This window comes from Neltuma alba, unplaced genomic scaffold (genome assembly GCF_004799145.2).
Source record: "Neltuma alba isolate B1F8T4 unplaced genomic scaffold, ASM479914v2 tig00012604_pilon, whole genome shotgun sequence".
Classification (NCBI taxonomy): domain Eukaryota; kingdom Viridiplantae; phylum Streptophyta; class Magnoliopsida; order Fabales; family Fabaceae; genus Neltuma; species Neltuma alba.
Window position 1 is genome coordinate 21,233 of NW_021637051.1, and position 136,456 is coordinate 157,688.

The 136,456-nt window shown below is 36.8% G+C and overlaps 20 protein-coding genes, 1 long non-coding RNA gene and 1 pseudogene across 34 annotated transcripts; 12 read left to right on the top strand and 10 right to left on the bottom strand.

Annotated features, from left to right (window-relative positions):
• Nucleotides 1-7,690: 7,690 nt before the first annotated feature.
• LOC114729115 (acetyl-CoA carboxylase 1) lies at nt 7,691-20,885 on the top strand. 3 transcript variants are annotated; one of them, XM_028916072.1, is made up of 32 exons: nt 7,691-8,107; nt 8,801-9,260; nt 9,625-9,831; nt 9,911-10,072; nt 10,303-10,395; nt 10,491-10,586; nt 10,670-10,843; nt 11,110-11,203; nt 11,299-11,486; nt 11,576-11,626; nt 11,708-11,747; nt 12,198-12,322; nt 12,414-12,530; nt 12,616-12,690; nt 12,784-12,840; nt 12,976-13,080; nt 13,435-13,521; nt 13,601-13,792; nt 13,866-14,054; nt 14,234-14,344; nt 14,435-14,521; nt 14,630-14,806; nt 15,258-15,335; nt 15,444-15,566; nt 15,759-16,028; nt 16,109-16,449; nt 16,665-16,902; nt 17,013-17,368; nt 17,447-17,660; nt 17,962-18,138; nt 18,261-20,411; nt 20,519-20,885. In XM_028916072.1, exons 2-32 carry the CDS (start codon nt 8,913-8,915, stop codon nt 20,573-20,575), a joined length of 6,780 nt encoding a protein of 2,259 aa, XP_028771905.1. In that variant the 5' UTR covers nt 7,691-8,107; nt 8,801-8,912; the 3' UTR covers nt 20,576-20,885. The 3 variants fall into 3 exon arrangements, with proteins under 3 accessions (XP_028771905.1, XP_028771906.1, XP_028771904.1); XM_028916073.1 differs by having other exon boundaries at nt 8,903-9,260; nt 12,784-12,843; nt 12,979-13,080; XM_028916071.1 differs by having other exon boundaries at nt 8,903-9,260.
• A 1,016-nt stretch (nt 20,886-21,901) lies between these two features.
• Nucleotides 21,902-27,452, bottom strand: LOC114729117 (tRNA modification GTPase MnmE). Its single transcript, XM_028916074.1, has 10 exons — nt 27,252-27,452; nt 26,859-27,148; nt 26,635-26,773; nt 25,727-25,848; nt 25,382-25,585; nt 25,192-25,251; nt 24,690-24,828; nt 23,782-23,900; nt 23,205-23,429; nt 21,902-22,527 (listed from the first exon to the last, which is right to left on the bottom strand). Exons 1-10 carry the CDS (start codon nt 27,436-27,438, stop codon nt 22,333-22,335), a joined length of 1,680 nt encoding a protein of 559 aa, XP_028771907.1. The 5' UTR covers nt 27,439-27,452; the 3' UTR covers nt 21,902-22,332.
• A 1,445-nt stretch (nt 27,453-28,897) lies between these two features.
• On the bottom strand, nt 28,898-30,044 carry LOC114729123 (uncharacterized). The gene is made up of 2 exons (XR_003738711.1): nt 29,965-30,044; nt 28,898-29,836 (listed from the first exon to the last, which is right to left on the bottom strand). It is a non-coding gene; the product is annotated as an uncharacterized LOC114729123 (long non-coding RNA).
• A 142-nt stretch (nt 30,045-30,186) lies between these two features.
• On the bottom strand, nt 30,187-35,790 carry LOC114729118 (sulfate transporter 1.2). Its single transcript, XM_028916075.1, has 13 exons — nt 35,544-35,790; nt 35,372-35,450; nt 33,767-33,902; nt 33,070-33,413; nt 32,915-32,963; nt 32,604-32,811; nt 32,263-32,437; nt 32,053-32,118; nt 31,844-31,957; nt 31,590-31,706; nt 31,379-31,505; nt 30,888-31,174; nt 30,187-30,797 (listed from the first exon to the last, which is right to left on the bottom strand). Exons 4-13 carry the CDS (start codon nt 33,394-33,396, stop codon nt 30,603-30,605), a joined length of 1,665 nt encoding a protein of 554 aa, XP_028771908.1. The 5' UTR covers nt 33,397-33,413; nt 33,767-33,902; nt 35,372-35,450; nt 35,544-35,790; the 3' UTR covers nt 30,187-30,602.
• Nucleotides 35,791-38,524: 2,734 nt separating this feature from the next.
• LOC114729122 (zinc finger CCCH domain-containing protein 15 homolog) lies at nt 38,525-40,060 on the top strand. The gene is made up of 2 exons (XM_028916082.1): nt 38,525-38,718; nt 39,576-40,060. The coding sequence occupies exons 1-2, from the start codon at nt 38,620-38,622 to the stop codon at nt 39,708-39,710; spliced, it is 234 nt and encodes a 77-aa protein (XP_028771915.1). The 5' UTR covers nt 38,525-38,619; the 3' UTR covers nt 39,711-40,060.
• Nucleotides 40,061-40,994: 934 nt separating this feature from the next.
• Nucleotides 40,995-41,671, bottom strand: LOC114729121 (heavy metal-associated isoprenylated plant protein 24-like). The gene is made up of 2 exons (XM_028916081.1): nt 41,418-41,671; nt 40,995-41,331 (listed from the first exon to the last, which is right to left on the bottom strand). The coding sequence occupies exons 1-2, from the start codon at nt 41,569-41,571 to the stop codon at nt 41,036-41,038; spliced, it is 450 nt and encodes a 149-aa protein (XP_028771914.1). The 5' UTR covers nt 41,572-41,671; the 3' UTR covers nt 40,995-41,035.
• A 2,392-nt stretch (nt 41,672-44,063) lies between these two features.
• LOC114729119 (aspartic proteinase-like protein 1) lies at nt 44,064-49,005 on the bottom strand. The gene is made up of 9 exons (XM_028916076.1): nt 48,306-49,005; nt 47,341-47,479; nt 46,383-46,624; nt 46,026-46,253; nt 45,780-45,918; nt 45,526-45,696; nt 44,968-45,028; nt 44,660-44,731; nt 44,064-44,445 (listed from the first exon to the last, which is right to left on the bottom strand). Exons 1-9 carry the CDS (start codon nt 48,602-48,604, stop codon nt 44,210-44,212), a joined length of 1,587 nt encoding a protein of 528 aa, XP_028771909.1. The 5' UTR covers nt 48,605-49,005; the 3' UTR covers nt 44,064-44,209.
• Nucleotides 49,006-53,631: 4,626 nt separating this feature from the next.
• LOC114729120 (tRNA (carboxymethyluridine(34)-5-O)-methyltransferase) lies at nt 53,632-56,667 on the top strand. Of its 2 annotated transcripts, none has more exons than XM_028916079.1 (3): nt 53,632-53,746; nt 54,422-55,531; nt 56,149-56,667. In XM_028916079.1, exons 2-3 carry the CDS (start codon nt 54,450-54,452, stop codon nt 56,234-56,236), a joined length of 1,170 nt encoding a protein of 389 aa, XP_028771912.1. In that variant the 5' UTR covers nt 53,632-53,746; nt 54,422-54,449; the 3' UTR covers nt 56,237-56,667. The 2 variants fall into 2 exon arrangements, with proteins under 2 accessions (XP_028771912.1, XP_028771913.1); XM_028916080.1 differs by lacking the exon at nt 53,632-53,746 and adding an exon at nt 54,098-54,131.
• Nucleotides 56,668-58,391: 1,724 nt separating this feature from the next.
• Nucleotides 58,392-63,374, bottom strand: LOC114729125 (uncharacterized). Of its 2 annotated transcripts, none has more exons than XM_028916084.1 (7): nt 63,178-63,374; nt 60,718-62,107; nt 60,536-60,591; nt 60,204-60,437; nt 59,807-60,098; nt 59,143-59,339; nt 58,392-58,660 (listed from the first exon to the last, which is right to left on the bottom strand). In XM_028916084.1, exons 2-7 carry the CDS (start codon nt 62,023-62,025, stop codon nt 58,507-58,509), a joined length of 2,241 nt encoding a protein of 746 aa, XP_028771917.1. In that variant the 5' UTR covers nt 62,026-62,107; nt 63,178-63,374; the 3' UTR covers nt 58,392-58,506. The 2 variants fall into 2 exon arrangements, with proteins under 2 accessions (XP_028771917.1, XP_028771919.1); XM_028916086.1 differs by having other exon boundaries at nt 63,109-63,186.
• A 2,465-nt stretch (nt 63,375-65,839) lies between these two features.
• Nucleotides 65,840-72,609, top strand: LOC114729112 (uncharacterized). 3 transcript variants are annotated; one of them, XR_003738710.1, is made up of 14 exons: nt 65,840-66,087; nt 66,224-66,323; nt 66,652-66,739; nt 67,186-67,285; nt 67,376-67,449; nt 67,585-67,656; nt 67,925-68,002; nt 68,273-68,397; nt 68,634-68,706; nt 69,110-69,171; nt 69,252-69,632; nt 70,709-70,811; nt 70,897-71,176; nt 71,364-71,429. XR_003738710.1 is itself a non-coding variant. In XM_028916066.1 (14 exons), the coding sequence occupies exons 2-13, from the start codon at nt 66,244-66,246 to the stop codon at nt 71,553-71,555; spliced, it is 1,428 nt and encodes a 475-aa protein (XP_028771899.1). In that variant the 5' UTR covers nt 65,841-66,087; nt 66,224-66,243; the 3' UTR covers nt 71,556-71,586; nt 72,175-72,609. The 3 variants fall into 3 exon arrangements, 2 of the variants coding, with proteins under 2 accessions (XP_028771899.1, XP_028771900.1); XM_028916066.1 differs by lacking the exon at nt 70,897-71,176 and adding an exon at nt 72,175-72,609 and having other exon boundaries at nt 65,841-66,087; nt 71,364-71,586; XM_028916067.1 differs by lacking the exon at nt 70,897-71,176 and adding an exon at nt 72,175-72,609 and having other exon boundaries at nt 65,841-66,087; nt 71,364-71,571.
• Nucleotides 72,610-73,558: 949 nt separating this feature from the next.
• LOC114729124 (ABSCISIC ACID-INSENSITIVE 5-like protein 2) lies at nt 73,559-75,520 on the bottom strand. Its single transcript, XM_028916083.1, has 3 exons — nt 74,730-75,520; nt 74,541-74,612; nt 73,559-73,661 (listed from the first exon to the last, which is right to left on the bottom strand). The coding sequence occupies exons 1-3, from the start codon at nt 75,495-75,497 to the stop codon at nt 73,590-73,592; spliced, it is 912 nt and encodes a 303-aa protein (XP_028771916.1). The 5' UTR covers nt 75,498-75,520; the 3' UTR covers nt 73,559-73,589.
• A 4,574-nt stretch (nt 75,521-80,094) lies between these two features.
• LOC114729104 (transcription factor TGA3) lies at nt 80,095-84,511 on the top strand. The gene is made up of 11 exons (XM_028916058.1): nt 80,095-80,163; nt 80,264-80,355; nt 80,499-80,591; nt 81,496-81,658; nt 81,747-81,818; nt 82,087-82,146; nt 82,236-82,313; nt 82,416-82,479; nt 83,115-83,386; nt 83,745-83,966; nt 84,070-84,511. Exons 4-11 carry the CDS (start codon nt 81,500-81,502, stop codon nt 84,229-84,231), a joined length of 1,089 nt encoding a protein of 362 aa, XP_028771891.1. The 5' UTR covers nt 80,095-80,163; nt 80,264-80,355; nt 80,499-80,591; nt 81,496-81,499; the 3' UTR covers nt 84,232-84,511.
• Nucleotides 84,512-84,956: 445 nt separating this feature from the next.
• On the top strand, nt 84,957-87,998 carry LOC114729107 (protein tumorous imaginal discs, mitochondrial). 2 transcript variants are annotated; one of them, XM_028916062.1, is made up of 5 exons: nt 84,959-85,517; nt 85,977-86,051; nt 86,526-86,665; nt 87,138-87,275; nt 87,602-87,998. In XM_028916062.1, exons 1-5 carry the CDS (start codon nt 85,265-85,267, stop codon nt 87,809-87,811), a joined length of 816 nt encoding a protein of 271 aa, XP_028771895.1. In that variant the 5' UTR covers nt 84,959-85,264; the 3' UTR covers nt 87,812-87,998. The 2 variants fall into 2 exon arrangements, with proteins under 2 accessions (XP_028771896.1, XP_028771895.1); XM_028916063.1 differs by lacking the exon at nt 85,977-86,051 and having other exon boundaries at nt 84,957-85,517.
• A 5,962-nt stretch (nt 87,999-93,960) lies between these two features.
• Nucleotides 93,961-95,466, top strand: LOC114729106 (uncharacterized; annotated as a pseudogene).
• Nucleotides 95,467-96,710: 1,244 nt separating this feature from the next.
• Nucleotides 96,711-105,665, bottom strand: LOC114729103 (serine hydroxymethyltransferase 7). Of its 2 annotated transcripts, XM_028916057.1 has the most exons (6): nt 105,661-105,665; nt 101,226-101,231; nt 99,433-100,266; nt 98,404-98,806; nt 97,773-97,865; nt 96,711-97,314 (listed from the first exon to the last, which is right to left on the bottom strand). In XM_028916057.1, exons 3-6 carry the CDS (start codon nt 100,210-100,212, stop codon nt 97,091-97,093), a joined length of 1,500 nt encoding a protein of 499 aa, XP_028771890.1. In that variant the 5' UTR covers nt 100,213-100,266; nt 101,226-101,231; nt 105,661-105,665; the 3' UTR covers nt 96,711-97,090. The 2 variants fall into 2 exon arrangements, with proteins under 2 accessions (XP_028771890.1, XP_028771888.1); XM_028916055.1 differs by lacking the exons at nt 101,226-101,231; nt 105,661-105,665 and having other exon boundaries at nt 99,433-100,857.
• LOC114729105 (protein GrpE) lies at nt 103,275-106,796 on the bottom strand. 4 transcript variants are annotated; one of them, XM_028916060.1, is made up of 5 exons: nt 106,333-106,412; nt 106,003-106,122; nt 105,861-105,896; nt 105,130-105,645; nt 103,275-103,774 (listed from the first exon to the last, which is right to left on the bottom strand). In XM_028916060.1, exons 3-5 carry the CDS (start codon nt 105,888-105,890, stop codon nt 103,502-103,504), a joined length of 819 nt encoding a protein of 272 aa, XP_028771893.1. In that variant the 5' UTR covers nt 105,891-105,896; nt 106,003-106,122; nt 106,333-106,412; the 3' UTR covers nt 103,275-103,501. The 4 variants fall into 4 exon arrangements, 3 of the variants coding, with proteins under 3 accessions (XP_028771893.1, XP_028771892.1, XP_028771894.1); XR_003738709.1 differs by lacking the exons at nt 105,861-105,896; nt 106,003-106,122 and adding an exon at nt 104,764-105,008 and having other exon boundaries at nt 106,333-106,796; XM_028916059.1 differs by lacking the exons at nt 105,861-105,896; nt 106,003-106,122 and having other exon boundaries at nt 106,333-106,796.
• Nucleotides 106,797-107,791: 995 nt separating this feature from the next.
• Nucleotides 107,792-111,571, bottom strand: LOC114729097 (auxin response factor 17). The gene is made up of 2 exons (XM_028916049.1): nt 110,282-111,571; nt 107,792-108,757 (listed from the first exon to the last, which is right to left on the bottom strand). The coding sequence occupies exons 1-2, from the start codon at nt 111,365-111,367 to the stop codon at nt 108,059-108,061; spliced, it is 1,785 nt and encodes a 594-aa protein (XP_028771882.1). The 5' UTR covers nt 111,368-111,571; the 3' UTR covers nt 107,792-108,058.
• An 8,918-nt stretch (nt 111,572-120,489) lies between these two features.
• Nucleotides 120,490-123,560, top strand: LOC114729102 (beta-1,3-galactosyltransferase 7-like). 2 transcript variants are annotated; one of them, XM_028916053.1, is made up of 11 exons: nt 120,490-120,698; nt 120,852-120,948; nt 121,043-121,101; nt 121,194-121,417; nt 121,507-121,570; nt 122,128-122,200; nt 122,288-122,408; nt 122,493-122,580; nt 122,661-122,786; nt 123,112-123,221; nt 123,315-123,560. In XM_028916053.1, the coding sequence occupies exons 1-11, from the start codon at nt 120,562-120,564 to the stop codon at nt 123,461-123,463; spliced, it is 1,248 nt and encodes a 415-aa protein (XP_028771886.1). In that variant the 5' UTR covers nt 120,490-120,561; the 3' UTR covers nt 123,464-123,560. The 2 variants fall into 2 exon arrangements, with proteins under 2 accessions (XP_028771886.1, XP_028771887.1); XM_028916054.1 differs by having other exon boundaries at nt 120,491-120,698; nt 121,203-121,417.
• Nucleotides 123,561-128,097: 4,537 nt separating this feature from the next.
• Nucleotides 128,098-128,579, top strand: LOC114729098 (L10-interacting MYB domain-containing protein-like). The gene is made up of 2 exons (XM_028916050.1): nt 128,098-128,470; nt 128,553-128,579. The coding sequence occupies exons 1-2, from the start codon at nt 128,153-128,155 to the stop codon at nt 128,577-128,579; spliced, it is 345 nt and encodes a 114-aa protein (XP_028771883.1). The 5' UTR covers nt 128,098-128,152.
• Nucleotides 128,580-128,631: 52 nt separating this feature from the next.
• On the top strand, nt 128,632-129,237 carry LOC114729099 (uncharacterized). The gene has a single exon (XM_028916051.1). It carries the CDS (start codon nt 128,632-128,634, stop codon nt 129,235-129,237), a length of 606 nt encoding a protein of 201 aa, XP_028771884.1.
• A 270-nt stretch (nt 129,238-129,507) lies between these two features.
• On the top strand, nt 129,508-130,835 carry LOC114729101 (uncharacterized). The gene is made up of 2 exons (XM_028916052.1): nt 129,508-130,285; nt 130,378-130,835. The coding sequence occupies exons 1-2, from the start codon at nt 129,508-129,510 to the stop codon at nt 130,833-130,835; spliced, it is 1,236 nt and encodes a 411-aa protein (XP_028771885.1).
• A 4,324-nt stretch (nt 130,836-135,159) lies between these two features.
• On the top strand, nt 135,160-136,227 carry LOC114729114 (uncharacterized). 2 transcript variants are annotated; one of them, XM_028916070.1, is made up of 2 exons: nt 135,160-135,600; nt 135,655-136,227. In XM_028916070.1, exons 1-2 carry the CDS (start codon nt 135,336-135,338, stop codon nt 136,011-136,013), a joined length of 624 nt encoding a protein of 207 aa, XP_028771903.1. In that variant the 5' UTR covers nt 135,160-135,335; the 3' UTR covers nt 136,014-136,227. The 2 variants fall into 2 exon arrangements, with proteins under 2 accessions (XP_028771903.1, XP_028771902.1); XM_028916069.1 differs by having other exon boundaries at nt 135,160-136,227.
• The last annotated feature ends 229 nt before the right edge of the window (nt 136,228-136,456 follow it).

Sequence of the window (136,456 nt, forward strand, 5' to 3'; positions counted from 1 at the left end):
GTGTTGTTTTTTCTAAAATATCACTGCTAATCAAGTATGTTAGCTAGAACTATCATTATTAGAAGGACTATCTTGGAAAAAAAAGTACAAATATTAGAATCAAAGTGGATTGCGGTCTTATATTTAGGACTAAAATAAAAATCAAACGAGGTCTTATATTAAGAACCGGAGATAGTATATACTTTGCTTCTAGATATTTTAATTAAAATATAATAACTTGATTTTATTATACATCTCAATATATACTATCTCGTTTGGTATTATTTTATAAAGTTCCGTGTCAATTCTTATTCGAAATTTAATAATAAATAGTTTTAATCAATATATATAATACAAATTTCATATTAAGTCAGATTATTTTTTGGGTTATGCATGGGTTCGCATCCAACTATAGTCATTAAAATATATTATTGTAAACTTGTATACGATACGTGCAATAAGTCATATTATTAATGAATTAGCAGTGCAGCGTTTTTCCTCCATGAAGATTGCATGGAAAGATCGACTGGCTCCCAATTTTTGTGAGCCAAACGTCCAAATCAAATAATTGGTAAGTAATAATATTATTATTATGACAAATTGCACAGGTAGTCACGTCTCGTGACCCAGGCCATCAAAATCTAATTAACTAACCCCCGTACTCGACGCTTGACTATGACCCCCCTTTTTACAGACTTACATCATACATTATTGTCATTGACTGGCCCATGTCGTACGCATATTTATTTAATATAAACTTGCCGTCACACTAAGAAAAGCAGTCCCAGAAAATAACTCATATTGAGGAATTTTATTTTAAGAATATACTTAAATATTTGATCACAGCCCAAACAGACGACGACCACGCCCAAGGATGATGATGTTCTTTCTTCTGAGTTTAAATTTTGCTGGTCTGAACTCTGAAGAAAAGATGACAGCCACCCACCGTACCGGAACTTCCTACGAAACCGGTAGGGGGTTTTGTTATGTTTGGTTCGGCGTGCAGACCAATGGACGCCAATAGCGCCATACGCAATATGACGAGTTTTGAATCATATCTGATAATAGTTGCATATTTAATCAAACATCCATTCTAATATATGGAAATGGAAGAAGATGAAACGAAAGAAGCTTGCATTTTTTTTTTCCTTGGGTGAAATAAAGGGATACAACCTCAAAAAGGAAAAAACCAATTAAAAGCGAGCTACTCTACGCGGACTCTTCTCGGGGTTCCGATGCCAAGTATGTCTCGTTGTAGACGTTCCTGCAACTCCGGTGGAGGTATGTCCCGTATCCTTCTTCGTTGATTCTGCCTGAGGCCATGATGAGCGATCCTATCAGCACAGTGGTTCGCCTCTCTGTATACAGCCTTTAGTGTTACCTGCCATTCCCTTCTCCTCATCTCGTTTATCTCTTCTGCTAGGCTACTGTAATCTTCACTTTGTGGGTACTGCTGTATTTCTTCTACCACTAGCCATGCATCACTTATTCACTTTCCGCTTCTACGTGTTGGAGTCCTAACTCCCAACAGAGATGTAGTCCTTCTAAAATCCCCCAGACCTCCGCTGTCGCTGTCTCGCATCTTCCTAGGTTTATAGAGAAGCCTTTCAACCATTCTCCTTAGTCTCCTCGAATAACAAGAAGCTTGCATTTTAAAAGACTAGTAGTATGTAATTCTCCTTTGAACGAGTGGATCACTGTCTGTCCAAAACAATTTGCCTTAATTGGGTGAGTTTGACCGCACATCTTTATTACTTCCTCCCATGTCGGGTAAATACGCCCCCCTCAGTGCGTTTTGACCCGGTAATTTCTTGTCATCAGGCATCGCATGATTTTTTTTTTTTTGTTAAAGCACAGGTATCCTCCTATTGGGGGTAATCCTATTTGGGACATTATCGAGTACTAAATGTAGGTATCTCTCCTGATGGGGATTCAAACCTTCGTTTGTCACATTGTAAGGGACTAGCCTCTTCTGCTAGAGCCAATCCCCATTGGTCATGCGTCGCATGATATTTCTACTAGTTCTAGCAGTTCATGTTGGAGCCTGTGGCTCGAGCTAAGGCCCAGTGAGCCCAAGCCCAGCTCCGATTCCTTCTATTATATTCCAGAGCTCATTGCATTCCTGTTAATGATAACTCATGTTGCTGCTTTTTCACGTTTTTAATATTCACGACAAGGAACTTCATTTTAATCCGTTGTCAATTAACTTTCATCAGTCCTGATATTCTGATTAAAAAATTTTTTTTTTTGGGGCATAGGAAGGATAGGATTTTTTTGTTGCTACGTACATATATTTTCTTATTAGGAGCAATGCTATTTGAAATTCTATTAGGTACTAAATATAGGTGTCTCTCTCAATGATGATTCAAATATTGATTTATCACGATGTAAAGAATTAGTTTCTTCTATTAAATTTAAAGTCTTAAACCCCTTTGGGATCCGAATACCCATCTTTATGGCATGACCTGAGCCCCGAAAGTGAAATAAATGATTGGGCTTGTTATATTTGAACGGTGAACGCCAAAATGGGTCGTGGGCTCAATGTCATTTCCATTTAGCTTGCCCCCCATCTGGGCGTTAACTGAGCCCTTGATCTCATTTGCCTTTCTTCTGGCGTTCTTGTCATCTGTTTAATTCTGCCTTTCCTTTCCCCTTTTTTTGGGCCTGGATTTAATTCTGCCTCTTCATTTCTCATCGTCGGGGTTTTGGGACGAGCTCACTGCTACGTTGGGTAGAAATTATTTTTGTTCTTAAGTATTGCTTCCGGTTCTTAATACTCTTCCAGTTTTTAATATAAAATCTAATTATTAAGTTGATTTTGATCTTTATCTCATTTATCAACCTTTATAATACTCTCTCAACCATAATCAAATAGAAGAGAAAGATGGGGTATTAATAAAGATAATTATGGTATTTTAGGAAAAACATATTATATTTCTTACAATTAACTAACTTACCTAACTTCCTTAATCTAATCAAATTAGTTAAATGGGTCTTATATTAAGGATCGGATGAGTATAAGAGTTTATTTGACTTTTATTTTGATTTTAAATATAAGACCCCAAATCACTTTGTCTCTCATATTTATCTATTTTTTTTAAAATCATCTTTGTAATAATGGTAGTCCTAGCCAATACACTTGATTAACAAGGATATTTTAAAAAAGATAATATTTATTCATTACAAATAGCCAACTTAACTAATTTTCTTAATCTATTCAAATTAGTCAATTAACTCTTATTTTAAAGTTTTAAATCGCCCTAATTTCTCTGCTTTTTATCATTCGAACGATGCCTGCATGTTTAAAAAATTCGTTGGATTTGGTTAATTAAAGTCACGTTTTGACAAAAATAATATGAAAATAAATCTTTCTCAATGCTTATAAAATCAGTTTTTCAGCAAGTTAATAATACATCAAAATCCTCTTCAAAGTCGTACTTTTGAATGAGTTCATAGTTTGCCTCGGTGTTTTCGAAAAAATTCTATCCAGTCAAGAGGGGAAAAAATCTTTTTTCATTTCACGACCGAGTTAATTCTTCATCATCCGGTCGTTATTGAATTCCTCTTGTTGCAAGCATAATATCCCGCGACGTGGCTTAGCCAAATGGGATAGCTATATGTCTTGTCTAGCTTCAAACTATACCAGCAAGCTTGTCGCTTCAACCAGTAATGAGCAGTATCACTGAATGTGTGCATCTGACACGTGTTTAAATTATACTACTTTCAGTTTTAAACATAAAAGTATATTAAAAAAATTAAGTTAGATATTTATAATAAATAGGTGTTGTGTTTCCTTAAAATATTATTGCTAGTCAAATGTGTATATGAAGATAAAATAGATTAAAATTTTATATTAAAATCAAAATAAAAATCAAATAAATAAAATCTGATATTAAGAATAAGAGATAGTATTATCAACCCTCTAACAAGAACCGCCTGATGTGTACTGTCACGTTTTCCAAATCCATGCATGCAATTTAATGCTCCGATAAGGTTTCAACTGCCAACCTCTTTTTTTTTTTTTTTTTGGTTTAAAACAGCAATGAGGCCTTAGCCTCGTGATTATATTTTGTGTTGATGTAATACTCCTTTTAGTTTAAAATATAAATTAAGTTTTATTGAAAGGGTTTGGTATTTTTATAAAGTAACATTTTTTTTTGTCTGAATATTTAATAAGTTTTTTAATTTTATTTCCATATATGTTTTTTTCTTTGATTTATTTATTAAATTTTGTATTTATTCTCTTCATTAATAAGGTTATATTTTAAAAAATATATATATACCTTACATATTTATTGTTTAAAAATAATTTTAGTTAGTTTCTTGATAATCATAAATAAATAAATTTTAGCTTAAATTTTGAATCGAAGGGAATACTTGGTTTTTAAAATTTGTTTTCACTTTAATTTTAGTTCTTCAAGTTTTTAATAATGGATTTTCATCTGTAAAATGGTTTAAATTTTTATTAAATTATAAAGAACAATATTTTAAATTAAAAAAAACTTAAGGGATAAAAATTTATGATTTGAAAATTGATGGATCAAAACCAAAATAAAAAAAAATTAAATAACCAAAAATTATATTAATTCTTATATTTTTTTAAACTTGTGTTTCAGCAATACTCACATGAATTATCTTTACTATTTAAATTGAAACGCAAGATATAGTTATGTCATCTTGCCTTCAGCATATGCAAACCACAGATGACTCGTGGGCAACTCATTTAATTGATTATTAATTGTCTTAAACTACCGCTCTTCCCCGGGCCCGGCGGAACGCGGGATATGAAAAGATTCTCTACTAATTATTCAAACTAATTACAAATGTACACAAAGTAATACATAAAGAACTCAGATTTTTATCGACAAACAAAAGGGGAAAAACAACTCGGGCATCATTGTTTGGATTCGTAAGCAGTCAATTCCGTTCCAGTATATCTGTGCATGAGTTAGTCCATATTCTCTGTACATGATGTCAAGCAATCCCACGAGAAAACAGTAACATTGACATGATTTGGTACGAAATATTAAAAATAAAGAATAAAGATTAGATTTTTTTATAATATTCTCCAGTCCCATATACACGAGTTTGGCTAATCCCATGTAACAAACAATCTCTTAAACTAAACACTGTTTTAATAGATTTTCTCAATCCGGATCCCTATCTCTAATTTTCAATACTTCTTACCAAACAAGACCTAAAAGTTTCCTCATGCATTTAAGGGTTTATTTAAATAATTTATAAAAAACTTTTAAAATTATGATTTGCAAAATACAAAATACCTTTATGGTCTTAAATATAAAATCCATTTTATAATGTGAATTATATTACAAAATGAATGTTAGGGTTAAGATCAGAATAGTAGGTATATAATAAGGGTTTTATCTCACCATACATGTGAACGTGTTTCCAGGTACCTGCAAATCCAAGCTTAAAAAAAAATTCCCAACTTGATTTCGCAACATCAAATGTAGCCCTGTTAAACCAACCATAATCTCGGGAGTTAAGAGGCGTGAGAACTGCATATTTTTCGTTACAGACCATAGATTTTGCTGCCCATGGGCCAAACATCAACCATGGAAGGACGCCGTTAGTTATTATGCTTGGATTGCTATGATTATGAAGGGCGTACGTGCGTACGAGGGCTAATTAAACCTTAGAGGATGTTCTCTCCAAGTTGACGTTGGAAATGTCAGAATCAATTTCTTTGGAAAAATGCAAAGTTTTATGAGTGGTTTCTGGCAACTCCTTTTGTTTTTAGGTTTTTTTTTTTTTAAAAAAAATCCAGAGCAAATGTCCGCTAAAAACAAGTATGGATACATATGCTATTTATGGATGTTTGCTAAAAGAAAGCCAAGATTCCGACCTACAACTCCATTTCTACATATAATTCACTTGTATTTTAGTATTATTATTATTATTATACTAATAATATATTAAATTGATAAATTTTTTCACATTTGTCCCTGTTAAAAAAAAGCGTGGGAAAAAAATATGTGATATGTTTTATCTCATTTTTTATTATATTTGATAGGGGTAAAATTGAATAAAAAACCATTAATTACCTTACAATAACTATATTTAAAAACAATTTTTTTTCTTTACAAATTATGCGGTACGTTTTATCTCATTTTTTTTTTTATATTTAACAGGGATTGAATAGAAACATAATTAATTACCTCGCAGTAACTTATATTTAAAAGCAAATTTTTTAATTTACAAGAGATCTACATAAGAAGGAGAGTACACCTGTGCGAGTGAGTTGGTTCTTCAATCATGCTTGTCAAAATTTTATCGTAAAAAACATATTTGCATATATTTTTTTTTGGTGATAATATTTGCATCTTTTGATTAGTTTATATTGTGCGTTGAATTTTGAAATGGGCAGAACAAGCCCATTTATTTTCCTTGTAGCACATTTTAGGGGTGTTTGGCTAACCACAAAAGTATTTTTTAGAAACACTTTTTTATAAATCGAGACAAATTCTTTTATATATTTATTTCGTATAATGTAAAACCACTTCTAAAATTATGATTTCGTTCTTACTCAAATACTTTTTTTAAACTTGAAAACAATCATCTTTCATTGCGGCACCGCATCACTAACCAGTTCGCCTTTGGAAACTTGTTTGGTCTGGCCTCCTTCTTCTCCTTTTTTTTTTTTTTCGTCTCTGCAGAGACCCGTTTGTGACTACAGACTCATAAGTCATAACATGCGGTTCTTTAGCAAGTTGAGACGGTAAGTTTCCAAGACAGCGAAAGCAAACGTTTTTCATGTACTCCAGACAAAGAAGCTTCCGCCTAGAATCTTATTTTCTGTAATAGAGAAACCACATTGGACATAGCTGTACTTTTTTTAATTTTTAATTTAATACCTGTTTGTTTTTTTCTTCTCATAATTAAGTTATTTAATTTTATTTTTTTTAGTAATACGAGCTCTCATATATACATTTTTTACATTTTTGGTCTCTATGCAAAGATTAACGATGTTAATAGAATAAAAGTAGAGATTTATTTAAGGAAAAAAAACACATAAGCACCAAAGTAAAAATTAAAAAAATATGGACATCTCCAAAATGGTTTTTCCACCTGAATCTATTGATCATCTATTATATTAAAAAAAAAATATTAATAGTGTATGCAACTTGTTATAACATTCGTTAGGGGGGAAAAAAAAGAAGACCACAACTCGTTTGGTGGGGCTTTTATGGTCCAACATTGATTCCCTTTAAATTATTTTGGAGGCGTAATATTGTTTGCGATGGCTAACTCCTAACCACGAGCCACCCTTGCACACCCAAATGGTAACACCAGTATATTAATTGAAATGCCGCCTTTGATCCATCATTAAAAGCAGATAACAAGAACCCACAATTAAATTCCACAAACGCAAGTATATTATAAAAAAAATGAGAAAAGGTTGGGGATGATAGTAGTAGTGATTAATGGGAGGTAGCTTCCACATTTGACCCATCTACATCTTCTGCCAACAAAGAGAAGGGTTGGTGGACTACACCACCCAACCAAAGTCAACAGACGCCCATCATCGTTCATTCAATACGTAACGTGCGGCTCCTCCCCCAATTTTTTTTCACCCCAACAATTTTCTCTTTTTGCCATTTTCTTTGAATCTGCACCTGCATTATTAAATACTTGAAAGCACTGAAAAAGTGGGGAATTATTACTGGGCTACCTCCATCGGAATTTAGTCAAGAGAGAAAGCGAGAAGGGAAAATGATTAAAGTCTGGTTTTGCGTTGAATGGCGAGAGTTAAGAGGGGCAGGGTAGCTGGGAACTACTTCTACTTGTTCTTGAGGGGCATTGGGAGGGAAATACAGTGTGGCAGAGGCGGATTCCACGTGCACCTGTCATAAAAGCCGTTATAACTTAAGCGACCCACCCATCCTCAACCTAAACCAAACCTACCTCCCTGCAACTTCTTTAACTATTCTTCCCACTCTCTGGGTTGTGCATGATCACCATACATGCACTGACCCAATCCGATAACATTCTATGGTGCTATTTTAATTTACTTTTGCCTTTCTAAGCTCCAGATATTACACAAATATCAACCAAATTGATTGATTTTGTCTTTTGAGTTTCCAGCCTCTGTTGCCTCTACCCCAAGGTCCGTGATCCATCCCTTCTTTACCGTCCTTCTATGAAACTCTCTATTGGGTGCTTGTGTTTCGATCTTTAGGCTTGATTTCTATTTTTATATGCTTCTGGAGTGTAATTTTATAGTTTTAGTCTTCAAGACGGAAGAATCTTGGCCCCATATTGTCTGAAATTGTGTTCGGAACCTCCGAAGCTTTTCTTTTTGTGAGATGGATTTGCCTTTTCTAGATAGAGACAGTATAGAGTGCGGATGATTTTTCTGGATTGAAAAGCTGGAAGTTATCATTCGAATTGCTGGCCCCCCCCCCCTTCCTTTTTGGGGAATCGACGTTTCCACAATACCGTATATGAGAGAGACTGAACTACAAGACCATGTTTGGGTGTATAAGTAAAAGCTACATTTACTGGATAAATGGACTTATTATATGTTCTTAGATATAACTTAGGCTCACCTATTGAGAGAGCGGTTTGCATATACGAGTTCATCTCGGGACGGATGGTCTTTTTTATTTAGTGCCCCTTTTCATTTTTATCCGTTTCAATGTTGGTGGCAGAAATTGGTCCCAAAAAAAAAAAATCTTGGTTGTAATGGTTGCGCACAACTTCAATGTTTACAGTCTATCTGTAGTTTTATATAATGTAAACGCTAGACTACGAAGGGTCCGGTCAAGAAGTAGAACAACGCTCTCTAGATGGTTCGCAGGACTGTTAGTGGACAAATGATATAACTGCAGAATAGAAAAATCCAAATTCTGATTGAATTTTGATGTGCCGAGCTATTTTTAATCTATTTTGTACTTTGCAGAAGAAGAAAAATGGCTGGCACCGGGCACGGGAATAGATTCATAAATGGTATACTACCAAATAGGCATTCTGCTACAATCTCTGTAGTAGACGAGTTCTGCCACGCCCTTGGGGGAAAGAAGCCGATTCATAGCATACTAATTGCAAACAATGGAATGGCAGCAGTCAAGTTTATACGTAGTGTTAGGACCTGGGCCTATGAGACATTTGGCACAGAGAAGGCTATCTTATTGGTTGCCATGGCTACTCCCGAGGACATGAGAATCAATGCAGAGCACATCAGAATGGCCGATCAATTTGTTGAAGTTCCTGGTGGGACCAATAACAATAACTATGCCAATGTGCAACTTATTGTTGAGGTTTGTGCAGTATTTTATTATTCACTTTCAAAGCTTCTCTTTATTGTAATTTGCCAAGAACATTTAGTTGTGATAAGTAGTAAACTGCAAAGCACGAAAAAAAAAAAATGATACTTGGAGTTTATTTATATTGTTTCTACATTCAGATAGTTATCTTTCATTGAATTTGAAGTTTCTATCACGTGGATAACTGGGTATTGCTGCTTATCACAATACATTTGATAAAAATTTGCTCCTGCTTTTCAATAATATGACCCTGTTAGCTATCAACCTTTCTTATTACCTGTAGTTTACTGCAGCTTGTTGTGGTTAATAACAAATTCCTGTGACCTGGTACAACATCTAAGTTGTTTGTTCTTCACAGGTGGCTGAGATAACTCATGTTGATGCAGTGTGGCCTGGTTGGGGTCATGCCTCAGAGAATCCTGAACTTCCAGATGCGTTAAATGCAAAAGGAATTGTCTTTCTTGGACCCCCTTCTATATCCATGGCAGCATTAGGAGATAAAATTGGTTCGTCATTGATTGCTCAAGCAGCTGATGTGCCGACCCTTCCGTGGAGTGGTTCTCATGTAAATTTCAGTCTTGTGTAACAGAACCTTCCTTTTTTAACTGACATTTTAACTTAGGATTTGAAATATCTTCTTACAGGTGAGAATTCCCCCTGAGAATTGCTTAATTACTATTCCTGATGATATTTACCGACAAGCATGTGTCTATACAACAGAGGAAGCGATTGCTAGTTGTCAAGTTGTAGGTTATCCTGCAATGATTAAGGCCTCTTGGGGTGGTGGTGGTAAAGGCATAAGAAAGGTTTGTTTGTTGTGCAAACAATACTGTTGCATCTGAACTACTTTATAATATTCATATTTGTGCAGTTGAATTCGCCAACTAATTTTCTCTTCCATTTCATGAGTATGTAATTTACTTTAAAACGGAGAAGTAGATAAATATTTATAGTGCTGGACTAACTTGTGTCAATCTTTTGTACTTGTTATTTATTCAATAAAGTCTTGAAGTTAAGAAGCATTTGAATATTGCAGGTTCATAATGATGATGAGGTCAGGGCATTGTTCAAGCAAGTTCAGGGGGAAGTTCCAGGTTCTCCTATATTCATAATGAAGGTAGCGTCCCAGGTATGATCCCCAACTGAACTTTGATCTTAACAACCATAATGCTTGGACTCTGATCATATTCTGATGATATATATATATTTTTTGTTTCCAATCAGAGCCGACATTTGGAAGTCCAGTTACTTTGTGATCAGTATGGAAATGTTGCTGCTTTGCATAGTCGTGATTGCAGTATTCAAAGGAGGCACCAAAAAGTATGATAATATGTCTCGTTGCTGCTCCAGATTCTCCTTGTAAAATAATCTCCTGAAAGGTCTAACCAGTTATTTGTAAACAGATTATTGAAGAGGGACCAATTACAGTAGCTCCTCTGGATACAGTGAAAAAACTGGAACAAGCAGCTAGAAGATTGGCTAAAAGCGTCAATTACATTGGTGCGGCTACAGTTGAGTATCTGTACAGCATGGAGACTGGCGAGTATTACTTTTTGGAGCTGAACCCCCGATTACAGGTAATATAATCATAATTTTGGTCTGTAGCCCAATTTTTAGTTTCTTATGATTTGAGCATTTTTCTTAAATTTGGTTTTCCCATTGTTATTCATTACTGTGTTAGCTCATATCTACTTGAGAGATGGCTATATAAGCATAGTTCATTCTCTTTTTAAAACCATTCGTAGCTTTAATGTTTTACTAACTGCAAAAGTATTTTGTTTTTATTTTTTCCTGCTTAATATTTTCGTCAGTTTGACTGATTCTTTACTTGATTTCTTGATAGGTTGAACATCCTGTTACTGAGTGGATAGCAGAGATAAATCTGCCAGCAGCGCAAGTTGCTGTTGGGATGGGCATCCCACTCTGGCAAATTCCTGGTATAATGACATAAATTTTTTTAGTTTGTTGTTTTATTGTTGTTTTCCCATTGACTTGATGTAGCGCCTTACCTTATATTTCTCTTGTTAAAAAGAGATAAGGCGTTTCTACGGGGTGGAAAATGGTGGGGGTTATGATGCCTGGAGGAAAACATCAGCTTCAGCCACTCCTTTTGATTTTGACAAAGCTGAATCGACAAGGCCAAAAGGTCATTGTGTGGCTGTACGGGTGACAAGTGAGGACCCCGACGATGGTTTTAAGCCCACAAGTGGGAAAGTGCTGGTTAGTTTCTAAGTCCAGCAGAAATTCCATGTAACTTTGTGTATGCTTCCTTTCTCATTTCTTGTACTGGTCTGCAATATTTTGTGCAGGAGCTGAGCTTTAAAAGTAAGCCAAATGTGTGGGCGTACTTCTCTGTCAAGGTAGATGATCCTGTTTCTTAATATATGGTCGTAGCTTCTATGTGTAAGGGCTAAAAGTTGTTGGGTTATGTGTATATGCAGTCCGGAGGAGGAATTCATGAATTCTCAGATTCTCAGTTTGGTAAGTATCAACTTCTGTGTACAGAACTCTTTCAGCAGTTTGAAGGCACAGAAAGGATATGAAATAACTATTCTTGATTTTAATTGCTCAAGACATCATTGCGAGCTTTAAGCAAACGCAGACTTTAGGCTGTAATGAAAATTTTTGTGTATTATGATTTATTTTGAGGAGAAACTTACCATGTCAATACTGGCGTGCATGGCCTTAGTTGTAGAGCAACAGTGAGGAAGTTAAGCTGAATTCTCTTCATTAAAAGCACATTCATAATTTTGCCTCTTGGCCTCTACTTTTAAAGCTACTGCACTTTTATTTATACTAATATTTTACAAAATTCTCTTTCTTTAACTGTGAAACTTGTGCTGCTTCGTGTTGGTGTATGCATTGATGCATGCAACTCCCTTTTTGTAACTAATTTCCACAAGCTTCTAATCCCTTTTTCTTGTAACTCAGGGCATGTTTTTGCATTTGGAGAATCTAGGGCTTTAGCGATTGCCAATATGGTTCTTGGGTTGAAAGAGGTTCAAATTCGGGGAGAAATTCGTACCAATGTTGATTATACTATAGATCTTTTAAATGTAATATTCTTACTTGCTGACTACTTATTTCATATGAAGTTTTTGATAATGCAGAAATAATATTCATTATCATGACAATATTTGGCCTCAGGCTTCAGACTACAGAGATAACAAAATCCACACGGGTTGGTTGGACAGTAGAATTGCGATGAGGGTTAGAGCAGAAAGACCACCTTGGTATCTTTCTGTTGTTGGAGGGGCACTCTATGTAAGCTGACCCCCCTCTTTTTGTCCTTTTGTGTTCTTATCTGTGACGTTGTGAACTATATGACCAGTGCTTACAATTAATGCAGAAAGCCTCTGCTAGCAGTGCAGCTTTGGTTTCAGACTATGTTGGCTATCTTGAAAAGGGACAAATCCCTCCAAAGGTATAGCACCTGATTGGGAGAAAAATCTTTTAAGTACTGTATTTAACTCCCTTATTTCCAAATGGTGCTGATTTTTGTTAATAACAATTCCAGCACATATCTCTTGTCCACTCTCAAGTGTCTTTGAACATTGAAGGAAGCAAATATACGGTAAGCATTGTTATTGGAATCAGTTTTATGGAACCCCATTTGACTAGTTTCCTAATTTGTTGGAGTGTCATGCTAGCATAGCCACTGCACATGCTGATGAGTTGTGCAATCAAAATCTCATAAAATGATTTACAGATTGACATGGTGAGAGGAGGACCAGGAAGTTATAGATTGAGAATGAATGAATCAGAAGTAGAAGCAGAGATACATACTTTACGGGATGGAGGTTTGCTAATGCAGGCAAGTGTTGTTTCTCTAAACTTTTGTATGCATGTGCTTGTGCCTTTGTCCTTTTAGTGTAACCCCATCACTGTACTATTAACGTTGCCACTTATATTATTTAATCCTTTGCAAAACTTTTTGCATTTCGTAAAATGTAATCTTTTTCTAGTATTACTATTATTATGTGTGCATGAGTTTCACAATAAAACTCCTAATAAGTGTGTAGTTTCACAATAATCTTTCATGAAGCTTCCAAAATACTACTTGGACATATAAAAAACTTGGATCTCTCCTTCATGGCGACAGAATAAAATTGGTCCTTGATTTTTAATCTGATCTTCAATTTCTTGATCATGGCTTCACTTATTGCAGTTGGATGGAAACAGTCATGTGATATATGCAGAGGAAGAGGCAGCTGGAACTCGTCTTCTAATAGATGGAAGAACTTGCTTGCTTCAGGTTAAATGAGTTCACTTTTATCCTATGGTCTGCGGTTTTTTTGGACTGAGGTTGACTTGAAAACCTTCTTTACTTGCAGAATGATCATGATCCATCAAAATTAATTGCAGAGACACCGTGTAAGCTTCTGAGATATTTGGTTACGGATGATAGTCATATTGATGCAGACTCACCATATGCAGAGGTTGAAGTCATGAAGATGTGTATGCCTCTCCTCTCACCTGCTTCTGGAGTTATCCATTTTAAAATGACTGAAGGTCAAGCAATGCAGGTATTTTCTAGTCCCACAACAAAAATGCGTGTTCTAACTACTATGAAGTTTAAGAAAGGATTTTCTTTTTAAGGCCGGTGAACTTTTAGCAAGGCTTGATTTAGACGATCCTTCAGCTGTAAGAAAAGCAGAACCTTTTCATGGAAGCTTCCCCATTTTGGGTCCTCCTACTGCAATTTCTGGTAAAGTTCATCAGAAATGTGCTGCCAGTTTAAATGCTGCACGCATGATTCTGGCTGGCTATGAGCATAATATTGAGGAAGTGAGTGTCTTCTTTACCTTCACCTTAATGTCTTAATAATGAATTTTGACTTTTTGACACTAATGCATTTTTTAGCTTCATATAAGGGATCTGTCTTGGCCTTCTAACCTCTCACATGTAATATTAATCTCAATCTTTGGTATGCTTGCCTAATTAATAAATTTGACGTTTGTATACAGGTTATGCAAAGTTTACTGTATTGCCTTGATAGTCCTGAATTGCCTTTCCTTCAATGGCAAGAGTGCCTGGCTGTTTTGGCAACTCGTCTTCCCAAAGATCTCAAAAATGAGGTAAGGGCACCCCTTCTGGCTTTGCCATCTGGCTTAACATCTGAAGAGTGATTTAACCTGGCCTTGACTGTGTTATTTCTCACTTCTCAGTTGGAATCAAAATACAAAGAGTTTGAGAGGATTTCAAACTCCCAAAATGCTGACTTCCCCGCCAAGTTATTGAAGGGAATCCTTGATGTGAGCGCCTCTTTTTTCTTTTTTAATAAATATATTATTATTTTTAGTATATATTCTGATTGTCCTTCTACAATGCAAGCAAACTCATGGGTTTGTTTTAAGCTGCAGGCTCATCTTGCCTCCTGTTCTGACAAAGAAAAAGGAGCCCAAGAAAGGCTTGTTGAACCTTTGATGAGTCTGGTGAAGTCTTATGAGGGGGGACGAGAGAGTCATGCCCGTATTATTGTTCAATCCCTTTTTGAGGAGTATCTGTCTGTTGAAGAACTATTTAGTGATAACATACAGGTTAGTTTGATTATTCTAACTGTTGATACTGACTGGGGCAATTTATTCAATCATGAACTTGATTAATGCACAACAAGGATAGCAAAAGATTAATATTATGGGTTGCTAGTGGACGTTCATACTACTCAATGTGAATAGGTAGCCTGTACTCCCTTAGGCTGGGTCAATGGGCTAATGTGTGATGAGTGGTTGTTTCCGCCTTATTACTTCTCCCACTTTTTGATAAAAGGCAATTGATCTTTTTTAATCTTCTTTATCTAACTGAAGATGTTCGTAAATGCTGTGAGTAATTAATCAGTACCTTTCACTTTTCAGCAATTTTCATTGATCTTTTTATGTTGATAGCAATGGGTTATCATAAATCTAAATCTAATTCAAGAACTTGTTAGATGATGTTTCTTTTATTATTTAGTTTTCAGAATACTCAAGACTCTTTTCCCTTTATATCCAGGCTGATGTAATTGAACGCCTTCGTCTTCAGTACAAGAAAGATCTACTGAAGATCGTGGATATAGTGCTCTCTCACCAGGTATAACATGTAGAAGACGCAAAGCTTGAGTGTTTAGCTTCTTTCATGTGGTTTGGTCTTGAAATCATTATTCTGCAATTATAATTAACCGCATTTCTTTGCTTTCAGGGTGTCAAAAGTAAAAATAAGCTCATACTGCGACTCATGGAACAACTGGTTTACCCCAACCCTGCTGCCTACAGAGATCAATTGATCCGTTTCTCTGCACTCAACCATAGAAATTATTCTGAGGTTGGTTTTTCCTTTGATGGATAGTTTTGCGTCTGTTTTATTTTTAGCAGCATAATATCTTTACTTTATTGTAAATATAAATCTAAGTGTGTTTCCTTTCCACGTTGCTGACTACACTGTTATCCTATTTTTGGCAACAAATTTCTCATGAGCATTTTGATGAGTCTTGACACTCGCATTATCTTGATGCAGTTGGCTCTTAAGGCAAGTCAACTGCTGGAACAAACTAAATTGAGTGAACTTCGTTCTAGCATTGCTAGAAGTCTTTCTGAACTAGAGATGTTCACCGAGGATGGTGAAAATATTGATACTCCCAGGAGAAAGAGTGCCATTAACGATCGAATGGAGGACCTTGTAAGTGCCCCTTTGGCAGTTGAAGATGCCCTTGTAGGTTTATTTGATCACAGTGATCATACTCTTCAAAGGCGGGTTGTGGAAACTTATATTCGCAGGCTATATCAGGTATATCTTTTACTGTTATTAACGGATACATTTTCTTCTGATGATTAACTACTTGTCTAATGTTTAACGTCTTCTATCAGCCATATCTTGTCAAAGAGAGTGTTAGGATGCAGTGGCACAGATTTGGTCTCATTGCTTCATGGGAGTTCTTGGAAGAGTATGTCGAAAGGAAGAGTGGAACTGAAGACCAAATATCTGATAAAGCATCGTTGGAGAAACATAGTAAGAGAAAATGGGGAGTGATGGCAATAATTAAGTCTCTTCAAGTTTTGCCGGCAATAATCGATGCTGCATTAAGGGAAACAACTAAAAACTTTCATGGGGCACTTCCGAATAGTTCTGCTGAACTGGTTGACTATGGTAATATGATGCATATTGCATTGGCAGGCATCAACAATCAGATGAGTTTACTACAAGACAGGTATTATCATCTAATTAACATTCAATCTAGATGGTTGACGTATCAATAGTAATGTAGCTAGCAACTTGTTCTAGAATGATATTCCAGTCATAATTGAAATATACTAAATGGTTATTTCCTTCTTGAATCACTAGTGGACTAATTTTCCTTTCATTGATCTAGTGATCGGAACCTTCAATCTCTTGCTAATACCTTTTATTTTTTGTTATTTGTAGTGGTGATGAGGATCAGGCTCAAGAAAGGATCAATAAATTGGCCAAAATACTCAAGGAAAAGGACGTAGGCTCCACCATACATGCTGCAGGTGTAGGAGTAATTAATTGCATCATACAGCGGGATGAAGGGCGGGCCCCTATGAGGCACTCCTTTTACTGGTCAGCAGAAAAGTTCTACTACGAGGAGGAGCCCTTGCTGCGTCAGCTAGAACCTCCCCTATCCATTTATCTTGAATTGGTCAGTTATTTTGTGAATTTAATTGCCTGTAATGTTTTAATAGAATTGAGAGAAACAAAACTGTCTTGTGCGCTTGGTCTTAGACTCTATTGAATTCTATCTGGATACAGGACAAACTTAAAGGCTATGATAATATACGGTATACTCCATCCCGAGATCGTCAGTGGCACTTGTACACAGTTCTAGATCATAAGCCTCAACCGGTTCAAAGAATGTTTCTCCGAACACTTGTAAGGCAACCAGTTACAAATGATGGATTCTCTTCATATCAAGGGCTAGATGCAGAAAAATCTCGTGCCCAATTGACTATGCCTTTTACTTCAAGGAGCATTTTGAGGTCCTTGATGGCTGCAATGGAGGAGCTGGAGCTTAATTCACACAATGCCACTGTCAGACCTGAACATGCTCATATGTACCTCTATATCATACGCGAGCAACAAATTAGTGATCTTTTGCCTCGCACAAAGTAATCATTGGAAACTTGTAGATACATTTTTTCTTCTAACCTTTGATCAGTGTCTGAAATTTGGGATTTTATTGCCAGGAGAATTGAGATAAATGTTGACCAAGAAGAAACAGCAGTTGAGGCTATCTTGGAAGAACTGTCACGTGAAATCCATTCTTTTGTTGGTGTAAGAATGCATAGACTAGGTGTTGCTGAGTGGGAAGTCAAACTCTGGATGGCATCTTCTGGATCAGCAAATGGTGCTTGGAGGATTATTGTAACTAATGTGACTGGCCATACATGCACAGTACATGTAAGTTTTCACTCATTGGGGGGAAAAAAAATGACAAACGGCAACTTTTTGACTGACAGCTAGTTAAAGGCTGCTTTCTAAAAGAAGACTAGTTATTATCCTCCACATCATATCAACAATCTGCAGTACGGTATAAACCCAATAGAGACACACACACGAATACTGGTCATTGAATAATCAATAAGGAGCATTTTATGTATATTCGGCAGAATTCTACCAATAAGCATTTAATGCGACTGTCATAAATAATCATTGGTATCTTCATAAATCATGATTTGATTGTGGATTAATATATTTGCAGATATACCGAGAACTGGAGGATACGAGCACACACAAAGTGATATACGGTTCAGTCACTGTAAATGGACCTCTGCATGGTGTACCAGTGAATGAAAACTATCAACCTTTGGGTTCTATTGACCGAAAACGTCTTGTAGCAAGGAAGAACAACACCACATACTGTTATGATTTTCCTCTGGCAAGTCGACTTGTGACTCCAAATTTAACTTTCTTCTGCATTTGTGTGTGATTTCTCCTTGTTAATGACCATTTCTTGGAGACAAGCCAAACAATTTTCCTGAGGAGACGTGTTACTTGCAGGCATTTGAAACAGCTTTGGAGCAATCATGGACAAACCAATGCCCAGGATTTCAAAAGGCTGAAGATAAAGTTCTAAAAGTAACAGAGCTAAAGTTTGCTGACAAGGAGGGCAATTGGGGTACTCCTCTTGTTCAGGTGGAGCGTTCTGCTGGGCTCAACGATGTGGGCATGGTAGCCTGGTTAATGGAAATGCGTACTCCGGAGTTCCCAAATGGAAGGACAATCTTAGTTGTAGCAAATGACGTGACCTTTAAGGCTGGTTCTTTTGGCCCAAGAGAGGATGCGTTCTTTCATGCAGTTACTGATCTTGCGTGTAGGAGAAAATTGCCACTGATTTACCTAGCAGCAAATTCCGGCGCCCGTTTAGGTGTAGCTGAGGAAGTCAAAGCTTGTTTCAAAGTTGGTTGGTCTGATGAATATAACCCTGAGCATGGTTTGCAGTATGTATATTTAACACCAGAAGATTATGCTAGGATTGGATCATCAGTGATAGCACACGAGTTAAAACTGGAAAGCGGAGAAACCAGGTGGATAATTGATAGTATTGTTGGGAAAGAGGATGGTCTAGGGGTTGAAAACCTAAGTGGCAGTGGAGCTATTGCTAGTGCCTATTCAAGGGCATATAAGGAAACTTTCACCTTGACATACGTGACTGGGAGAACAGTGGGAATAGGAGCTTATCTTGCTAGGCTGGGAATGAGGTGCATACAGAGGCTTGATCAGCCTATTATTCTCACTGGTTTTTCTGCATTGAACAAACTCCTTGGTCGGGAGGTATACAGTTCTCACATGCAACTTGGTGGGCCCAAGATCATGGCAACAAATGGAGTAGTTCATCTTACTGTTTCAGATGATCTTGAAGGTGTTTCTGCTATTTTGAGGTGGCTGAGCTACATTCCTTCTCATGTAGGCGGCACACTGCCCATTGTGCAACCCAATGATCCTCCAGAGAGACCAGTGGAGTATTTCCCAGAGAACTCGTGTGATCCTCGTGCTGCCATCTGTGGTTCTGTGGATAGTAATGGAAAATGGATGGGCGGAATTTTTGACAAGGAAAGCTTTGTGGAGACACTAGATGGATGGGCCAGGACAGTTGTTACAGGAAGGGCAAAGCTTGGAGGAATCCCTGTGGGAATTGTTGCTGTTGAGACGCAGACAGTGATGCAAGTTATACCAGCTGATCCAGGTCAGCTTGATTCTCATGAAAGGGTGGTTCCTCAGGCTGGGCAGGTTTGGTTTCCTGATTCTGCAACTAAGACAGCCCAATCAATACTAGATTTCAACAGAGAAGAGCTCCCACTTTTCATCCTTGCAAATTGGAGAGGCTTTTCAGGTGGGCAGAGGGACCTTTTTGAAGGAATTCTTCAAGCTGGATCAACCATTGTGGAGAACCTAAGAACATACAAGCAGCCCGTATTTGTATATATCCCAATGATGGGTGAACTCCGTGGTGGGGCATGGGTTGTTGTAGACAGCCGAATTAATTCAGACCACATCGAAATGTATGCTGATCGCACAGCTAAAGGGAATGTCCTTGAGCCTGAAGGGATGATAGAGATCAAATTTAGGACAAAGGAATTATTGGAATGCATGGGTAGACTTGACCAGCAGCTGATAAACCTGAAAGCAAAATTACAGGAAGCCAAGAGTAATAGGGCTATTGGGACCGTTGATTCCCTCCAGCAGCAGATTAAATCCCGGGAGAAACAGCTTTTGCCTGTGTATACGCAGATAGCCACAAAATTTGCTGAATTACATGATACCTCATTAAGAATGGCTGCAAAGGGTGTAATAAGAGAAGTTCTGGACTGGCATAACTCCCGCTTTTTCCTGTACCGAAGACTGCGCAGGAGAATTGGTGAGCACTCGCTGATCAACAGTGTCAGAGACGCTGCTGGTGGCTCTATGTCTTATATATCTGCAATGGAGTCGATCAAAAATTGGTACTTGAGTTCTGATATGGCCAAAGGGAGAGATGATGCCTGGTTGGATGATGAGGCTTTCTTCAGATGGAAGGATGAACGGCAGAATTACGAGGATAAATTAAAGGAATTGCGTGCCCAAAAGGTGCTGCTTCAACTGACAAATATTGGCGATTCAGTTTTGGATTTGGAAGCTTTACCTCACGGTCTTGCTGCTCTTTTAAGCAAGGTAAACACTATCTCTACTTGTCATGTCTCTTTCTTTTGCCCCCTAATTTATTTGGTACCTTGCTTTGACTATTGCATCCTAAAAGTGAATGTCTAAATCTCATGCAGCTGGAAACATCAAACCGGGCGAAATTGATTGATGAGCTCCGGAAGGTACTAAGCTAGATGGCTTGCGCTTCAACAGTGTACGCAATACAATAAATGCTCTTGTTATTTGTTCATTAATTTTCCTGCCTCTGTAATGGTTAAATTAAGTCGTGAATCTCACCTTTATTGGGCCAAGGTGATCTTAGTGGAACCATGCGATTCAGAGTGTAACTCATGTTAATGGTAGATAAAGTATAATTTCTGCATTGACAGGATCACAACCAGCATGGGCAGGTTCCGTTTCTCTAGATGCTGACTGTATGATTTTTTTTTTCCTGTATCTGAATAAATGTTATAATTCGTAACATGATTGTTTATGCATCCAAAATTTTGGGCATCCACTGCGGATTATTTGCCCAGCGATTTTTCCTGGTAGGTTTTTCCCGTTTGGCAATCCAAATTTTGGGCGGGTGACCCAAAGTCTAATTTATACATCCATCTCTATAGAATGTCCAAATGTAATAATGGACTACTGCTATACTACGTAATTTTTGAATCCATGCCGCCTAGTCATAAATGTAACAAATGAACTTTATATTTTCATATTTAATTTATAATTATAATGAAGCAAAATATTTTCTTAAAGAGGTGTTTTAAAAGTAAAACTAGCCGTTGAATTGAAAAATGTTAGTATCATAAAATGTCAACATGACATGTAGGAGCCTGAGTTTAGGTGGAAATTGAAATAGCCGAACCGGTCACTTGAAGAGGAGAGGGAAAGGAGGAGCTTGGCTATGGGTGGAATACTGGGAAGGCCTTTAAAGGTTAGCATAGTGAAATTGAGCCCTAAGTTCAACCCCCTCCGCCCACTGAAAACCATTTCGGATTGCTACTCAAATCCAACTCTCGACTTCATGGTCCAAATAAATCCAACTCTCGACTCGAGAGCTAGTTCTAAATAGCTCAATGCGCCATGCATTCGAAGTGAGCCACCAAGCTTTCTGAAGGACTTTGACCGACATCCCGCTGGATTCTAGTTCTATTTGTGCTTTAACAAACATCGCGCTAAAGGTTATGAATTAAAACCTAGCTTGCTCCTCACATCGGGAAGAAAATATTTTTTACAAGTCACATCATATGAATGTACCTTAATTTATTATCGTGGAATTGTTATTCTTTTAAATATGTATATTAAATAGAAGTAAATTAATGTTTAAATCTTTTTTAAATTTGTTAAAAAGAAAAAAAGAACGACGAAGGAAAAAGTAGAGGCAAATGAAGGATTTGCTGGTTTGAATCTTTTTCCAGAGCATCCGTGTTGGTCCACGGACACGCAAATTGTAAGCAGAAGGACTTGCTGAGTTGAAATGAACTATAAAAGTTAGTTATAATGTTAAAGGATTCAAATCATCTTTCCCCGGAATTGTATCTCGGGTTAGGTTAAGTATTTTTTCAAGGGGTAATTTGAACACGCCCTCCCCAGTATAGGACGAAACACATTTCATATACGACAAACTCAAGAGAGGTGTCCCTGCCAACAAAACTTGCAACCTCCCTTCTTCTATGGAGATGCATGTGCCATCAGGGCATTAGGCCACCGGCAGTTAAATTAAATTCTTTGGCGTAGTGACCAAGATGAAGCTTGCATATGATCCAAAAGAAGAGTCCGAAAAAATCTGACGGGCATAATCGATTTCTAAGACCTCTATTTACCAATACAGAACTTGCCAAATATGTTAGATAAAACCTTTTCGGATATATCTTCTCCGCTGATCTGCCCAAGCGCCAACGCTGCATCCCTCAAATCAATTTTCCAAAAATCCTGGGGTAGACTTCTATTTACCAATACAGAACTTCCCAAATATGTTAGATAAAACCTCTTCGGATATATCTTCTCCACTGATCTGCCCAAGCGCCAACGCTGCATCCCTTAAATCAATTGTCCAAAAATCCAGAGGTAGTTTCTCCTCTATCGACGCTTTTAGTCTTTCAAAAGCTTCCTTCGTACGAACAAGTTGTTCGCATTGTCTCTGAAAATACATAACTACATTATCACAATCAAAAGACAATTTTTTTTTCTTTCTGTTTTTACCCCGTCGTTTCATTAGCACAAGTCAGTAAAGACTAGAACAAGGTAAAATTACTTCGGCTCAACGGTTGGATGACCCTACTAGTGACGACAGGGTAAATTGGATTCCTTTCTCTCCAGCTTGAAAGCATACTAGGTTCCCAAGACCCAGAATCAAAGCATAACAATGAACAACATAACACCCTCAATACTACTGGTTGAAACATAATGTTGCTACATGGATCCTCTTGTCCCAAATGTAGGAACTAGTAAAGGAATTTGCTTTAATTTTAAATATAAGATCTTAATCTATTTTATCTCTTATATTATGCCCCCTTCCCCAAAAAAAAAAAAAAAGCGCTATCTCCATTGGTTGCACAGAACAATGTGCGTAGGTAATAATGTTAGTTTGCTCTATAAATTATTAAAAGGGGTATTATAGGGAAACTTTTAATTAACTAATTTTCTTATATTAATTATCTAACTCTTATATTTAGAACAAGAAAGTGTGAGTGTGTGTATATATGAATGATCCTAGTAGCCTAAATCTCAAGTTTTTCGGTTCCCTTTCAGAAGTATGACAGTTGTGAAGCAATAACATGATGAGAGACGAAGAGACAAGGCTAAGTGATAGATTACCTGGTTAACCGTCCATTTACGTCCCCCAGTGGGAATGCCGTTCAGACCCATTATCTCCAGCACAACCCTCTCTAACTCCTGTAATCCTTCGCCAGTCACAGCACAAGTAAACACATGTTTACTGAAAAAATTGGAAAATACTTCGGCCCATCCAGTCTCAGCACCAGAAGCACAATCTATCTTGTTCACAACAAGAATTGCAGGGGTGGAAGATCCCATTGATCTCTGTTGTTAGAAGAAGATTTGACAACAGTGGAAATTAATGCCTTCTCTTTTCCAAAAGCATGGTAGAGCATAAAAATACAAGAATTATTCTTAGGTACCAATTATCAAGCTGAGTATCGAGGCTAAATTATTATATATTTTAAGCGGACTGGTGTTTATGTCACAATCACCTGATATTACATGTATAAGGAGATATTTTATTGATGGTATTCTCATTCAACGCTGCCTCTACACCCTTTATTAAACTTACATTAGCACTTTAGATCTATCATCGATGTGCATCGAATAAATCTAGATCATACTAAAATTAATGGGAGAAAGAAAACTGAAGCATGTTACCATGATGTGATACCTTAGTAGATTGAATCCTTTCTAGAAGTTTGGTGTCTTCCAAAGTCCACCCTTCAACAGCACTGACAGTCATGATAATCAAATCAGCTCCCATAGCAACTGCTTCAGATCTCTCTACGCCTATTAAGAGAACAAAAATATAGATCTCAATACATACTGGCCATTGAACTTTGACAATGAGACAAAAGAATCGAGCAAACCAGTAACATGCATATAAAGAGACAAGTCAAATAGGGCAGATTCTCAATGTCCAACTAATATTAACTAATTAACTGATGGATACCATAGAGAGCATGAGATGCCTCAGCCTCACCTTGAATACTATAGAATGCTCTTAGAGGTAGTTAAATGGATTGATTTTCTCACCTTCATAACTAGCTTTTGGAGAGAATCTCCCATCCCACTTGAGTACCCATCAACTAGTATTAATGCATAACGGCTCCAAAAAGGGTTAAAATGGAGAGTTCTGAAGAGTAGAGGGTTTCGACCAGCCAGAAAGTCAGATGCAGTATCCCCAAATGACAAGCAGAATGCAATTGCCAGGACATCAACATTCCAGAGGGCCAATCGATGGAGACCAAATGTAGTGGGATGTCTAAGTCCCGCATTGAGGAGCATGGGATGCTCTTTGGGGTGGTTAAGTAGGTTGGTATGCCCACATCAATAGCTAGCTTTTGGGGAGGGTTCTCATCTCATTCGAGTACCCATCATTAACTAATTAATCATAATAAATATCCTAGATAATCCATGCAAGCTATACCAATTTAGCTTAAAAATGTGATTGCAAAAGACACAAAATAAGTTTTAAAAACCAGATCACAATGAATCATTTGAATTCAACTATAGATGCTATACAATTACATTTGAAACATTTTCCTTTAACTAAAAGGAGGAAAGAGAGCAACTGACCAATCCTTTCTACAATGTCATCAGTATCCCTGATTCCTGCAGTATCAAGCAAGGTTATAGGAATACCATTGATGGTGACACTTGCTTCAATCACATCCCGGGTGGTTCCAGCAACTTCAGTAACTATAGCCCTCTCACTCTGTATACTACAACAACATCACGCTAAAATCACTCTCCCTTGTTAGTAATGTGAGTTCAAGCACGGCAGGCTACTAATCACCACATAATCATGAAATCATATTCTATTTTCTCTGTTTTCTCATTCTTTAGTTTTCATTTTTAGTAGAGAGCGGGGGTCATTCACCGACAAACAGAGCTGAATAAAGTGTGAAGATCACAAAGCATTAATTGGAAACATATTGACAGAAAATTATAAATGCAAGAGAATATGAGCACAATAATATAAATCTCTTTATACCAACATTGACATCATAGCATTAATTCATCTAATAACAGCAGGTTAAATTTATTTTCATGGAAAGGATAAAACTTTGTAACATACTTTGCTCCATGCATTAAGAAGGCTTGACTTGCCAACATTTGGACGACCAACAATTGCTATCTGCAAGAATTTTATAATATCAGTGATTATATCATACATTGTATTATGTGGAATAATATGGGAGAACAAAAACCCCTTTAGTACAAACAAGAAGCAAACATTAGTTACAAAGCTGTCTTCCAGATCATGCCTGTAATCCAGATTGAAGAAGCTTGTCATAATTGGCTGTCTCCAGTGCATCCCGTACATCTTGTGACATGGTACATATTTTGTCCATTAATAAATTTAAATCTAGAGGTGGCATCTCATCATCAAAATCTAAACGAGCTTCAATCTCAGTAAGCAGTTCAATGCACTGTATTCTCAGAGACCTGACGAGAGAAGAGAAACCACCCTGTCCAAGAGATTATGGATTTAGTTCTGCTTATCAGCTATAAGATGACATTATTCAAACATCAGATGCCCCCAGGTTCAAGAAAAACATAACTTCCGCAGTTAAATTTCAAAACAAAGTTGAGTTATGAAATAGACATGCCTGGATTCCTGCCAGTGCTGCATCAGCAGTAGCAACAGATTTGGCCGTTATCAGTCTTCCAACATTTTCAGCTTGGGATAAATCTAACCGACCATTTAGGAAAGCACGCAGAGTAAATTCACCTGAAAGAAGAAAAGACCAGTGAATATTCCGGATCATTCAATCCATGAACGTATTGTGCAAGTATCTTTGTGACCATTATGGTGGTCCTCATGTTTGCAAGGAAATTGATTGCCAGACAAATCATTTACCTTTAATTAATCCACAAAATAAGCTTCATCAAACAAGAATAACATCATCATCCGTGCTCCGCAACCTTATGCAAAATGTTATATGTTCAGATATGCGAATAACTCGGTCTCATTTTATTTTCCCTTTCCCTCCAAGGATAAATGATAAAAACCTAGAAGCCAACAACAGATTGATGACAAACCCCTATGGCTTCTACTACACTTCAGCATTAAGTCACTTCCATTACACAAAAGCTCCGGATCACAATAATAAGATCACTGACCATATATAACAGTCTACCTGGCATGTGATCTAATGCGGAATTTTGTTATGAATAGATGCATGAAATGAATTGCAAAATAATGCGAATTTTTATAAATTTACAAAATTTTACATATAAATTTATGATGATTTATTTTCTTTCTTCTTCTTGATCGTTTGCATTGGCCGTCAACTATCAAGGAATGTCATTCAAGGAATTCTTGCATGTTAACTTGTGAACAGTAATTTATGCTAGCGCTGTGCAGATGGCTGTTTTTTAAAAATATCATTATCAGTGACGAATAAGTTCAGCAGCAATAAACTTTGAACTGGTGGCTATTTGGAGGTTAAAGAAAAAGTTATGAAAGAAGAACGTTCGCCATGGTGTCTATTCGGAGACAAAAAGCGCAAATGACCTGGTTCAGCAAGTCTAGCTCCCGCTTCCAGACAAGTTCTCAATACGCGGCGTAGACACACTTCACTCCCATGACATTGAAGCTCAATCACGTCTTCACGAGTGTAAGACCTCGGGGCTAACATAGGTACTACTAAAACCTGTAAACAGAGAGAGCAGTCGAATAGGTCCACGCACTACAGCGTCCGACAAACACGGGCTAAGAATAGATGATACTCTGCATACCTCATCAATCACATTGCCATCTTTATCGAGCACCATTCCATACTCCACAACATGGCTAGTGGGTTGCCAAGTCCCCTTCTTCCTTTTCCTCGCAGGACGAAACACTCGAGTAGCAACAGCCACAGCAGAAGGCCCCGAAAGTCGAACGATTCCCACGGCACCAGAGGGACCCCCCAAGGATGTGACAATGGCCGCAATTGTGCTCATGTTCTGAAGACGGCTGAAATCCTGAGCAGCACCAACATGTTCCGCCAAGCGCTCATCTTTCTTCGAAAAGAATGTGTAATTCTCTGAGCATGCATCAGGCAAGTGAGAAACAAAAAGAACAAGAACGCGAATACAAAAGCGCAAGTAAAGAAGATTGAAAATATCGAAGAGAAATGGAGTCCAGACCTTTAGAAGTGGCGCGGGGTTTCAAAACTTTGGAGATGGGACTTGTTAATTTAGAGGAAAGAAGGCAGTTAGTACAAAAAGAAGGGCTTAACCGTAGAGCTATGGCTGGGTATGATCGAGGGGATTGAGAGAACCAGCACACGCGACGAAGGAAATGGCGGACAGCAGGCAAGTATTCGAGCGCCATCGAGTCTGCTCCAGAGCGCGGCTCCGCCCCGTCGGATATCTATCCGCACTTCCCGCTGCTTATCTGTTGCCTGTCTGGCCCAATTGACTGTTCTAGGCCCAACACCTATAATCCGGATTTCCTTTTTTCGGCCTTGTAATCTGGATTTGGGTAACTTTACCCAGTACTTTCTTTTTTTTTAGATTCAATACCCAGTGCTTTCTTCTCCCGTTTTTATAACTTGACCCAGTAATTTGCGCGCGCATCAAATAACAAATATAAGTCCAATTCAACAAAGTGGATAATTACAAACATGTCACAAATAAATAAAATAATTATTTTTCTCGTCTTATTTATGTGTCAAATTTTAATATTCATATACTGAGCTTTTATATTCACAAGTAGTTAATACTTAAGAGTTGTAAGAATTATTTTTTTATGTGAAACATGCATATAATTTCTCAAAAAAGTAATTCAATCTGACGTGTGATAGGTATTTTAGCTTATGCATGCCATTTTATTTTAAACACATATTTAAATTTCCCGTTTTAAATGTTCCAAGACAATTCAATAACTTAAGAAAAACCTGGATGTGAACCAAATTCAATTTTATACTTGAATTTTAATATTATTTATTTTTATATTTTAATTTTTTGATATGCGTCTAATTATAATTATACATACATATCGTGCTCTATCTTAAAATTTTTAAAGCTTACCGTATTTGATGGATCATGTTTGTGTCATGTTCGTATTGATACGGCGATATTTTTTTTTTTTGTTTTCCTGGGACGTGAAACCTAAGCAATTAAGGAGGTGTTTGGATATTCTCAAAAATGCTTTTTAAAAATACTTTTTCGCATATTGAGATAAACTTCTCTATATATTTACTTCGTGTGTCGTAAAAATATTTTAAAATCATAGTTTGGTTTTTATCCAAACACCCTCTAAATAAAAAGCTGTAATCAGTCTTGTCAATTTTATACGAAGAAAAAAGTCAACAGCGAGTAAGAAAAATGGGAAATACGTTGCCTTCTCGCATTTGTAGAATAATACTCCCTCCGTTCCTTATTATAAGAGACGAATAACCGAATTACGTTGATCAAAAAAGCAGTTAAAATTAGTTAAGAACAATCAATGTGTAAAAAATATAATTTCTTTTCCAAAAATGCCCTCATTAATAAGGAGAGAGAGTATGAAAGAAAACTTATATTATTGAAAGAAAGAGAATTTTGAAAGAAAGAGAAGGGGAATAGAGAGAGAGAGTTGAGTTGGAGACAATAAATATGGATAAAATAGGAAATCAACACAAAAAAGTAGAGACAACTTTTAAGTGTCTCTTATATATAAGAAATGCCATAAGCATCAAATGTCTCTTATAATAAGGAACGGAGGGAGTAACGTATATTTTATATTAAAACATTAAAATCATTAAGTATATATTAGAAAACTTCTCACTCAAAAGGAGTATAGACACCCATGATCACGAAACCGTAAATCCTGGATAATTTATCTCAAGAAAATACATAAATAAATCTTGGAACAACCCCAACCCTGAACTGCATTCACTTTCCATGTGCTTTAAGACCAACATCTTTGAACAAGTTAACAGTAGAAACGGATAAGAACTTTCACCCAATTGTTAGCTAATGATGTCACTTTTCTTTCAATATTCAAATATGAGGTGAGGGATACTTGTAATTTGAATCAGACATCTTTTGCAGCCCAGCACACACAAAGCCGTCCACACACATTTCCGTGCTGCGCAATCATGCATCTACAATTCAGAACTTTCGCTTCGAAAGCTGCAGAGAAGATTGGGGGTACAACGACGATTCACAGCTTGCCCGGCAAAAATCAGACGCTTCATTAATAAATGCAAGCAGTTATCATTCCTGAAGGATATAGCCTCAGAAATACAATGGCATCATCAGCAGATAGCCACAGCAAGGCCACTGATTTTTCGAGAAGTTCCCTCAACATGAAATGAAAAATCTTCAGACTGGGATTCTGGGAAGTAGCTCTGTGGACATATCATATTAGCAGATATTAACGGGGGGCAAAAAAAATTCAAGCTTATTGGAGTGCACAACAAGAACCTCCCAGTATTTTCGTATTTCCCTTTCATAGGACAATTAAGGATCCCAAATAGGCAGAGCCACATATGCCATCTGTTTATACTGACTAGTTAGCTGATGCATCCATCGTTCACAACTTCCACCCTATTTACAAACACCATATTCATCTGCACCTCTCAATCTCATAACCAAAATTTTCAAGGCTCTTCTGCCAGCCTTGAAGAACAGTATGAAACAGCATCTGCAACTGTGAGGAAGATCTTGTCCTCACCGATCAGGTTTGCAAAATTGGAGGTGTGAAGCTTGTTTATCACTACTGGGCCGGGGTTTGCTAGAACAAGCTGTCAAGCACAAGAAACTCAAACTTCGTAAGATAATTGTTGTCACCTCGTACATAAGCTTTTAATGATTTCGATGCAATTAATGATGAGTATGCGGATCTTAGGCTTAGCAGGGCTAATTTATTTACCTGAACATCTCTCTTTTGAAGACTTCTGTGTAACTCTTCGAGGGCATGAATGCCACTGGTATCAATGTCAGTCACAGCTGGGGAAAAAAAAACAACAAAGGGTTTAGAAAACAAACATGGGAACACACTTGAACAGAACACTAAATATAAAACCCTTATACTAAAGGTCCGCAGGAGTACAATGTTTTATACTGAAGAAAATAAATTAAACTTAACACACAGTTCCAGCATACACAGTGTTCTGAACAGCAAAGCGGCTTGGTCACATTATATTGCTCATCCAACTGTTTCATCCTTCTTTCCTTTCTCGCAATGATTAGAACCCATCTTGATTTAGTTTGACCGTATCCGTTTGTTCTCATGTTCAGAACTTCAAATCAATCCTAAACCCATCCCCACCCTTTTAACACTAGCATGGAAGATTCAGTGGCTGGTATATTGTGATTTCTAGGGAGTTCCCTTGCGTTGTTTGACAGAATTGAATATTTTGTACTCAAACTTCATCTTATGATATGAACGATGACCCGCAATCCCTGACATTATGAACAGCACAATCTCTACAAAGGATCGGCATGGAAATCACTTGTCTAATCTCATTTCAGGTCCATTAGAAGCATAAGGAAACGAGCAATAAATGTTTACCTTTCTCTAACATAATTGGAGTTGGAAAAGTATATGGCCGAATCAATTCTTACAACCAGCACGCCAGGAACCTTTGTGGCCTCTGGGTATTGTTGGGTATTCCTATAGACAGTTGTCCCAGGGATGTTCCCCAGAATAGCTGTTCGTGGTCTGGTAACTTGTAATAGGATTTTAGCAAAGGATATAGTGACCTGCCCCAACATATAGCAATAGCGTAACCAGGCTGAGCCAAAACTCATAATTAATTTGAGATTGTAAAAGCACGAGGGAATTGAACTTACAGCAATTAAAAGTCCTATCTCAACTGAGACAAAAACAACTCCAAAGAAGGCTCCCATGCAAGCAATAAAGTCAAATTTATCAACCTTCCAAATTAAAATTGCTGCCTGATAGTCCACAAGGCCGATCACAGCAGATATGATGATGGAAGAAAGAATGGCATTTGGTGTATACTTGAAGAGAGGTGTAATGAATTGTAGGGTTAAGAACACAACAATGGACATAATAATATTAGAGACTGCAGTTTGGCAGCCAGCCATGTAATTTACTGCTGACCGAGAAAAAGAACCTGAACATAGCAATAACATCAGATTAGATCATACGTCATAGGCTGCATAAATAGTCTTTTTTTTTTTTTTGGTGATAACAAAAATAGTTAGTTCATCCCACCTACACCCAATCACATGGTAATTACGAAGCTATCCACTTTACTAGGTTATTATAAACCAATCTATTCATTTTCGGACTTGCAACTGACAAACTTCAAGCTCACCTGTTGCTACATAGCAGGAAGTCATTGAACCAATAATATTCATGGCTCCTAATGCTGTCATTTCCTTATTTCCATCCAAATGATAATCCTTCATAGAAGCGAATGTTCTTCCTATTGCTGTGGCTTCCTGAAAACCAAGAGTTTAGAATTATAAACGTTAGTCGAATTATTTGCTTTTCATTGGAAGATATTAGTGTTGAGATCAACTCACCGTCAATGCTATCATGCCAGCCACAATGCCAATCTTGAAACCTTTCCCAAGGAAATCACCACTAAAATATATCTCTTTAACAGATGAAGGATTGATCCCCTTATTTATGTGTTTTACCTAATCAACACATCAATTGACAAACATTAATAAATACTGTTACTTCTCCTGGCATCAGTCCAATCATCTCCCAATGATATGAATATATGATCATAATCTACGAAGTTTAGGATAAAAAGGCAATATATCTAACTTACAATTTCAACGCCTTGCTTGTCTGCACGGGTTATGAACACAATTAAAGTGGAGAGAACAACAGATATCAATGGGGCGATAGCCGGCACCCAGAAGAATTTCTTGTTCTTTTTGCCCTGATTACCATATTATTAGAAATGAGAAAACAATATATAATATGCCTACAATCTATAAAAGGAATAAATAGTGAAATGGAGTTAGGATGTCTCACAGTATATCTTGCAATCAGCAGAAAAACCAAAAAGCTTGCTCCTAGAACTATAGTCTGCCAGTTCCACTGCAAGATTATACAAACCAAATCAGTTTTATCATGTCGGACAGGTGCGATTTTGTGCAAGGACTTCCGCACATTAGAGGACCTGATATAAGTTATTGTTTGTGCATATATGTGTATGAACAGACAGAGGAGCAGAAAGCATACACCATGATGGGCTGTTGAGAATACTGAATGCAACACAGACACAACATCAGTTTTCTTTGTGAACTTTTTAATGCCAAGGAAGCCCTTAAGCTGTTGAAGGGCAATGGTGATAGCAGCTCCAGCCATAAAACCGACAACAGCAGCATGGGAAAGGAAGTCGATCAAAAATCCTAACCTGATCCCAAAACAAATCAGACCATAAGTTCATCAAGGCGTGTAAACAAACTGAAGCCTTCGTAGAAGTTGGTGCAGATGGTATAAACACTGGTGGTAGTAACTAAGAAGGTGTAAATACAATAATTATATTAAAAACAAAAAAATATTGGCTGAAAGCGTCAAACCTCAAGACCCCAAGAGTTGCTTGGGTAATGCCAGCAAAAAAAGTAGCCGTGAAAGCAAGTCTTCGATATTCAGATGGATGTGCGATAGGATCAATCTCACTCTGAAGTAAGGTTCCTAGCAAGAGAGAAACCACTGCCACCGGTCCTATGGCGATATCACGAGAACTACCCATGATAGCATATATCAGTGGGGGAACAAAGCTGGAATCTGTAAAGTGGTACAACAACATTAACCAAAACTTGATCAGTCCAGCATATATCCAAAGGAAACATATAGGCTACTTGTGCTCGTGACAAATGAAGAGTCTTACACAGCCCATACTGTGGAGCCAAATTTGCAAGCTTTGCGTATCCAATATCCTGTTTATTAAGCATGGATGATTATCAAAACCTTCAGAAATTATTTGTTCTAGAAGTCACTCTCATTTACATGTCAAGAAACAGAACAACCTTAAAGCAACGTTACCTGAGGAATGCAGAGACTTGCAATAGTTAGACCAGCTATGATATCCCCTCTGAATTTGACAGCATTATAATTTCTCCCCCAGTTAAGTATGGGGAATACGGCCTCAAGGCCAAGGATGAATTTCCGGAATTTAGTCTGGTCTTTGAAAGAGCGTAGAGGATCATCAGCAAAGAATGTTTCTTTGACAAGGGATTGGAATTCCTTGAACAGGTTCTGTCTCGGAGGAATTCCTACTTTGTGACGGTGTGGTGCTTGACCCTGTGAAGATGACAAACTTCTAGCATCTCTCTCTTTTGTTTTATGGGTTTCATCAGCTGGATCTCCCATTGGAGACAGACCCTCGCCTGCAATGCACAAAAACTTCTCCAGCCTTGCGTTTTCGATAAAATATTTAAAAATAAGATAGCAGACAATTTTAACGAAATTTTAGTTATATTGTGACCAGGTACCCTCTTTTTTTTTTCCCCTCTATTCACTGGATTTATTCATAAAAAATAAAAATATAATGAAATGATGATTGCTACATGCAAAACAGACTCACTGCAGCCCTTCTATGTACTTCAATTCAGGAGTTTAATAACCAAGTATGCTATGCACAATTCACAATTCCAACCAAACCAAATCCAAAGCAACTTCAGAAGTAGACTTAAAGTAGATTTGGTAACTACGAGCAACAATTGAGAAAATATCAGCCAACCTGAGCAAAAGGGTGCGAATGCTGGGTTGCTGACAGATGCAGTAATGACTGGTCACTAATTCAAGTCGGAAGGCCACGAGGTCGCCGTGAGGCTATTGGGTTGTATAACTTGAAGGTCTTGGTCAAAGTTCTCAAGCTGAAGTAGAAAATTAACAGAAGTCTGAGAGGTTGTGAAATCGCGTTCCTCACACGTCACGAAAATGCATGATAAAGTAAAACCAAGCATGATTTTCAATACGACCAACCATCCCACGAGAATAAATTTATACCATATGAGAAGGTGGGTCGACTAGCGATCAGGGTTTAGCAACAGCTAGATGCTAATGAAGTCAATTGGCCCTTCTTAGAAGTCAGAGAAGCTGTATGCCTTTGATTTATAAGAGGGAAGGGGGAAAAAAACAATTTGAAATACCGAATTTCAAAATTCATTTGCTGACGCGAAAGATTTGGAGGATTCTAAGAATATGATTAAGCGTAATCTAACACCTCAGTTGAATTTCACGGATACACGTGGCTGCAGATTTTTAATGCACGCAACACGAGAAAATAATAGTCCACAACACTACGCTACAGAAAATAATAACCATTCATGCACATCCAGGCATTTAGAGTGTTTGAATGGAAAGAAACAGAAATCAATACGAAACATTTTCATTCTTAAAAAAGACTGAAAGGAATCAAATTCATGATCTTAATTAAACTTCTCTCCTCCCATGTTAAATCATTGCTTTTTCTTTTTTTTGTTTGACCAGCTCATATTTGCTAAAACCCAGGTTGACCACCCTAGAGAATCACGAATTCAAGTTGATGCTCAACAACGCAAGGATATTTTGCGTGACACGGCTGAGTTGCACAGGACTTTCCCCAATAATAATGGGCTGTGCAGTTAAAGTCGATTTCTTCCAAAATCTCAGCCTAACTTTTCCAGACGCTGAATTTTTTAAAAAAAAAAAAAAAGGTGTTTGTCCTGGCGATGAACAGTGAGTATTTTGTCATTTTCTTTCGTTCCTTTTGGAAGAAAGATATTTTGAGATGACCAACATTTTTTTGGGGTTTAATTTGCCTACTTCAATTTATACGTAAGGATACAAAATAAATAAGGAGTTATGTAATGGAAAATTAAGTTTTCAAGTCTATGTTCGGCTGAAGAGATTATTTACACTTTGAGATAAACCATTCCATGTAATAAAGTACTGTATATATGTCATCGCTAATATAGCTCTACGGAATTTACTTTGATTACATGCATGCATGACAAAACAGAACAGAACACTGGTTCTCCTATCAGAACGAGAGAGCCAAAACCTTAACTTGTTCTGCCCCCGCCAGCCACCAAAATGGCCCTTTCGAAATCATATATGTTTGGAGAATAGAGTAAACAAGACTTGCAACTAAACCATCCATTCATGGCTTCTCATGTAAGCCATCAATAGTGGAGGATTCAACCGCATTAACGCGGAAAAGTCTTCTTCTTCCCCCCCCCCCAATACAAATGCCTCTTTAACTAGTCCTTCATCGGGATTTGAGGGAAGAAGCAATCAAAACAAGACTGACATCGACCATAACAGCAAAAAGGAACAAGTGAAAATTCAAAAGAATGAATACCCAGGAATAGTTACAGCTTGGCTTTCTGTTCTTCACATTCGACGGTGCTCATGTTTCTGAAAAGACACCACATTAAAATCTAAAACAGAACGGAGAAGGGTTAAAGAAACCAGAAAACCCAGTCCTAGTCCATGTTAAAAGAATCTATAATCGTCACTGAAATTGTACTAACCTATAATACCACAGTCGACGTCCATCGAATCAGCTTGGGAATAATGTTTCATTGATAATAGTGTGACTTTGGAGGCAATTCAAATAGGAACGAAGAAATGTGTGTGCAACGTCACAACGAAACCCAGCAAGTGAAGAATAATGACATCTAAGAAGGTAATAAAAACGGCAAAGGAAAAAAAAATTCAAAATTTCCTCTTTCGATGCCCCTTATGAGATTTAGAGGAGACGCTTAAAAGTGAAAAGTCAGGAGATCAGAGCGCGTATATATCTTAAATAATTTCTGTGGAAGAATAACATCAAATTGTTAGCTTGGCCGTTGAACGTGCAAGGTCGATATTCACGGTGCAGCTACAGCCCCACGAAGATGAAGGGGCAAAATGGGAAATGAAATGAAAAGTCAACACCAACAGGGTAATCAGTTGTAAACGCAAGACTTTGCTGGTCAATGCCGCTGTATGCTTGCGGATTTCTTTTCCTTGGTTTCAAGGAAGACCTCACACGTGTCGCATTGTGGAGGCAATGAATATAGACGTCTTCCCGGCCAGGGTCACCACCATGCAGCTTCCAGGAATCTGACTGTGGTCGAATTTTCAAAATTGCACTCTTGCGCTTGCTGGCTCCACCTAGGATTTTAACCCAACCCGTCAAATTTGACGAGTTTTTTTTTTAACACAAAAAAAAAGTTTTGTTGAGTTAGGTCTAGAAAACTCATTAAGATTAAAACATGCATCCAAGCTCCAAAGATATTTACAATGATTATTCACTAGCAAAATTTTTATGTGGACGGTAAGATTTGAATTCACCTTACCGATTTTTATTGGTCAAATTTGATGAGTTGAATGTCATTTTCCCCTGTAGTTTACTTTCGTGGCCCATATATTTAAAGTATTAAAAATAAGGGATAAAAATTAGAATGGGAGTTGAAAAAAAAATTGTTAAAAGAGTGTTTAGTACAAAAGATTACTTGTTATATGTAACTAGACAAATTTATGTATTTGGAATTGAGGAACCATCACATTCATGGGTTAGTCTGATCCTAATAATAAAATTACTCATCCTAAATATTTTTTTTACAATTTTATTACAATCTTAATTATTATCTCCTATTTTTAATATTTTGTATTAAACAGGATCGTAGTATTACAAGTCCGAGAGCATTGTATCGACAATTGACTCAGAGTCATATCTCTCTCTTCTCTCGGTGCTAGTGAGAGTTTCGGCCCCAGGTCGTGATTGAACGACATGGCCGGTTTTGATGCCTCGCAAGAGAACGGCGGCACGTCGAATGAATGAAACCCCCCCCCCCTTTTTTCTTTAACTTTTTAATGGAAGGAACGAGTACTTAATTTTGGATCATTATTCATCACTACAATCTAAACCATTCAAATTTAATATGAATAGCATAGATTTAAAATTTTTAATATATAATTATTTTCAAAATAAATTTATTTCTTAAAGATATCTTAATTATAGATTATATTTATTTTAAATTATGTACTTATTGAAACAAAAATTAATTAAAAATATAAATTTTGAAAATTTATTTGGACCATCCAAAATCGATCGAAATATCTAAATTATAATAAGCACTTATATTTATTATTATGATGAGCATGGCAAGTGCTCGACTTAATTTTATTCAGCAACATGACTATGACGTTCAAATTTTAGTTTTGCAACATGACTATCACGTTCAAATTTTAGTTTGAGTCATATCTCTCTCTTCTCTCGGTGCTAGTGAGAGTTTCGGCCCCAGGTCGTGATTGAACGACATGGCCGGTTTTGATGCCTCGCAAGAGAACGGCGGCACGTCGAATGAATGAACCCCCCCCCCCCTTTTTTCTTTAACTTTTTAATGGAAGGAACGAGTACTTAATTTTGGATCATTATTCATCACTACAATCTAAACCATTCAAAGTTTAATATGAATAGCATAGATTTAAAATTTTTAATATATAATTATTTCAATAATAAATTTATTTCTTAAAGATATCTTAATTATAGATTATATTTATTTTAAATTATGTACTTATTGAAACAAAAATTTAATTAAAACATATAAAAATTTGAAATTTATTCTGGACCATCCAAAATCGATCCAAATAACCTAAATTATAATAAGAACTTTATATTTATTATTATGATGAGCATGTCATGTGCTCGACTTAATTTTATTCAGCAACATGACTATCACGTTCAAATTTTAGTTTTATTCTGCAAACACACCCTTTTATTCTGCAATATCGCTATCAGGTTCATATCTTTAATATTGGCAGGCCGAACTTGCAAAGATGAGAGACACTAAGTAGCTTATCTGGCAAGTTGATACATAAGAAATTGGGCTCCTCTACAGTTGTTGGACAAGAGAAAGCACAGACGAGCCCGCCCAACTGAATCTGATAAATGCAGGCCCACTTAGAGGAAGGATCAATCTCTTGCAACTTACCTAAAATGTGGTTAAAAAAGCCTGTGACCGCACCCGGGGGGGGGGAAACTCTTATTGTTATGAATATATCAAATGTAGATGTTTATCTTATTTTATTCTTTAATTTCATCAACTCCTACTATTTTTTTAGTATTAATGTTTCACTACTCTATACTATTAAATCTATTATACTTTTAATCTCGTAATTCACCCATACTCACATTCATTTGGTTTATTGTTCACTGTCTATCATTTAAGTATATGTATAATTTATGTGTAAGATTATATTTATAAATAGGACATGCTATTATATTGTGACGTAAGTGAAGCAAGTAAAAAAATATAATATTATTCTCTTATTTTCTTATCTACATCTCTTTTTTACTCTATTTATTTTGTTGGTTAATTTCATAACACTCATTAATTTTTTCCTTTAATAAGTGCCTAAATTATAAATTATGAAGGGAAAAAAATCTCACGTCATCATCCAAGAGGCTTCCGACACCAATACACACACTAAACGCTGCCTCTTAAACGGCACCGTCGAATGTCCAAACATAATCCTTATTCATCTAATCATCTCCTTGACGAGGTTGTCTTCTCCCACGGCGGATCGTCTGCTACAATTTGGTGCGAAGTAAACGGAACGATGGGGGCTGAAACGGAAGAACAGGGAAAGTACGATGATGAGAGGCCAAGGGCCGGCCCCATCACAGAGTCCCAGTTCCTCTCGTGGAAGCGCCAGAAGGTCTTTTAACAATATCTCCCTCCCTCTCTGTTACTTTCCCCATAATCGATTAGGGTTTTCGTTTCTTCCACTGCTGTGGCGTTAATGATTTTTTTTTTTTCCCATTTTGCCTAAAAGTCGAGGATTTTTTCTCTTTGGTTTCTGATAAATGTGTCTGTTTCTTTCAATCATCTAAATTATATCGCTGATTAATTTTAATTTCAATTTGTTTAGATTAATTTAAAGTATTGGTTGGAAGCTTGCATTTTGAAAATCCTTGTAATTTTTCTTTGAACTTTGTTTCAGCGATTGATTACTAGTGCAAATGTTTCAGCGATTGATTACTAGTGCAACTTGCAAGAATTCTCAGCGTAGTCATATACTCACATATTCTTTTTCTTTCCCCCTCCCCCCGCCCCCCGGGGGGGGGGGTTTTCTCCCCTAACGCCTGCCACATTATTGAGACGCTGGATTTCATGCTTCTGCGACTGGCCATGATTTAGTGCTAGCACTAGTTAATCTTAGTGATGATCCTGCAAGAAAAAACAAAGAATGAAGTATACAGAAGTATTCAACTCAGGACACTTATGTTTCTGCCTTAACTTATCTATAAGATTAAAGCTTAATTCATAATGAGAGGATGATCTTAAATTCAGAGTGTTTGGTTTGAAACATGTTTGTCAATTTCCATATCGTGGAGGTTAGAAATGATTTTTGAATAGATACGCCTGGTGTTCTTTTTATTGCGAACTATGGATTATTGGACTACCTAGAGCAAGGATTCATGTTAATGAGAGTGACATACCATGGCACGTTGTACCTACTGTTTTATGAGGAACCTTTTTCCTTCTTGTTGATGTATGCCTAGCCTCTTGCAGGATGCTGCTGCCTCAGCCAGGAAAGCTGAAGCATCCAGGAAACGTGCAGAGGATATTGCGGCAGGAATAATCCAAATGAACGGCCGGGAGCTGTTTCAGCATGAACCATGGGTGTTTGATAACTCACTTTACTGAGGTCGACTTTCAGTCACTCAAAACTGCTCTTGCGTTGGAGGCTGCTTCTGTAAAGGATTAATTCGCTCCTGCTTGTATTGCATTCCAGTTTAAGGTTTCCTATCCTGGTTACTTTTTTCTTTGGGTTCCATATGTTAGCGATGTGCTGATGGTCCTTTATGCTCAGGCCAAAAAACATGTTACTTTATGCTCAGAATGTACTTTTTTTTTTTTTTGGATACAGTGCTCAAAATGTACTTAAGTTCGAAATACGGGAATAGGGGAAGGTTGGGCCGTCCTGGAAGGGAAATGTGCTTGTGGATTATGGTCCGTGGATATGGCCTTGGTGGAAGACTCGAATTGGTTGGATATATAGTACTAGTGTTAAAAGCTTATGCAATAATATGCCTAGCCCAAAAAAAACAAAAAAGGGTATGCAATAATATGCACAAATTGTTTTAAAAGTCGAAAGTGAAGATATTTTAATTTGGAAAATTTGATTAAAACTTCTTGATTGAAAATTTAATTGATTAAAAAGAATTAAATTTGAATGAATATAATTATGATTTATGAGTGTAATTTTTCTCGTGTTTGTGTGCAACATATTATTAAGGATGTGTAATAATTATTAATAAAGAAATTATTTGCACATGACAAATATGCCGAAAATTAATATAAATCATAATTACGTGCACTTAAATTTAGACATTTTTAATCAATTAAGTTTTTAATTAGGGCTTTTTTTAATCAAATTTCCCTTTTCATTTTTACCGGAATTGTATTGGGAAAAAAAATAAAAGAGTTATCTGCACAATTTAAATTTTAAAATAGAACAAGAGAGCCGGGGGGGAAAAGTTCTTGAAGACTATGGGCCCACCCGCAATGGGTGTCTTTAATGGGCCACGCAATTGTTTTTCCCCGCTTGATTAATATTACTTGTATTGCACCCCAAAAAAAAATGTGTTACTTGTAAATTTGTAGCAAAAAAATGCTACTTGTGAATTAACACAATATATTTATAATCCTGCAAATGCTCGAACTTGATAAAACTTGATTCCTAGTAATTTAGTTATTAAGACTAAAACACGCACATCTGCACACGAGTGACCCTATGGCATGGACCGGCCAAAATCCATGAGCCTTCACGTTCTTGAGAAGCAGCCACACTATCAGCTTGATTTGAACGTAGAGAAATCACTGTTAAGCATGAACTCAGAGCACTCGAACAAATTCATTCAAATCACTAATAACAATCTGAGTATCAGTCATATATAATACAAAGAAATACGGTTTTCTAGTTGTAATTTACTGGTTCTCAAGAGCCTTGCTTGGAATAAAGTATGGCCTTACATGATGGAGCAAGCATTTGGGTTTTCGTCGCTGAAGAATAGGGTGTATGTGTCGTCCATGGTGGTTTCAGATATGGTGGCAGTATTAGGAACGCTCCTGACCATATTAGGAGGCGCCTTCTTATCATAGGCATGAGCCACATAGGGATAAGCCACCAGATTGTACGGAACATACGGCCACAACTCCACCTTCTTCTTCGTCGATTGAGCTGCCTTCAGCACTTTCTTTGCCTCCACATATCCCGTCACCGTCGCTTTCTGCTGCTTCAAGTCTACCTCCACTGACTTCGCTCCTGCGCATAATTCACAACACATGTATGATTGTGTACGTACGTGTGTGTCAAACCAAGGTCGGAATTCCAAGTTTTGAGGTACGTACCTTTAACGCCGGAGAGCACACGTTTCACCTTACGTGCACAGCCTTCACAGTCCATTCTGATTTTGAGAGCTACGGTCTGGGTTGGCTTCTTCTTCTTCTTCTTGACGCTGCTGAGTAAATTCGACAAGTACTCTAAAGTGCCTTCGACACCCATTTTCTGCGTCTCCCTCGATTCACAAATCACAAGTAACTAAACTAGCAAGCAAGATTAATATGAACAGATGGCCTGCCTAAAACTATAGATAATTAAATAATGGTCAAAATGAACTGGTTTTTGGTTTTAAACTGCAGTAGGCAGTGAACTACGGTTAGCGCACAGGTACGTAGGTAACACACAAAAGAAAGAACAGGGACAGTGACCAGTGGGAAGGAGGTACTTTAGCTTTTAACTCCTCCCATGCTCTGCGTTTTTTGTTTACACGTATACGTTACAGTGACAACAAAAAGGTTATATGCTGTATCTAGGCCATCCTAGTCCTAGCTCCCAGCTTTCCAAGACCTGAATTTTAAGAACAAACGTAGGTTGACGATGAATATTTGCTCAGGATGCTGCCCTAAAAACGTACTGGTATGCCCGCATGAGCTTCTTTAACTGTTCTCATGTCTCACACAACCCAACCTTATCTCGTTCAATGAAACCGTCTACTTTTATAGGCCGTGTCGGAGACTCGGTGTCTAGTACAGATGCTTCGTTGGTGGGGCCCAGAGAAATCTTCCAGCTTACATGGCTTGGTCTCAATATCTAGTTTTTTTTTATTTTTAATACATCTATAGTCTGATGGATTTAAATATTCAGTTAGGTGCTCAGTTTGACATGCATGAAATGAAGACGTATATTGTCCGATTTATAAGTTATAAAAAGGCAATGAGGATATTATAGAAATTGCTGGTTAAAAAAAAAAACTTATGAAATTAAAGGGTGGGATGTAAATTGAATTCACATGAATCCAACGTAACATTTACTGTTCGAGATCTTTTCGGCCAATAGAAACAATTAATTAATTTAAAAATAACTCAATTTTAAGATATTGGTATAATTAAATTCTGCCATTGTTCCAAAAAAAAAATGATACACAGGTAACAGGTTTATAAGCAATCAGCGAGATAAAGGAGTTTAATGCTTCAAGTACACGCAATCTGAAAGTGAAGGAGGTGGACACTTGAAATTTCAATGCAGAAATAGTCATATCCATACATTATAAGAATTGTAAATTTAAACTATGCCTCCGAATTTTGACCACCTGTCAAATGATGCTTGGAGGATGCGGGTAGCTAGTCGTGGTCGGTGGAACTGTAAGAAATAAAATAGTGTCAGCCTGTGAGGAGAGGCACACTAAGAATATAAACAAACCCACCAATGGGTTTGGTAAGTAACGAAAAGCATTATCTTTAGGCATTTTAATCTGGAGTGACAAATCCATTAATATCCATGAAAGTGAAGTTGTCCCCTTTATTTCTCTGTCTAACATGCAATTCCAGTTTTTTTTTAATTTTATCTCTTCGTAATCTAAGACGAGATAAGGCAAATCTGTTATTGACGGAAAAAGAATCTCACATAATTGTAATTTAGAGCGCCATCAAAGGATTCAAAGGAGGCAATTGGATCTTAATCAAATTAGGAGTACGTCACTTTAAGTGTTTTAATGCACGAAGATTGTGGCCTCTGGGTCCATTCCCCCCATATCCACGAGGCGGAGAGGGAGGAATAATTTAGATATGATTGAAGGAACTTTCAGACATCCAGATGCTTCCGCAACTAATTTTGATCCCAAAGTTCGACCACCGACATTGAGTTACTCGTTATCCGATAATAATAAGTATTAGTAACAAACAAATGATGGCGTATGAACTTATGATGTTTCGCAGTGAATTTAGGTACAGCGTTCAACTACCCTGATCCTCCTCCAACGTTTAGATTTATGACAGAGTGGACTGTGTCATGCACACAGTGGGCAAGGGATTTTGTTTGAAATCCTATATGCGCGTTTCAATGAACACGCAACATATCTTTAACCATACGGAAATGATACGACAGGTAGACGTAACAGTTCTGTAAAACTTGGGTCTGTACTGATTAAATTTTAGGGTGATAATACAGAATCGATAAATGGCATTCAAATTCAATACGTCTCAGAGAGATGATAGTATGAAAACGGGCAAGTGTCACGGTTGACCTTGACCCTCAATAGGCTGGCACCAATCTGAGCCATCCATCACCATTTTCTTTTCTCGTTTTGTAAGCAGAGCAGGTGGTCAACATCAAGTTTTTACGCAGACAATTAATTTTTAGGTTAAGCATGTTGAACCTTGGCCATGTGTGAGCAGAATAGTGAGAGACTATTTTGTTTTTGGAAAGGATAAGAGAGGAATGGGAAGGGAAAAATGTAAAGGAGAGATAAGTCAAATGAAAAATTCTTGAGTTTAAAAGTTATGATTCAGGAATTGTACGAAGATGTGTTGATTGACTTGATTCCTACGTCTATTATATCAGACATCTTCATTGAAAGGATGATGCTAAGATAAACAGGCAACACATCATTTTGAAATGAAGACGCCGTTCTCACTCTTTAGGCCTTGACTCCAGCAACCAAACATGCTAATGGAAAAGCTTGCACCTATAGACATGCTAATGGAAAAGCCTGCACCTATAGAATAAGATAATATATTGAAATGACAATTTTTACAGAGGCCTAAAACTGAAGAATACACAACAACCCCCGATAGATACAACACATCCTACACGAAAAGCAGAGCCTAGAGACAACACAATATTGCAGGTGAATATGATAGACTTAATGGGCTACCCAGAACAAAACGGAACATGCAAGTGACAGTAAAATTAAAAAATGGCCAGCCGTCATGCGTCTGGGTGGGGCTCCGGCGGGTTTGGGCAAAGCCGGTCCAGCAAAAGCCGGTGGTACAGAATGCGTATTAGGGATACTCTGTTGCTGATTGGCTGGTAAAGGGTTTGGTGACCCACCATTCCATGGTGCAGTAAAATTTGCTTTATCTCCCATGTTATCTTCACCTGCAACTTTTACATGGTTATCCTCAAGCAAACACGTACGTACAGAGACTCCAGAAAATAGAACATGTGAACATGGCACAATCAAGGTTGCTGAAGAAAACCAGCTAAATAAACCGTCTTCTTTCCTTGTATTACTTCTTTTGAGCCAAATGTTTTAAGTAAAAAGTGCTGCTCTTTTTCTTTTTTTTGCCTGAAAGTAAAAAGTGCTACTTACAATTGGAACTTGACCAACCAAACCGCAAATTCTCCCTATCAAAAGTCATGTGATAACCCTTCAAGAAGTTCTCTGCCACAAAAAGTCCAATCCAATGCAATCAGCCATCATTTGTTAGAAGAAGGGTGTATGTGCACGTGTTTGTGCACTTCCACGTAGATTTTGCTAGCAGGTGCGTGTTTGTTAGAGATGGAGGGATAAGAGAAAGAAGAACTAAAAAGAACATGATAAAAAAAAATAACAAGCCAAGGCAAAAGAACAAAATAAAGGACCCAAATCGTATTACAGATAGAGCACAAAGTACTCACGTCCGATAGTACCATAATCGTCATCAGTCTGCAGTATAGTCAAACAAGCGATAGTATAATCCTGCACCAGAGAGTTGGAATTTTATTTAAATCATAAAAAATCATTCGGCATGATAACCAAAGTGGCTCTGGGAAGATGAATAAAAAGATTCTACTAGAAGCAACTGTTAACTTAGACCAAAGGAACATCCCAGCAGTTCAACGAAGAGTTTCTGCGGAGCCAATGGGCAGTTAATAACATCATGTCTAGAAACAATTTTCTGTTACAAAAGTCAAGGTGAAAAGAGAAGCCAAAAGCTTGCTTCAGCGCAGAATTGCAAAATTAATATCACTGAAGTATGTTGAAGATCAGCCAGTATCAAGAAAAGCATTCAACATTTCTTAGCATGTTAATCTATCACTGAAACAGAAAATTATTACGACAAATAGATTATAACCAGGCATAACCCTAGTTACAGGCCAAGAATTAATTTCTTAACTTCAGTGTTTAGCAAGGTTGTGGTTCACAAGTTTTTGTAAGCTAAGAAACAAATTATAAGGTTTGAGAGGCTAGCTTACCTGGTTGGAAGGAGAAGTGAACATTGGATTATGAATTCGAAAAGTTTGATTCTTAGAAAAAGTGAGTTTGACTGTTGAGATGTTATCCAACTCATGCGAGCTGACATTATAGCAGGAATCCCATGGGTATTGGCGGAGATTAACCCTAGATGCGCTTACTTCCTTGTCAAACTGCATTCAGTGAAGAGCACTTTTAGCCCAGCACATGCATGATTAGTTGATTACATGCCGTAAATTTATGGGGAAAACATCACCTCTGAAACAACCAATTTATAAACTTCATCAGGGAGATATGTGAAAGAAGTGCCAGTGTCAATGAGCGCCTGAAACCCCGTTTCCTTGAGACAGGAACTCCCAATACAAAAGCTCTCCACCCCAACAACATAAGCAACACTGAAGCAATTCAAATTCTTAGCTTGCCAAGTAGACTAGGAACAATTTCTAGGAGCGAAGTAAATTAGAATCAATAAGCATTTTATAGAAAACTATACAGTACGTACAACTCCCCATTAACTGGCACGAATGGAGTATATTGTTGGGAAGCATGCCCTTGATCACCAAAAAGAATTCTGCCAGAATCATTCTCATTAAGGCAAATTGAGAAAGAATCCTTAATAAGTCCTGCCTTTGCTAGCAAACTTGGAACTGAAATGCTGCCGGGTCCCAGCCCCATGACGCCATCAGGAGCAGCTCCATTTAAATAGTCACCACTTTGTCTCCTACCACAACTGCATAGGAAAAAAATCAATTACCTCGAGCACTGGTACCAATAGAGTCATGAGCTCATAGCCTCGGTCAATATATTTGTGCCCAAAACACCAAAATATATAGTAGCAGATTTAGACAGTAAAGCATACCCTAAAACAATTGAGGCTTCCACAGAAGATTGTGCAACATGTTTTCCGTATGATTTCAAATGCAGTTTGTCTTCAATCAGAAGTCCAGAACTTGAGGTATTTGTGGAGTAGTACTGAGAAGTGTAAAAGCAGGGCTCCTTAGGACTTTTGCATTTGGAATTTGGATCACATAACTGATGACTACAAGGCAGATGTCTGCTGGTGCTTGACAATGATGGGCTATACTCGCTCAGATCTCTGTCCTGCATCAGAGATGCCCCCGAATACAACGGAGCATCTACCAATCAATCACTCTCAGCTGAACTATTTGAGTCCAAATAAGAACACGTAAAGTATATTATCTCTTAGAAATTCTGAGTTTGCATGTTACGGTGGAGTACCAACAACAGATGCGGTCTTTATACAATCATTCACCAAAAGCCCATAAATATATAGGAGATTTAAATTAAGTTGAGAAATTCTTTGCAAATCTAGTGTACATTTCCCCTCTGGACCATGGTGAGGCTATGACAAATTCTTGGTTGATCCTACCAACAAATGAAAATACTTTCGAAGAGAATTACTCCCTCCAGTCCTATATATAGGGTATTTTCTACTAAATTGTGTAGACCAGTAAAAGTTAGTTAGATGGTTATCAGAAGATATGAAAAAAACCCCTTATAATGTGGACAAAAGTTTCTAGAAAACCTCTTATAAAAAGGTATATGTATGTAAAAGTTATTAGTATTACATGTACCAGTCCTTAATCTGAATTAAGGCGTAAAGAATATTTCCATAACAGCAACGGATAAGCCATTCAAAGTAATGGTCTACAATAAAAGAAAAGGACTTTTTGGTCATTAGAGCTATGATGATGTCCATAACAGTAATGACATAATAAATAGCAAATTAAATTGAAAAGGCCAAAAATAAAAATTAAAAAGGAAGAGAAAATTAGAAGTTCGTATGATAGACCTACCAGCCCATTATAATAATTAGCCGACAAGGGAGCACATTCTATGCAATCACATGGGACCCAAAGCAGATCGCTTCCAGCATCCAATGCAACAAGGAAAGAAACATTCGGAGTCCCTAAATCAATCCATGTGTAGTGCAACCTGAAAGTCCAAAACCACAGATAATAAGTCAATGTATGTGATTCTTTTTAAGCACCCTCTACGCTGCCCCAACTTCCCCCTTTCTGATTCTAATAATTTTAACAATTTAACGAAAACTGACTTCTTAACGCGCCCCCTGAGGGACATTTGGTCATTCCGTTAAATACTGGGTTAACATACAGGACTCCTGCTTTGTTCGAAAAATTGCAATCTTCCGCGCTTCAGAAAATCATAAAACACTTTACACCGGCAGTGATTTAAATATTTAAGCAAACTAACCATTGAATATCCAGAAATGTATCGGCATATCGATTATCATAACTCAATTACAATGGAGTTTTCGCAATAGTTAAGCCACTACCATACTTAGTTTTTCGTTTCTTTTTTCTGATTAAATCTCACGTTGCTAGCTGCAACTTGCAACTCTGCTGGTTAAAGTTATAGTCGTATGTGAAACCACAAACATTCCCGCTGAAACAAAATATAGCACAGAGAAAAAGGTGCCAAATGGCATGAAAACGAGCTATAATGAGAATGATTTTTTCCTTCGGGGGTTAGGAACGGAGGTTGGGGGAGTGAGGAAGAGAGAATGGGGTTCTAACAGCAAATCAATTAGCCAGCGTAGCAATTAAAAAAGATTCTGTATAAACAAAAAGAAAAAGGGAAAGGAAACTTTTTTAATCAGTGCAGCTTAATAAATGGCTCAATTCAGTCCAGGACATACTATCCATTTGTTGAATATAATACAAAGGTTCAAGATTCGAGCATTATTTAGCTTTACTTTCCAGCATTTTCTCAGAAACCAAACAGAGGCTGAACAACTCACCAATCTAGATCATTGTCGAAGAACAATGTCTCGCTTCCCTCAGAAGGATACAGAAAGTCATACTGCGAGCCCAGCTTCATCCTCTGCCTCGTCAAATCGTTGCCCAGAAGCAACCTGAAATGCTCGGAGCTATTCCTCTTGGGCCACGATTCAACCGAGAGATTCTTACTTCTGGAAGCCCAGACAGCCTTGGCCTCGTCGGAATATACGTGTATCAGCTTGGAAGAAAATGTGAGCGCAACCGTACCCTCCACCAGGCCTTTCGCCAGTAACAAACACAACACGAAGCGAAACGCCATAGAAATGAACTTAACAGAGGAATTAGCGCTAATTCCAGGAATGTCAGCTAAAAATTGCAGTTGCAGTAAAATAACTGGATCTGAGAAACAAATTTGGATGAGACAGAAGCGTCAAAATGGGCAGTGAAATTTGAGGACGGAGCGGCCAAGTTCGACGAAAGTGTGAAGGTTTCCGCTTATGACAGAAAAAGGTAAGGTGGCAAGTTAAGAAATGACATGACCGAATTGAGAGGGTTGGGGTGCGCACTGCGCATCTTCGAGCTTTCCAATAATGTTCGCCGTGAACGTGGCGCAGGGAGAGTGGGGGGGAGGCATATGCGTATAGAGAAGTGAGTCGGAATCGGAATATATAATTGAGAAACCCGAAGACGAGAAGAGGGGTGGTCCAAAAAGTGAAAGAAAAATCCAAATTTTGAAAAGGCAGTGGCAACGGGTTTGGCAGTAGCAGGATGGCAGCTCAGTGCATAATAAGATTATTATGGCCATAACATAATGAAGCGGTTTGTTAAGGTTGAAGAGGCAACAGAGAGAGAGAGAGAGATCGGGAACCACCGGAAAACACGTAATCGATGGTGCCACGTGTCTTTCCCAGGAAATGACGTGCGGTAGTTGGTGGGATTCTTCTTCTTCTTCTTCGTTTTTTGAAGAGCGGAAAAGGCGGTGACTCCCCACTTTGTGAATTTCGATTCCTCATACCGAAAGCAAAAACACCGCACGTCACAAAAAGGAAAACTCGTAAAAGTTCTTTTTGCCCCAAACCATCAATTTCCTGTTTCCTCGCATTGCAATTTTGCAAGCGGCTTCAAAACCGAATAAAGCAATATGTCAGATTAGATTACAGTTTAGGAAAATGACAAGCACTGCTGGGTAAATCACACTGCTGAGATGTTATAAAAAAAAAATTACGCTAATGTGATTGGTTGGGTCATGATTCTTAAATTTATCTTAAATTATGATAAATATCTTCACTTATTTTATGTGAATATTTTTTTTACTGAACACGTATTTTTAAAAAAATTTGTGATGTATTAGTTTAACATGCTTTTTGTTTTTACTTTTTTTATAACAACACCTTATTCAGCTTGCTTATTGGTAGTGATGGACTCATTAATGGGCCTCAGGCCCAATTCAAAAATGCATCTATTTTAGGCATTCGTCTACTGCAGACTCCAATCATTTGCGATTGCCAGATTTTGATCTGTCTCGCTCACCCCTCGAAAAATGCCAACGCGAGCAATAACTCACTCACTCATTCATTTGCTGTTATTACCTTCTTTTTTTTAATTCACATGGAAAAAATTTATGATTTTCAGTGCTGTTTATTATTTTTAATTAAATATAATAATCATTGTTTATCTTGAAGCATGAACTTACTATTGGCGGGCTGTAAATCACTTGGATGCTGCATAAAAATACACAGCGCCGCTTTTGGAGTGGATGTTGCCGGTTGCCATCATCAAGAAAGTAATAATCCTTGCTAATAACAAACTACCATGATGATGCGTGAAAATCTCCCTTATAAATAAAAGACCACAGATTTAATTGTGTAGAATGTGCGAGTATGTGTATTATCTGGATTTTATTTCTTTTCATCGACAAAAGTATTTTGTTATTTATTTATTTATTTTAATAACAAGTGAACTTTCTCCTATTAACAACCACGTTTTGTAGGAAGTGTACATTACGACCTCTGAGGGCAGTGAATGAATACCCTGAGGGAATTTTCGATAGACGGATCGCCATACTCACGCATCTTCCCAGGAACGAAGGCAAGGCCATGACCAGTTGGCTGGTTCTTTCTTAATAGGCACAAATTCATCTAGTTCACTATAACATGTTTCGTGCATTTATCGAATCATTTTGCACCGTATCCGAATTTTCTATGATAAATTATTTTAATTACTTCCACCTAGCAAATTAAACGCAACGCATATATCTAATTTTCCTTAATTTCCCGCGGCATAATTGCATGTGGATAACTATTCTCTCTTCACAAGTAAGACCCGGATATATCCCCAGCGAATCGTTGTCATCTTTAAGCAACCAATATTACTCCAGAAAATTTCAAACCAGTTTCAACCCAGTTAAGAATAAGATCTCCTGCCACGCCCCAAATGATCCGAATCCCAGTTCAGGATCGAAGCACGTTCGCGATGATCTGACTATTGTTCATCCGCCCGCTTCCACGAATCATGGAGAGAACGATGTTCGGGTGCTCTGTTATAGACGAACTGATCGGAGCAGAGAGTGGCGCTTCCATGACGTCTGATTTGGAAGAAGCGTTCGAAGCTAAGCCTCTGAACAACCGCGCAACGGCGCGACCCAGGAGTAGAGCAGTGACGAGGCAGTACCCACCGCCCATGAATCGAAATTCATGGATTTTGAAGAGAGAGTATTTTGACGGGAGGCTCATGTTGAAAGCACGGAGAGTGAAGAGTCGTCAAGATTTCGAAGTTCGCAGAGAAAATGGTAGACTTGTAATGACGCTCGTCGTCTCAGAACAGGAAGAGCAGAGAGTGGAAGTTAACGAAGAGGCTGAAGAAGAAGGAACGGACGTGACTTGTGATGAGTTGGGGAACGAGAATAACCCATTTAACGTCTTCTACGATGGCTACGTGGAAATGGGATTGGAATTACCAGTGCGTTCCTGGGTCGTCCAAGATTCAACTCCCTCGCGGCCCGTAGCTACAGCCATGTAATTTGTGAATTACTCTTTATTGTCACGGAGAAAATCAAGAATTTTGTTCACACAGCAGGAAAAGAAAACAAAAAGCACGAAGAACCATGAAATAAACTTCAAGCTATAATGTAGTGCTCATTGGTTAAGGGGAAAAAAAAAAAAACTATGGTATACTGCTTGATCTTGTCATGGGCAGTGGCATTCCTGCTGGGTGGCAAGGGACGGAAAACACATGCCTCCACTCTGTTTTTGGGGAAACGTGTTTATCAAGTTTCAATAACATTGTCGGGGCACCAAGTTTTGATATTTTACTTTGGCTTTCTTAGAACTCTGAATTTTTGAATCGGGACGCGATTGGATGAGAATTACCCTGTATTTTATATTTTGGCCTAAATCAGATAAGCTTGGAATTAAGATTTTGATCCAAATTAGGCACAGTTTTTCAGGTGATTTTTTTCCAGGTCCACTAGGATCTTCTTGCTCCGGATATAATCCGCGCGCAAGATGAATGCGTGGGACGCATTTGAAAAGAGGCGGAGACTGGAGAGTAAATGGTAGTCATGTACAGTTATGAGATTCGGATCATATTAAATGGCCCAATTTTCTTGTCTCGTTGTTTCTTCTAAAACTCGTATAAATAGAGGATTTGATCAGACATCCTCATCATATATTTTAATATAAGATTTTATTTGACTTTTATTTTGGTTTTAAATATCAGACTCCAATCCACTTTGTCTCTCATATTTATATATATTTTTTCAAGATGGTCCTTCCAACAATAGTAGCTCTAACCAATATACTTAATTAACAAGAATGTTTTAAGAAAGATATCACATATTTATTACAAATGACTAACTTAACTTTTTTTTTTAATCTTTTCAAATTAGTCAATTAGCTCTTATAATTAGGACCAGAGGCAGTACAATACACATGAGAAAGTCAATAACCCATGACGTGCTTAATTACACATAACTTTTTTTTTGAATGTCAAATAAGTTGCATGTGTTTTTTTTTTAAAAAAAGAAAATTGTATGATATTTATTAGTTTAAAATAAATACTCTCGCTTAGAAGGTTTACAGCTCACATAAAGTCACCCGAAATTTCTTAGAAAGGGTCGTATACAACCAGTTCAGAACCTCTCCTCTTCCCTTCTCATTTTCTTACGTCCTTTTTTTCTTCTAACCACTGGATTAAAATCTTTTTAAAATTAGTATTAGAATGTTAAATTATAAAATAAATAAACAATAGATTACAAACTCTATTAAAATTTAATTTTAATGATTTGCAAATACACCAAAAAAATTTTAAAATTTTTTAATAAATAGTTTATAAAAATTAAAGTCTCAACAGCTGAAATATGTTAATCCAATAGTTAGAAAAGGAAATGGAGTGAAGAGAATGGGAAGGAAAGATGAGAGGTTCCAAACTGGCATGCAACTTAATGCTTATTCAACATGTCATGCATAGTTTATTGAGTTGCTGTCTTCCAATGTTTATTGCTTAATATGACAAGGATGACAAACACGTTCATTCCTTTTTCCCTCGACAGGACAAATATGCCCATTCAAGATTATATGAATTTTATAACTACACATACATGATCGTTATCCACTCTCCTCCATTTTTCAAATACATTTTGAACCTTTTTTTTTTTTTTGCCAAAAACTCGAACTAATCTGCTTGATTCAAGTGAAACTATAAGACGTAAAAATGCAGTCAAAAGTTATTATCCAATTCGTTTCATTTTTGCCCGTAGCTTCCCAGACCAAGTTCCGAAGCATATAAATTGACAATGTTTAGCTTTCTAATAGCTTAATTAAGCTAATACATGAACAAGGCATTATATCGTCCCGTTCAAACATATTCACCAAGGACAAGGGTGGAAAAGGAACGTGTAATGCACCCCAGCCAAAAAAAGCTAGAAGCTACTCCAGGAAGCTTCAGGGAAAACGCTGGCTAGCATATAGCAAATAGGAATTAGGATAGCAGATAACCAAACACCCAAACAGGCACAAAATTATTTTTAACTGACTTTTGGGCCCCAAGCCCAGATTTGGAACAGTGTTTTGCCCATCCATGCACTGACTGTCTTTCCTCAAAGTAGCCCGTTTTTCAGGCTCATATGGGCTACATTTACCTATCAAAACTTTAGAGCATATGGGGAAAAAATAAAGGATCTTTCACCCAACCATCATGCTAACACAGAAGAAGGCCCATTAAATGCTACAAAAGCAGCCCATCTCTAGGCCCACAGCCCACTCGACTGCTGAAGTGGGGAAGGTGGCAAAAATGGGGGCAACCCGCGGCGGTAAATATTGATCTCCGTCGTTTCAGCTTTGTGCTGTATAGACCGTATTCAAACCCCCCGGCTCCAGTGGATGCTATTCAACCAGGCGGCTGCTCTCAACTTCGACGAAGACGAGTGCGGCAAGATTGGTTGGTTGGATGATCTGTTTCTCTGGTAAATAGCATTTCTGAATTTCCGAGCAAAGTTTGAAAATACTGTTATGTAATTCCAGCCACTTTTAGTTAAAAAGAGATCCCAGCTACCAAGTTATGATATTAGATTTTCATATCACATGTTCAGTGTATATTCATTTCTGGAAGTTAAAAATAAAAGACGCTTCAAACCATTCGAAGTTCCAGAAAATAGTAATGTGCGATATTGGATGGACGATAGGAGTTGAGGTTCGACATTGGAAGGGGAGTGAGCTTGTAGTTGCATAGATTTCAAGCTCTTACTAAACAAAACGTATAACAAAAACCGCTTATACTTCATGATTATTGTCGGTGGAGACTAGAGGGGAAATCATTTGGCAACCGAGTAAGTTGGTCGAAGACATTAGGTATCATTGAATCTATGCTGTCGTTGATTTTTAATTAACTCTTTAGTTCTTCTTCAGGTAATCCTATGCTATTTATTTTGACGGATTGTATTCTCTGAAAGTAGCTTGGCTTTTGATTTGACTTTAGATAGGTTTTACTCTCTGCTTAATCCTTTGAACTTATTGTTATCTGCTTACCTTCCTCCATAACAGAAATTATGGATATTTAACTAGTATGCGTGTTTAGTGTTCATAAATTTTCTTAAAAAGGCAAGAGACTCATTTGCTATATTTGCATCTTCTTCATGCAGGTGATGTCTGGCACACTGTGGCTGGCTGATGGTTCATAATTTTTTAAAATCAATCAGATTGATCAGTCAATCTAAAAAGGCCCTTGGGTTGCCTATTTTCTATAGCCATTGCATCCGTGATTCAAAATTTGACTTGATGAAAAACATGAATGCTGAAGTTGCGTCTAGTTTGCATACTTATGCCTCAAATGCAGAATCTGACAACGTAGATTCTGTACCAGGAAGTGAAAATTCTAACACTGTATCCATGAGCGTTAAATCCACCCCTGACATTGAAAAGAAGTATGTGCACCATGTTTATGATGCTATTGCTCCCCACTTCAGTTCGACCCGGTTTGCCAAGTGGCCGAAGGTTGCCTCATTTTTGTCATCTTTGCCATCAGGGTCTCTGATCCTCGATGCAGGCTGTGGCAATGGGAAATACTTAGCTTTAAATCGTGATTGCTTTTTTATAGGATGTGATATAAGCCCTCCCTTGATTAAAATTTGCTCAGATAGAGGGCATGAAGTTCTGGTTGCAGATGCTGTAAATCTCCCTTACAGAACTGATTTTGGTGATGCAGCAATATCTATAGCTGTGTTGCATCATTTAAGTACTGAAAATAGACGGAGAAAAGCAATAGAAGAACTAGTACGGGTTGTCAAAAGGGGTGGCTTTGTCCTGATAACAGTTTGGGCTGTAGAACAAGAGGATAAATCATTGATTAGCAAATGGACTCCACTTGCAGAGAAGTATGTTGAGGAGTGGATAGGCCCAGGAAGTCCTCGTACCCGGGGCCCTTCATCCATAACATTAGAAAGTATTCCAGAATATGAGTTGAATAGCTTAGGTGAGCACCTCGAAGTTTCCCAGGAGCATTCAACCCAGGACATCCAGGAAACCCCGGATCTAATTAATCAGGATCAAAATGTGTTGGAGGTGAAGGATGAAAAGAATATAAAGAACAAACAGGAATATTTTGTTCCTTGGCATTTACCTTATCATCGTGCTGAGATCAGTGGTGCATCTGCCCATGCTCTTGCTACTGGTCTTGCAACAAAAGATGACAAAAAGGGTGCTGTAGTGTATAACAGATATTACCACGTTTTCAGAGAAGGGGAGCTGGAAAGGTAAATGAATGCAAAATAAATGTTTACAATCCATTCATTATTTGTGGATTAGTCAGCTGAGTATTCAAGGTCAAAATTCTCTTTAATTTTGTTATCTATAATGTAGCTTGCTAAGCCTAATTTTACACCAATCTATAGCTTTTTGTTTTGGGTGACTCAACTCTTGTGAGCATTATATTCATCTGAACGTGGAAAGGGTTTGAATAAACAAACTTAGATGAGATCAAAACTTGGATTCAGTTAAATACGCTCCGGGTTCAGACAGTTATTTGGTGCATTTAGGATGGAGCAAAATGCACAATCCTAGCATGAAAGCTTATTTCTTCACATCTTTTGTAGGACATGCTTGTTTTGTTCGCCTCTTGTGTTTCAGCTCATGATAATTTCAAGAAAGTTCCTTTGTATGATTAATGTCACTATGCCGGCTTTGGCCGACGCTGGCTTATCTTTTATGGCTGTTGCTAAGGAGGGATTCATCATCCCGCTTCTTTGTATTTCTCTATTTCTTTCTTCATCCCAATAAAAAAAAAAAGGCAGGACTGTTTCAAATGGTTTGTCATATGTACAGGATGCTTTAAGTTCTGATTTTTAGCTCATATTGCATTACTTTTTTGCAGGTTAGTATCTGGAATAAACAATGCTAAAGTTGTTGAACAGTTTTTTGACAAATCGAACTGGTGTATCATCCTGGAGAAGACATTATGATCAAGAAAGAAATCTAGCTGATACGTCCATAGCTTAATTGTATCATTAAGCCATTGTTCATCTGCGGCAGCACCAGGGCAGATAACAAAGGGAAGCAAAAATTGAAGAATGACCACATTTTGCATTTTCATCTGCAATTTTGGAGCTCTGTTTTCCATATCTGTGCGAGGTAATTGATAATCAGTTCAGCCGATCACTTGTATCAGTTCGACTTAGAGGGGTGAGATTATTCAAATTTGTATCGTAATTCGACTCTGAGAGCCTGTAATTTGGACATTGAAAGGGGATTTGCTGGTTGCTTCAGCATACTGAAGGAGCGATTGCTTGCAAGTAAGCGGTGAAAATGATAAATTAGTTACATTGATTTGAATTATGGAAGAAGCACATTTCCATCATCTAATCATCATGGATTTTATGCTTTGGCCAAAAAATGAAAATCATCATGGATTTTATGCCTTGCTATTTATTTATGCCCACGATGTCCATAGAGGATCATACAGACTTTCATAATCGGCTCCTGGCTATTCTCTTTGGCATATGGACTCCTAACCCACAAAAAAATGTCATAATGGATGTAATATTTCCCTCTTAATTTCTTTTTATGGACGAATAGTCGACTCGTACGTTTACATGCATATCATGTTTTTATTCCTTGAAATTAATTAATATTATAAATAAACCGCCTCTGGGTGCTTGAAAAATATATAAAGACTACACATCGTTACCCATGCAAATTTAGGGCACGTTTGGATCACCGTTTAAAGGCCAAACGTGTCTAGGAATTGGTGAAATGAAAGTTTGAAGCTCATTTATGATTTTTTGCTCTTTTGGAACAGCGTTACTAGAAAAGCTCAAAACTAACTTATCACCTAATAAAGCCAATGTTACTTTTTGCTACTTTTCTCACGTTAGCGTCACATCCGGTTTTAAGAATTTTCACATGCTCATCTTCTCCTTCACACATCATTTCTCTCTCCCCCTCTCTTCATGAATAATAAAGTTCCTGTTACTATTTTTATTTCATTTTTAGTCACTATTATTTTTATAATTAATATTCTATCCCAAAAAAATTAAAGCAATTCACTAATTAAAAGTTATAATTTTATTTTCATTTTGATTTTTATGCTTGACTCATCAAAATAAAAAATTATTAAAATTAGCTTTTTAATTAAAATATGACAAGTTATATTTTACAAATTTTTCAATAATACTTGGACTCCTTTTAAGTCATTCTCACAATTAATTTTAATATTTCTCTTAAAATTATTACATTATATACATATAATATAAATATGTATTATTTAATATAATTCATATCATTCTTTTAAGTTATTTTACATCCAAACTTATTTTTTCATTAATCATGTAAACAACTTTTAACTTTTTTAACTGACTTTTTATAAGCACCTATCCAAACATAAATAGCATTACACTAACTGATTTTTACTCTAACTTCAGTTACAAAAGTCAGTTAGACTAGAAGTCAGTTTTACACACCGCCAATCCAAACACACCCTTAATGTTCGAGATTGTGCATTTGAGCGGCATGACCTAAGTCATGTGCCCCGAATTATCAAGTTCCTTAGACTAAACCTGAAAAAAAAAAATCCTTCAATTCGTATTAAGAAATTAATTATTTAATTTTTATAATTTCAATTTAATATAGTTTAATTTCATAAGTGAAAAAAAATACTCTTCTAATTACTTCCCTACAAGTTTACAAGCTTCAATCATTATTCTTTTATAAATTGAGCTATAATCAAATTATTAAAAAAGCTAATAGATTAAAAAAGTATTTAGGTAAAAACCGAATCATATTTTTAAAAATGATTTTATAATATATAAAATAAGTATGTGAGCGGATTTTGTCTAAATTTGTATGAAGACACTTCTTAAAACTGTTTTTTGGGGTCTTCAAATACCCCTTAAATAGCTAAAATTTAAGAGATTGAATTCTATGAAATTAAATTTTAAAAATTAAATTATAATTGAGTGAAAACTATATAACTACATGATTAATATGTTCTTTAGTTTTAATAGATGTATATTTGAAGCAAGTAACAAGGTGACCACATCCCAGTAAATCAAACGTTAAGTGCCCTGTTCTTGAATCGTGGGTAAGCCCAATTTTTTTCCTAAAATTTTGTCATAAACCAAAAAAAAAAAAGTGATCACGTAACATTGATTACTTGATATACAAATTGGTCCAATAGTTTTAATACAGGTGAATCACATATGAACCAAGTCTTAATTACTGGGTTCCCTGCAAATTAGTAGTTTAAACCCCAATCATATGGGATATGAATCACCTTCAATTCAGAGGTGGCAAGCAGATCCAACAATACTGCTGCGTCAGCTGGATCCAAGTAATTTGACACATGCCTCAGTACCTCTACATCGTTCTTGCCAAAATCTACACTAAACCTGCGGATCAATAAGTAAAGAGAATTGCCATCAGTTGTCATATCGCATTGCTTACAAGTTGTAGTCAGTATGGTTGATTTTAGGCTCCATGCAAAAATATAGGGCCCACTTTAGGATAAAACTAAATCATCGGGCGCACCCTAATCTATCAATATATTATCTAAAATCTAGAGGAAAAAAAACCATAAATTCACGAATAATGAGCCCTACCTCATAACACACCGTATGGAGTACAGACCCACAGTTATATTTAATTGACAAACTAGACCAGACAATTGATGTCAATACTCAATCGTGATGCATGTAAGTGTTCTTCCATAAAAACTATTCAGCAATGCATAAAATTTGAAAGCTAAAGTCTCGTCGGGAAAGAATCTGTTTGTGAACATGAGAAATTCAAGTTGTTCCGTCAAAATCCTGCGAGGACCCCTACCCAAAAGCATGTCAACAGAATGTCAAGCATCCACCACAGAAGAACTTACCACTTAAGAATCTTACTGGCATATGCAACCTTCGTATTCAAATCAATGAGAAGTCCTCCACTTCTCAAGAAATTGCGAGCTGAGTCCATTAATTCTTTGTCAATGGCTCGAGGAGAATAGCATCTAAGCGCGGGCCCGGATCTGGTACCGCATACCAAGGCAAAATGAACAAGAGGCTCAGGGTAGGGGAGAGCCACCTGACACGAGGGGTAAAAAACATAATGAGCATCAAATATGTTAAAAAGCCAACCAACTTACTTCATAGTGGAAGCATGTGGGCCAACAGATTATGAAACAAGAAGCAGAAATCTCCAATATACACACATTCACGAGAGCCATAGTTAGTCCAATGCTAAAAACTAGTAAAATCACTCAAAGCAATTAATCCTACTTCACAACGAAGTTATCAAGAGAAAAACGTAAGCTCGCATTAAAGAAACATAAAACAACAGGTGAAAACCATAAAAAGTTCAGACTCTCTGTTTTGCAGTCAGGCCCTTCATTGTCAAAAGGGCATCTTAAAAGCTATCACAGTACAGGCCAAGGTCATTTGGCAGTATGAGGAGAAAATCCGGTATCCAACAGGATGGATACAAAAGCTTAACTATAAGATCATCTCCATCACTTTCAAGATTGAACATGTTAAGAATATGAATCAACTTACCCTCGCACGTTTATCTTTTGCACCAAAAGGCTTCAGAAGATTGTATGGTGGCCGCTGGTTTCCCCTTAAAATGCCATTTTGAATGGCTGAAAGTGAGTAAGTTGACCCACCAATCACATATTTGAAGTCTCCAAACAATTTTCTTCTTTCCAGTGCTCCGGCTGGATGACCCCATTCTAAGATTGCATGAATGGCCATCATATTATAAAGATTGATAAAGAAAGCTAGCTTCTCTTCTCTAGACATATCCCACATTTCCACTCTCTGGAGCTCCTCTATTATTCTCAGATACCTTGAATGGAAGGAAATATTAATGACGTCGAAAAAAATGCTAGGGATATATTGGCATAACTAGATGTACTTGTAAATTTCAAGATAGGGGGGAATATAAAGAGACCTTGCAAACTCCTCGCTTCCATGGAGACTTCTGTAATTAACATGATGTCCATCTTCAGAAACATAGGCTTCAAATATTGCATGAGACAAAAACCTCAGCCTTGATGCAATTTCTATTATAGGCTTTGGCTTCACAGTGGTTATGCCCCCCGGAATATTGTGACATTGAGAAGCCACGATCGGGTCATCATCCAAAAAACGATACAAGTGATTACCATCCTCAAATAGATTCTCACTACAGCAAGATGAAATCAATGGAAATAGAGAAGGATTTTTTTAGTTATGCAATTAAAAACATTCAAACAATGGAAGCAACTAACAGAGAATACTTACTCAAGAACATGGTGGAAGAAGAATTTGCTAGCAAGGTTTTGGGCAAACTCAACAGCCTATTCAACACGAAAAGAATTCAAATGGATGGATATCGTTGACAAAATGAAGCTAAGTTGGATACTCAGTGGATGGTTTGCTTGACAATGTGAAATAAAATATAGCAAGACCAAAACCAAGCTTACCTCCTGCCTTTCCAAGTATTGATCTTCTGATAAGAAGTCCACAGCTTCTGAGCCTAGAAAACATTTAGTGAACCTCCGCATTTTGCAAAATCGGTCTTTCACAACAATAGATTCTTTCATTTTGCTGACAATTAAAGCCATTTCATCGAGAGCTCCACTACTAGACTCATCATCCTCTCCAGAAAGAGGTGGTAACGGAGCTTCAATTGACGGCGCTTCAGTGATGAGAAATTCAAGCTTCTCCTCGAGCTTACCGGATTCATCCAGGGCCTTCAGCTCATTCAATCCTCCAATAAGTATTTCATTGAAAAAGACCTTGGGAACAGAAGAAGATCCAGAAATCTTGTCGAGCTCCTTCTTTCTACTGGGGTACACATCAATATTGATTTCAACATACCTAAGCCGTTTCATATACAAAAATAGCCTGACCTTTTTAGATTCCCGGCACCCTAGTCTTGTGTAGAGTATAATCCTTCCTTTCATGGCTATGGGATATTGAGGACCTCCGGTTATTGGTTCCCTACATTCATTTTTGCCTTCCGACTCAGCATCGAATGACATCCTAATATAATTTAGGGGGTTCCAAGATTTTTTCTCAGCAGAATCCACATTTGAGGATTCCGAAGCATTCTTACTTTCATCATCAGAATTGCTCATGGAACCTTCATCACTTTTTCCAGAAAGGCGACGTAGCACAGTAGAGACTGCTACAGCACTTCTCTCCCTAACAAAATTTTTAAGTGCCACAGCCTTCTCAACCACACCATGAGTATCCGGATCAGCACTCAAGTCTAAAGAACAGTTATCGGTGCTTCTGCTAGTTTCCATACCAGGAACCTCTGTTCCGTCAAACACGGGCTCTAGATTATTGTCCTCACTTGGCATTTCATCTGTCTTCTGATCCATTATTGTGGATTCCACGCGCCCACTCTCGTTCATCTCTTTGGCCATGTCATTTTGTCCAGAAATTATATCTACACTTCCCCCTTGACTGATAAAATTAGAACCTTTTCTGGCATCAACATAATCATCATCAGAGTTTTGTCTAACATTATTGAAGGATTTATCTTCAGCTTCTGTCTTCATGACATTACTCTCCCGCTCATCTGCCATCTCATTTGTCTTGTCAGATATGTCATTTTGTGCATTGTCTAATGGGCGATCATCACTGCCAATATTTTGATTTTTTACACTTTTTACCTCTTCTGGCTGCTTGGCCTTTTCATTGTGAACAGTGGGAACATCTTCCAGCTTTTCAACAGCTTGAGAATTTGATTCAATTGTCTCCACTGACTCTTTCTTTTCCATGTTGGAAGAAAGCTAGAATTTCTGTGCTATTTCATAGAGATATATGTTGCACTGACCATATGCTACACCGTAATTATTAATCCTGCATGAAATACGCGTGAGATTTGGATTAATAAGACATTAACAACGCATTTTCTTTTAGTCTTCATTAATAAGAAGCGAATTCGCCCAGTGACATCATAACAAGCTTCTGTTTCTAGTACTGCAAGAATAATAGATGATAAACATTTCCCGATAACTTAAGCTGTAAACAGCAATCATCAATATATCATCTATATCAATACCGATATATCATATAATTTCTATAACATGCTGCACAATTCATGAATCATATTCTGATGTTCTCACACTTCATGAAATACACGGAAAAAGGTGTCTGATGTGAAGTTAAAGGGTTGTAGGTAGTAAATTTAATATGCCTTTTGCGCAGGTCACAGAATTCCAATTGTTTATGACAGATTTAAATCGTCCTCAGAAACTGTCATCATAATTAACTTTCTAGATTTCTCGGTCCGTCTGATTTTCAAAATAGCTGGAGTAAGGGCCTGGAATTGTAAAGAAAACCCTTCACCTGATTATTCCTACGAAGCGTGGAGTTCAAGTATAGGAGGGAAGCCCAAAACTACTCTATCTTTATCGGAAAAACAAATGCCTTGTCTCTCACTAGCAGTCACAATACGTTCTTATGGTCATTGCTGTTACCAGGAGTCAGGTGATCGGCCTTCACTTAAAAAATGGGGACCTATCTTCCTCGTACATGTGTTCTAGTGGTGAGGGGTTTCAAGAACGCCACCAAGGCAGCAGGTGTTGCCAAAAAGCGATGCAAGAAGCCAGAATGCCGAACGAAACGGTTGGGGGGGTTGTCAACGTGGCCTATTCCTGGATGATCTAATATAAAGACTTACAAGATTTTCTTGGTCGATTAAATCGGGTTACTTGCCAATCAAACGGATCATATATGCCAAATTCTAACTTTGGTATTTACTTGGCAAATGAAGCAGAATGCCAGCCAAAATAATCTCTCAAAAACATGTCGGCGAAATCAGAAAAATCAACAGTATTCAAAGAAATCAATTAAAATACCAGCAATTTAGCAGGACAAGCTGAGAAATCTACGGGGGAAAACTCTAAAGATGAGATCGGATGACATACAGATCTGACTGGAGGCGCTGAATTGAACATGAAGCTACGAAGAAGACTTGATGACGAGAGTGGATTTGTTGCGAAAGGTTTGAGTAGAAAGCAGAAACGTTGAAGACTTGAGGATGAATTCAAAGTTGAACCCGCAGTGATGTCAGTGGGGGCCTGCGACAAGTTTCCAGATTAGTAGGCGGGAAGTCCGTGGGCTGAAAATGAAAAGATTTTTAAGAAAATAAAAATCACAGCATTTGATTTGAGGTTCTCTCCGTTTCTGACCTTCCCTGATCTTTCATTCTTTGATTGGACCGTTCAAATCCCCCCCCCCTGATTTGATATTTAATATTTTTTTAAAAATATTGTCAGAGTATTAAATTAATATTTTTAAAAAAGAAATGCTCCTATATTTTTCTTTTCAGTTTTTTGGGTGAGTTAAGTATGCTTGCTTAACTGTGTGGTGAGGTGAAGTGAGTTAGGCTTTAATTCTAGCCCGCCAAATTATAGTGAGTTAAATACAGTAACTCGTTGTCAATGATTAATTATCCTAAGGGCAACATCACTAGATTTTGAATAGCATGGGGATTGGGGTGTACAAAAACAAACACTCTTCTAGTTCTAAATATAAGACCCATTTTATAATATAAATTATATTACAAAATAGGTTTTATATTTAGAATCGGATGATTAATAAATAAGTAATCTAATACATACGGGAAATGAGGTGTAATTTTACACATATAAGATTTTTAAAATATGTTTGGATAGAAACCAAATCATAATTCTAAAAGTGATTTTATGATATAGGAAATTAATATATGAATGTTTGTTTTGATTTTTAAAAAAGTGTTTTTAAAAAAGTGTTTTTAAAAAACACTTTTCATGATATCCAGACATCTCATAAATCATGAAAAAAATAATCAAACTCAATTGCCACTAAATACTTTCTTAAATTTCGGGGTAAGTAAGGAGCTGCAAAATTAGTTCTTCATGAGTTGGATGGTTACATGAATTTGTCTATTGTTTTTTTTTTTTTTTTTACCAAGAGCTTGTTTATTGGTTGAAGGATAACTGGATATTTAATATTTCATGACATTGATGTTTTAAATTTACATCATCTATAACAACTGTCTTAAAAAATAGACATGGAGGGAAAGCAAGTTCTAAGAATTAAACTAACAATGTCAAAGTATCTCCTAGTCTTGTCCTGTGATTACAAATTTTAAGGACAAAATGCATATAACTATAGATAGAACATGCTTTCACCTACTATCTGATCTAGTGGACCTGGTCAGTGAAGACCCAAATAAAACCCAAAATTTCTAATTTTATATGTGATAGAATTATTACGGGATTTTAAAGAGAGAATTTAACCACCAATAAGTTTCAATAATAAGTGACCAATATGAATATATTGTCATTTTTTATTATAAAATCTGTCATTATATGCTCTTCAATTATTAATAAATTTTAAGATAATTAAATATTTTTCTTAAGACCTAATTATAATTCTCTTCTCATATATTTTGCGGAGCCCACACTCTCGTAAACTGGGCTTAAGGGCTAAGGCTGAACTCATAAGCTCAAATAATTTTTTTTTTCATTTAAAATTTACAGTTATTGCAGAGTCTAATCTGCGCAATGCAAGATTAATGAAATACAAATGTTTTAAACTTCAAATTCCACATTCCATTGAAAAAAGCATGATACTGAAAATTAATATTCTAATCACATTCCATGATCTTCATAATCATCTATAAACGACCTATTAGTCTTAAAAAGATAGTTTAGTAAAGGACAATATTTACATATATTTTTTAATTTTTAATTTATCATATCAAATTCTCTACATTTTTTTTTTCACATGAATTTACAGTTTAACAATAATCTTTTAAAAACATAACCCAATGAACATGTGTGATCCGACGTGTGATAATGGATGTATACAAACATAACATATAAAGTACAAAATCCAAAATTCAAAATTCAAAATTCAAAATATAGCTGTTTACAAATATTTCACACCTTGACATTTCAACGTTAAATTACTGTCATAATGTAAAATGTTAAATAAAACGTAACTACGTAAAATAAATAAACTTATTTTTGTCAAAAAACACCAAACTTACATAATAAAAGTACATTACGTACTTAAATATATCACGAACTTCAGTGATTTTTTTTCCCTGAAAAAAAATACTTGATGTTAAAAAACCGAATAAAAGCGGCCAGGTTGAGCCCTTGGCTAAGCCCCATTAACTCAAGCCCGAAAGCCTCACCATTGTAGACGCGATAATTAATACTCGATCTTTAATGAAATATTTACGACATAAACGGGGTGGTAATACGAACTCGTTTATATTCTCAATCCCTCTTGAATCTTAGGCTGCTCATCCTTAATATGTGATGAACTGGCTGAAAATATGTTCATTTATATCCGTACTCATAACAAAAATGACATTTGATGGATGATTGCTGAGGAAGAAAAAAGAAGCAATTTAATAAGTATATTTTAATTTTTAATTACCGGCAAAAAAATTTAATTTTTATTAATCTTACTAAAATCCGTTACACCTTAAATAAAATTTACTCACTCAAAGGATCTCCCCGTCAAGGCCCGCTAATGATTTTGCTAGTTTATTTAAAAAGAAACCATCTTTCTCACACAGATATTAAATTATTTTATATAAATCGCGACGAGAACGCCTGAACGAGGCTATGCGCAGGTTTCCGCGGGACCGGAGTCGCAGCTCATATAAATCTATCGATAGATTCAAATTTGGTGTTACCGGAATTCAATACTTATATGATAGTAGGACATAGGAGTCTAGCTAGGTTATTAGGTTCTTTATTCCGGCGAGGACGCAGCCACCGGCGACATTTGATCGCCGCCTATTAGATTCTGAGCCGAATTTGTAGTACGTTTTGGTAAGTTATAACCTTTTCCTGTTGTTTAATTAATGGCAACTTAAGTTTAAACTACGAGTAGTGTGCCTAGGCTATCAATTTGGATTAAATCTAATCTCGAGGATAATTTCTCAACTTGTTCGACTTGAAAATTTAGCTATTGATGCGAAGTTGGAGATGACGAGAAAAACCAGTGTTTGCGCGCTATGTGAGAACTCGAATCTAGCTTCGGTATGCACCATTTGTGTCAACTACAGGTATGTGACTTGATTTAATTATTTCTTCATATATTCTTTTGGATAAATAATTTTCCCCCGAAGGGAAAAGCTTATTTGATGTTCAGCTATCTTATGATTTTAAATTTTGTCGTCCAAGCAGTAGCACGCTAATATTCTTGATGATACTTATTCTAAAATGTTACCTATACATGAATGAACATGCCATCGAACTTGTTATTTGCTGGCTTATATCATTGCGTTTACACGCAATTCTGTTTTCTCTACTTCTGGACAGTGAACCTGTGATTACCGGTATCTGTTGCTTACTTTATTCATAAATTTATCTAAATGATGTTTTCCTTGGCAGATTGAATGAGTATTATCATTCCTTAAAATCGTTGAAGGCTCATCGGGATTCCTTGTACGCAGCATTAAGTGAGGTTCTTGTAGCTAAGGTTTGAACAATATTTATGAATTATGAAATATGAATACGTGTTATTTCTATTTATTTCTCTAGTGCCTCGTTTTTAATAATGAAACAATCATGATTAGATCATTTAAAATTTCAGAATAGATTTGAAATTTTTTAATTCTGAAAGTATTTTCAAGAACAAGGAAAAGTCCCTGTCCTTGCTTAACCCTCTTAGGAAAATTTTGACATGCCAATCTGCTTGTAAGTCAGAGAACAAAATTTCCCCTTTTTCTTTACATTTTTGCATTTAACACCATTATCTTCATTCTTATTTCCCAGTTGTACATTGTTAATTTCTAATCTACTTGTGCATTTTGTAATTTTTTGTGCAGAAGGTTCCAAACTTTCTGATTTCTTTTTGTTTTTTTTAGGAGCCTTGCATTATCTCCATTCATTTTCATTAACATCTTTGTATATGATCTTCACAAGGGGAAGGCAGATGATCAAAAGAATTGGAGAGTTCTTCAACATGAAAAGCTTACAAAGTTGAGGGAGAAGCTCCGACTTAGTAAAGAACAACTTGCGCAAGGTTAGAAATCTTTATATACATATGCATCAGAAATATTGCTATGAGATGACGTTTTACTCTCTGGGTCTGGAATAATCAGTATTTTTACAGGAAGGTCTAACATAGAGAGTAAATCCCTTGATCTGAAACTCAAGCTCAGTGCGCTTGAATCAGCCTTTTCTAGGGTATGCTTGTTTTCTTTACTTTTTCTGCAAATGTTGTTGCCATGGACATTGAAACCAGACTGTCATGTAATATATTGTCAAGTTTAATGTGCATGAGTATGCGAATTTTTCATACCATTATTTTTCCTTCTGCAGCTGGAAAAAAATCGAGTTGACCAACTGGAGAAGTTCTATCCTAATTTCATATGTACCCAGATTCTAGGGCATGTGAGTACTGTTGTTATTATTAACCTCCAATAATCAGGAACTGTTTTGTAATTATACACAGGCATTCCCATCCACATTCGTGGGATTCCCAAGTTTGTGTAACGTAACTGACGAGTCTTGCTTTATTGTTCAATCTCAGGTTTAAGCTGAAAGTTTATGTTCCTCTCATACCTTCTTCACAGTGAAACATCATTCGTTTTCTACAAACTGCAAAATTTATGTTCTGATTTTTTCTTTCCTTTCTTTTCTTTTTTATTTTAAACTGCAGAGAGCAATTACTGCTGAACGTCTTCATAAACAGTCTGTGGTCATAAAACAGATATGCAAGTTGTTTCCTCAACGACGGGTAAAGTATTGGCTGCTTATCAGTACTCTGTTGATGCGTTTCAGTGCATTGTGATTTATTAAGTTAAAAATGCCTGCCTTTGGGATATCGTGGTTTTCCATTACCTGTTTGGGGATAAATTTGTCCTTTGTCTCTCTTTGGTGTTCAGCTCAGGGCTTTTCAAGGGCATTTACATTTAGATGTGTTTATGATGTCATCTCCATTTAGGGTGTGGTCTATTACTAATGTAACCATGTAACCCAAGCCTTGTTCATAACTTCAATGTCTCAGGTGGCTATAGAGGGAGAGAAAAGTGACGTTTCTAGTGGTCAGTATGATCAAATATGCAATGCACGCTTGGCAAGAGCACTTGATCCCCACTCTGTTCCATCGGAAGAGCTTTCTGCTTCTTTGGGGTGATTTTCTTTTCTTTATAAAATCACACGTGCATGCACATTTACAAGCAAATCTTTACAAGGGCATCAAACAGCATAGCACCGTGTTTCCATGCTAAATATAGAGCTATACATGTTTGATAAATTTGCAAATTATAGCCCATTTCAAGTATACTCTTTCAGCGGTTCAGAATTCTATATCCTCATTTGAATTTTTTGCTGCATATTTACCAGTTATCCGTTTGTTTGTAAATCAGATACATGGTGCAACTTCTAAATCTTGTTGCGCATAACTTGGCTGCCCCAGCACTTCATAACTCAGGTTTTGCGGTGAGCACTGATTCAATATTCTTGTATCGACCCATTATTTCCTTGAAGCCCATGTTTCAAACTTATTCAAATATTCCAGCCCAGCTACTGGCAAAATAAACAAATAATTTAACAGGTCAATCTGGCCTTGCAAAGTTGGACCCAAACACACATATAAAGACCTGTTGACACACACACATCTGAATTTTTCACCCCATATTTTGATCCTAGCTCCGTCATTGGACCCAAACACAGCATATTTACCCCAAATATGGTTTTTCCTCCAATTATAATGTTCATTGTAAAGTTTATTATTCATCATGGATTATTACCAATTTTCCACGTTGGCTTCAACGATGACTTTTTTCCCCCCAAGAAGGAAACTTTATTTAAATATGTAATGCATAATTTACTTTTGCCTCAGGGCTCTTGCTCTCGAATTTGGCAACGAGATTCTTATTGGGATGCACGCCCCTCCTCAAGGAGGTATTTCAGTGAAAATGTATTTAGTGTGATTTATTTGGAATTACTGGTTTCTCTGATCCAAAATACTTCTTAATTTTCAGCAATGAATACCCCCTTTTCATACCGCGCCAAAATTACTGCTCTGCTAGTGGGGAAAATTCATGGTCTGATAGAAGCTCAAGTAATTTTGGTGTTGCCTCAATGGAATCTGAAAGGAGGCCTCGCCTGGATTCCTCTGGGAGTAATAGCTTCAATTATGCCTCAGCTTCTTTACATTCTGTTCAAACGCATAAAGATTTGCAGAAAGGGATTTCACTTCTGAAGAAAAGTGTAGCATGCATCACAGCCTACTGTTACAACACCCTAGGCTTGGATGTTCCTTCTGAGGCATCTACTTTTGAAGCATTTGCAAAGTTATTGGCTATACTCTCATCATCCAAGGAAGTTCGATCTGTTTTATCCTCAAAGATGGCTCGTTCCAGGTGCTTTTCATGTTTACCTTTGAATGAATCTTTACACACCATTTCATGAGAATTGTATAGCATTTGTTGAAACAACAACAGGTCTTATCCAACTAGGTAGGACCGGCTATATGGATTGCACGACGCCATCGTTCTCTATCAACAACTAAGTCTTTAGATAGGTTGTTAACCAGAAGGCTTCGTTCAATGATCTCATTGAGCGTTTTTCGCGGTTTTCCTCTGTCCCTTTTTAAAGGACTCCAAACCGTCTGATCTACCCTTCTCACCAATGCTTCTAATGACCTTCTCTACACATGTCGAAATTATCTTTAATGATGTTCAATCATTTTCTTTTCGATAGGCGCCACCCCTACTCTTGCTATGATACTTTCATCTCGACTCTTTTTTTTTCTTTTTTTTTGGGTATGACTATACATCCATCTTAACATCTTCATTTCTGCCATCCCAACTTTATGTTCTTATTTTCCCTTAAGAGCCCAACATTCACTACCATATAACACAACTGGTCTTATAGTAGTCCAATAGATTTTTCTCTTAAGCTTCTCAGGTACTTTCTTATCGCAAATAACTCCGGTAGCCTTTCTCCACTTTAACCATCCAGCTTGTATTCTGTGAGAAATGTTTCCATCAATTTCACCATTATACATTTGTTGAAACAAATTGTAAATTTGCAACCTTAATATATTTATGACCATGTGCCATTGTCAATAAAATCTTTTACTATTCTATTAAATAACAGAAATTTATGGTGTTCATGGAGTCATGGACTGATGCAGGCAGCAATATAGCTGTCAGTAATGCTTTCTTATGTGTCACTTCATTTGAGATTAAATCACAACTTATTCAGGTGTATGCTTGGTAGTTCATTTGTTTGTCTTACTGGCTTTATATATCTGGTTTCTTTCATAATTTTAACTGGTCGTGAGAAATATATGATTGTCTTTAACCAGAACATGTTTCGGGATTGCAGATGCTTAGTTTCTTTCATAATTTGGTTTTGGAGTTTGAAGTAAAATAAAAATTTTAATACCAGCTTTTTCTCCCCCCCCCCCCCTTTTTTTAATCTTTTCGATCAGGCCATGCAAGCAAGTTCAACAGTTGAACAAATCTGTGTGGAATGTAAATTCTGCTATATCATCAACCACTTTGCTGGAAAATTCACATTCGGTGCCAACAAGGGTAAATGTTTACTTGTCATTGTTTTTTGAAGAAAATGCTTGAGGAGGTTTTTTATGTTTCAGTGACTTTAGTTCATAAATTGCAGATAACATGGAGCAGAGTCCTTCTGGATTTCTAAGAATTGCATTTAAAAGAATAGAGAATTTTCTGATAGGTTTACATATCTTTTCTAATATTAGGAACAGGAAACGGTTTACACTGGCCAGCCGTTTGGTGTCTGCCATGGCTTAGTTAATAATCTTTTACTTGCTTCTGAAGTTTACTTTTCTGTTTCACTTTATTGCCTTTTCAAGCCCTCCTTTGGGAAGGCAAGCTGATCTGGAGATTATACGCGGATATGCTTTGCTATGTCATTTCTCATCAGGGTACAAAGCTGTTGTAACGTACAGGACTTATTTTGTAGTTTTTATTTGCAGTCGGATGTTCAAAATAACCATATTAAATACCTCATCATCCATCCCAAAATGGGCTTTCCATTTGTATGATGATTCATGTACCTTGTCAGTGGTTTCATCATTTTCTTTAATTCCTTGAATTTCTCCTCTTTTGCAGAGAATTGAAAATTGCCTGCCAAGTTCTGCTGCTAGTTTTCTTTATGTCACAGATTCATCTGATGGAAAAAGTGAGTGCCTAATTGAAGGATGGGATCTTGTAGAGCGTCCAGCTTTTCCTCCTCCCCCATCGCAAAGTGAGGATGTTGAGCACTGGACTCGAGCCATGTTCATAGATGCTAAAAAGAAATGATCTTTGTCTGCAACAGATGGTTACTCTCTCCGTACGTGCCCTTTCATTTAGTTTTAATATTTTAGAATCGTTTGAAAGTGACTCATGAACAACTGGACTACTAGTACTCTAAAAGGGAATAACATATGAAGATTGGGCTACTGGGTCCATTCAAGCTATTATTCAGTAATGAGATCCGGTTTCAGACCGAATTTGCCCAGCCCAAGGTTAACTTGCCTCTGCGGGACTTGCCCGTTGATCTGTTTCACTTTACATGTCTAATAATAGTTGATGGACAGTTAGGACGCAATTAGGCTGAGCTACAATTTACATGGAGAAGTTCAAGGCTGGCAGATTCAAATTTTGAAAAGCTTGATCTTTACTCGGGTTTGAGCTGCAACTGAATCCGAGTCATATTTTCAAAATTTTGAACTAAAATCGGAAGCAGCATATTTTTCTGAGTATGCATCAAAATTTTCTGAAGTTAACTTTAGACATTGGGCCTTAATAACCTACGATTCTGCATCGGGGCTTCTTGTTATTTCAGGCTTGCAATAAAAACTTTCGCTGATCCCCCCCCCTCCGGCCAAAGACTTGTTTTCCTTGACTGAAAAGCATATTGATGTGTTTCGGTTTTCAGGTTCAACGGTGAGAAAGCTGACCCAAGATAGCTGAATGTATGGATCATATGCGCTGCAAATTATCTGGGGCCCTCTTTTCCTCCCTTTATTTCTCTGTACATATAGCATCTAGCGAGTTCTCGGAATTGAGACTGTAAATATTAGGTCATGTTGATAGAAGTCTCCAGTGCGTTAGTCATAACTAGTTTCCGCTGTCGATCATCAAAATCAACGTCTAAGTCAATGTTATTATTCTTGCTCTGGCCCTTTTCCCCGCTTTTTCAGTCATGGGAACTCTGAAGATAATCAGTGTTATAATGAGCTCAGCAGGCTCACTACTCCTTCATCTTTGACGACCTTTAGACCCTACAAAATATGAGACGTTTTCCTATGTGAAGATAATTTCGGGAGCTCTGCAAAATCCAATTCCTTGAATACAAGTGATATTTTGCCTATTGATTGTTCATGTACGATGCGGGTTCGATCGAATTTCTTAAGATTTAACCTGACGTAAATTTGCATTTTGCAGACTTGGGCAAATCCAAGCCCTAGGGAAGACATTCCCCGAGACGAACTATAAAATCTAATAATCACATCTCAGCTATATTTGCTTGCGAACCTTGTATGATTTCCCCTTAGTTTTACTCGTCAAGTTCGGTGTCTGCTCCCGGTTTCTGTGCTTGCGCGAACAAAAAGCACTGAATTCGAAAGGATCTGTTTGGTTAATGTTGTCTCCGAAATTTTGATTTTATTAGAAGGCTGTCTATGATCTTGTAAGAAAATTTTAATGAGCCTGTGAATGTTTTCAATAAGCGGAAAGCTAATTAAATTGTGGATACAAGTGACTTTTTATTTTTTGACCAGCTAATCAACTATTTATTTGGATCCAATGTTATTGCTATGGCCTATAGGTATTTCTAAGAGTACACCTATCTTTTATTTACTATTTTATGGGTTTTGTTGCTTATATTTTAATTGAATTGCCGATGTAGTTGTTTTGCCAATTAGTTTTCATCTTATCTTTGATTAAAAAAAATTCGTATTACTATTACTCAAATTCTTCTGAAGGTGCAACAAGCATCATGCTTGTAGTACTCTTGAAGGAGAGTGACAACCAATAGTGAAATAAACAAATACTCTTCCGATCCTTAATATAAAACCCATTTAACTAATTTGATTATATTAAGAAGTTAGGTGAGTTAGTTAATTATAAGAAAAGTGACACATTTTTCCTAAAACACCATAATCATCTTTTTTAATACTCCATCTTCTTCTTCTACTTGATTATGGTTGAGGGAGTATCCATAAGGGTAATTTAAAAAAAATGATAAATATGAGAAATATGTCTTATATTTATGACTAAAATCAACTCAAGAATTAGGTTCTATATCAAGGACCGGAGGAGTAATTCAATTTGATTGTAAAAAACCCATTCTTAAAATGGAGCTGAACTGATCCGTCGTAGTTGATATTTTGGGGTGAGTTCTGTGAATCGCGACTCTGCCTCCTGCAACATTGATACATTGAATGACAAATATAATATGAGAAAATTATCACTTTTTTAATTGTAACTTTAATTTCATAAAAGCATTGAAAAACGGTTCATTTAAACACAAGGACTTCATTTAGGTCAAGAAAATATCATAACAATTATAACATGTGATTTAAGTTAAATTATACAAAACCCTCTTAAATTTGTTCCATTTGCGAGCCCCTTTAAGTTTTGAAGTTTATGTACCTCAATCATCAATTATTTTGCCATTTCATTGATATTATGTTATTAATAAAAATATTTTCTTAATTTTTTGTGCAAATAATTCTCTCGTGTCTAGATAACGTTTATGGACAAATTAAGGGATAAGATTTATTATGAAGTTTTAAATTCAAGCTATAGGCTGGCCCGCTTTGAGATAATATATTAGTATTAGCATTGTACATCATATAGGCTGGCCCGCTTAACCCCAATAAAATTATAAGATGGTTTTTTTCCTTTGTGGCAATTAATGCGATTGGGTTAGCAAAACAGTATTTTAAATGTAAAAAGGATATGTCAATCAAATAGTTTAGATTGCTCGTCTTAAGTTAGTATTCGTGTTTTTTTTTTTAAAAAAAAAAAATAATTGATGATTGGATATAGTTAAATTCCTTTTTCCCCCCCCCCCATCGGATAGAGTTAACTACCATGGTAAACCAAGAAACAAAATTATTCAGACAGAATGATGAAAGTTAACAGATTGCAAGGAATATCGCAAAATGATTTATATCTAAAACAAATTTACTATTAAAATTTAATTCACTAGAGTTTTAAACGTATACATTTACTCTCATAAGATTATGAAGTTGATGATTCACGTATCCATTATACATTATGGTTGCGTTTTCGTACCTTAATCTTCTTAAGCCAGCAATTACTTTGCTCCAACCGGTCCCTTTTGTCCTCCATATTCTTTGTGTACTCCTTGAACAATGATATCATCAGATAAACAAGAACAAACAAGATTTCTATTGTGATCCTCGAGTTTGGAAAGCACAGGCAGATGCAGAATTAAAATATATTTTGCTTGTATACACTGACCTGTTTTCTTGCCCTCGATCTGGCTGCAGATTCTCTGTTCTTGATCATCCTCTTCTGCTTCTTTTCAGAATTCTCTTTCAAGGTCCCATCCGAATAACGTCGTTTCCTCTCTGTATCGCCTCCTACTACTTGTGATTTCGACGAACATGCTATCGGCAATGAAATCCCTAGCGGCGGAACCTTATCCGAGAAACATATTTCCGAAGCTGATTCACGAACATTCAAATCTGAGTAGTTAATGCCAGCTGGTATCTGCAGCTGCATTTGCAGTGGCAGCCAATTTGCCTGCTGGGACACCATCTCCATCGGATCAATTGCGATCAGCGGCTGAGCATCGGCGCCGACGTGCTCCTGATTTCCTACGTTCATAGCCCCCGCACGTACCATCAAATCTGCAGCAGTTGCTTCCTCCAAACTCGATTGATGGACCTGGTTCTTACCTGTTCGGTTCACATGTTCTTGCACAACCAAGTCACTCCACGCTTGATCCAGGATTTTCTTACTAATCATCGTCGCATTTAAATCCAAGTTATCTGGGAAATGCGAAACAGGCGAGGAGGATGATGGAAGGTTACGCGTAATTTGACCTCTCTCGGTTGAAATCGTGTTATCCAGAGGCTCACCAAAACTCATTCCAGACAAAGGCTTCTCATCTTTGTGTCCCAATAAACTCTGAAACTCATCAAAGTTTTGGTTATACAGAAATCCGTGCCGACAGAAAGTTAAGTAGTGTGGATGTGGACTCTCAGCTGTATCTGTGGAAACCATGGCGATGTATATTAACGACGACTCTCCCAGCTACAGAAGAAACCCAAAGAAGCTAAGCTGGTACTATTACTAACTTGTAATGAAAAAGGGTACTCAAGAGCGAAATTGGAGCCGCCACAAAAAATAAAAAATAAAAAATCTAGGAATGTGCTTAACATAATGTGCCCGACTTAAATTAGGTGAAGGAGATCCTATTTTTAGAGAGAGATAATCGGAAAATAGTCTCGCAGTTCTCATCTTTAACTGTCATTAATTCCTGATATTTTGCACCATATTGTTGGGATAACTGAACAAGCTTGTGCGCTAGCCTATATATATTTGATAATAATATTGATAATTATTGGGTCCTTTCTTGTTTAGATACGAGTATTTAATTTTATTCATATAAAATGTTCTTGTCTAGACATTTCTATATATCTTAAATTTGTCACGAGGAGTCGAGTTTTGGTCCAAATTAATGGCAATTGGTATTATTATATTTTATTAAATTAACTTATTTTGTTTAATTAAATATATATAAATTTGAATTCATCATCAATTTAGTTTAATATCAATACTGATGGTAGATTTCACCGAAAAGAAAAATATTGATGGTACAAGGCCTTGACTGGTATCCAAGGGGATTCGAGATAGCAGAGCGCAGTGAACCACAAAGGTAATGCATCTAAAAAATTTAAACTATTTTTTTCTTTTTCAATTCTTACAATGATAAAGTTATTATACAATCTTTTTAAAACATTTTGATATTAATAGTTGTAAACTAACATTAAAATTTATTATGAAACGCTACATCTCAAATACATGATTTTCAGTTGTTAACAAATCTCCATAACGCTAACAGACTACATATGATCGGATTTTCATCAATAATTTTTTGATAACAAGGGAAGAAGTCAACGAAGTTATCATTTAAACAAATGTGTAATGTGAAAATTAAGATCAAATGATTTGAAGACATTGTTTCGTTATAATTAAAACAGAACCTAAAATTAAAAAAAAATTATTTTATTAACATAACTTGGCAAATTTAAAAATAAAATTTCAATGATTCAAATTGAATGTAAGTTTGTTAGAAACAAGATGACTTTAATATCTTAATTTGTTAAACAGGAAGTATGAAATAGCATAAAAAGATAAAACAAAATAAATATTGTTAATGCTGAATAAAATTATAAACATAAAATTGAAATGATTCATATCGAATATAAGGAGGTTACAAGTTATATGTATTTCATAACCATTTTTTTAAATTGAATGGATCACAATGAATATTGTTTTTGAAATAAAAATATATGAATAAATCTTAAATGAGTAATAGCTTTTATTTTAACTTAGATATAAGAAATTCTTTTGTTATAAAATATAAGAGGCGCCCATCCTTCTATTTTGCTTGAGAGAAAAATGTAAGCTGACCCTTATAAATACACAAATCTAAAATTTCTAAGTAAAACACCATTTCTTCACTGTTACAGAAATAACTTAATTTATTTTTTTTGGGAGCAACCTCTCTCTCCCTCTTTTTTTTTGACCACCGGGAGCGCAACCTCTCAATGGAGCACCCGGAACTCCGTAAAAGCACAAGGTCGCCATCTTGAAGGCTTAGTGTAGTTTATCTTGTTGGGCTTTTGTTATTTTGGTATGTAGACAAAAAAAAAAAGAGAGATCTTGTTGGGCTTTTTATCACGAGAACCTATTCTGATGTCTGGGCTTAATTTATGGGCTCCAATCGCATCCAAATATTCGTTATCACACTCAGTAGCCCATTCAAACAGTCCCTTCATGAAAAAAGGCAGGCTCTCGGGATGAAATGCTTGGTTTGGATGGACCGATGGAGTAGAAAATGGGAGAAAACGGAGAGAATACTATAAGAAAACTCTCAAAAATAGTATGAAAAGTTACTGTTTTTGACTCCCTCTAGGTTTTTATAGGCCTATAAAAACCAAGGGTTAGGGAAATTGCAGATCGATGCTACTGTGCCTTTTCCCTCAGCAATTTAGCTTCTATAATTTGTCCCCCCCCACTTGAATGATCAGAGCAAAAAGAAGCGGCTCATAACCGAAGGCAGGTCAATAAGGTTTTGTTTCTTTCATGTCCAGGAAGGAAAACAAGCGGGAAGAATTCCCCACTTTATGTCTATAACTACCTTACTAAAGCAAAAACCTCAAGATTTTATGAAGCTACAGAACGCCACTGTTCCATTTATTCCAAACAATTAGGGACCTATAGATGTGGTCAAAGAATATAAGATCGTGAAGTCCCAAAAGAATATATTAAAAAACGATTTTTTTTAGCCAGTTTGGAAGGAATCTACGCCACCCTTTTGAACCACTGGATGGGAAAAAAAGGTCGCTTGTGTTCTTGACTAATTAAGGCATATCATTTTGCTGATATTCCTTCACAACATGCTTTATGGTTGTTACTGGGTAACCTTAAATTAATTCCGATCCTTTGAGACTTTTACGTAAGATTTACCACCGTTTGTAACTCATTCCCACGAGCCACTTATGTGCCGTATGTGTAAAGTTCCTTCCAATAGATCAGGCATGCACGTTCGAAAGCTAAAAAGCATGCAAGATCCAGCAAGAGAGCCAAATTTAGCCAAACAAGTTTCTTTTTTAACCGAATGCTTAACGGAAAGATACATTTACTTATTTTATAAGTTATCCCAAGAACCCCCCCCCCCCAAAAAAAAGTTTTTGGCCTCTGGGTAATGGAGATACACATCAGCTAATGGAAGAAAAAGAAAAAGGAGATGGCTTTTCGTCCGCAGAGAAAAATGGTTAAAAGTTGTGGCGGATGACCTAATTCTTGTGGTCTCCATCTATAAATCTTTCCACTTGTAAGATGATCGATATAGAAGTTTTCTGTACCAAAATGCTGTGTGCCCAGCATGAAGTTTGTCAGATACTGGTTTCTATCTATGATTTATGGTTAGTTTCCACCACTAAGGAATAAATAATTTACTCAAATTTTAATTAACTTGTCTGACCCACAAGAGGCAGATAGCGTTAATTGGAATTAACTAGCAAATGACCAGGTATCAACTACCACGCTTTACCACTTGGCATATTGATCAGTTACACACCTTTTTAGCTGTTCATATCCCTTCCTTTTATCTTTAAAGCAAGTTTTTCATGTAATCCTTTCCTTCTCGTGTCACCCAGAGCCTATAATACACATATATTATATATGCCACTACGCAGTTTTTTATGCTAAATGAATTAATTAAAAACTCAAACATGAATCAATAATTAAAAGATCTTCATTTGAAAATCCACTGAACTTTAACTAGCTAGAATACTTATTCCACAAGCTAGCCGGCATGGTATCCACTTTTTTTTTTAATATAGAAGGCAGGAGTGGCGGGTATCGTTTAATGAGGTTCTTATTAGGAATCTGGGGGAGTTCACTTATAAACTTTTCCATAATATTATATGTTCATTTAACAGTAGTTTAAATAACGTGTTGCTAATAGAATTTGCTTGCAAAGAATCAGCTAAAAATTAATTTTAAATCGGCCACTTGTATGAGCTAAGATTGATGATGAGGGATTGATTCATGAAATATGAATCGAACTTTATTAAAATAACTTTGCGTGACCCATGGGTAGCAGAATTAACGATGGTCTAATAAAGAGAGCTAAATCCACATGAAATGCACAAGAGATGCGAGCTTGATACCACCATTATTGATTAAAGTTGAGCTGACAGCGTTCGCTTTTTGGTGATGATAAAGAAGAAGGGGAGAAAAAAAAAGAAGAAGGGCTGGGAAAAAAAAAAAAAGATAAAAGGAAACTTGTCCCCTTTTCGAAAATCTTTTATCTCTACCTTTGAAAAAGGCATGTGTTGGTGTCGTTTATGGTGCCCATACCTTACCTCTGAGGTGGGAAGGGACGAGTTGATTAGTTGGGGCATAAATCAACTAGCCAATCCATAATCTTTCATGACAAAGTTGACGTGTTTCACTTTAACTAAATAATTAGTTTACTTAATCAAAACTTTGCTTTTCCAGGCCAAAACAAGATAAGCTCCATTAGTTCCCCCCCCCCTCTGGCTGCAGGATAAAGAAAAATAATGCCCATCATTCATCAATAAATATTATTCAGTTTTTGGATGCTCAACATATGTGTTAAGAATCAACTGAAGACTTCAAAAAGTATCTCTGTTAGCTACGCGTATAATATAAAATCATGCATTCCTTTTTAATTTACAGCTATACGTAAATTTCTTCGTCAATTATTGTATGTATTTATGTATGTATGATCTGTATTTGAATGGAATAAAGTTGTTAGCATTATTGTTACTTGCGGAATACTACGTGGTATATACCATTTTGATTACATGGCGTTAGTACAAAGTAACATGCGCCGTCGCGTATATTTGCCACCATCCGTACAGAGTTCATGGCAATAAACTACAAATTTCTGGCCCTCCATCAAATTGGGAGGAGACAGATCGGACGCCTGTAAGGAATTTGCCGGATTCTGAAGTGGGACCGTTTCATGACGTGGAACCATTTGTGGGACCTGTCACCTGTATAAATAAATATTGAGGTAGCCGTGGAAGTGGCGTCTTCACTTGCACTCACACTCTCACTCACATCAGATATAGACCGGTGAGGAATCACCATCACCAGAAGCAAATAAAAAGCAGTGAGGCAAAGGACGGTGAGTTTCTTCCCATTTTTCTTTTTTGCAAAAGCTTGCATTCATTCTTCTCCTTTTTAATGCAGAGCTGTCCTGATATTTTTAATTGCGTTTTGGACAGTTTCGCTCGATCGTAGTGGGAAGGTCACGACGTTAACAAGTTGAGGTTTTTAAAGTAGCTTCTTTAAGCAAGAAGGGGGAAAAAAAGAAAAGGTTTTGTTCTCTTGAAGAATATTTGGTTTTTTTTTTTTTTTTTTGAGATATACCTTTTAAGTATCTTTTGTTTTCTTGAGTCATTGTGTTGCTTTTGATGCTTGTTTGCATGCGAGGAAATAATGGAATTGATATATTTACAGGAACTGAGCTGGCGAGTTTGCCACATATGTTCCGAGAATCAATTGGGCCTTTGATGAACTAAATTTGAAGCCTGCTGATTCTTTCAAGCTAAGGTTGGTTTTCTTGGCTTTGCAGTAGGTTTGGCACCTGTTTTGGTTTGGGGAAAGTCGTCTTTTCCGGCAACAAATATGGCGATTTTGGTTGTTTGAAGTTCAAGCCGTCTGTCTTTCTTCTTGTCTTGTTTTGTTTTTATTTGGTCTTTTCGTTTTCTAGAACTAGAACAATTCCTCTGCTCTGATTCTGGCTAGTCATTCAGAATTTTGTTTGCTTGCTGGATTTTGGCACCACTAATTTCTCGTTTACGATGCATTCAGGGACGTCGTGATATTATTCAGTTTAAGAAGTCAGTTTCTTGTTTTCATGTGGTGTCAGATATATGTAATTGTTTGTTTCTATTCGGTGAAGGTTCTGTTCTTCTTGTAGCAAGACATTTCAGAAAATATAAAGAACCCTGGGGGTTGTTACAGCACATAGAAATATCAAGTTCTTTTTTTCACTTCTGAAGCATTTAACCCTTTTTATCATTTATTAACCACAATCTGGAGAGCAATAGCAATTCACGAGCGCTAAGCTTTAGCAGTCCACCAAAATCTCTTTCTCCTTGTCTCTGTCTAAGATGATTTTTTTAATTTTAAACATCACCAACCCATCTCATCTGTTAGCCATTTTCATGACTCATGAAATCATAAAACTAAACTACTAATATCTATACAAACCCTCTCCATTGATCTTCCCCCCCCCCCCCCCAAAAAAAAAGGAATTCTGGTTTGCATGACATGTGGAGACATTCATCATAGAATCTCAGTCAATCTAAAAGTGTTCACTATGATAAAAAATTAGCCATGTGCAGACTTCTCTACAATGCTCCTTCTTGTGTTATATTTTTGTACTTGGGAGAACCAATCTTTATTTTATATGTGAGAATGATGTTATATTTCTGTTCCTCCTAATATCTAGTTCCATGAGTTCTCCATCAACTCAACTTGTCATCTCAAAAAGGATGGGCATATATGAGCCATTCCAGCAAGTTAGCATGTGGGGGGACAACTTTAAAGTTGAAAATAGCCTCAATTCAGGTCCTTCCCAGATATTCATGGTGAACCCTATCACAGAGCCCAAGGTGCTTGAATTTCTCTTTTCTCTGATGGTTAACTTCTTTTTATCTGAAGTCCAGATTTATAAAGACTTTGTGAATGTGAATTCTCCAGGCTGAGTATATTCCCCATGAGTCAACTGGACCCTCGGGAGATGATCAAGAGACCAATACTGCTGTCAGCAAGGTAATAAAATTCCATTGATATTTACTGAGCTGTTTCTTTGTCATTTTCCTAGAGCTTACCAATATTTCATTGAGCATTATTGTGTCTGAGAATTAATATGGAGTGTGAACATAAGTATCTTTGAAAGATGAGCGTCTTGGTTTCTTTTGCCTTTTAAATGCCGAGACCGGAAAGCAAACCTGAATGCACCGTGATCATTAGTGCTTTTGAAGAAATAAACACGAACGCTCGATTTATGACCTTATAATTACTCAATGTATACTTGTAGGTGCTAAGACGCTTACAACAAAATCGGGAAGCAGCTCGAAAAAGTCGTCAAAGGAAAAAGGTGACAGAAAAATGAACTCAAGGAAGGCAGCCAGTGTGATTTCTGCTTCTTTTTTTAAATTAAATTTTCTTTTAATATAAATTTTATAGGCCTATGTCCAACAATTAGAATCAAGCCGTTTGAAGCTCATGCAATTGGAGCTAGAGATTGAGAAAGCAAAAAAGCAGGTGAACACAATTTTTTTCCCAAAACAATTAGCTGCTTTTCCCCCCTCTGTATATATTTCCTTTGTCTCATGCCTGAGCATTTACTACATCGTATGAGTCCAGGGTCTGTATATGGGCGGAGCAGTAGATGCTACTTATATAGGATCATCTGGAACAATAAACCCAGGTTCGCTATTTCGAATATCAATTTTAATCCTCCTCATCATATACTTAATATGCTTATCTCTTTTAAGCATTTCCAGAACATGAAATACTGATACTTTCCTTCTAATTTATAAGATGTAGTTTATATATAATGTTTTACAGTCATTTTTTTTTTGTGTTCTCATCTATCAGGCATTCTAGTATGCATCACACATTCTTTTCAGTGCATCAAATATTACATTGATTTTGCAGAAGACATGTCTCAGTGAGTAAATCAGTAGTCAATAGATTCCTTTATTTTTTTGGGTCTGCACTTCTCATTCCAACAATGCAAGATAAATCATTGCTATTTTTTGACTATAAGTCCTTCTATGTATTATGTGCATTTAACACAATCCAGATGTTAGAATAAAGGTGAAGAATTTTTCAACTGAAACCCCTTTCTTGGGCGAGTTTCTTTCATTTGGTATCCCCTTGTAAATGATTCATCATCATTCACTCCATGTCATACCGGTTGGGTTATGATAGTTACAAAATATGCAATACTTTGTTTGCAACATTCTTGAACCTGCCATTCTTAGCTTCCTGTGTTTCAATTCCAAATATGAAAGCTTTCAGTCAGTTATGAATGGCTATATTGTTCCTTCCGTGGGGCAGGGATTGCCGCTTTTGAGATGGAATATGGTCAATGGGTTGAAGAGCAACACAGACAAAGTGCTAAACTTAGAAACGCAGTGCAAACTGAGTCATCTCCTGGGGAGCTCCATCAACTGGTTGAGAGTATCTTGAATCATTACTCAAATCTTTTCAGGATGAAAGCTGACGCTGCAAAGGCTGATGTCTTCTACTTAATCTCTGGAGTTTGGAAGGCATCCGTGGAACGCCTCTTCCTCTGGATCGGAGGATCCCGCCCCTCTCAGCTTCTTAATGTATGTACTGTTTTCTGATTCTGAATATCTTCATCAGCCTCTTCTTTTTCATTTCACATACTTATTAATATCTATCTCAGAATCGGCATTCCCAACTCCCAGAATTTTCAGTCATACCCCTACCTTTTAGGAATGTCACACCATAATGAAAAGCTTTCACCTAATAGCCCTCATCATTTCCATCATATTGTAGTAGTTTTGTTCACAAAACAGCCATTCAGCATAGTTTCAATGCGATGATGAAGCACTACAGTAAATGTAATTGCAAAATGCCGCTCATATCATAAAGCACTTGGACGTGATTTGATGATTCACATGATGAATAAAAGTTGGAGAAACTGCTTGTCTTTTGCTTCAGATCATCGTGCCACAGGTGGAGAATTTGACGGATCAACAGATAGCGAGTTGCACCAAACTCCGGCAATCTTCTCAGCAAGCTGAAGATGCTCTTTCACAAGGACTGGAGAAACTGCAGCAGAGTCTGGTCCACAACATGGCAGCCGATGCATTAGGAAGCTTCGGGTTTCCGATGACTTCTGCCATGGAGAAAATCGAAGCACTAGAGGGTTTTGTAAGCCAGGTAACTACTTCCGACATCAAATTTAGCCATTCTAAATTTTTGCCATATTAAGATTTCGAAGAGTCCTAAAGTACACAACCTGAATGAATATGGCTGTCCGCAGGCAGATCACCTTCGACAACAAACCTTGCAGCATATGTCTCGGATCCTGACAGTCCAGCAAGCAGCTCAAGGCTTGCTGGCCTTAGGCGAATACTTTCAGCGTCTTCGTGCTCTTAGTTCTCTTTGGTCAGCTCGTCCAAGCGATCCTACGTTCCAAACTTGAGGAGCTTTCTGAAGGAGATCAGTGATCTGCTCGATCGCACCGCCTCAATAACAGCTCTAGCTGTTGAATCAGTGGCAATATAAATATGGTTTTGTAGCTTTTGCATGAGTTTTGTTGTGTGTACCTCTAGTAACCCTGAAGCAAAATTTAGGTAACACGTCGCTCCTGAGATGCTCATGCTTTGTACATAGACTTCATCATTATCTTCTACTACCAGAAGTGATAACGTGTTTATTAATATTAAAAAAGAAAGGAGAGAAACACTCTCAATTCAAAACTAGTTCAAGTCTAATTTACGACCATATTTCAAACAAGAAGAATGGGAGAAAAAGGCAAAATTCAGTATGCTGTGAAATAAGAAAAACTGACAAAAATAGATACGTAACATGTTATAGCTTCTTTTTTTTTCACATTTAAGAGAATAAAAAAGGAAGAAGCTTGGCTTAGATTCTATGAACTGAAAAAATAGAAAGGCCCGTAGATTTTTGGGACGTATGAGAGGCTTAGTTATTCCAAAGACATCAAGTTTTTGTCGTGTTTCGTACAGTGGTACTTCGTCATTGTGGGAAGTAGACGTGGGCATAACGGTAATACTGGCCTATAACTGTCATGATATGAGGACGCGGGAGCCAAGCCGTCCACAACTTTCCCGGCTTTTTCTCAGAATATAAAATGAAAAAAAAAAAAAAATCCCGGTTCTCAGGAAAACAGAGCTTCAAATTTCTTTGGAGGAAAAAAAAAAAAAACAGAGAGAGAGAAAGAAACAAAAATTGAAAATTCGAGCCAGATTAATGGTGGACGTTGAAACCTCTTCCCTTTCTTCGCGACTTCAGCCAAGTTGCATTTCGTCAGAGGAAAAAGAACATAAATTGTGATAAAGAGACGGACACACATAATATATAATGTTTTGAAGCTTCGATCTCAAGGTCATTAAAAAAGAAAAAAGAAAAAGAGGCTTCGATCGTGCTGAACACTTCTGGCTTTGATCGTTCGATTGACGGCTTGGTTTGGGTGAGCTTCAAGTCGGAGAACCATGAGCAACCTGAAAACGCTATGTAGACCGCAACCACTGTTCTCCTTCATTAGTTGCAGACAACTATTTCGAGCTAGGGCTTCATTTCGAAGCCCTAATTGCAAGCCTCGTTCACCATCGGCCTCAATATACTCTACATGGTTGGATCCCCCGGTTTCGAGCAGAATTGAGTTTGGGTTTCGCGGCAGCCAGAGGAGAACCGTGGTCAAGGCATCCAATTGGACAGAGCAAAAATCCCCATACGAAACTCTTGGTAATTGTTTTCAAGTTTATTCCTTTTAGCCTAGCTACTCCAAGACCTTATTTGTAATTTAGAAAATGGATGTATGGGCAAGATATGTCAACCATACAGAATTTTGGCATCTAAAAGGATTGATTTAATGAAGGTTGAAGTCATGCTGACAATACAGTGCTTTCTGAAATTGAGGGAGAACATTTGACATAACTCTAGTTATTGATACATCCAATTATAACATTACAACTAACGGATTTTACAGTGCATTTTATATTTATGAAAGCAATACTGTCATCCTCTGGAAAAGACAGACAATCGATATATTTGGGTATGTCAATGATGCTTTATATAATTGCGGGAAAGCATACTTGTGATGGCTAGCGGATGAGTTAGCCCTTATTGCTATAAAAGAAGTATGTTTCTATGCGTAATTATTTTAACACTTCTTTACCAACTGTTTATCTGATGAAACACCAGAATTAGAACGAGATGCTGATGAGGATCAGATAAAGAATGCTTATAGACGCTTGGCCAAATTTTATCACCCAGATGGTAGGTACCTTCATATTAGTTAGTTCTTTAGTTGAAGTGTCATACAGACTGTAAACGTGAACTTGTTATGCTTATTGGTGGCATGATCCTCTTATCCATCAGATGGCAATTTTATGTTAGTTGAGACTTGGGGGTCGAGAAGTTTGTGTTGCTTAATCATTCCACAAATTTGGAGTTTCATTGCTTAAACATTAATGTCTCGTGTTATTCAAGCACTCGATGTTGTGATTTATAAATAATTATTATATTGTTGCGCTTGACCTTCATATATATTATTAATTATAAACTTTGTTGTGATTTCTTTTTTTTTTTTCAACATATATGCCACAATTTCATATAGCCAACACTATGTTATTTACTATAACATTTTCCAACCCTTTGCGCCACTAGATTAATAGATTTGGTTGCGATACAGTTGTTCTTATAATGTTCTTTAAATATATCCTGAGTTAATTCCCATTTTTTCCCTTCAAGTCTATGATGGCAGAGGAACCCTTGAGGAAGGTGAAACAGCAGAAGCAAGGTTCATAAAGATTCAAGCTGCTTATGAATTACTTATCGACGACGAGAGACGGCGGCAGTATGATATGGATAACCGAGTGAACCCAATGAAGGTAAAGTCCTAAGTTTTAATTACTTACTTGTCAACATATCAGTTGATAAGGCTGCTCTAGTGGTACTAGCCAACCTCTCATTGGTTCATTACCCGTGATGGTGGAGCGGGCCTCAAAATTTGGGTTGTGGGGATCGAGTTGGACGCTAGGTCAATTATGTTGGGTAGTTTGGCTACTCTATTCCTGTATGCTTTTTTCAAGAAAAAATATTTATATGGATTTATCTGAAAAACTTTTCAAGGGAAAAATATAAATGTACAGGGACTTGTATGAAATTTTGTAAGGGATCATTTTTATGATATTTATAAAAAAAATTGGAGAAAAAAAGAGTGACTCGATGGGACTTGGTCAAACTAACCTGCTGCTAAAGCGGATGGGTGACAAAAATTGCCTTGTTGAATTTTAAATCGGATGTATTCTTTCTACAATACATTTTGGCCTAATTACTGAGGTGGCGTTCTGTATCCTTCAGGCATCCGAGGCATGGATGGAGTGGCTTATGAAAAAGCGAAAGGCTTTTTATCAGCGAGGTGATATGGCTATTGCTGCTTGGGCAGAGCAGCAACAGCGTGAGTTAAATATCCGTGCACGTAGTCTATCTCGTTCAAAGGTATTATCATGTACCTGGAAATGAACCCAGCTCACTGTTGGTTTTGATTGATTGGAGCTAAGATCTTTGTCAATTTTTCTTCTAGCAACCCTAACATCTGGTTTTCAGTTGCTGCGGATAAATTGAGTGAATATTAAAGAATACATGACTTGGTCGTCATGCTTGTCATCACTTTTCACCCTGGATTGGCTGCTGAAAATTTGTTGCTGATAATCGAAAAATAAAGTTCAGTGTAGTGTGGATGTTACAGTGCTCATGTTTGCTAGTGCAGATAGGTCATAGTCAGTATTCCAGAGTCTGATTGGAAATATCTCTTGAAATCTCAGATTGATCCAGAAGAAGAGAGGAAAATCCTGGCAAGAGAAAAGAAAGCTTATGCTGAAAATTTCAACAATACCCTTAAGAGGCATACGCTTGTATTAAAGAAAAGAGATTTAATGCGAAAAAAGGCTGAGGAAGAAAGAAAGAAGACTATCACTCGGCTGTTGGCTGAAGAGGGTCTTGAGCTTGATTCAGATGGTGATGATGCACTGTAGCGGACACGAGGATCCTTTTTTTTTTTTTTTTATAGGGATGATACTATACTCCTACTCTCCCAGCCCAAATACAATACTTGGTTTCAATTACTGAAGTCTGCACAAAAGAAATGTGTACATATTTTGTAACTCGTAGTACGAAATTAGTGAAAAGTTTGAAAATATAGCACCCTTTGATGATGTGTTACCAATTAAGCTATGAAGCCGAAGAAAAATATCAATGGTCCAGGTCAAAAAAAAAAAAAACAAGAAGAAAAATGTCAATGGAACTTGAAGTCGACATCTCAGGCTCTGGATTTTCGTATTTCACTCTAAACCTTTTCTTTTCCTAATTTCGTGGATTTAATGTGCGCAGCAAGACTAATCATATGACTTCTGCATTCTGATTTTCTTGTCAAGCTACTTGTTACGGTGTTCACCACTTTTTCGTATCATTAAAAGCCTATTTGAAATGATTTATAAATAGTTTTTTAATCATGATTTAGAAATTTTTTTTATTTACGTTAAACGTATTTATTCTCAAAGGAACCAAGTTGATTGTAAGGTTAGTGATGCTTACTTTACATTTGGATGTTATGTAAGTACTAACAAAATTGAGTGCTTGAAAGAAAGGCGAAAGCATCTTTTTCTTGTCAGTAACTGGGAGTTGGTTAAACAATGAATTTTGTGTTGTATTATCCTATTCATTAAAACTCTTAATGTGTGTTTGGAAATATGTCGAATTTGGTCAAAATTACTCAAAATAAAGTGAAAGTGGTTTCGTCCTGTAAATCACAAAATCATGTTCTGAATGTACCCCCTAATCTCTGTTTAGACAAACATAATTTGTGTTACCTGTTAAGGGTATTGTCTCTTCCTTCTTCCCCCATCTTCTATTTTTTTTTTTCCAAAAATGAAAAAAAGAGAAATGTACTAGTAACTGAATTCTGGAAAGCTAAATTGGTAACCTCTTTTTTTAGAATTTGGGGTGAGTGACTGATGTGATTAAAAATCTCTTTTTATGGCACTTTGGTTCTGAATTCAAACTGCTTCTTCGTTTGACTCCTCTATTACTATCCTGCTTTTTTGCAGTAACTAATAATTATCTGTGGCTGTGAGTTGTTGAGTATGCAGCTGCCGCCTTAACAATTGAAAGCTCATCATTCATTTCCAGCCAAAATGATTCCTCCAAAGACTTTACAATCCATAGCCCTCATCCCTCCAACCCTCCCTCCTCCATTAATTGAATTGAGGGGTAGTATGTTTATACATCTTATTATTTATTGCCAAACCAACCAAGCGGTTAAGTCTAACTCAAAGAGACAGACGACTTGACACGAGATGCAGGGGATGGAAGGAAAAAGGAAAGAAAAAGTGAGCTTATTTACTCTTTTTTTTTTCACACTGAAAATAATAAGGGGTAGGGGCTCCACTTAATGATCAGATTTCGGCTCATACAACATTTTCCAGAGTCTTTAATTGGTCCTTCCCACTGTCAGCTCACAAATCACACCCTGAACCACTGTACCCTCTGGGCTTCATCTAGCCAAAAAGCCATTAGTTACCCCTTCCCTCAGTCCTCTCTCTCTTAACCCTGCATTTATTGTGCGGTGTATGCTTGAACTGTGCCTTTTATGGTGTTCCTCCTAACTCTCTTTGCCCATCCCAATTAATTCAAACATGTCCTGCCCTGTCCTGCCCTCCTCAAATTTGAAATATGCAAGTCAATAGAAAAGTAACCATGTTTGTATTTCTTTTTCTATGAAATCATATGCGCTTGAGAGATTTCTTTGTAATGCAACTTTCATGTGCTGTAATAACTGGCGGCTTGTCCGCGTCAAGTGATCTCCTAAGGAACGAGTGGAGTTGAATACGCCTAAACATGCTTGATGGACCAGACTTGAGAGATATTAAGGAGTTTCATCGGACCAAAAAGGCAGGATGTGAAATGCAAGAAAGTAGAATTTTACTATGACACAATTATATGTAAACTGTAAGGTAGGATTTCCCAAATGCTGGTGGGTCCCTCAAGAGATTGGGATCAAATGGAGGGATGAATTACAATGCAAAGTGTAGTGTACATCTTCTTAAGATTCGTCCACTATTTGAATATTAACCATCTGCTTAGGTAACACGTGACATCTCTAGATTGTTAAGTGTATTATGAGATTAGGCTTTTTTTTTTTTAACCATTTTATTAAGCACAGACTCAATTCACATCAACATCATAATTATGAAAGAAAAAGGAGTTCCAGCACCCTCTACCCTAAGATGCCTCATTTCTACAAACAAAAAAGCCTACCTCCACTTCCCTTCCTCATCCTGGAGCGCTTCTATGTTATCAGAAACTTCAAAGCTTCGTTCATCCATCTATGAATTAAACAGTTAATTAATTAATTAAGGAGGATAAACCGTAATATCTCTTAAAAGTGAGAAAAAGTTGGAGAGAAAAGGCCTCCTTTGAAATTTGAGAGTGAGTATCAGCATTATGGAAGTCAAAAGTGGCAACAGTTAAATCATAGTAGTCTCAAACTAGAGGGACGCACTTAAGCTTTTGATCATTGGGGTTGGCTTCCTTTTCTTCCTTCCCATATATGCAAAAGCAATCATTTCAAAGTCGTTTACTTGTTTTACCAATGAGTGCCATCATGCTAATTGGTTGACCCTCACAGGTCCATTTCCTTATTGCCTCTTCTCTCCAATGTCTCACGCCTATTCAATCTCATAGTCCCGCCAAGCCAAGGGCCCTTACAACTCAAGACCCGTCATGATAATGCTGCATCACCAAGTGCCTTTGGAATTTAATTATGCCTATTACCATCTCTGTGTCTGCACAAACAAAGCTATCATCTTCACTTAGCCAACCAAGTTACTGTATCGTATCTGGTAAAATCTGGATTCATCCACGGCATGTCACTAAAGAATCTCACTTTTTACTTTGGGTTTTGGTGAATTTCCTTAAATACGTGAAACAAATAAAAAGGTTTCACATTTTGGGCTCCCCCCCACCAAAATAATTGCGCTGCATGATTGGCTGAGGAATATTAATTTGGTTTTATTAATCAGAGTGATTCATTCATTCAGGAATGACATGCATGTATATGTGAAGTGAAGTTTTTGATAATAAAAAGTCACGAAGGAGATGGCCCAGACGGAAAGAAAACCAGTGACTTTAGAAGGTTGAGAATATAATTGTGATCCTCTTTGTTTTAGTTTTTTGTGGGCACCACACTTTCCCCCACAAATGCTATTGCTCTCACTTCTTCCCATTGCACTTTCACTTTGCCTTTCTCTTACTTTTTATTTTCTCCCCTCCAAAACGGACTTGTTCGTCGGACTTGTGTCAAGTTAGTGGGAGAACATCTTCCTCTTAAAAAGACAAAATTACCCTTTTTGATTAATCATTCTTTTTCTTTCTTTTTAAAGCCCGCAAAAATGTTATTATCTCAGATTCTCAATCAAATTGGACCAAGAGGAATGAACCAAGTGTGAGTGGTCCCCTGAAACGCAATTAATTAAGCAGAGTTAATTCGATTAACAGTTGTGAAGATTAGACTTATGAAGCCCCATCCTCCCCCCACGCATTCGCTGCTCGCTAGCTCTACTGGGTGGGTTAGATTTGTTCCTTGCCCCTCCTCTCTAGCTCTACCCACAAATTCTATTTAATATTTTATAAGAATATTAAATTAATAAAATAAATAATAAATAAATTTAAATTGCTAGATTTTAGTGGTGACAATCGAAAACTGCATTAAAAAATATTTTAAAATAATTTATTATATATTAAATTCAAATTTTAAATTAATGATTGAGATAATAAGTGCAAAGGAAGTAAAGAAGGAACAATGAAGAGCGTCCAAATCCTTAGATTTTCTCCTTTTAAGTCTTTCCACACAGTCCAATTCAATTTTCTATGCAAACAATCATTCCTTTGTTAGAAGCCGTGGACCATCCAGTTGTATCCATCTGACGAGAAAATGAAATATTCTTCCACAGGGACTTTTATAGGTGAAGGATCATGATGAGGACGAAAGAGATTTGTTGGGCTGGTCACTCAATGCGTCGTCTATTTTATTTACCTTTTTATCCGTGAATGAATTGACCTAAAACGACCATATATTGCTGCCGTTTTGCAGTGCATGCACTCGTACCTGCATGTTGTTATTGCTGTTCTTTTCTGGTTATTGTTCGCTTGCATTTTCTACTTCGCGATCTCTCTTATCTTCTCCAGGAAATAACACTTTTACCAAATATGAGCAAACAAATCCTAAACCCACATCTTCTTTTTTAATTGTAAAAAATTAAAGTTAACATGTTTCATATATATTTTTATTGAAAATAACATGCATACTACCAGAAACTACAAAGCGCTTGATTTGGTAGGCAGCAGGATAAATGCTTCAAATCTGTCTTTGATGTGCAGGTTTAGAATTGTTTTAAAAAAAAGAATTCATTGGCGAAGAGATGCTGCTGATAAACAGGTGGTTGGCACATAAGTAGGGGTACGCGTGTCCATATAAAAAATATTTATTTTGTTTCTAATTATAATATTTTATTAATTAATTCATGGAGATTAAAAAATTAATTAAATTGATTGTTTTTATGTAAAAATTTGTATTATTTTTTTTCTAAAATATCGTCACAGATAAAATGTTAAATGTGAGAGACAGATAATGAAAAAAAAAACTAGGAAATTAATAAAGACAATTTGGTGAAAAATTATTAAATGAGAGGAATAAAAGGAGATTGAAATCCAACTATGATAAAATTTTAATTAAATCTTCTTCTATTTTTTTTTAAATGATTAATTGTAAGGAATGTAAGGAAAATGTTTTTGTAGTTATCCACTTATCCTTGTTATAACTTTTTGATGAAGTCTTAAGTAGAATAGACGACCAACATCCTTCCCAACATATGTCCCATTCTCCAAAATCTCACGAGCACTCCTCCAACCCCAGTTTTAATAACATGTAAACTCAACCCAATGCATTATTTGATTGCTCGGTACCCCACTCCGCCAATTTTAATTTTAAAAAGAAAATTAATACCAGTAGATAATTCTGAACACATAGCAGAAATTCCATGAATAAAATACACAAGAAAAATGCTTGTGGTATCTTTAAACTTGACATTTTGTGGCCTCCCATTAATGACTGAAAATGATCAGCCAATTAAAAACCTATTCGATAAGATGCACAAACTAGGGACCCACTCGCAATACCCAACAATCATTAAGCAGAAGCAGCTCCAAGTCCTTTTTCCCCATCAATATCTGTCCACGGATGGACAGTAAGGCCTACTCATTTAATTTAATTAATTAATTAACATCATTAATAGGAATATTTGCCACCCAGGGCTGAATGGTAAATTACAGGCTGAAGATTACGAAACACATAAGTAAGAGCAACCTCATCATTCTAATTCTTCCTTTGGGAAAATCAAAGAGAACAATATATATCTGGGGAACACAAAAACCGCAAACTTCAATGGAGAAGAGTGGGAAGAAGAGGAGCAAGTTCAGTAGCTCGAGGAAGAAATTGAGGAAAGAAGAAGCCAAGGGGCTCTCAAATCAAAAGATGGGCGACTCGTATGCCAATCGAATAATGAACAAAACTTAACCCAATCCTTGCATGACAAGAGGGATACTTCAACCTTCTTTAATATATTTTAAAGTTCCCACCTTTCACTTCCTTTCGCCACCTTCCACGGCTTCTTTTGCTTCGTCGTGAATAATTTTTTATTAAATTACTAGTTGATACAGGTAAATTAAATGTGCCCAAAGGATTCTTGGCTTAAAGTCGGGGAAAAACACCTAAAGAAAGGTGGCTAAAGTCGATCTTGTGACATTGACATCACATTACTAACCCCTGCATCACTTTCTATTATGCTATCTTTACCCTCTCTCGCCATAATTGTCTTGTTTCTTTTAATTTTCTGGGTCTGTAAGTGTATATTTTCATGCTCAATTTACCTCTCTTGCTTTCTTTCTGCCCTACACAACAACGAAAATGGCATATTACCAATCATCCTTTCCCCTCTGTAGGAAACACCCATCATTGCCCCCAACAATCCTTTTCAACCTCAGAAACCTGAGTTTCTAAGATATTCCCTCCCTTCCATTCTTCCATTCTTTTCACTTTTTTTTTTTTTTTTTGTTCTTCCTCTTCTTCTTCTCATGCCTCCACTCTCACTCTCTCTCTCATTTAAATATCTCCCTCTTCCCAACCTTTTTTGCCCCCTCTTCCTCTTCTTCCCTCTCTTCTTCTTCCACATCCCTACTTCTTCTTTCCCTTTTTCGTTTTAATTCCATAAAAATCCTGTAATGGATCCTTCTTCCACCAGCTCCGTCAATGGCTTCTACTCCTTTCTCACCAGAGGTATTGACGATCTTGAACGAGTCTATCTCTCCAATAACTTTATGTCAATCCAATTCCTTCAAAGGGTGCTCTCACTTCTTCGATCCTTCCACACCCAATTGACCCTTCTTGTCCAGAAGCTCCATCTACCTTCAGGAGACAAGTGGCTCGACGAGTACATGGATGAAAGCTCCAAGCTTTGGGAAGCCTGTCATGTCCTCAAGTCTGGCATTTCTGGAATGGAAAATTATTACTCTGCTGGTCTGAACATCGCCTCGTCTCTCGAATCTCATCCTCATCTCACCCCACAACTATCTCGCCAGGTCAGGTCGATCACAATCTTCGTTTCTTCCTTTGCTTCTTTTCATACAGCAATTGAAGTTTTAGCCCTGAATTAACAGGCTTTTCTTGTTCCTGAAGCAGGTTATTCGAGCAATCTCGGGTTGTCGCAGAGAAGCTATGGGGTTAGCAGAAGAGAACAGAGCTTTGATCGAAACAAGAATTCAACCGCTTTCCCTCCGTTTCGAGGACAAGCTCTCGATCGAATCGAAGCTAAACGGGTTCAGTGGGTTCAGGGGAGTACTGTACGCAATGAGAAATGTCAGTTCACTGTTGCTCGTCATTCTGCTATACGGCTTGGTGTATTGCTGGCCTGATTCCTCGGATTTCATCCTAGGAGGTGAATACGAGGGAAGATTGTTCCTGGGATCGGCGTTCATGATCTCGGCGGCAAGGTTACAGCAGAGAGTGGCGGCGGAGATCGGCCAGTGCAATGGAGCGCCGGGCGTTTTATTGTACGAGTTCAGAAGATCAAAAGTGACGATGGAGGCTCAGGGGAGAATTGGAGCGTCGGGGATCGCAGGGAATGGCGGTTCAGTGGGAAACAGAGGTGGGCATGAGAGAGAGAGTGGAGAATCTGAGAGGGTATCTTGGGATGATGAGATCCGGAGCAGAGAACATCATCGGACAGCTCGACGACTTCTTTGACGAGATTGTTGAAGGAAGGAAGAAACTTTTGGACTTATGTAGCCATAGGTGAAGAGCGAGCGACCGAGCTGATCAGAGGGGAAAAAATAGTTGAAATTGAAAAACTAAAAGCAAGAAAGCAACTGTGTAGAGGAATCAGTTGCTGGGGTGCCGCATCGTCCACCCGTTCCATTTTCTTTCACTCTTGCGGTCCTCTCTTTTTCATTTCTTTTTCTTTTTTCTTTTTAACCCTTTTTGGATTACAGTTTACGTAGTTGGGACTTTGTGGCCAAGTTTTTCCCGCAGGAAGCAGGGGAAAAGATTCTCATATTAAATGTGGTTCTATATCTGAGACGATACAGGCAGTAGATTAATTATCTCGCAGGATAAGCAAATTACTTAAATTGTAAGACAAACTTAGATTCCTCGTGTGTTATAACGTTATAGTTAAACAAGAAGCATATTAGAGGAAGAATTAATCAAAATCAAATGTCAAAACGACCACACCAAATAAATAAATAAATAAAAAACACCCTATCGTTGTTGCAGGCCGTTACCGTTAAGTGAACAGTGATAATTCATTGTCGGTGTAGAATTTATAAAAATTTTACTCTCGAGAGTCGAGACGGAAGCATTAAAAGAGGTAGTTAGTGTATAGTGAATGATTAATGATTTAGTACTGAAAGTGAAATGGAAAAAGGGCGGCCTAAGGGCCGCTAGGCAAGGCGCATTCTGAGATTCCTGGAGACTCTTTAATGTCAGAAGCAGCTTCTTTTTGCTCATGGAAGGCTTTTGTCCAGTTCGGTTCTCTTTGAAAGCAACGCAAATCATGATAAAAAGCTTGGCGCCGTATCGCCTTACCTGCCAAGTCTCTCTCTCAAAATTTTATTCTCTTTCAAATATTCTTCAATCTTTCACTTTTTTGGGGTTTTGGGGATGCATAATATGTAGCAAAATTTGAACAGTCACTTTCTCATTTCAAACCGTATCTCATGCCTTTTATCCCTTGCCAGAAATTCATGCCTTGCCTCCTTATAAGGGTTTCATACAAGTGCTGCCTAAAAAGAAGAAACAATACAATACTTATGAAAGAGCCAAAACAGATGACTTACATATTAGCTTTAGGCCAGCATGCCGGATGCTTCAATGGCAGAAACGGTGGCCAGAGACAATAAAGCAATGTGTTGTGGCATTAAGGAGCGTGGCAATAGAGAAAAGAACCAAAGTCAATGAAGTACAGTTGCTATTCAGATCTCCCACAAGGTAACCAAAAAAAAAAACAGAATTGCAAAATGTTTTCAGGCTTTATAAGTCCTGTTTTGATACAAAACATTAAAAAATAAAAAGTAAGAATTGAGATTAGGATTAAAAAATCTATTAAAAGAGTGTTTAGTATAAGATTACTCGTTACTTAGAATTAAACAAACCCCATATAGGTGGGATTAGAAAATGTCACCTTTCTCTACCTATATGAGTTTGTCTAATTCTAAGTAACATGCAATTCCCAAGACTCAAAACTCTTTTAATAAGTCTTTCCAATCCCAATCCTAAATATTACTTCTTATTTTCAATACTATGTACCAGACAGGAGATATAAATTAAAGAAACCAAGAACAACGCCTAGTCCCCAGAATAGTTCGCGCGACATCAATCCGAGAATTCAACAGTATGTAGTCCCCAGAACAAGGTGCACTCAAAAGACCTCTCCTGAACGAGTTCCTGAAATTACAGTCGTTTCTTCCATAAACAAGCAAAGGGTATCCATAAAATTAGTGGAAAGGGAATATTTTGTACAGTACATGAACCCCGATAAACTGTTACGACATAATGATGTATGCCGAGGCAAACTAATCTGTGCCCCGTTTGTGTATATGATCCTAGGGAGCTTCCTTTGCAAAGGTCAGAGTAAGCAGAAGAGCGAAACCGAGTGGATTGGTCACCATGCCAAATGTGGAGGCTGCCTACTTAAATGGTTGAATCAAATATCAAATGCTGGCATCGGAAGCTCGGAAGCAAATGCCTCAACCTGATTTCTGAGCTCAACAATATCTTTATTATTTTGAAGACCTTTGAGGAAATCTTTACAAGATTTTCCATATTCCTTCTGTATATTGCTCGTAATCTGTGCTGCCTTCAGAAGAAAATCAGCTATGATCTCAAAATCATCCTCTAAGCAACCTCTTGATGTCATTGCAGGAGTACCTGAACATCCATGAAATAAGGGGCATGAGCACCAGGGAAATACAAGGACACTAAGAAAATTCAATCTTGATTGGATTAAAGAAAGAAAATATATAACCATATGGGCCCCTAAGAACTCGAAGTAAAAAATTTGAATTTGCAACAAAAGGTGATTATGGATGCTTCTTGAACATCTCAAGGCGAGCACTATAGATGTTCTTCTTATTTGCTACAAATTAGATCCCGTAAAAAAATTAGGACCCTTGTTCAAAATATATGGAAATTGGATCTACAATGATTGATTTCACTTGAAAAGATTACGAACCAAGAGTTGTAGGCAAAGCATAGGTTAATTAATATGCTAACGATAGAAACCTAATTAACTATTGCTGCAGCAATATCCAAGCATCTAACCATAAACATCAGGTCGCTAAAACATAATCTATAATTTCAGATTGTACTGTGGCAGGGCAGCTCACCGATTCTCACTCCTCCAGGTGAAATAGAACCATAAATGGCACATTTGTTGAGTGTGATATGACAAGCCTCACAGACCTTCTCATAGTTTCTATCTGCAGTACAGAGTAAAATAAATTAGAAAGCATGCTTATAACAAGTTCGACCATGACATAATTTATAAGAGAAGGGGGAAGAACAATGTTAGCAACTATCAGGATACATAGATAAATAACAACATTGCTACTCAAAAAATAGGATCTACAAAGCCTAAATCAGTGGGCAAAAAATGTTGGTAAAAACTAAAAAACAATATCTGGGCTTTCAGAACAGCCATGCACCGCACGGAGATGAATAAATAACTAGTCATTGATCTTGTTGGACTGGTGAAAAATGAATTTATTATCAGTACCAGTTACATATGATTATAAGGAGGCGAAATATAATGCCAATGATTTGACTCATTCAGTTTACCACTAAGGAAAGTGAAAATCAACCAAGACACAGTTGGTCAGAAAACTAAGAGAAAAAGCTCAGCAAGTGACACTGCTCTCAAATCTGAAGGTCGCCCGGCATATTCATTTTAAATGCATTAATAGCATAATTTTTTATTATAAATGCTGAAACAAAATTAAAGACAGATTGGAAGAATACCAAGTAAGCCGAGTGCAGTTAGGTCCCAGAGCAACAAGTGATTGTCAGTGCCATCAGTTACCAGTCTGCATTTTCTTTTCAGCAAAGCAGATGCTAACGCCTGCGCATTTTTCTTCACCTGTTGCATGTATACTTTGTACTCTGGAGTTGCAACTTGTTTTAAGGCTATGGCAAGAGCAGCAATGTGATTATTGTGTGGGCCTCCTTGTAAGGATGGATATAAAGCGAAGTTTATCTTTTCCTCCAAGTCATAATTACCATCATCCCCATGATTAAGAGCCAGGCCTTGCTTCCTAGGTTTTGGACCTTTCCTATAAAAGATGATACCTCCCCTTGGACCTCGGAGACTTTTGTGGGTTGTTGAAGTAACAATATCACAGTAATCAAATGGGCTAGCAACTTCCTGTGAAATCGAACGAACGCCAATACAGTTATAAACACATTCAACAGTGAACTGCAAAATTCAAATAGCTTAACAGGAAAGAAACTAATAAATAAAAAATTAACAAGAATATATGAAGGAATTCCAAACTTTCAACATAATATAAATACATTTTATTTTCAATTGACAATTTATGCTAAAAAAACCTAAAACTACATGACCTATAAAAAATACAAGTATAACCAATGCACAGTTAATCAAGAATAATCAAGAAATAAAAGGCGATTGGTCTTGTAATGTTATGTTTTATTCCTGTTTAAGAAATTGGTCAAGAATCATATACTTGTCTCTACTCTCTAGAGATATTACTACTTAATACTACTGCCTTTGGAAGATGGCAAAAGGCTCTCTATATCTCTAAGGAAAAGACAGAAGCCAAGTCTGCAGATGTTAATTCAGCTCAATCCTATTTCCCAGAAAGAGGATATTAACTATCTCTTAGATGTTTTAAACACACACAGCCGAACTGCCTCTAACTTCCAAATGAAATTAACTTGAAGTGCCAGGGTTGTAACATAAGTGCTATCAATTATCAATTATTTAATTAAAAAGGCCATATTTTGGAAAGGAAATAATTCAACACAAACCTTAGCTGCCACAAGCCCGCTAATATGAGCCATGTCACACATCAAAACAGCCCCACACTTATCAGCAATCTTCCTAAACCTTGCATAATCCCATTCTCTAGGATACGAACTGCCTCCGCATATAAGTAGTTTGGGGCGATAATCGCAGGCTTTTTCTTCAAGCTTGTCATAGTCTAAGTAGCCTGTTAGAGGATTGACTTTGTAGGGAAGAGTTTCAAAGAATATCGATGCCACAGAAATCTTTTTTCCACTGTGGGTATAATATCCATGACTCAGATGCCCACCAGATGGCAGATCCAAACCCATAATTCGATCCCCTGGATGCAATATACCAGTGTACACCGCAAAGTTGGCAGAAGTACATGAGTAAGGCTGAACGTTCACGCCCCACTTGCTTGGATGGAGATCAAAGGCAGCCAATGCACGCTTACAGCAAAGCAATTCCATCTGATCAATGAACTGATTTCCTGTGTAGTATTTGGCTCCAGGCATTCCTTCAGAGTACTTGTTCGTCAAATGACTTCCCAGAGCTTCCATGACAGCTCTGCATACAAAATTCTCAGAAGCAATCAATTCTATCCCTGTGAACTGTCTCCGCTTTTCCTTCCCCATTATTTCATGAATTTCGGGGTCAGCTACCTCCATTGGCTGATTCGCGAAAGCCTGCACTGAAGCTCGCCTCGCGTCCAGCCCGGAATCGACAGCAAGCCGCTTCGGAAGATTCGAAGAGAAATTCGGCTGTCCCTCTAATTTCCTCTTCACACACACAGGCCGACCCATAAAGTCGATCGCTTCATCTTCCACTGCTCCTTCCTCTTCTTCTTCCTCCTCATCCTCTGTTTCTTCACTGGATTTGACCCTAACCTTGTCGTCTTTTTCCTCGAGCAACTGCAACGGCACAAGAGGGGTTGTGTTGGAGGAACTACGAAAGCTCGAATTCTGTCGAAAGGAAGCTAAATCATCATTGACATGGCCCGCCAAAGCCGGTGACGAAATCTGAGAGTTTAAGCCCAGAGAAAGGCCCGACTGAGCACCCGACAAATCCATATTTCCTGACTTGCACGTCCTTGAGATAAGAAATGAGAGGTAGAACTTCTTGTTAGGAAAACTAGCTTAGGGGTAGGAGTAGAAATAGCAGAAACAACGACAACACCGTCTGAAACAGGAACACTGGAAGTAGCGGAAAGGAGATCGGCGTGGGCTAGAAGACGGACGAGATGATTCCATAGAACAATGGGAAAAGCGAAAGAGAGAGATTAAAAAAGTAGGCTTTCGGGTCGAAACTGAGGGATGGCCTCAGGGAGGAAGAGAGATAAAAGAGAATGAACGTGGATGGTATGCGGGGGCAGGGGAGATATGCTTTTGCTGGATGGTAGCCGGTAGCGTCAGACATATGCGATGTGCAAGCGAAGAAGCGCGAAACAATGGAATCGCACGAGAAGAGGGAACTTGGACGTAATGGCAGTTAGGTTCATTGGGGATCCTCCTTGTTTTGTTGGTCGGAGAATCAGGTGGGCCCATTTACGTTTTTAACTGGTATAGTCGTATGTATAGACTGATAAATACCACTCTATTTCTTATTATAAATTACTTGTATTTTAAACCCGCAAATTAAAAAATATATTAAATTAATCAGTTTTTTTTATATTTATTCTTATTAAAAGTTGAGAGAGAGAGGGGGGGGATGGATTGCATAGAAATGAAAAGTTGAGAGAGAGATGGAGAGAGAGATTAATTAATTTTTTATTAAATTAATAGGGGTAAAATTGGAAAAAGATCATTAATTATATGACAAGTGACTCATATTTTAAAATAAACTTTTGGGTTCAATTTCAAGTAACTTATAATAAGAAACAGTGGTACGATAATGCGCCTTGAACAGAGTAATTAATTAATATTATTATTGATAGGTATTAATGTATATCTTTTTTATTGTAAACTTCAAACAATTAATTTATGTATAATGAAAATCACTTAAAATTAATTAAAAATAATAAGTAAGTAAATTTTTTTTTTCAAATATACCCAGGTTAAAGAAGAAAGAATAAATAATTTATGACAAAGTTAGGGGAAAAAAAACACATGCTAAAATAAATCCGAATTGAAGTTTACCAAACAGACAGTACTCCTCTATAAATTTAAAGCTTATAAATGGAATATATGAAATATTAAAAAAAATAAAACTGTTCTGCATTTCGAATATCTTGAATTATTTCAATATTTAGTTAAAATACTTATTATGTTTTATTTTGCTTCCATGTAAATGATTTTCAAATAAATAACTCAGACTAAAAAATATTTCTTGAAAACAAATTGGAATGTTATGCATGGTTTTAACGATTTATATTTCACTAAGAAATGTTTCGTTTTGATATCCGCTTTTGCGTGAGTTTAAACAGTAACTAGAAAATGATGATCTTAAATTTTAAAAGGCACAGATTTTCCGAAATTATAGAATTTTAATAGTGAGTTTATTGATAACAAGAGTAGCAATAATAATATTAAGATTATGGCAGTTCGTAGTGAAAAATCAAAAGATTATATCACTTAATAGTGAGTTTATGCGAGTATCGTACTCACACATACGGTTGCTCATACGATGCCCAGAAAGCATTCAGTGAGCAGAAAACAAAACACACCTTCTTGCGGAATGAGATGATTGCAGCTTATTGTTGAGGGGGAGGGAGGAGAAAGCAATGGAACTTCATAGATTATGCAAACTGATGGGAACTCTGTATTGAGAAGGTGTTTGGATAGAAACCAAACCATGTGTTTCAAAAGTGTTTTTACGGATACGAAAGTAAATGTGGAGGAGGTTATCTCGTTTGCGAAAAATGCTTCTGAAACCTATGTTTTGGTTTGCCACACACACCTTAATAACTTATACTATATTGCGGAGTATCCTTCCATGCTCACAAAAGGGACTGTCTTGCCCAAATTCATGTATCATGACTGTGACTTGAATTTGGAGAGAGAAAAAAGTTTTGTTGTTTTTTTAACCTTTTTTCGGTTTTTCTTTTGTTTTTTTTTTTGTTTTGTTTTTTGGGGAGGGGGGTATTCCCCCATACTGTGATCAGCATGGGTTAGAGCGCAAGATGCGTTGGTTTCATGAGATAGAAATCAAGTGCCTCGTTATTCTCTGGGGAAATGGGTCCAGTCATTCGAGGCTCCAATTATAGAAGTAGCAATTTTTGAATCAAATACAAGACCTAAAAAGTACAGAAAAGTCATACCACTCGAATTTGGAGAGAGTACAACTCAATTGACTACATGCAGATATACAAACTCCTTTATATGTATTTAAAAAAAAGGTTCAATTACTCAAACAAATTCTAACATATCCCAGTGAAAAAAGTAAATAACTTCCGTATATAAACCCCCCTCCTTAAAGATCACAATTTGACAAGAGATTATTGCCACCATTAATGGAGGGTCTTCTAATTTCCTACAATGATCACAGCTACAATAATCTCTAACATTAGAAGGGAGAAAGACGACATGCATATGTTGCGTCCGTCTTCCAAAAATAGATAGAATTTCTGCTGACTTCCCGAGCAATTGGTTGTCTGTTTTTCTAAGATGGCGTGCCACCTACTCACAAAAGGGCTGGAAGTTTAAGGTCAGCACAAAAGATATGGAGATGAGATGCTCAAATTGTAAGCCCGTCTGTGTATTTAACTGACAGATCTCCATTCAAAGAAGAAAGCGAAATATTCTAATTTTATTTAGTCCACTGACCTCTTCCTATGATGCAGAGGTTGAAAAAGCTGATGCGCTGAGAGAGGGGGAGCAGATGTCCGTAGTAATTTTAAATGAAAAAAATTCCAAGAAAGAACCGATTCTGACTGCGATCAAAACGTATTGCACAACAATGACATGAACTTGTGGTATATGCACCATCAGCTAGCACAATAATATTTCCAGAATGTTGATTTCAAGTATCTTCTGAGGAATGAAATAAATCCTGCAGAGCACTTGCAAATGACGACTTGTAAATTACATTACATCAAAGGTGCAACATATAAGAATATAAAATTACTGAAGCATCTCCAGTAGAGACGATTAACATTTATATAATGAGGTAGGCAGATTTAAGTAAATTACTGCAAAAGGAGCGATCATATTGAAGAATATTATCAATCTCTATTCCAGCTGTAGCTGCTGGTTGCTCCTTGGAGTTGTCAGGGGTCACTGTAGCTTTCTTGTTGCCAGGCCCTGAAGAAACCTTGACCAGTGCTGGCCTTAAAAGCCGATCTCTAAGCAAAAATCCACGTCTGGATTCTTGAATGATGATTCCCTCTTTGTACTCCTGGGACTCCTCACGTCCTATGGCTTCATGTACCTACAACAAAAAGAATCCATTAGAACAATTTTCACAGCCATGCATGCCACCTTTTCAAGGTTCATTTGCTTCTCGTCAATTATGCTCTCCTCATGCAGGAAAAAACATAGTAGTTGCATGGCATAAGCTCATCATGAATGCCGTTTACGAAAGGCAAGTAAGGCATAGAGAGTGGAGACCATAGTTTAGGTTTTTTATTCATCACATCTACAATAGTTTGCAAGTTCATCTGTCATATTCATAGCGTGCCTTTGATGAAAAGCAACTAATTCCACAAGGCATGAGACTCATAGGTGGCGAGAGGATGGAGCTTGTGATCAGAATAAGTACGAAGTGGTTGACATGGAAGGATGAGATAATGGGGGAGCAGGGTAAGATATCACACTACATTTAGGGAAGCTCCACTAGCAAGACTCTGTCAACTTTGTTGATTTATGATTATTTTATCATTTGGCTGATGTTTTTCTCAGTCCTCTGAATAGTTACTCTAGGAGTATTTTGTCGATAGCTAAATAATTTACTTATTTCAATTGTAATTAGGAGATTTTCCTAGGCTGTCAGAATTGGGGGAAAAAGCGGAGATCCTTGCTCAAACCTTGTGTTTACGCAAAAAAATATTCAATTTTCATTTCTACTTTATCAGCCTTCGCCAACCTAATCACCAAAATTACCTGACATACGTTCAAATAGAGCTCCAACCAGTCTGGTAAGTCAATTGGAAATGCTCCACTAGCAAGACTCTGTCAACTTTGTTGATTTATGATTATTTTATCATTTGGCTGATGTTATTTCTCAGTCCTCTGAATAGTTACTCTAGGAGTATTTTTCGATAGCTAAATAATTTACTTATTTCCATTGTAATTAGGAGATTTTCCTAGGCTGTCAGAATTGGAAAAGCGAGATCCTTGCTCAACCCTTGTGTTTACGCAATAAAGATTCATTTTTCATTTCTACTTTCATCAGCCTTCCAACCTAATCACCAAAATTACCTGACAATACGTTCAAATAGAGCTCCAATCCAGTCTGGTAAGTCAATTGGAAATGTATCATACAAGCAGGCTTGAAGCTAAACTACAGAAGCACACAATTCAATAAAATCATAATTTAAGAAAAAGGGGGGGTCTTGTATTTGGATGTAAAGTTCCCTTCATTTCTTTTTTTCCAAGATTGCAGAAGTTGTCTGAAGCAAATCACAGCAAGATTGCATGAAATTGCCTAGAAATCTGTCCAATCTCTGCAGCATGGTGAAATTATTTCAATAGAAGGAAGAAATGAAGCTTCTTTTTTTTTCTGACCTGGGAAATGAACCTAATTCACATACAAGATCAACAAAGACTTTGTCAAACTTCACTTACCAAAGGATCAAAACGCTTGCCCACTGTTGCTACCACAGCCACGTGATGAGTCCTCAAAATCTCAACAAATTGCTTGTATATACCTTGATAACTAGCATCAATCTTTTTCTCTTTATCTGTTGCTGGTTTAATTTGTTGTTTGGTTCTATCAAAATTGTCCACCATCAGCAAAAGTTTTTCAATGACTTCTACTTGGGCATTGGACTGTATGTTATGCTTTTCTTTCTCAAATCTTTTCCTAAAATTATCAAAGTCTGCTTGCAAACGAAGATATTTCTTTTTTGAAGCAGCTTTCTCAGCTGATAAAGTCGACACTCTTTTAATCAGTTCATTCTTTTGATTTGCCATTAATGTTATCCTCATTTCAATATGAGATGCAGTTTTTTCATCTCCATCAAGGCTTGCTTCTTTGTATGCTTCGATGAGAGCCATTAAGCTGGATGGTAGTAATACTTTATCTTCTTCGTTACCGGTCAATTTCGCGTCATTCTGAATGTCCTCATTTTCATCATCTGTCTGAGGAGAACAAACAGAAACAGAGGCTTTAGCTTGGGATTTATCACAGGAGAAATCAATGGTACAAAACCAATCTATGGCAATAAGAAGTCAATAAGGAGAACCACTGATTCTAAGACAAACACAGGCTATATTAGTTTAGATAAGGGAACCCAGTATACTAAGTAATGAAAAATTCACTGGGAAAAAAATAGAGGGCAATAAAGCATTATTACCATAAAAGGGAGGTAAATAATTAGCATCATTTGTAGCTGCAAATTTCAAGAAAAAATACCATGACTCATACGATAGGATCAAGATGACAGTATACAGGTTTAGAATTCCCCGCATGCCTAGAAGTATAGAACCTATACATACTGAGCTTCTACGAAGTGAAATTCCGCCTCACAACATTTTTTGCTTTAAGTCTGTTATGAGCATGCTATCCTCCCACGGGTCTAGAACGACACTGGATGATTAAATTACAATTCCCAATTTCTGAAATTGAAGCAATAGCAGTGAGTTGCTGTCGGCACTAGAAACCATCAGAGACAACTTTTACCTAGATCAGTTATCCAATTTCAATATCGACTTACAAGCAACAAGCTCAACAAATTTATCAACAAAAGAATTGTACACGAAATTTCAACTTGCGCAGAGACACGAAATTAGTGGGGTGCGGTTGATAAGTTATCAAAGAAAACGTACATTTGGGCTAGAATCTTCGGCGGCAATGTAAGACTTGAAGATATTTTCTCGACTAAAATGGCCCTCTGGGAAATACTTGCTTGAAAACCCTAACATAGGCTTACACGCACAAATGGGGTGACGAGTGGATGGATAGGAAAGACATGGAAGTCTGATGTCGGGCTCTAGGACTTTCAAGGGCTTTGAAAACAAGGATGCAGAACAAGGACTGGAAGCCAAGAGATAATGATTGGTAACAAAGGCAGCCATTGAAAAGGCTATACCCAGTAAGGCACTGAGCAATGTGATAACTATGGGAAGCTGCCAAAAAAGACCCCTAATTGGATATACAAAATGGATTTGCTATCTTTTCTTTCTCTTAATTCTCACTCCTCGCTTAGTACGTGCAACGCATTTTTATGAGAAGGAGCGAAAGAGCTTTCCGCAGAATTTTTGCAGGGAAATTGGGCAGGAGACCAGGAAACACTTGGCAGCCGGGGGAGGTGCGGGGAACTTCATTAAAAAATTTTATTTTATTTTTTATCCGCAGCAAAATAAAACGTTAAATTTCGCATGTAAATCGATTTTTTCTTCATTTATCAATAAAAATACGATTTTTCCCCAGTATAGTATTTAAAATTTTTTGTTTATTTGAAAAATATTATCTAAATTTTATGCAAAATTTAGTTTATAGCCTTCATATAAAATATCAGTATTGGACTGTTTCGTTAGTTTATATAAAATCAATATTGTAAAATATATATATACACTTATGTATATGGATATTGATACATTACCTCCGATCCTTAATATAAGACTTCATTTGATTTTTATTTTGATCTTAATTATAAGATCCTAATCCACTTTGTCTTTCATATTTATATTTTTTTTTCTAAAATAATCCTTCTAATAATGGTAGTTTTAGTCAATATACTTGATTAGCAAGGATATTTTAGGAAAGACAACACTTATTTATTATAAATAACTAACTTAACTTACTTCCTTAATATCATCAAAATAATCAATTAGCTCTTATAATTAGGACCAGAAGTAGTATATTACTAATTACTCCCAATGCACGGAAAATTGTTCAATCGCATTCTCTAATTTGTCCTAAATTTGATAGTGTCAGTTAAGTGAATAATTTTTATAGATGGACAAAATAACAAAATTTGTTGCATAAAATAATTAAAGATAAGTATTTGATATGAATATTGAATGGTAAATCAACGGTTATATACCGAACTAAAGTAATCAGATTGCTTTGAAACTAGCAGTAGTGAATGTTAATAACTAATTAAAAATACGATAATTTCATATAAACCAAAAAAAAAAAAAAAACCCGAACATAAACTAGTAATCTGACGGCCTTGAATTGGGATAAGTGGATCAGTTATCCATACCCGTAAGAGCGGATGCTGTCAGACTCATCTCAGATTCGCGCAGCATATGCCAGAGAATTATTTTTAAAAAGAAAAAAGAAAAAAAGAAAGAAACTAGGATAAAATTTTCAATAGAGAAAACCAGCTGATTACACAAACGTTTAATTTCTAATTAGGGACAAAGCGAGTGAGAGAAAATAAAGGAACCTCTTAAGCATTCTCAGAATTCATGTCACTTAAATTGTCCACAAACCATAAGATCTAAGTACACTAATGACGAGTTCAACTTACTCAAACATAACTATACCTGTACAGCTATATACTAATATGTGCTGAACAGGGCACAATAACTAGTTAACATGCCTCTACTGCCCAGAATGCTCATTGGCATTGGACATCAAGCCAAGCGAGCAACTGTTGGTTAGAGAATGGCCCAATGGTTGGTCAACGCCTTCAGTCTCATTGCCGCCATTACTGCCCTCGTCTCCCGTGCACCCAAAAGCATGGGAACCACTTTCAACGGGCTGTTCCAATTGAATAAGCTTACCGAATAGCTGAATTGAAGTTGCACCCTGTTTTGTCATGCAGCAGCCTCGTGTCCCAGCGAATTCTGCGCCAGAGCCATGCAAACTACTCTGGCTTTCTGGTGACAAGCTATTAGACTGAGAACTGTCAATATTTGGCTCTGTTGACATAGAAGTTTTCATCTTGGGTACCATGTTACCAGCTGTATTAACGATATACAGATGAGAATTACCAGTTTCAAAGTTGGAGAGACTTGATACAGAAGATAGATCTTGCCTGGCTCCCTGCATGCCAGCAGGAATAGTATTGTAATTCAACAATGATTGGTTCAATTGCCCCATTGTTGAATTAGTCAAACCTGTCATAGAAAAGAAAGGGTCTCCCTCTCTATCAGTTGCCGCGCCGCAATACTGAGCAGCCCTAAACCTTTTTGCAGGAGGGAATACCGTATTAGGGGGAAGTGCAGAGGAAACAAGTTCAACCTCCCACGGGCTCACTCGCTTTGCATTCTGCAAGACTTCTGGTTCATCCCACATAATCTAAGATATAGAGATCAGAAACTGTTAGGAAAACACCAATAATATGGGAAAGATGATCAATTCTTCAACATCTTTTGCGGCAACAAATTTCTTATCGCAACAAATATAATCCTATGATTGACTTATGAAAGAAAATAAGGAACAGTCCTCCCAATCCTAAAAGTCTAGTCCATATAATGGCTAACAAAGCATGCATACACAAACACACGCATAGAGAGGGATTTCCGTAACAATGAGAATCTAACATGTTGCAATTGTGAGAACTGTGGAAGCATAAATCAAAGGCGGAGTCACAGAGCCCCATGTTCTAGAGAAATTATTCAACTTTCTTTAACAGGATTCTAATCCAGATGAACCTGAAAAGAGAAGGATGGCAAAGCTCTCATGCATGCTAGGTAATTTTCTGTATTTAGAGGAAGGAAAATTTGGCGCCACTATGTTAAGTGCCAACAAGGTTAAATAAGAGATAGTTTACTCCTTTCTCTTCTTATCAATACATCTGAATAAAAGACACTGCATTTCCCTTACAGATCCACTCATGAGAGAGCTTCCAAGAAACTACCTAGCCGGCACAATATAAATAACTTTAATAATAATTTCAATCTGATTTTGCAAAGATACATCTAAAAAGAGCAGTTTATAGCCATAATTGCCAAAAAATTCTACGTCCGTTGTGATAACATATGAACCACAAGTTGACCTTACTTCACAAGAAGTAGTCGCCAGTGATTCAGAACATGAACAGAAAAGGATATACAATTTTAGCGGTTTTTTACTTTGATTGGGGGTAGTGATATGTGCCGCCACCCATCATTCCCATTCTCAATAAAATTCTAGTAATGCACCCAGTGCTCATTGAATCTAATGTAACCACATCCTTGAAGTCTCCAAACAATATATGCAAAACAAGTTGCACAGAATAAAACCGCTAAGACTAGTGACAAGATATGAGCAGTAGACAAATTACCTTACGCCGTCTACCTTGTCTAGAAGCTTTTTTTTTTTAAAAAAAAAAAAGAAATCTAAATTATTTTCTCATATTTCGCCTTAATTTTTCTGTAACTCTCTCACACACTATCACTTTGAAAGCAACATTAAGCACAGCATCAAATCAATTTTCATTCCAATATCGAAAACAGGCTCCAACCAGAAGCAACTAGGTTTAATTAGACATCTTATGTTTCATAAATAACAGACGCTAATGAATGAGCACATGTTTATGATGTCGAGATGAATATTGACATTCCATAACAGACCAAGCAACATAGACTTCCTGTGCCAAAACATTTCACAAGCAACTTCAGAGCTCAAACTTTAACTATCTAAATCTTAGTAGTTGACTTAAAACTCCAAAGCTTCATGCCTGCCATTCTTTCTTTCTTGATAGAACTGGCCAAAGAAAAACAATGTGTAATCTATCATTCACAAGTTTCAACTCCTCGAAGTGTATCTAATTTGGAAAAATCCCATTAGTTACTTAACTTTCAAGAATAGACAGGCAGCAAAAGAATTGTGCAGCCATACCTGAAGCATACGCCATGGAGAACCCCGCCAAGGCCCATTGTTAGGAGCAGATGCAGAAGATACTGTCCCCTGAAACCAGGTGATCCTGGACGAATCCTCTGTCTCCATTGCCATTTTAACTCTCATTCCGGAAGCCCATGCGACATTCCAAGCTTTCTCCACAACTTCCGCCTTCACCACAAAGTCCGACCAGCCCACCCTTGGATAATACACAACCTCAAATGGCATGTTTTGCGCTGCCAATTCTGCAGCATCGGAAACTTCCTTAGCCGATAATTTCCCCGCCCCGTCCCTTGAAAACCTTTCTTTCCCTCTGGGACCTACATAGCCATCTCGTTGCTGCTCCCCCTCAGGCTTATTTCTCAGCCCACCAAGTTGGGAAGACCATATGGAGCAATCGACCGCAGTTAATTTAGCAAGTCGCAAAGCTCTGCGAATCCCGACGAACATCTTCCCTCTGGAGTTCCTCATGAAAACCACCGAATCACCAGCAACCAACTTCTTATTATTGACAAATTTACTCCAGCCAGTAGTGAGCAAGTGCCGCCTCGGTGTGCCCCGATAAATGTGGCGAAATTCCCAGACGTTACCGTGAACATCCGTCACGTACAATGTCTGGGTGGGTCGGTCGACCTGGAAGTTCAGAGGCGGAAAGATGGAGTCAGCACAGTACCTAGGAACAGAGAATCCACCGCCATTGTTCGCGTCAGAAGGCGTCAGAACTTTCGCGAACGACACGATCTTGTCATCGTCCGGCGCTACCAAGGAATCGCCAAAGTGATCAGAGTTGCCATCACTCAAAGGAAGGAGCGAAAGCTTGGCAAATACCTCATCAGTGACAGGGTCAGCAAGAAATTCAACAGCGGAGACGCGACAGGGAATGAAAGGCCTGTAGAAGATGAGAGGGTTAAGGTATTGAGGAGCCGACGAGGCATGCTCGATATGGCCCTGAGGGAAGTAATAAACCCTAGAATGAAGAGGAGGGATGCGAAAGGATCCACCGGCGCATGCTCGCCAGATTTTAGGGTCGAGGCGGGCACCCTGAGCCGGGGTGGGATGGACTTGACGTGACTTTGAAGGACGCATCGTTCAAAGAATGTAAGAGACAGAGGAGAAGACAGGAATTAGGTTAGGGGACAAAGAGGAAAGAAGAAACATTAGGGTTTTTAGACATGAGAATGAGAGGAAGCGCAATGAGTTTAAGTAGTAGTGAGACTGTGCGTCTCTCTCTCCTTCTCCCTCCTAAAAACCGTTGTTGTAACCGATAGAATGGAGGCGATGGCAGAGCATCTCATTCCGGGCGGGGAAGAGAGACAAGGGGGTCGGAAATCAAACAGGCACGATGGCAAGATCATGGTGCGTAATTACTTAAACACCCTCCTTTTCTTCATTGAATTACGGTTCTGTCCGCAACAGCTTACCTACAAAAGAATCTCCACGTCACCTGCGGGCCCATCCCTCGCCCGATAGGAATGCCTTTCCTGTTCGCTTTTCATTTATTTCTCAAGTCTCAACATCGCCATCCAATAATCATTCATGCTGATAATTCCCCGTCACTCTGGTCTGGTGTAACTCTCAGGCCGCGTTATTACTTTTGATTTCCACGTCAGCGGTGCCGTCCTTTTGTTTGTTATACAGTAATATACCTATTTTCGTCCATGTACTTTTTTTTAAATAAATAATAAATATAATAAACTGTTTGGAACAAAAAAAATAATCAGGATAATCATTACAGAATCATATCGCATCACATCCCAGTCAGTAAGAATAGAAACAGAATAAATATGGATCCTAACAAGATTGAGTCATAATTCTATGCATGCTCAGTTGAGCTTAAATTAAATGTTTTTACAACTCATTTGTCGATTATTAATGATGCATAATGTCTGACGCTTAGAAGCTTTAAATTACTGCAATTTTTGACCTTTTTTATTTATATTTCTGAAAAATGTAAAAACAAATTAACAATATAATTATACTTCAACAATCATAAATATAAAATTCATTTTATAATGTAAATACTATCATCCGCAATAACTACATCGCGGCCTGAGATAGCATAATTACAAAACTTCTTGCCTAAGATAGCATAATTACAAAACTTCTTTCCTGAATAGCATTGTTTAACCGCAAACCACACCAACATATGATGTGATAACGCAAACAATGGTTACAAAAAAGAGAATTACACCACATAGGGGATCCTATATTTAAAAGCGAACCAATATATATTCTTTTAAATGGATAATATAGTTATAATTTAAACATCACAGAATATTTCTGGTATGTGTGTGTATATATTGGGAAGGCAGGAGTAGTCCCTTGCACAAAAAAGATGCCGGGAAAATCTGGAGGGAAGTTCATTGACAGTCATACAGGCTTGCTTGGTGTGGGGAGAAAAAGATAATCTTTATCCAGAAATAAAACCTGTGATATTGATTCTTTTGTTATTATGAAACTTTTTGATTAATGTGTTGCCTGAACTTTTTTTTTTGGGGGTTGATCCTGGCCCAGTGTTAATTTTATTTATCATTGTATTGTGGCACGTAATATTTGAAGCAGCCCAGAAAAGAGCACGGTGACGTGACAAAAGGAGGTTAGGGAGAGCATGAGGGAGACGAGGAGGAGAGAAGGGAAAGTGGAATGCGAGTAATAATGAAAGCCATAAAGTCAACGAATGAATGGTTGGGAATTTGAGGTCTGGGTATACATGTCGTGCTCGTTTACTGCTCCACATATTCTCCCATTGTTTTTTTTCACGCCGTGTATTATACTATGAGTGGCTTCACTCCACGTGGATTTCTTAAATATTGACGTGCACAGATAAAAGCCCTTCAATAATAGAGGTGTCATAAAAAAAATAATATAGGAGACAGTAAAATAATTGAACCTTATTGCGAGGTCCTAAAAATTTAATATCCCCACTTCAATATGTAACATCAAAGTTTACCAAAACCTTGAATAATAGATCTCACGGTGTACTTTCTTTCTGAGATCTAGAAAAGTTACCGTACTAGGAGGGGAAAAAAAGGGAAAATTACGTACAGGTCCCACAAAAGGCAATTTATTCATCTAAGGTCTCACAAAATGTCAAAATCACTGACAGGTCCCAAGGGACCTCAGAGTAATATTTTCGATTTGTAAAATGACATTACTGGCCCTCATATTTCAGATTCAATTTGCTCTGTCATTACGATTTACAACCTCAGCAGCGACTATTAACAACCGAATGAGAGGACATTAACAACCTAAGCAGTATCCGTTAACAACTTACTTTATAGAATCATATAACCTCCATATAAGCGTAAATTATAACTAAATAGTATAACACAACAACTTTAACACTAAAATTGGAAGCTTTTTTATATCATTAAGAATTTTAACTAAATCCAATAGTATTATAGTAATATTTTAATGCGAAGATCCATTTACAACCTCAGCAGCGACTATTAACAACCGAATAAGAGGGCATTGACAACCTAAGCAGTATCCGTTAACAACTTACTTTATAGGATAATATAACCTCTAACAACTATATAAGATTAACTTTAAAACTATTTAGTTATAATTTAGTTAATTATAGTTAGAAGTTATATTATCCGATAAAGTTAGTTGTTAACAGACACTGCTAAGGTTGTTAACAGTTCTCCTTAGGTTATTAATACTTACTGTTGAGGTTGTAAATGGATTTTCGCATTAAAATGTTGCTATAATCCTATTGGGTTTAGTTAAAATTCTTAATGATATCAAAAAGCTTCCCATTTTAGTGTTAAAGTTATTGTATTATACTATTTGGTTATAATTTACTCTTATGCGGAGGTTATATAATTCTATAAAGTAAGTTGTTAACGGATACTGCTTAGGTTGTTAATGCCCTCTCATTCGGTTGTTAATAGTCGCTGCTGAGGTTGTAAATGGATCTTCGCATTAAAATATTACTATAATCCTATTGGCTTTAGTTAAAATTCTTAATGATATCAAAAAGCTTCCCATTTTAGTGTTAAAGTTGTTGTATTATACTATTTGATTATAATTTACTCTTATATGGAGGTTATATGATTCTATAAAGTGAGTTGTTAACGGATACTGCTTAGGTTGTTAATGCCCTCTCATTCGGTTGTTAATAGTCACTGCTGAGGTTGTAAATCGCAATGACAGAGCAAATGTAAATCTGGAATATGAGGGGCAGTAATGTCATTTTACAAATTGAAAATATTACTCTGAGGTCTCTTGGGACCTATCAGTGATTTTGACATTTCGTGAGACCTTAGATGAATAAATTGCTTTCTGTGAGATCTGTACGTAATTTCCCTTAAAAAAAAATAGTTGTTAGTTGTTATAGTCAGGATGAGACAATTAGTATAAAAAATATTTATATCAAATTTATTATATTTATTATTTTAAGTTTTTCAATTATACATGGTCATGTGTTTTTTTTTTCAATTTTGTTTATAAGTAAATGATATTATATTAAAAACAAGACACGTGACTAGGTGTAACTAAGAAACTTAACATAATAGATATAAGAAACTTGATATAAATATTTTCTTAAAGTAAATACAGGTCATGCAACCCCTCTCGAGCTTAGCATGGAATAGTTTTCTTTCCCCAACTCTCCAACGTTTTTCTAAACGCCTCACCGTCTTGCTGACGTTTGTGTAACATTATGGAATAATTAAGGAACAAAATAAGTATAAATCTTTGTCCATTTTTAGATTACATATTCATAATTCAACTTATTTGATGTCCGAAGTCAATTAGTGGTAGAAACTTAGAGAATTTCGAGATATTCAGAAGCCGATTAAATTTCGATGGATTTTAAATAGATATTGATTGATCCCTGTAATTCTTAACAAATATTCGCTGTATTTTAAATCAGCTATTCTGATTACGTGGTTTATGATAAAATCTGATGAAGCTGTGGATATAATTTATCTTGATTACGTAAGAAAACCACGTTAAAAGATCACAAGATTATAAAATAGATTGAAAGACAACAGATAATTATTTAAAACGGATCCCAAAGAAAAATGACCCCTTTTCTTAGCCAGCATGCACTCTATTTTACTTGTTTAAATAGGTTAGCTAATCTAGCCTCTCTCGGTGCAATCTGTCATTAGATTTTTATTTTTAAATAAGACCACGTGATGCGGATCGTGAGATACACACACACACACACATAATATTTTTATCTATATGGAATCGAATTCAACTATCTCGCCCGCTGTGGGTGATCATTTCCAGCTTGACAATAGTAATTCTTTCCAGACCATGGATTTAGACCTTCTCAGTTTTATTAAATCCTCTTGAGTTTGATTATCTCGACAATTTTTTTCTTCTGTTTAAAATTAAATATTCCCTCTATCATTTTCTTCATATTTTGCGTAATTTTCTTCAGATGCAGGAAATTTTAGAGAATTCCATGTCATACGTGATATGGGATGATGCGGGATTAATTAATTTAAAAAACAGCATAATTCATTAACACAGAGAAAAATACTTTCAATGATTGGCGTCACTCAATTATCACCGAGGACAACCACTGTTGATTTCATTCGAAAGTCGTGTGAATTAGTTAAAATCCTTAAACTGTATATAATGTAAAGTTTACATGAAGTCGCCAGATTCACAGGACGTGAAAACATACATATTTGATTTTCGTGCGAAGAGTGGGATTTATAACCCAATAAAAACCAATAAAAATATGTAATACTTTTTCGGTCCTTAATATAAAATCCATTTAACTAACCTGATTAGATTAAGGAAGTTAGGTACGTTAGTTAATTATAAAAAAAGTAATACATTTTCTCTAAAACACCATAATCATCTTTCTTAATACCCTATCTCTCTCTTCCATTTGATTATGGTTGAGAGAATATCCATAGAAGTAATTTAGAGAAAATTGATAAATATGAGAAATGATTATTATATTTAGGGTCAAAACCAACTCAATAATTGGGTCCTATATTAAGAACCAGAGGAGTATTATCTCTGGTCCTTAATATAAAAGTCAGTTAATTAATTTGATTAGATTAAAAAATTAGTTAAGTTAATTATTTAAATAAATAAGTTCTGTCCTTTTTAAAATATCCCTACTAATTAAATATATTGACCAGAATTACCATTATTAGAAGGATTAATTAAATCAAACGAGCTATTAACTTTAGTAATAGCTTTTTGTTGAATGTTTCTAAAATTATCAAATATAATATAATTCTAATCCGATGTGATTATGCAAAGGGTAAGTTGTTACTAATATTAGAGTGACAGGGTCGCGGGTTCGAGTTTAAGATTCATGATCAGGAATTGAAGACATAAATTAATAGGTCAGGTGAAAATATAAAGAGAGGTTAATCAGATCCCTTCCTTTTGGAATTCTAGCGCGTTCGTTACTTACCATTATTACATCAGCAATGGCCATTTTAGAAAGCACATCATCAAGTGTTCAGTTAAAATATTAAAAATGTTAAAAAGTAATTCGAAGAGATTAAAAAGACTGATATCATGCCAAAAAGTTTTTGCCAGCGATATTATGCAGATCAAAAGTTGATTAATAATTAGTTCATTATAGAACAATATTATTTGATAAATTTTGAACAAGTAAAAATTAAGGGATAAAGAGGATAATTTAACATACAAATGAAATCACCAAAAACTCATCACCGCTTTTTAAAAAATTACTCTACAGCTCTTTTTTGTTTTGGCGATAAAAACTGCATCTCATTACTCATAATAATTGAACTAACTCTAAACTACTACCTCAACTACTTGATATAAAATCTCATTTAATTTTTATTTTAGTTTTAAATATAAAATTTTAATCTGTTTTGTCTCTCATATTTATCTATTTTCACTTAAGGTGGTTCTTCTAATAATAATAATTATAGTCAAATATACTCAGTTAATAAGGATATTTTAGAAGAAAAAAACAATAATTATTCATTACAAATAACTAATTTAATTTAGTTAAATTAGTTAACTAATTCTGATATTTAGAATTGAAAGTAGCATTAAATATCTCAAAGTGCGTTCCATTGATCCCTGGATTTCAAATTTGAAATGCTGGGACGACAAAGACTTTTCAGGAGGCCCTACTTCGGGGGTTAGGCCACGGCATTGGCTAATGGCTATCAACGGCTGAAAGGGGAAGCTCGCAAGAAATCACCTCCTTCCATTGGTTTTTTTCCTTCCAACTAATAAATTAGTAATAACTGAGCAGCATCAAACTTGAAGTCGTCGACTTAAATGAGACTTTCATAGCCACCATTCGCATTAGATTGTTTTTACATAAATATAGTTTCCCTCTACGCATAAAAGTAGTGTTTTTATGGTGACAAGTATCCTTTTATCAAAATAAACACTGTTCGAACACTGAATATAGACATAGTTTCTTTAATTCAAAATATAAGCTAAATTTTATTGGAGAAGTTTAGTTTTTTTTATGAAATAATATTTACTTTTGTCTAAGTATTTAATGATTTTTTTCCTTTTAATTTTATCCTCATATATTCTCTTTTCTTTTTGATTTATTTATTGTATCTTTTATTTATTATCTTCATTAATAAAGACATATTTGAAAAAAAATACATACCTTATATATTTATTGTTTTAAGCTAATTTTAACTAATTTTTTATAAATAAATTTTATCTTATATTTTAAACTAGAGGGGTTTTTTTAATAGAATTTAAATATTGATTTACTATGTCATGGAAAGCTAATTCTTTTCATTATACCCAGTCTTATTACTGTTTTAAAAAAAACGTAGTTGTAAAACTGTAAAAGTGTAAAGGGAGAAGGCAATTGGCCGTTGAGCGATTTATTTGCAACGAGTTGTAAAAACTTGAACTGAAGCTAAACAATTGGGGGGGGGGGGGGGAGAATTTTGTAATGAATGAACACTTGGTTTAACTGTGGCTGTAAATGGCGCAAAACGTGTTTGTGCGCACTTCTTTTGACCAGACGCGTTAGACACAGCTATGCATTTTCGTCACAATTTGTGGACTTCCACGGATTAATTTCATAAACACAGAAAAAAATACTCATTAATCATAGGGCTGTGCAAAAATGCCCGGAACCCGATCTGTCTGGTCCAACCCGGTCCTGAAAAATACAACCCGATAACAAGACAAGACTAATTGGGCCATACTAAACTATCGGGTAAGACCGGGTTAAAGACTAATAGTTTGACTCGGTCTAGGTAGTTTTTTTATTTTTAAATATGTGGTTAATTAATTTAGTGTTTGCCTTAATTTGTTTCTCGCTTGTTCCTTTCTCTCCTTTTGCACAGTCATCGCTCATCCCTTTTTAAACTGGAGAATAACTTTTCTTTCTCCATTGAAAATGGACCCAATAACGTGAATGAACGAACCCATTTACCGCCTCTGATGAACACCATCGAATTCTTCTGCCATTAGTTTCCACCTCAGCTCGCCAACAAAAACCATCTTCAGTTCGCATCTTCCATTGTTGCCATCTACCGGTTCGCATCTTCCATTGCTATGACTATGATCTTCAAGTTCATATTAGTGTCTCCTATTTCATGTTTGCTATTTGGCCTTTCTTACATTTTTTTAGTTTCTTTTAAATGTGGGTACTTTTTTTCAGTTCCGATATATATTATTTCTATAGCTAAAAATATGTAGTGATTTTTTTTTTAAAAAATATAAATAGAAAAGCAACTTAGACCAGTCTGGTAACCCAATGGACCAAGTCCAACCCGGTCTTGGTCCCCGGTCTAACCAGACTGGATCAGTCTCCGGACCAAAATTTTCAACCCGGTCATTTTTCAGACCAGACTTTCAGCCTGGGGTGTAACCCAGTCCAACCCGGTCTTTGTACAGCCTTAATTAATCATGAGCTGGACGTTCAGCTGATACGAGACTCTTAATCATGTTCTAGAACTCTTAATCATGAGCTGGACGCTTAGGTGATATGGACCCAATCTTTCATGAGCTCGAAGCTCTGTTGGTAAACCCATAATCATATCTTATATTTAGAATTGATAATAGTATTAAATATCTCAACCTGCGTTTCATTGCTCCCTCGATTTCAAATTTGAAATGCTGGGACGAACAAAGACTTTTCAGGAGGCCCTACTTGAGGGGTTAGGCCACGGCATTGGCTAATGGCTATCAACGGCTGAGACGGGAAGCTCGCAAGAAATCACCTCCTTCCATTTTTCTTTTTCCTTCCAACTAATAAATTATTAATAATTGAGCAGCATCAAACTTGAAGTCGTCGACTTAAATGAGACTTTCATAGCCACCGTTCGCATTAGATTGTTTTTACACACAAGTATTTAGCTTCCGTCTACACGTAAAAGAAGTAGTGTTTTTATAGTGACTAGTGTCCTTTTATTAGAATAAATACTGTTTAATATACTATCAATTTATATACTTCCTCTAATTCAAAACATAAGCAAAACCTTATTTGAGGAGTTTATTTTTTATGAGATGATATTTATTTTTGTCTAAACATTTAATGAGTTTTTTTCTTCAATTTTACTTTCATATATTTTTTTCCTCTTTTATTCGTTTATTATCTCTTTTACTTATTTTCTCAATTGATAAGGGTATATTTGGAAAAAAATACATGTCTTGCATTTTATTGTTTTAAGCTGATTTTAACTAATTTCTTAATAAAAATAAAATGGATAATTTTTATCTTATATTTTAAATCGGAGGGAATATTTTTTAATAAAATTTAAATACTAATTCACCAAATTAGGAAGAACTAACTCTTTTCATTGTACCAGCCTTATTACTATAAAGAAAAACATAGCTCTAAAACTGTAGAAGTGTAGAGGGAGAAGGCAATTGGCTGTTGACCGATTTATTTGCATTGAGTTGTAAAAACTTGGAACTGAAGCTAAATAATGGAGGGGGAAAAAGAATTTTGTAATGAATGAACACTTGGTTTAACTGTAGCTGTAAATGGCACAAAACTTGGTGATGAAAATGAAGTTCTTCTTTCCTTATTTCTTGTCCTGATACGATGAGAATAATAAATAAATCAAAGACAGGTCAAATGTGTCCAATTATAACATACATCTAAACTTAAGGCGTGACTGGCGACAGACGCCATTGGAGAGAAGGCAATAAATGTCATAGGTAATCAGCTTTGTCTTGCCGAACCTTTGACGGTCTAGGGGAAAACTCGCTATGCTGAATCTATTTAATTCCGAATTTAACGGTAGTGATAACATGACCTCCAACTTGTGATAGGAGGTGTCAAGACTCATTCCTTTTCTTTCTGACATTCCCCTCCCTCTCTCATTTTGATGACCTCTCTGAAACAGACCCATAGCTCGATTCAGAACTGGAAAATGAAGTATCGCAACTCCAATAAGGTTGCTGCCAAATGGGTTCCCATTTTCTCGGTCGTTTCGTTCCTCCTGGGCATGCTCATCGCAAGCAGGTCTCTTCCTCGCTCTGGATCTCAATTACTTTGATCTTTCCGTTTTTGTTTTTGAGCAAGAAAAAGAAAACAATTTAAAACTTGGGAATCAGCTTGCTTTTCATATTTCACTTGTATGAACTCTGTTGTGACTGGAAATGGCGGTTGCTGCAGGATATGGGAACCAACTGAATCAAACGGCCAGCTTGTTTCGCTGCGTCGGAATAATAAAGAACTGCAAGTCGTCTCCAAGGAGTCTACTGCTGAAAAGGCATTTTTTTGCCTCTGTTTTTTCAATTGCATTTCTAAAAGCGTTTGATTCTTTTCTTTGATTCTGAAATCTCTGGGTTTTGTTGCTATATCAGAAGCCGGTGCCAAATCAGGATGTAATAACCGAAGTTTACAAAACCCACGAAGCTATTCAGTGAGTGCTGGCTTGAATCTAATTCCATTTCGCTAGATTTGTCTGCAGTGGCGATTGTAGTTGAATATTTACTGTTGTTTGATTCTTCGGAGGCATGCCAGATCTCTGGACAAACAAGTTTCCATGCTTCAAATGGAATTAGCAGCAGCTAGGAGTTCTCGAGAAATGGGGGTCTCAGATGTCTCTGGGGCGACCACCTCTGATAAATCTACGGAAGCAGCTCCCAGGAAGAAGGCGTTTATAGTGATTGGCATAAACACAGCTTTCAGTAGCAGGAAGCGGAGAGATTCAGTTAGGGAGACTTGGATGCCACAAGGTAACGAATTTGTTGTGGAAAGATGATTTTATTTGCAAGTGATGAATTGATTACTTATGGAAGTTTGGTTTTGCTCATACTTTGGTCAGGGGAACAGCTCCTTCGATTGGAACGTGAGAAGGGAATTATCATCAGATTTATGATCGGCCACAGGTAATTTACTGGGATGATTCTGGCTGCAAAGCTTTATCCATTAACCATATGATCACTTAACTCGGGATAGAATTACGCATTTTCGTAACTGATACTGATCACCGATCACTAGTGTTTAAAGTGTCGGCTGCAAGCTCGTTGAAACCCATTTTCGATCTGCCTGTTAACTGTAAATGGCCAAATGCTATTGACGGCAAGTGTTCTTGAAGTTGCTTCTTTCCTTGAAGTCTACACTGTCATTTCTTATATGCTCTTTATGCTCCAGCCATTTAAGATCACTTCATTTTTCTGGTTATTTCACATATTCCTTTACTCTGACAGCCAATGTTTAGCTAAATCAGGAAATTCTCCAAATTTAGGCGTTAAAAGAATTAGAGATTTGGGGATATTTTAAAAAATCTTGTTTAATGAAAGAGAACAGCTGGGAAAAACTATTTTTGGATTCTGGGTATGATAGGCTCAATTATCACATAAATCAATACTTATTTATCTGAGATAATGGGCTGCAAACCACAACATTATGGAACTGACATGATGGATGTTTACGGTTGTCTCAGTGCAACTTCCAACAGTATTCTTGATCGAGCGATTGATTCAGAGGATGCCCAGCACCATGACTTCCTTCGGCTGGTAAGAAAGTTCATAAGATTTGTTTAGGTGAGGATGATCCGGGATATCTGGCAGGGATCATAATCTTGATTACAAATTGTCATGTAGGAACATGTCGAAGGGTATCATGAACTGTCTGCAAAGACAAAGACTTTCTTCTCTACTGCAGTTGCTAAATGGGATGCAGATTTTTATGTCAAGGTGGATGACGATGTCCATGTCAACTTAGGTATACACTGTCTCAGGACTCTCAAATTCTTTCTTGAGTTTCCTGTTATCCTCACAAGTAAGGTTTTATTGTGATGCTAATTAGGTGTCTTGGCATCAACTCTTGCTCGTCATCGTTCAAAACCAAGAGTCTATATCGGGTGTATGAAATCTGGACCTGTTCTTTCCCGAAAGTAAGTCCACTTAACCATTTTTTTCTGTGTCCCGTGTAATGGAATGGTTTCATCTTAGGAATCTGTTTTCATACTTCTAGGGATGTCAAGTATCACGAGCCTGAGTTCTGGAAGTTTGGAGAAGAAGGGAACAAATACTTCCGCCATGCCACTGGACAGATATACGCACTTTCTAAGGATCTGGCTACCTACATCTCCATTAACCAGTAAGGATATAACTTTCCATTGAGTAATTAATTACTATCCACTGATCGCCAAGCAATACATGCGTACTTTTTGGTTGATATTTAGCAATCAGTTTAATAGTTTAGCATTTCACGGCTGAACTGGATTTGCTGGAATGTGGGGTTTAGCTTGAAAAGCAAACAAATTATTCTGCATTACTAGGTTAAATTCTTCAACAAGATGGGTACATAATATTTGCTGACATGTATATACTAAGCCCATTCCCTCATGCGGCATACAAGTAATAGGCTTTGGTGATGTATATCTGGCATAGAATAATGATGGAAGTGCAAATTGTGAGTGCAGGCCAATATTACACAAGTATGCTAATGAAGACGTCTCGCTTGGGGCATGGTTCATTGGTCTCGAAGTTGAGCACATTGATGACCGCAGTATGTGCTGTGGGACTCCGCCAGGTAAGTTAGATGTATCTGATTATTTCAGCTCTCAAGAACTACCAAAGGTTCTTCTGGGTGTGGATCTCATATAGGATTAATGCTTTTGTATAGACTGTGAGTGGAAGGCGCAGGCAGGCAACACATGCGTTGCTTCATTTGATTGGAGCTGCAGTGGAATCTGCAAATCAGTGGAGAAGATTAAATATGTCCACCAAAAATGTGGTGAAGGGGAAGGAGCTATTTGGAGTGCTTTATCTTAAACTGATTCCATCAAAGGGTTTTGCGTGGTTGGAAGAAGGATTAATTGTTCGTTTGACTCTGGAACTAACAAGGCCATTTTGAGGCAGGAATCCAACCAAATATACAGAAATGAAAATTTTACCCCCAACTAAGGCTGGTTGATTATTTTCATTGAAGCTGTTCGTTCAAGTCTGGAATTGAACGGCATGACTATGAATTTACAGATCTGTTCATACCTTCTGTCTTGCTCTTGGAAGTCGGCGGATATGGATAGGCCTCTTCTTCTTTTTTCTTTTTGAAATTCTCTTTCTCGTCTTATATTTGTTTCTCTTTATGGTTAAATTTATTTTATTTATCGACATTCCTCTTCGTAGATGTGACTTTTGTTCTTTGTAATGATAATCAATGTATTAATTGTTTCACCAATAAGTTTCAATGGGACAAAATAATTTATATGTAATTGATGTCAAAAGGCTTCACAATTGAGACTCAAATGTTCACATCAAAGAGAACATGCAGGTGCATTATACCTTCATTGTCCCGGGAAAAAAAAATCTATGAATCTGTTTTTAATAAGAACTGTTATAAAGTTATATTTTATAGTTATTAAGTAGTTGAACGAGATCTTGAGAATCTTTCGTTGTTACCAATCTCATCTTAGTATTATCGTTAGTTTAGTTATGTCCCAATCTATTGCCGTCAGTTTAAGTGGCAGTTATTTACCTCCGTTTCTGCTCCACTACCGAATGATATAAAACTAAATTGTCGACTTCTCTGAAAAGATGAGTTTTGATTCAACTGTTATTCAACCAGTAAACTCTCCGGCCGAAGCATCGTCATTGTTGAGTTTACAGCTTCACATTTGCAATCATTCATTTGGATCATTGATATCTGTTATTGAGTTTGATGGTTATATTCTCGATAGGCCATCCGGAAAGAGTTTGAATTGTTCGTTTATACAGGAAAAAGAGATTACATAAGAGGCTTCGGTTTCAAGAAACCTTTAAAACAGGTTGGTTGTGTCAGGCTCCAGGAGAGACTCCCAGAGAGAGATCCGTGTGCGTCCGGAATGGGTTGATGAATTTCTTCCTGTCCTAAATTTTCTTTTTGTTGTTTTGGAAAGTTCTTCCCATTATGTTACTGCAAATGTAACATCATCATTCTATGATAATTAAATAGTAGTTGCATAATTTGTGAGTCAGAATTAACCGTTTTAATGCGCAATCTCGTATCTTGTCAGTTTGTGCTGTGCTGTCGGTTTGTCCAAACCCAAGTGTCATCAACTTACCATAAATGGAAGTTACAAGCAGTGAATGACCTGCTCTCATATTTCCTGTTAAAGCCCGTACGATTTATGAAGCTGAGTTTGAGATTGACCAGGAATCTGCACATGCTCTGTTTTCTGGGCTTCCAACAGATTTGCGAGATCCCTCTACTCTCTCAATCAGAAACTTTTAAGCACAAGAAAACAAAGGTCACCATGCCTTACAAACTACATCATCTGAAGCAAAATCTGATTAACAGCCATCAATGAACTAACCATGTTCCATCACAGAGAGTTTTGTTTTAATATCTACACTTCGAATTTTGTTGGGAAATGAGAACAGCACTTCCATACACAGCCTTGTGTATGCTCTCTGTGACAACTTAAAAGGTGATAACAAACACCACCGCCATAGCTTCGTCTCCTTCCTTTTAAATTCTTTTCACAAGTTTTATTCCCTTAACAAATAATGCTGGTTATGGAACCCCACCAGTCGCCGCCTTCTCTGTGCAACTCAATTCGTTAGTTAAGCTTCTGGTGCCTAAACCCTACCACCTCGGAACTTTCTATCACACACAAGCATGCCATCCTTCGGCAATAATATGCTCGTGGAGCTTCCCCTTCACTCTTAAATCATTCTCTCTTTTTCACCACTTTACTGTGCTTTTTCCACGCTTCTTTGTGTGCGCCTTTTGGCTTCTTTACAGGATCGACGACTAGGCGGATAAGTTTTTAGTTTTCTTAACAAAATCCTCTTCTGATAATTTTCTGCCTTAGGTACTCTATACGGTGATTCCCAACACATGAGTGGTTTTTCCTGAGATTTCTTGACGCAACAGCAAACAATTCATGTGAGACTTCAGAACCCACCTAATAAAACCATGGGGATATGACGGAAGTGATGTTAATTAGAAAAGGTTATTTGCATTTTCTGTGGGACACCAAATAATGAAGGCATTGCCATTAATCCAATTCATTATTGGATGACACACAACAAATTACGCTGTGGGAGGTCCAATCCTACATGGGAGGTGTTCGCTGAATTTATAAGCCTAAGAACCAAACATGCGAGAGGATACCAAAAGGAGCCGCCACGCGCCTCCCACATGCCCACATTCAATGGCTGTCGGCCGCAAACAAACTCATCATCATATATAATCGATTTTTGTCGCACGTGATGTGCATGTGATTGGTTCCCCATTCTGGCTTCACCAAATTATTCAATGTCAGCCCCGCTAAACATGTTCCGTCCCCTTTTCCTCGGGGGAATTGTGTATACCTTATAAAATGGAAAAAAAGCAAAAAATTACTTGGCACGACATAGTGCCTGGGCTTAAAGATCTCTGTTTAACTTTGACCCGAGTTTTATTCATGTAGTGTGTCAATAATTAAGTAAACAACATTTTCTAAAGGATCTCTAAGGAAAAGTTTCAAAAAAATACTTTTAAAATTTTAAAATCCTAAATTAGGAATGACTATAAAAATATATTGTCACTTACTCATGTTGTTGTTGTTATTAAATTGTAGTGAATAAGACTGACTTAAAATTTTAAAATTTAAATTTTTTTTTAGATTCTCCCTATTTTTAATTGTGAGAAAATCATTTTGACAAAAAAATTTTAAAAAAAAAGGGAAAACTGAGAAAATGATGGTCAAAAGTCCAAAAGTCTAAACCGTTACATGGGGTTAAGGTGGGAGTAAGTGGCGTAAGTGAGACACGTGCATTGTGTGCGACAAATGAATGATGGCCCCACTCCCTCAAAACACGCTATTTTGACGCCGCCGTAATTTAATTTCCGCGGATCGTGCTGGAAGCCGAGTTTAGACAAGGCGTCTTTTAAAGAAATAAATTGTACAGGCCACTAACCACTAAGGGTATGTTTGGATTGCCGATTCAAACGGTGAAAGTGTCTAGAAAATTGTGAAACCAACGTTTGCAACTGAAATAAAGGAAAATGGTTGTTTGGCTGCAATATCTTATCCAACTGACTTCTGAAGCAAACGGTGGACGTTGGCAACGCTGAGGAGAGCTACTTCTGGAGCGTCTGAGACTGAAATTTACCGTTGCGGGTCATTATTAGATCCATAAAAATACCACCTACCAGTTGTAACCCTCCCTGCATTTTCCCTCCCCCCGAATCCATTCGCTAGAGCTTCTCCACGGTCTCCCTTCGTAGAGCTTCTCCACGGTCTCCCTCCCTCCTGCTTCACCGTGAGTCCGTGACCGACCGCTCTCCCTCCCTCCTTCTCGCCGGCGCTTCTCCATCCGTGATTGTCGCCGGTGCTTCTCCTTCCTTCACTCTCTCCATTTTCTCCCACACCGTGGAGCGTGGTGCTCTGTTCTTCTCCCTAACGCTCTCCCATTTTGTTCTTCCATTTCAGGTGGTCCTCCGGTTGTCCGACCGAGCTCGCCACTTCGTTCACCGTGGGTTGTGCCAGAGATCAGTTGGAGTATTTGTTACAGATCAGTGTGGTCCTGAGGTTGTTCGACCGAGCTCGCCCCTTCTAGCATCCTCAGTGCGTTTGCTTCACCGGATCTGTTGAGGTTCATCGTCCTTCTAATTGAGCTCGCCCCGCTCGACTCGATTGACCGTGGCTGCCGAGAAGCAAGTGGTTAGCTTCGTTCTGCTTCACTTGATTTACCCTGCGTCGGCGCTTCTCCCTGCGTGATCTCTTTCGCTTGGCCCTATTTCAAACCCGGAGCTTCAGGTCGCAGGTAAGGTCGCAGCTTCAGATCAACCGTTTTGCTTCATTGTTCTTCGAACTCATCTGCCGTATGTTTGTGGGTTTAATTCTCTGGTATTATCTGTTAAATTTACTGATTTTTGTGTGCTGATAGTATCTGATAATTTGCTGATTTTTGTGTCTCCATAGTATCTGATAAATTTGCTAATCTTTGTGTCCTGGTAGTATCTGATAAATTTGCTAATTTATGTGTCCTGGTAGTATCTGATAAATTTGCTTATTTTTGTGTCTTGGTAGTATTTGATAAATTTGTTTATTTTTGTGTCCTGGTAGTATCTGATAAATTTGCTGATTTGTGTGTCCTAATAGTATCTGATAAATTTGCTGGTAGTGTCTGATAATTTGCTGATTTTTGTGTCCTGGTAGTATTTGATAAATTTGCTGATTTTTTTTGTCTTGGTAGTATCTGATAGATTTGCTGGTAGTATTTGATAAATCAGCCTGATAATCTTTCTAAGAATACGTGGGAGTTATTATTTAGGGAATTCATTTAGAATTGAAGAGGGATGTGGTTGGGTTGTCTTATGGCGTATAAAGTGGATAACACATATGAACACTATTAGTTTGAAAATGTATTGATTGATTGTTTTTAAATAAAAAGTTTAAGCAGACACTGTTAATTGTGGGTTTATTCATGTGTGTTACTGCTTCATTCTAAATCTATTGTGAATTTGATACATATGTAATTTCATCAAGAATAATGAGTAACGATAAAGGCAAAGCGTATTGGGATGTAAGCACTACTGGTGTTTTTCTCAAAATATGCATGGACCAAGTTTTTAACAAACATCGTCAAGGATCCTCGTTTACAAAGCTAGGCTGGGACAACATTCATAAAACATTCAATGAAAAGACAGGGAGAGGATATGAGAAGAAACAGCTGAAAAATAGATTGGATAATTTGAGGAAAGAGTGGAAGCTATTTGAGCAGCTAATTGGAAAGGAGACCGGCATAGGATGGGACCCTGAAAGGAACACAGTGGTGGCATCTGATGAGTGGTGGGAGAGAAAGAAGCTGGTATGAACTAACTTCTGTTAATTTTTAAGCAGTTAGTGACTTCTGAAAATAATTTAACCTTTGTTTACTTTTGGCTTTGCAGGAAAATCCAGCATACGAAAAAGTTTAGGCAGCATGGGTTAAAATTTCGGACTGAATTAGAAACTCTATTCAGGGGCACTATGGCATCAGGACAAGATATGTGGTCACCTTCTTCAACCCAGCCTGAGCCACAGCCTGAGCCACATAGGACTGATCAGTCAAATGATTACCGACTAACCATGGATTGGGAAGAAGGTTCAGGGGACAGTGAAGATGGCCTTTTAGGTGTTGACACTGAACGCCCTGCAGGAGTTTTGGACGATTTGGACGGCATCAATTTAACTGCAAACGCATCAAACACTACACCCAGTATACCTATTGGTTCAAGGAGCCAAGGGAAGAGAAAGAGAGGTGGAGGGTTGGATAAGTACAAGAAACAAAAAATGCCAGCAACAAAAAGAATAGCAGATTCAATAAGCTCAATTGAGAAGGCTTCAATTAGTACAGCAGCGGCAGTAAACAAATTGGCCAACAGTGATAACACTACCGAGCTGACCACTGATCTGCTGAGTATGAAGGAAATTGTTAGTGACACTCATCTTTGTGTCATGTGTTATAATCTGCTGGCAAACAAGACTTTCAGGGACATATATGCTGGTCTGAGAGAAAATCGGGAGGTATTAGTGGCTTGGTTGAAGCACAATGCTGCAAATCCACCGCCATATGCTGCACCAAAGAATCCTTGAGTTGTGCCAGCAGACTTGTTATGACTTCTGTTTTTCTACCTTAGTGTACTATTATGTGCTATGTGTTATGACGATGTATCTAATTACTAGGTTTAATGTTTTGTGTTTCGTGACTATGTTTAATGACCAAGTTTAATGTGTGTTTCATGACTATGTTTAATTATTATGTTAAAGTTTAATGACGATTTGTGTATTATCTTTTCTTTTCTTTTTTGTGAAAATTTTACTTATATTTAGTATTTATCTATTCACAAGTAACACACATCTATTATGTCTGATTCAACGGAGGGTTGGGGCGAGGGTTGGGAGGATGATGAGGGAGATGAATGGTCTCAATTACTTCCCGCTTTACATGAACACACAACACAATTATCAGAGCTAGGTGTGTTAATGGGTCAGTATGTGACACCTTTTCTGTGCAAACAACCATGTAGAACTAGTGAACAAACTGGTTATTTGTGGGTTCAAGAACTTTTAGACGGGCATGAAGGACGGTCTAAGGAAATGTTTCGAATGGAAACAGAGACATTCCATCGGTTATGTTCTAAATTGGTTGAACATGGGTTACAAAATACTAAGTACATAGGTGTCCATGAATCTGTTGCCATGTTCTTGAATATAATTGCGCATGGCCAATGTAATAGGATGATTCAGGAAAGGTTTCAGCATTCAGGAGAAACTGTCAGTCGGCATTTTCATCGAGTGTTAGCTGCTTGCCTCAATTTATCTCGAGAAAATATCAGGCCAACTGATCCTACATTTTCCTATTGTCACCCAAAAATAGCAAATGATCCACGATACTTCCCATTTTTTAGAGATGCAATTGGAGCAATTGATGGTACCCACATAAGATGTAAGGTTAATCAAGCTAGGCAAGACAAATATATCAATAGGAAGGGATTTCCTAGTCAAAATGTCATGGCCGTATGTGATTGGAATATGTGTTTCACGTTCGTGTTGGCGGGCTGGGAAGGTAGTGCACATGATGCTCGTGTCTTTCATTCTGCTATCTCAACTCCATCCCTGAATTTTCCTCATCCACCTGAAGGTATATTTCTTTGATTTCCAAATTAAATATTTTTAAATTCAGCTTCATTTGTATTATTTTCACCTCAATATAAGTTCGTCATGATTTTTTAGGAAAATATTATTTAGTTGATGCTGGTTATCCATCACAAGTGGGATACCTTGGCCCGTACAGACGTGAGCGCTATCACCTTCCAGACTTTAATCGTCACCCAAGATTTACAAATCAGAATGAGGCCTTCAATTATTATCATTCTAGTTTGAGATCCACTATTGAAAGAACTTTTGGGGTGTGGAAGAATAGGTTTGCAATCTTAAGCAATATGCCCAGATTCAAGTTTCAAACACAGGTCGGCATAGTTTGTGCAACAATGGCTGTCCATAATTTTATCAGGCAAAATTCTCCAACTGATGATCGCTTTATAGAAGCTGAACATGGAAGTGTAATAGATGAAGAAAATAATCATGCAAGTGGTGAGGCATCCTCGTCAAGTTTAACATCTGCTGCACAAATGAATCGTGTTCGTGACTCAATTAGAGACCAAATTGTGCAAAGTTTACTATCTAATTAGTTATGTTATTTCATTTACTTTAATTACAGACTAAATGAATTTTAATTTATATTCATGTTTGTCCATTATGTATATTTAATTAATTATTTCCAATGTGTTTTTTTATTTTTTTCAGCACAAATATTTTTATTTCATAATTTCACAATTAAACTATTTATATTTTATCATAATAATTTTATATGTTTTTTTAACCTATTATCACATTAAAAACATAAAAAATCAAAAACTACTATTTAATAAAGTTCATGCCCTTTTTAGTCGTTTTACAACTAAACTAACTTTTTCATTTATCATCCAAACAACTTTCAGCTTTTTCAACTGACTTTTCAAAAGCACCTATCCAAACATACTCTAACTTCAGTTACAAAAGTTAGTTGAGCTAAAAGTCAGTTTTGCCCAACGCCAATCCAAACATACCCTAAATCACATCCTACCTTCTATTTTTAATATAAGGATTGGTTGATTAATTTAAATACATTAAAAAATTTAATTAATTTAATTATTTATAATAAATAGATATTTTTTAAAAAAATATTTTACTAATCAAATATAATAACTAGAACTATCATATTACAAGAACTATTTTAAAAAAATAGATAAATATAAAAAACAAAATAGATTAAAATCTTATATTGAGAACCAAAGGAAAAATTAAATGAGATCTTATACTAATATTAAAAATAAAAAATAGTATTAATTATATTGCTTTAAAATTGTGCGTAGAAAAAGACTCTCGCAACAAAAATGTTCTTGCAACCCATTATTAATTATTATTTTTTTGGCCTGAAACCCATCATTAATTATTGACTCTTTTGTTTAGGAAAAGGCAAATAATATGATTTGTATGATTAGACAGGGAATATGATGAGGCAGAGGTTTTCCGTTTTGGCGGATAACAGGGCATGGTTATATTGCCAAGGCCGCTGTTCGTAATTGATGTCTTTGACTCCTTTGACTTCCCGGAAACCTCATTCCCAGATGTTGGTAGTTGCAGTTTGGACTAATATTAAAATGAGTAAAATTTAGGGAAAAAGACAGAAAAATGCACCTCCAACTCCAAAAGCCCAGAAACGTCCGCCCAATTCCACAAATCCCATTTTGGTACCATGAGACCAAATTGGGATTATTATGTGAAAGGAAAAGACCACATTGCCCTTCATTTTAAATATTATTTTTAAAATATCACAGCCCCTACTGGCCGGCCGGTCACCGGACCTCCGGCAGCGGCGGTCACCGGAGCTCCGGCGACCAGCCGACAATTGGTCACCGGAGCTCCGGCGGTCGGAATTTTTTTTTTTGAAAATTTTTACAACTTCAATATAACGGTTAACAACTTTTGTAATGCTATTCACAACTTCAGTATAGCAATTAACAACAGCTTTTCTGGAAAATTCAACAAACTCCGGCGACCGGAAACAATTATTTTGAAAATTTTTACAACTCCAATATAACCGTTAACAACTTTTGTAATGCCATTCACAACTTCAATATAGCAATTAACAACAGCTTTTCTGGGAAATTCAACAAACTCCGGCGACCGGAAACAATTTTTTTGAAAATTTTTACAACTTCAATATAACCGTTAACAACTTTTGTAATGCCATTCACAACTCCAATATAGCAATTAACAACAGCTTTTCTGGGAAATTCAACAAACTCCGGCGACCGGAAACAATTTTTTTGAAAATTTTTACAACTTCAATATAACCGTTAACAACTTTTGTAATGCCATTCACAACTTCAATATAGCAATTAACAACAGCTTTTCTGAGAAATTCAACAAACTCCGGCGACCGGAAATAATTTTTTTGAAAATTTTTACAACTTCAGTATAGCGGTTAACAACTTTTGTAACCCTATTAACAACTTCAGTATAGCGGTTAATAACTTCAGTATAGCGGTTGAAAAAACCTGTTGTTAACCGCTATACTGAAGTTGTTAATAGGGTTACAAAAGTTGTTAACCGCTATACTGAAGTTATAAAAATTTTCAAAAAAATTGTTTCCGATCGCCGGAGTTTGTTGAATTTCCCAGAAAAGCTGTTGTTAATTGCTATATTGAAGTTGTGAATGGCATTACAAAAGTTGTTAACGGTTATATTGGAGTTGTAAAAATTTTCAACTTCAGTATAACGTTCACAATTACGTTTTTTTGAAAATTTTTACAACTTCAATATAACGGTTAACAACTTTGATATAGCAGTTAACAACAAGTTTTTAAATTCAAAAAGTGACATTTTTATAACTTCAGTAATGCCTTTAACAAACTCAAAAACCTATTGTTAACCGCTATACTGAAGTTATTAATAGGGTTACAAAAGTTGTTAACCGCTATACTGAAGTTGTAAAAATTTTCAAAAAAATTGTTTCCGGTCGCCGGAGTTTGTTGAATTTCCCAGAAAAGCTGTTGTTAATTGCTATATTGAAGTTGTGAATGGCATTACAAAAGTTGTTAACGGTTATATTAGAGTTGGAAAAATTTTCAACTTCAGTATAACGTTCACAATTACGTTTTTTTTTAAATTTTTACAACTCTAATATAACGGTTAACAACTTTGATATAGCAGTTCACAAGTTTTTAAATTCAAAAAGTGACATTTTTATAACTTCAGTAATACCTTTAACAAACTCAAAAACCTGTTGTTAACCGCTATACTGAAGTTGTTAATAGGGTTACAAAAGTTGTTAACCGCTATATTGAAGTTGTAAAAATTTTCAAAAAAATTATTTCCGGTCGCCGGAGTTTGTTGAATTTCCTAGAAAACTTGTTGTTAATTGCTATATTGAAGTTGTTAATAGCATTATAAAAGTTGTTAACCGTTATATTGGAGTTGTAAAAATTTTCAACTTCAGTATAACGTTAACAATTACGTTTTTTTGAAAATTTTTACAACTCCAATATAACGGTTAACAATTTTGATATAGTAGTTAACAAGTTTTTCGAAAAATTCAAAAAGTGGCTTTTTTATAACTTCAGTAATGCCTTTAACAAACTCAAAAACCTGTTGTTAACCACTATACTGAAGTTGTTCATAGGCTTACAAAAGTTGTTAACCGTTATATTGAAGTTGTAAAAATTTTCAAAAAAATTTTTTCCGGTCGCTTGAGTTTGTTGTTGTTAACCGCTATACTGAAGTTGTTAATAGGGTTACAAAAGTTGTTAACCGCTATACTGAAGTTGTAAAAATTTTCAAAAAAATTATTTCCGGTCGCCGAAGTTTGTTGAATTTCCCAGAAAAGTTGTTGTTAATTGCTATATTGAAGTTGTGAATGGCATTACAAAAGTTGTTAACAGTTATATTGGAATTGTAAAAATTTTCAAAATAATTGTTTCCGGTCGTCGGAGTTTGTTGAATTTTCCAGAAAAGCTGTTGTTAATTGCTATACTGAAGTTGTGAATAGCATTACAAAAGTTGTTAACCGTTATATTGAAGTTGTAAAAATTTTCAAAAAAATTGTTTCTGATCGCCGGAGTTTGTTGAATTTCCCAGAAAAGCTGTCGTTAATTGCTATAGTGAAGTTGTGAATGGCATTACAAAAGTTGTTAACGGTTATATTGGAGTTGTAAAAATTTTCAAAATAATTGTTTCTGGTCGCCGGAGTTTGTTGAATTTTCCAGAAAAGCTGTTGTTAATTGCTATACTGAAGTTGTGAATAGCATTACAAAAGTTATTAACCGTTATATTGAAGTTGTAAAAATTTTCAAAAAAAAAAAATTCCGACCGCCGGAGCTCCGGTGACCAATTGTCGGCTGGTCGCCGGAGCTCCGGTGACCGCCGCTGCCGGAGGTCCGGTGACCGGCCGGCCAGTAGGGGTTGTGATATTTTAAAAATAATATTTAAAATGAAGGGCAATGTGGTCTTTTCCTTTTACATAATAATCCCAATTTGGTCTCATGGTACCAAAATGGGATTTGTGGAATTGGGCGGACGTTTCTGGGCTTTTGGAGTTGGAGGTGCATTTTGCTGTCTTTTTCCCTAAAATTTAACAAAGGAAAAATATGTCATTGCAGTAATCGAGTAAAGGATTATGAACAAGAGATTTATGGAGCAACATGTGCAGAAGTTTGAAGCATGATCATCTGGTTGTTGGGACAAACTAAAGGATGATTCAAATCTCTCATGAATGTATTCAACTAAATCTTGTCTGCGCTAAACTCCAATAATATAATAAACCAGTGAATCAACCAAGTGGTCCTGCCCGCTTCTCTTCCGTCTTCTCTCCGTGCTCAAGCCTTCTAATGCACTCCTCCTTTTCCAACGATCATTTTTCTCCTTTCTTTATCATTCCCCCACATGACCAAGTAAAACTTCACCATCTACTTCATCAATCTTGACAAACTCAAAAACCTCTCCCACTATACCAGGTAAACTCCGAAATGACTTCGTCTTTCTTGTCCTTATCTTGATCCTTCTCATCAGTTTCCTTCCTGCTCACCCTCTCTGTTCTTCTACTCTCGCTTTGATCTTTCACTCTGAAATTTTGGGAACTGAGGAACGGTATGGCTGATTATCAGCATCGTCGTCATGATCACTACCACAAGTTTCATCATCATCAGACAGGCAGATTCATGCCGATGCTCTGTTCGAGGCCGTCCATGCTCGAAGATGTGACTGTTCCACGGTGGAGGAACCGGACGGCGTCGTTGTCGGACGATCCCTTGTCCCCTAGAATCGGCTGTATGGGTCAAGTGAAGAGGAACAACAAAGTAGTTGGGTTACCTACTACCTCGCAATCGCGTGGGTTCATCAGCCTCAACAGTAAATGTAACGTCTCGTCATCAACGCAATCGCGTGGGCTCATCAGCCTCACCAGTAAAGGTAACGTCTCGTCATCAACGCCCTTCTCTGCTCTGGTCAAGTATTCCAAACTCGGAAAGATTTTCTACGCCAAGAATCTAAGCACTAACACACCTGATACTGCTCACACGGCGACAAGTTGTGGTGGTAAGCGCAGAGATTTGGCAAGGAATGATAGGAATAGAGACAAGAGTTGTGTTACTGTAAGTATTGAAGAGATGGACCCTCCATTGCCGGTGGTAAAGCGAGCACAGAAATCGGAGGCAGAAAGGGGAGCGGAAAGTCTTTGGAAAAGGAGATCAGGTGGGGTTGCCCTAAGAACTCTTCAGCTTCAACACATTCATCATCCGAGGCATCTTCTACAGCCTACTAGCGTATGATTAAATGCGATTTTTTTTTTTTTGATCGAGTGGGATTTTTTTCTAAACATAAAGTAAATGATTTTGGTGCTCAACTTCTAGTTTGAAAGAGTTTCTTCGTTGAATTAGTACCTGCGTCATGGTGACTCAGCTCTACTAGGTCATAGATCGAGGCTCTTGAACCCAGGTTAACCAGAAAACTCAATGGGTAAATGGCAAGCTTTGCACCACAAGGTCAACTTTTAGTCCCTGTTTAAGTGACGAGCTTTGTACCGAGAATGTAGTAAGATGGATCTGTTTTCTGGACATAGAAATGGGGATCTCGAAAATGCTTTATGGAGGAAATTGTAGAAATCGTTAGAAGCGTCACTGTTTCATGGAAATTAGAAGTGAAAGCCGTTTGTTATGCGGAAAAGTGAGCAGTTTAACCCTTAGAGGGCGCAATGTTCAGATAAAATCATAGA

Coding starts and splice junctions, on each gene's coding strand:
- LOC114729115 (XM_028916072.1), top strand. CDS start 8,913: ATGGCTGGCACCGGGCACGGGAATAGATTCATAAATGGTATACTACCA. Junction 11,487..11,575: donor CCACAAGTGGGAAAGTGCTG/GTTAGTTTCTAA, acceptor TATTTTGTGCAG/GAGCTGAGCTTTAAAAGTAA. Junction 11,627..11,707: donor GGGCGTACTTCTCTGTCAAG/GTAGATGATCCT, acceptor GTGTATATGCAG/TCCGGAGGAGGAATTCATGA.
- LOC114729117 (XM_028916074.1), bottom strand. CDS start 27,438: ATGGCGCTCGAATACTTGCCTGCTGTCCGCCATTTCCTTCGTCGCGTG. Junction 27,149..27,251: donor ACCCCGCGCCACTTCTAAAG/GTCTGGACTCCA, acceptor ATGCATGCTCAG/AGAATTACACATTCTTTTCG. Junction 24,829..25,191: donor TTCTTAATGCATGGAGCAAA/GTATGTTACAAA, acceptor TGTAGTATACAG/AGTGAGAGGGCTATAGTTAC.
- LOC114729118 (XM_028916075.1), bottom strand. CDS start 33,396: ATGGGAGATCCAGCTGATGAAACCCATAAAACAAAAGAGAGAGATGCT. Junction 32,812..32,914: donor GGCTCCACAGTATGGGCTGT/GTAAGACTCTTC, acceptor ACCACTTTACAG/ATTCCAGCTTTGTTCCCCCA. Junction 32,119..32,262: donor TCTCAACAGCCCATCATGGT/GTATGCTTTCTG, acceptor ATAATCTTGCAG/TGGAACTGGCAGACTATAGT.
- LOC114729122 (XM_028916082.1), top strand. CDS start 38,620: ATGGGGGCTGAAACGGAAGAACAGGGAAAGTACGATGATGAGAGGCCA. Junction 38,719..39,575: donor TCTCGTGGAAGCGCCAGAAG/GTCTTTTAACAA, acceptor AGCCTCTTGCAG/GATGCTGCTGCCTCAGCCAG.
- LOC114729121 (XM_028916081.1), bottom strand. CDS start 41,571: ATGGGTGTCGAAGGCACTTTAGAGTACTTGTCGAATTTACTCAGCAGC. Junction 41,332..41,417: donor TGTGCTCTCCGGCGTTAAAG/GTACGTACCTCA, acceptor AATTATGCGCAG/GAGCGAAGTCAGTGGAGGTA.
- LOC114729119 (XM_028916076.1), bottom strand. CDS start 48,604: ATGGCGTTTCGCTTCGTGTTGTGTTTGTTACTGGCGAAAGGCCTGGTG. Junction 47,480..48,305: donor TTCGACAATGATCTAGATTG/GTGAGTTGTTCA, acceptor TTGGACTTTCAG/GTTGCACTACACATGGATTG. Junction 45,919..46,025: donor GTGCCAGTTAATGGGGAGTT/GTACGTACTGTA, acceptor GAATTGCTTCAG/TGTTGCTTATGTTGTTGGGG.
- LOC114729120 (XM_028916079.1), top strand. CDS start 54,450: ATGGTTCATAATTTTTTAAAATCAATCAGATTGATCAGTCAATCTAAA. Junction 55,532..56,148: donor AGAGAAGGGGAGCTGGAAAG/GTAAATGAATGC, acceptor ACTTTTTTGCAG/GTTAGTATCTGGAATAAACA.
- LOC114729125 (XM_028916084.1), bottom strand. CDS start 62,025: ATGGAAAAGAAAGAGTCAGTGGAGACAATTGAATCAAATTCTCAAGCT. Junction 60,438..60,535: donor TTCTTCCACCATGTTCTTGA/GTAAGTATTCTC, acceptor ATCTTGCTGTAG/TGAGAATCTATTTGAGGATG. Junction 59,340..59,806: donor CAAAAGATAAACGTGCGAGG/GTAAGTTGATTC, acceptor CCCTCGTGTCAG/GTGGCTCTCCCCTACCCTGA.
- LOC114729112 (XM_028916066.1), top strand. CDS start 66,244: ATGACGAGAAAAACCAGTGTTTGCGCGCTATGTGAGAACTCGAATCTA. Junction 67,286..67,375: donor TAAAGAACAACTTGCGCAAG/GTTAGAAATCTT, acceptor GTATTTTTACAG/GAAGGTCTAACATAGAGAGT. Junction 68,398..68,633: donor GAGCTTTCTGCTTCTTTGGG/GTGATTTTCTTT, acceptor TTTGTAAATCAG/ATACATGGTGCAACTTCTAA.
- LOC114729124 (XM_028916083.1), bottom strand. CDS start 75,497: ATGGTTTCCACAGATACAGCTGAGAGTCCACATCCACACTACTTAACT. Junction 74,613..74,729: donor GATCGAGGGCAAGAAAACAG/GTCAGTGTATAC, acceptor TCATTGTTCAAG/GAGTACACAAAGAATATGGA. Junction 73,662..74,540: donor GCTGGCTTAAGAAGATTAAG/GTACGAAAACGC, acceptor TCAATGTTGCAG/GAGGCAGAGTCGCGATTCAC.
- LOC114729104 (XM_028916058.1), top strand. CDS start 81,500: ATGAGTTCTCCATCAACTCAACTTGTCATCTCAAAAAGGATGGGCATA. Junction 81,819..82,086: donor CCAATACTGCTGTCAGCAAG/GTAATAAAATTC, acceptor GTATACTTGTAG/GTGCTAAGACGCTTACAACA. Junction 82,314..82,415: donor TTGAGAAAGCAAAAAAGCAG/GTGAACACAATT, acceptor GTATGAGTCCAG/GGTCTGTATATGGGCGGAGC.
- LOC114729107 (XM_028916062.1), top strand. CDS start 85,265: ATGAGCAACCTGAAAACGCTATGTAGACCGCAACCACTGTTCTCCTTC. Junction 86,052..86,525: donor CAAATTTTATCACCCAGATG/GTAGGTACCTTC, acceptor TTTCCCTTCAAG/TCTATGATGGCAGAGGAACC. Junction 87,276..87,601: donor GTAGTCTATCTCGTTCAAAG/GTATTATCATGT, acceptor TTGAAATCTCAG/ATTGATCCAGAAGAAGAGAG.
- LOC114729103 (XM_028916055.1), bottom strand. CDS start 100,479: ATGGATTTGTCGGGTGCTCAGTCGGGCCTTTCTCTGGGCTTAAACTCT. Junction 97,866..98,403: donor AACTGCACTCGGCTTACTTG/GTATTCTTCCAA, acceptor TCTGTACTGCAG/ATAGAAACTATGAGAAGGTC. Junction 97,315..97,772: donor ACCTGGAGGAGTGAGAATCG/GTGAGCTGCCCT, acceptor ATGGATGTTCAG/GTACTCCTGCAATGACATCA.
- LOC114729105 (XM_028916059.1), bottom strand. CDS start 106,581: ATGGCTGCCTTTGTTACCAATCATTATCTCTTGGCTTCCAGTCCTTGT. Junction 105,646..106,332: donor CCGAAGATTCTAGCCCAAAT/GTACGTTTTCTT, acceptor TGTTCTCCTCAG/ACAGATGATGAAAATGAGGA. Junction 103,775..105,129: donor GCAAGCGTTTTGATCCTTTG/GTAAGTGAAGTT, acceptor TTTTTGTTGTAG/GTACATGAAGCCATAGGACG.
- LOC114729097 (XM_028916049.1), bottom strand. CDS start 111,367: ATGCGTCCTTCAAAGTCACGTCAAGTCCATCCCACCCCGGCTCAGGGT. Junction 108,758..110,281: donor CTCCATGGCGTATGCTTCAG/GTATGGCTGCAC, acceptor TCTATATCTTAG/ATTATGTGGGATGAACCAGA.
- LOC114729102 (XM_028916053.1), top strand. CDS start 120,562: ATGACCTCTCTGAAACAGACCCATAGCTCGATTCAGAACTGGAAAATG. Junction 121,102..121,193: donor AAAACCCACGAAGCTATTCA/GTGAGTGCTGGC, acceptor GATTCTTCGGAG/GCATGCCAGATCTCTGGACA. Junction 122,787..123,111: donor ACCTACATCTCCATTAACCA/GTAAGGATATAA, acceptor TTGTGAGTGCAG/GCCAATATTACACAAGTATG.
- LOC114729098 (XM_028916050.1), top strand. CDS start 128,153: ATGAGTAACGATAAAGGCAAAGCGTATTGGGATGTAAGCACTACTGGT. Junction 128,471..128,552: donor GGTGGGAGAGAAAGAAGCTG/GTATGAACTAAC, acceptor TTGGCTTTGCAG/GAAAATCCAGCATACGAAAA.
- LOC114729099 (XM_028916051.1), top strand. CDS start 128,632: ATGGCATCAGGACAAGATATGTGGTCACCTTCTTCAACCCAGCCTGAG.
- LOC114729101 (XM_028916052.1), top strand. CDS start 129,508: ATGTCTGATTCAACGGAGGGTTGGGGCGAGGGTTGGGAGGATGATGAG. Junction 130,286..130,377: donor TTTTCCTCATCCACCTGAAG/GTATATTTCTTT, acceptor ATGATTTTTTAG/GAAAATATTATTTAGTTGAT.
- LOC114729114 (XM_028916069.1), top strand. CDS start 135,336: ATGGCTGATTATCAGCATCGTCGTCATGATCACTACCACAAGTTTCAT.